At 48.0% G+C, this 138,639-nt stretch overlaps 9 protein-coding genes across 14 annotated transcripts in view; 4 read left to right on the top strand and 5 right to left on the bottom strand.

Moving 5' to 3' along the window:
- Window positions 1-6,442: 6,442 nt before the first annotated feature.
- On the bottom strand, window positions 6,443-10,943 carry LOC310646908 (uncharacterized protein). The gene is made up of 4 exons (XM_083373720.1): window positions 10,446-10,943; window positions 9,583-9,709; window positions 8,772-8,885; window positions 6,443-8,269 (listed from the first exon to the last, which is right to left on the bottom strand). Exons 1-4 carry the CDS (start codon window positions 10,467-10,469, stop codon window positions 6,804-6,806), a joined length of 1,731 nt encoding a protein of 576 aa, XP_083229846.1. The 5' UTR covers window positions 10,470-10,943; the 3' UTR covers window positions 6,443-6,803.
- On the bottom strand, window positions 10,541-30,940 carry LOC310646907 (uncharacterized protein). Of its 3 annotated transcripts, XM_083373718.1 has the most exons (15): window positions 29,327-30,940; window positions 29,050-29,170; window positions 28,274-28,429; window positions 27,865-28,023; window positions 27,252-27,314; window positions 26,977-27,072; window positions 25,955-26,035; window positions 24,931-25,113; window positions 23,803-23,934; window positions 22,866-23,080; window positions 22,407-22,545; window positions 22,174-22,257; window positions 21,830-22,032; window positions 20,746-20,812; window positions 19,059-19,143 (listed from the first exon to the last, which is right to left on the bottom strand). In XM_083373718.1, the coding sequence occupies exons 1-15, from the start codon at window positions 30,214-30,216 to the stop codon at window positions 19,087-19,089; spliced, it is 2,646 nt and encodes an 881-aa protein (XP_083229844.1). In that variant the 5' UTR covers window positions 30,217-30,940; the 3' UTR covers window positions 19,059-19,086. The 3 variants fall into 3 exon arrangements, with proteins under 3 accessions (XP_083229845.1, XP_083229844.1, XP_083229843.1); XM_083373719.1 differs by lacking the exons at window positions 19,059-19,143; window positions 20,746-20,812 and adding an exon at window positions 10,541-10,646 and having other exon boundaries at window positions 29,327-30,939; XM_083373717.1 differs by lacking the exon at window positions 19,059-19,143 and having other exon boundaries at window positions 19,514-20,812; window positions 29,327-30,938.
- A 1,789-nt stretch (window positions 30,941-32,729) lies between these two features.
- On the bottom strand, window positions 32,730-78,729 carry OSBP2 (oxysterol binding protein 2; the record flags this gene model as incomplete). The annotated part of the gene is given in 16 exon segments (XM_083373452.1): window positions 32,730-35,617; window positions 36,015-37,256; window positions 38,678-38,898; window positions 39,097-39,284; window positions 39,925-40,020; window positions 40,227-40,330; window positions 40,736-40,856; window positions 42,127-42,372; window positions 43,224-43,388; window positions 44,178-44,244; window positions 45,050-45,173; window positions 46,068-46,260; window positions 50,010-50,266; window positions 72,991-73,199; window positions 78,498-78,639; window positions 78,642-78,729. Coding segments are annotated over 15 exon segments (2,364 nt in total). The 3' UTR covers window positions 32,730-35,617; window positions 36,015-37,113.
- A 2,857-nt stretch (window positions 78,730-81,586) lies between these two features.
- SLC35E4 (solute carrier family 35 member E4) lies at window positions 81,587-93,652 on the bottom strand. 2 transcript variants are annotated; one of them, XM_083373335.1, is made up of 3 exons: window positions 92,176-93,652; window positions 90,870-91,295; window positions 81,587-81,696 (listed from the first exon to the last, which is right to left on the bottom strand). In XM_083373335.1, exons 1-2 carry the CDS (start codon window positions 92,813-92,815, stop codon window positions 90,874-90,876), a joined length of 1,062 nt encoding a protein of 353 aa, XP_083229461.1. In that variant the 5' UTR covers window positions 92,816-93,652; the 3' UTR covers window positions 81,587-81,696; window positions 90,870-90,873. The 2 variants fall into 2 exon arrangements, with proteins under 2 accessions (XP_083229461.1, XP_083229460.1); XM_083373334.1 differs by lacking the exon at window positions 81,587-81,696 and having other exon boundaries at window positions 89,407-91,295.
- DUSP18 (dual specificity phosphatase 18) lies at window positions 85,846-87,977 on the top strand. The gene is made up of 2 exons (XM_083373935.1): window positions 85,846-85,879; window positions 86,846-87,977. Exon 2 carries the CDS (start codon window positions 86,905-86,907, stop codon window positions 87,469-87,471), a length of 567 nt encoding a protein of 188 aa, XP_083230061.1. The 5' UTR covers window positions 85,846-85,879; window positions 86,846-86,904; the 3' UTR covers window positions 87,472-87,977.
- A 3,825-nt stretch (window positions 93,653-97,477) lies between the features above and the next one.
- On the bottom strand, window positions 97,478-104,465 carry TCN2 (transcobalamin 2). Of its 2 annotated transcripts, none has more exons than XM_083373434.1 (10): window positions 104,248-104,465; window positions 103,125-103,325; window positions 102,526-102,715; window positions 101,749-101,915; window positions 101,250-101,411; window positions 100,578-100,753; window positions 99,700-99,880; window positions 99,169-99,355; window positions 98,389-98,510; window positions 97,478-97,760 (listed from the first exon to the last, which is right to left on the bottom strand). In XM_083373434.1, the coding sequence occupies exons 2-10, from the start codon at window positions 103,195-103,197 to the stop codon at window positions 97,699-97,701; spliced, it is 1,320 nt and encodes a 439-aa protein (XP_083229560.1). In that variant the 5' UTR covers window positions 103,198-103,325; window positions 104,248-104,465; the 3' UTR covers window positions 97,478-97,698. The 2 variants fall into 2 exon arrangements, with proteins under 2 accessions (XP_083229560.1, XP_083229559.1); XM_083373433.1 differs by having other exon boundaries at window positions 97,478-97,851.
- Window positions 104,466-106,773: 2,308 nt separating this feature from the next.
- Window positions 106,774-115,942, top strand: PES1 (pescadillo ribosomal biogenesis factor 1). Of its 2 annotated transcripts, none has more exons than XM_083373358.1 (15): window positions 106,774-106,870; window positions 107,565-107,644; window positions 108,474-108,627; window positions 109,284-109,393; window positions 109,579-109,750; window positions 110,426-110,515; window positions 111,239-111,355; window positions 111,584-111,661; window positions 112,239-112,328; window positions 112,700-112,830; window positions 113,601-113,726; window positions 114,175-114,359; window positions 114,442-114,581; window positions 114,937-115,104; window positions 115,356-115,942. In XM_083373358.1, exons 1-15 carry the CDS (start codon window positions 106,847-106,849, stop codon window positions 115,440-115,442), a joined length of 1,752 nt encoding a protein of 583 aa, XP_083229484.1. In that variant the 5' UTR covers window positions 106,774-106,846; the 3' UTR covers window positions 115,443-115,942. The 2 variants fall into 2 exon arrangements, with proteins under 2 accessions (XP_083229484.1, XP_083229485.1); XM_083373359.1 differs by having other exon boundaries at window positions 114,445-114,581.
- Window positions 115,943-120,092: 4,150 nt separating this feature from the next.
- Window positions 120,093-131,394, top strand: GAL3ST1 (galactose-3-O-sulfotransferase 1). Its single transcript, XM_083373346.1, has 3 exons — window positions 120,093-120,119; window positions 128,369-128,502; window positions 129,033-131,394. The coding sequence occupies exons 2-3, from the start codon at window positions 128,378-128,380 to the stop codon at window positions 130,180-130,182; spliced, it is 1,275 nt and encodes a 424-aa protein (XP_083229472.1). The 5' UTR covers window positions 120,093-120,119; window positions 128,369-128,377; the 3' UTR covers window positions 130,183-131,394.
- Window positions 131,395-133,748: 2,354 nt separating this feature from the next.
- Window positions 133,749-138,639, top strand: part of LOC310646982 (zona pellucida sperm-binding protein 3-like) — a gene marked incomplete at its 5' end in the record, with an annotated part of 7,437 nt that continues 2,546 nt past the window's right edge. Inside the window, 6 exons of the mRNA XM_083373876.1 lie at window positions 133,749-133,815; window positions 135,409-135,605; window positions 135,995-136,095; window positions 136,574-136,662; window positions 137,078-137,258; window positions 137,540-137,648. Of these exons, the coding sequence (XP_083230002.1) occupies window positions 133,749-133,815; window positions 135,409-135,605; window positions 135,995-136,095; window positions 136,574-136,662; window positions 137,078-137,258; window positions 137,540-137,648 (744 nt within the window). The remainder of the gene's footprint in view (window positions 133,816-135,408; window positions 135,606-135,994; window positions 136,096-136,573; window positions 136,663-137,077; window positions 137,259-137,539; window positions 137,649-138,639) is intronic.

A 138,639-nucleotide genomic window follows, 5' to 3' on the forward strand; every position in this document is an offset into this window, starting at 1 on the left:
AAATTGCTGTGGAATTATGGAACCCAATGGGAGCAGAGAAAAGAGAATGGAGAGAGGCAGTCCCGTTAAGCCATGATCTCACGTACTATGATTTATTTAAACCCCTCAGGGCTGGCAGTCGCACTACATGTGAAGCTCCCGATCGTAGTTTAGAAATCCGTGTGGCTGAGCTCAGCACAACAGCACGCTCAGCTGAACGTGCCTGATCCAGGAATACGTTTCTCCTTTCCCTTCGGTAACCACAAAAGCAAGAAAGAGGCTGTGTTTGCAGGACACGCACAAAATTCAAAGCCTTGGTTTATGGATTCATCTTTTAAGAAAGAAGCAGAAAAGATTCAGAGAAGGACCGTGGAGGTTGACAGGGTTGGGGGGAAAATTCAGATTTTAAGGAAGGAGGGTAGAGGAAGCTGGGCTGGGTGAGCCTTAAGAAGACAAGCCTGGAAAAGAGGATGGTGGAGGAGGAGGAAGAGGAAGATAGGATGGCCAAACATCTGAAAACCCCCAAGAGGAATAGAAGAAGTGAAGCTCTCGGCTCTGTTGTTCCCAAGTAGATGAGATGGAATAACACTAGAATAGAATAGAATAGAATAGAATAGAATAGAATAGAATAGAATAGAATAGAATAGAATAGAATAGAATAGAATAGAATAGAATAGAATAGAATAGAATAGAATAGAATAGAATAGAATAGAATAGAATGAGGATGAAGAATAGAATAGAATAGAATAGAATAGAATAGAATAGAATAGAATAGAATAGAATAGAATAGAATGAGGATGAAGAATAGAATAGAATAGAATAGAATAGAATAGAATAGAATAGAATAGAATAGAATAGAATAGAATAGAATCTTTATTGTTACTTTAAACACCATCATGGCTTGCCATCTTTAACCTGTGGGGTTATAGGTTCACCATCGCTGTGCTAAGCGACAAGTAGCCATATCATAGCTTAGTGTGCAGCGTGAACCCAGGCTGTTTGAGGGACGGCCCATGATGGCTGGTCCCTAACAAACTGCGGTACCCTGGTGAGGCAGATCAGCACTGACTGCCTCGCACAGCATCCTTTCCCCCTCCCCAAAATAACTTTCAAATTTGGGTTGGGAATGGTATTACAGGAGCTTCCCAGGGCTGTTTTTCCCCTCTGAATTTGGTCCGTGAGAAGAAGACGTTCCTTTTTTTAGCAGCATCTTGGCAGATGTGCCCTGTGGCGAAGAAGCCAAACATAGAAAGGACTGATCCTGGGAATGTAGAAATCCCTCCAATAATCACGTCTGCAGGGAAATGTTGATTTCTTGGGCCGGTAGTTCCCAGCCTGTTGTTGGAATTAAAGGAAACAAGGTCCACCTACCTGGTCACTAAGGAACAATACCAACTAATACCAACCTGGTAGCACATGATCCATCCGCTGATCGATGCAAAGACTCAATTCTCTTGAAAGGTCTATTATGCTGGATAAGGAAAAAAGAAGATGACGGAAAGTGAGTTGGAGAAACTCAATTACAGCCATGATAGAGGCACCATTGGAAGTCCTGAAGGTCCAAGCTGGGGACAGATCATCCTGGACAAAATCCACCTGTGTGGAATGGAATGGAATGGAATGGAATGGAATGGAATGGAATAGAGTAATGAATAGAGTAAACTAGAATAGGAATAGAACAGGAAAAATGAAGAACAGAGTAGAATAGAAATAGGCTAGACTAGACTAGACTAGACTAGAACAGATGAGGATGGTGATGGGACTAGACTAGACTAGACTAGACTAGACGACTAGACTAGACTAGACTAGACTAGACTAGACTAGACTAGACTAGACTAGACTAGACTAGAATAGAATAGAATAGAATAGAATAGATGAGGATGGTGATGGGACTAGACTAGACTAGACTAGACTAGACTAGACTAGACTAGACTAGACTAGACTAGAATAACAATAGAATAGAATAGAATAGAATAGAATAGAATAGAATAGAATAGAATAGAATAGAATAGAATAGAATAGAATAGAATAGAATAGAATAGAATAGAATAGATGAGGATGGTGATGGTACTAGACTAGACTAGACTAGACTAGAATAACAATAGAATAGAATAGAATAGAATAGAATAGAATAGAATAGAATAGAATAGAATAGAATAGAATAGAATAGAATAGAATAGAATAGAATAGAATAGAATAGAATAGATGAGGATGGTGATGGTACTAGACTAGACTAGACTAGAATAGAATAGACTAGAATAGAATAGAAGAGGATGGTGATGGGATTAGATTAGACTAGACTAGACTAGAATAGAATTATTAGCCAAGTGTGATCCGACACACAAGGAACTAAGAGCTCTGATTGATGGCACAAATCAATCAGTTTCATGCATTAAGTTATGTTGTTGTTTTTCCCCTCCATGCTTTGAATGCAGGAAGGCCAGGCAGCCATTCCACAGGTGTCAGAGAGGAGTATTTTCCCCCTCTTCCACAGGAGAGAATTGCTGGCTAACCTCTATTTACTCAAGCGCCTTACAAACCCTTCATCAATTTTTCCCTCTTCTTGCTGCATTGTTGCCTGTGGATCACAAGTGGATGTTTGTGATGAATAGCACCTTAAAGTCTCTCTTAATTGCGCCAATCAGTTTGGGTAGCCCACAAGGAAGGAAACGTTAATTACTGTTTATTTTTATTTTTAACTTCTCTTTCTTGCATTCTTTGCATTTTTTTTCCTAGCAAGATGGTGAAATGGTACCAGTCGAACTAAAAAGAAAAGTAGCAATTAAAGCTTCCCCATTCATCCCAAGAATAGAAGACCGCACAACTTAATTAAGAAAAATCCATGAAGTGGCCAGGAGGAAGAGATCCACTAACCCCTCCGGTCACAATCAATTGGGAGCAATCAACCTACAGTAAGCTCTTTAGAGAAGAAACTTTTAATTAAAGCAACAACAGCCCTGCATTGTATCTTCCCTACCATCGCTGCAATAATAGGTATAATTGCAAATCAGGTACGGGAAACGCTAACAGATGTCATCTTTGACTGTCAAGTTATAATTATTTGGAACACTGTTAAATGCAAAAAAAAAAACAAAAACCCAACAACAACCCAAGAGAATAAAGGACTTATGCGATTGTATTTTACAGCTGCTTTGAGCATATTTAAGCAACTTATTTTTTTTTATTTTAATTCCATTTATATCCCGCCCTTCTCCGAAGACTCAGGGCGGCTTACAAGCTTAGCAGTAGCCTTCATTCTATGTATATGCCTGCTTATCAGGGCTTTCACACACACCCCCAAGCGGCATTATTACAAAGTCAGCTTAATTGCCCCCAACAATCTGGGTCCTCACTGACTTACTGGTCACCCAACTCTTAACAAGTTTTGGGGTGGGTTTACAATTAAAAAAAACACCACCAGGAGAGGTAAAAGGTTGAGAAACATTAACCTAGTTAGTCTCCACACTTAGGACAGGACGAGGGGGATGCCACATAAGTGTGGAGACTGACTAGGTTGTTTCCCAACCTTGACAACTTGAAGAGCTTGCTGGGGAATTCTGGGAGTTGAATTCTGCACCTCTTCTCGAGAAACACTGAGCAAGGCCTTCATTAGCTTCCCAAATGCCATCAGGATGTCACATAGGAGAGTCCCTGGATGATGTAGGACTAGACTCATCTTCCTTGACTTTGGGCCACATTGTTGGGGGTGATGAAAGTTGCAATCCCAAAGTTGCTCACGGCTTGATAGAGCTTGTCCACATTCTGCAGAAATCCTCTGGAAGAAAGGCTACCAGCTTGACTCTTGGCCAACAGTCCTCAAGACAGACCATCCCATGTTCTTCCATCACCTTGCGAGGCTGGTTTACAGTTCTCTGATCATCCCCCATGGTCCTTCTCTGGATGAGGGCAGGAATGGAATAGAAAGAACCAGTAATTTTAAGATGTTAATGCTTAGACAAGTGTGAAGAGGGGCAGTGGGTGGGCTTGGAGAGAAAATGGGATAGCACAACGATAGCACAAGCTTTTTTTGGGGGTGGGGTAATGGACCCAACTGAGGAAGGAGGGGGGAGAGAGAGATTAGATACTTGGAGCAAACATCCATCCCTGAGCTTCCTGTCATTGTGTAGCCGGGGGGGGGGGGGGCAGGGGGGTGGGGGTGAAGAAAGGATAGGCCTGCATAAACACTTAACCCAGGTTTCCTTCGGATCCTTCTGCCCAGTCAACACCCAGGTCTCATTGTAAAAATAAGCGGGAAGGCTGGAGCAGCAAATAAGATGCACTATAACCTCTAATCTTCAGAGCCAGATGTTAACTTTGGCCAAGTAGGAAAAGAAAAGAAAAAAGAAAAAATAAAAGAGAAGAAAAGAAAAGAGAGAAAAACACGAGAGCCTGCAGTAACGGAGGTTTCTAATTTTAAAAGTGATAAAGAAAATCAAACTCATCATACAGACAGACGTCTATTTTCAGTGAGTTTCTCCCCCACCACCACCACCACTTCATTGTGAATTTATTACCATTTCCTGATTGAATTTTGAGTCTGTGCATCTGGTAAGGAAAGCGAAGGATTTGTTCCGCAAAGGTGGCAGTCCCCGTGTGCTTCTTTAACAAAAAATAATTGAACTGACGCTAAAATGGATGTGCTTTCTGCTGTACCGCAAGGAGTCTTTCATTCACTGTTCAAGGAGAGAAGCAACCTGGAATTAAGGAGAAACTTCCTGACAGTGAGAGGAGCAATTAACCCGTGGAACAGCTCGCCACAAGAAGTTGCAGGCTGCTTCATCACTGGAGATTTTCAAGAAAAGACTGGACAGCCACTTGTCTAAAATGGTACAGAGTTTCCTGCTTGGGCAGGGGGGGGGGCTGGACTAGAAGACCTCCAGGCTCCCTTCCAGCTCTCTTCTGATCGAAGCCTTCTTCCCCTTGCTGATTACTATGGCCCGCTTGTTCGGGAAAGGAAGGGCTGAACCGGCCTTTGGCCAAACTGCTTGCCCAGAAGCTTAACAACAGGAGGAAGAAAGTTTTGGGAAGGAGCCGGGTTAGCATTAAGTGGGCAAGTCAGACAGGAAGCTCCTTAACGCCCCACCCAGAATTGGAAATAGCTCTGACATGTCATAAAAAAAATGAAAAGTTGGCGCACAATGTTGGAAAAGTTGAGTTTTCGTTACAATGAGCACGTTTTGTCACTGAAGAGGTGGCCTGCAGCCCCTTCCTTGGCTCCACCTGGACTATTGCTTTATCCTCGGCCACTGTGGTGCCCTCCCCATGTCTCCCCCCCCCGCAACTGACCGTGGGAACATTTGTGCCCAGAGAACTTTCTTTGCGTGGATGCTTATTAAGGAACTGTGGTAGGTTTTCCTTCCTGCCGTGAGTAAAGGCCGTTGCAAGGGAGGGTTTCCTTCACCTGCTTGAGGTCAGCTTGGAAATTGATTCCTTATCTCCCAGGAATGTTTTCAAACTGATTTAATGGTTGGGAACGATGGGCAATTGTTTCCTGGCCCCCTCCCTTTTTATTTCTCTGCAGCCTCCCTCTGGGCTCTTAGTTCCCAATCTGAGCACCCCTAGAAGAGTATGTATTAGGGGTGTGTGTGTTTGTGTGTGTGGCTGTGTAAAATACCTCTATATATCAGGGGTGAAAAACTGCGGTTGCATCATACGGAGGGCTCACGCACCCCAGCTCCAGCAATGGGAAACATGCATTTGTAACATGCAAATACACCAAAGTAGCTTTGATCTTCTGCATCTCTGATAAGGAACAGAAGATTCTTCTTTTCAAGGGTTCCTTCTGGTCAAGAAGGGCTTAGCGCCACCTTCTGGTGGTTAATCCAATGCTCCCAAAATTCTGGGAATTGGAATCCCCGCATCATAGAATAGAATAGAATAGAATAGAATAGAATAGAATAGAATAGAATAGAATAGAATAGAATAGAATAGAATAGAATAGAATAGAATAGAATAGAATAGAATAGAATAGAATAGAATAGAATAGAACAGAGCAGAATAGAACAGAATAGAATTAGAGCAGAATAGAATAGAATAGAATAGAATAGAATAGAATAGAATAGAAGCTGAAAGGGACCTTGGAGGTCTTCTAGTCCAGCCCCTTGCTCAAGCAGGAATTAAAGTTGCCAAAGCTGAGAAACCCTGGACTTTGTGGATGCTTTAGGATCTCTTCCAAACTCTTGCATTCTACAGTTCTAAAAGCAGCCTAAACATCCTAAGGAAAAGAAAATGTCACTCTGAAATTTGGACAATTATTTCAGCGCTAAGGAAGGCCGAAATTCTGATTGTGCATTTTCCATTGTTGGCCTGGATATTATCCTCTAAACCACGGGCCTGAACTGGCAGCAGGTATATCACAGAAAAAGAAGGACTGCAATCCATCCATCAACCAAGCAATCAATCAATCAATCAATCAATAATGAAATATAAAACTCCAAAGTTGTTTAGCCGGATGCAGAGCAGGTCGTCGGAACATTATTTTTATTTTTACTTTTTTTTTACAAAAGCTTTCTGTAAATAAATACAATAATAGAATGTTCGTTAAGATCTAAATGAGATCTTGCGAAAAAATGATTGTTTTTTTTTTCCCTACCATCATACACTCCAGATTCTCCGATTGCGTGACTGTGGATGGAAAAGGCAGGGGAAAAACGCTAGTAAACGACCCCATCGCTTCAACCGAATGGAGTTGAGGGTCTTCCATTCCTGGGGTCCTGAGTTGGGGCAGGTCTGACGCACGGTGGACTCAATCCAACTCTTTAGCAAAGCCAACATTCCCACGCTTGAAGAGATGCCAGCCCGAAAATGCCACCGCGTGATTCAGGTCACATCTGAGGCTCCCACGCCTCGGGCTTGGCCCCCGGATCCCTCCCACGGTTGGGGTCCGGCAGGTTGAGCAGGAGCAGGGCCCCCCCTGAGACCGTCTTCAGGCTGAGCAGGCTGGGCACGGTGTCCTGCAGGCAGGGCGCCCACTCTGAGGCGGCCTGCAGCGGCTGGCTCTTCAGGCCGTGCGTCCGCTGGTGCTTGAGGAGATTGGCGCTCTGGCCAAAGGCCCGCTGGCAGTGGGGGCATTTGAAGGGCCCTTCGCCCATGTGGACGCGCCGGTGCCGGATGAGGGTGGAGCCCCGGCGGAAAGTCTTTTCACAGTGGGGACACTGGTAGGGCTTCTCCCCGTCGTGCAGCCGCTGGTGGCGCATGTACTCCTGCCGGCAGGTGAAGGTGGAGCTGCAGGAGGCGCAGGGGTACGGCTGCTCCCCGGTGTGAATCCGTTGGTGCCAGACGAACTCCTGCTTGTAGCGGAAGCTCTTCTCGCAGCCGGGACACCGGTAGGTCTTCTCTCCGGCGTGGCTCCTCTGGTGCCAGGTGAACTCCTGCTTGAAGCGGAAGCTCTTCTCGCACTCCGGACACTTGTACGGCCGGTCGCCCACATGGGCCCGCTGGTGCCACATGAACTCCTGCTTGTACCGGAAGCTCTTCTCGCACTCGGGGCACTTGTACGGGCGCTCCACAGAGTGGGTCTTCAGGTGCCACGCCAGCTCTTGCTTGAAGCGGAAGTTCTTCCCACAGGCGCCACATTTGTGGGGCCACTCGGCCGTGTGGGTGCGCTGGTGCCACATCAGCTCCTGCTGGTGCCGGAAGACTTTGGCGCAGTCGCTGCACCGGTAGGTCTTTTCTCCGGCGTGCACCTTCTGGTGCCAGCTGTACTCGTGGGCGTATCGGAAGGTCTTGTCACACTTCCCGCACTTGTAGGGCCTCTCCTCCTTGAGGACCCCCCTTGGGCTCAGCGTGGAGCAGTGTGCACAGGAGCAGGAAGGCAACACCCCGGCTCGGCTTAGGGGTTCAGCAGGGGTCGGGGGGCTCTTAACAGGGCTGCGCTCACATTCAGGGCACACCTGCCCCAATGCTCCACGGGGCACCACCGTCGGGATGTGGAGAGCAGAATGGACGGGAAAACACTTCTGGCACTGGGTGCAGATCAGCAGCATCTCCTCATGGGTGCCTGGCTGGGGGTCAGTGGCGCTCGGGGGCCGGAAACCGCTTTCCCCAGCCCCTCGAGGTGCAGCCCGAAATTCCACCGGCAGAGGCTGCTCACCCACCAGGCTGTGGTTCTCCCGCTTGAGCCCCATGTCCCCGTTTACTTCAGAATCAGGCCCGAGGGAGCCTCCCATCCACCCGGACTGCTCACAGAGAGACCCATGGTGCTGGCTCCCCTTCCGGGCTGGTGGAGAGCACGGCGGCCCGGTGTCGCATCCATCAAGGGCTGGCTCTTCTTTAATGGTCGGCTGGCCACCTGTGGGGACAAGAGACCGAACAAAAGCATTACGCAGACGCACGAGAGAAAAAATACGGTGTAATTTGGAGCGCCTTTCGGCACAAACTCCGAGTAAGGGGAGTTGTCACGGAATGGCCATCGCGGGAAGGGAGAGCGTTACAAAGCACCTGGGGATGGCCAGTTGCAAGGCTGCAGTTGCCACTGGGGTGGGGGATGGGGAGGGGGCATCCTACCAACACAATGTGGCAAGTTCTCCTTTGGCGGTCAAAGATCGCCAGGGGTTGAACTAAGTGACCTCTAAGATCCCCTCCTTTGATTCTACCAGGCCATTGTGAGCTGGCGGTCCCCAACACTTCCCTGCCCCCCCTCCCCAAATTATTCACACTCCCACCGCAGAAATCCCCAACTTCTCTGCAATTGAAAAAACCAGCCCTGCAGACGGTTGGAAGCGCCATTTTGATTTCTCCTCCTGCCTCCAGGCAAGGGAACCGTCCTCAGGGATCTGCGGCTTCAGACGTACCCTCAAAATTGTCCTTTGAATCCTCTCTGGACTTTGGGAACTGCGCTCTCCCCGCACAGAGCTTCTCCCGGCCTCCGATCTGCAGGAGGACGCTGGGGGGCTGCACAGCTAGACCTGGGGGCCAAAAGAGAGAGAGAGGTGGGAGCGAATCCTGCCCTTTCACTGCCCTCCTTGGTGTGTGTCTGTGGGGGGGAGGGGGCGCAAGGCCCAGATCATCTTTTTCTGAATTTCTTTTCCCTTTTCTTTCTGCACTTTTGGCTTTGTTATCTCTTATTATCTTGTTATTTCCTTTCCTTTCCTATTTACAGTTGGTCCTCGACTTACAGCAGTTCATTTAGTGACCGCTCAAAGTTACAACGGCAAACTGAAAAAAGTGACTTATGACCGTTTTCCATAGTTACGATCTTTGCAGCCTCCCCCCCCCATTAGTCACGTGATTCAAATTCAGACGCTTGGCAACCAACTCGCATTTATGACGGTCGCAACGACCCCGGGGTCGGGGGGAAAATCCCCTTTGGCAACCTCCTGAAAAGCAAAGTCCATGGGGGAGGCCAGATTCACTGAACGACCACGTGACTCATTTAACAACCGCAGGGATTCACTTAAGAAATGTGGCGAGAAAAGTCGTGCATGGGGGCAAAGCTCGCTCAACAAGTGTCTCGTTTACTGACGTAAATTTGGGGTTCTCCTATGTCGAGAACTACCTATGCTTTGAAGTGTCAGGAAAAAGTTCATCCTTCAAAGAATGCATGTTGTTTTTAACCAGGAACCCCCACACACTCTCCCACCCCGCCACACTCTCACCACCTACCTAGAGACACCAGGGCCTCAAAGTTGTCCTTCATGACGTCCCAGTAGAGGCTCCTCTGCCAGTCAGTCAGCGTTTCCCACTCTTTCGCGGAAAAGTAGATGGCCACCTCCTCAAAGGTCACTGGATCCTGAAAAAAGGGACCCAGAGAGCTCAAGGGCTGCCCCAGTTTCCCTTCTCTTCGGGGGTGGGTGGGTGGGGTAAAAGGTAAAGGTAAAGGTTCCCCCGCACATGCGTGCTAGTCGTTTCCAGCTCATCTCCGTTTCAAAGCCGAAGAGCCAGCGCTTGTCCGAGGACGTCTCCGTGGTCATGTGGCCGGCATGACTGGACGCCAAAGACGCACGGAATGCTGTTACCTTCCCACCGGAGCGGTCCCTATTTTTCTACTTGCATTTTTACGTGCTTTCGAACTGTTAGGTTGGCAGAAGCTGGGACGAGTAACAGGCGCTCACTCTGTTACACGGGACTCGGGATTCGACCCGCCAAACTGCCGACCTTCTGATCGACAAGCTCAGCGTCCTAACCCACTGAGCCACCAAGCAAATAACAGCATCGGGCCATCCCTGGGTTTGTTTGTTTTTTCCTGATTTCATTCCCCCAACTGGCATAATTTCTACTAAAAAATTTTTTAAAAGAAAGATTTGGAAGGATTTAGAATGGTTTAGTGTGTGGAGGTCAGTGATTTAAAAATCTCCTTTTTACTTCCTCCTCTCAAGCCCAAAGCCTTCCGCGTTGGTAACTTGTCTTTGTTGGGGAGCAATTGTTTAACCCACCTTTCTCCCCCCTCCCTCCCTGTTCCACTGAAGAGTCGGCCCCATAGGAGGCAAAGTGGGACAGAAGCCAGGTGGAGCAGAGGACAGACTTACCTGCCGTGGGGGGCCTCCAGCCATGTCTCAAGGTGAGGCCTTGCTGGTCCAGGTCCTTCGTTCTTCCAAGGGGGTCAGAATCAATACGACAAGCTGATCAATGCAGGACGGTTTCTCCTTCGCTCTTAGGCATAATTTGGGTGGGAAAGGCCAGCTTAAAAACAGGGGGGGTTCCCAGGAGGATTGCAAACCCGTCACCGGCTATAGGAAGCGGGCGGGGGGAAGGGGGCGAAGGAGAGGAGAGGAAAAGAGACAGAAGGAGACATTTATAATGTACGTTTTGACTCGCGGTTTCGACTTGGGTGTAGTGCGCACTGTGGACGGCCCTTCATTTCGTCGTGAGATACACAGTTGACAGTAAAGGTGGTCTTAGCTTTAAATTTCCTGGCCGGGAGAACAATTAACCGGTGGAACGGCTTGCCACCAGAAGTTGCGGCTGCTCCGTCGCTTGGGTTTTTTTTTTTTTTTTTTTTTTTATTGAAAAGTTTTACAATACAATTTTCCATTAAAAACCCCCATCCCCCTCCACCCTCCCCTCCCTACCTCCCCCCTACCTCTTCCCTCCCCCCTTCCCTCCCCCCTTCCCCCCTCCCTCTTCCCTCCCCTCCCTCCCCCCCACCCCCCTCCCCCCCCCCGGACTTCCCAGAGCTAAATACAAGGTATATATATATAAAAGCAATCATAAGCAACCATATACTAACAACCATAAATTCTAAAATCCATCACTCTCTAACTTATATAAGAACAAACAAAACTTAACATTATTAAATATATATAAAAAAAAATAGGAAAAGAAAAGAAAAAACTCGAAAGAAGACTTATTCGAATGCTAAATAAAACTTCTTAACCCTATACTTATTCTGGATATACTCAATCCACTTTCTCCATTCCAAAATATAACGTTCTTGCGAGTAATCTTTCAAATAAGCCGATATCTTCGCCATCTCTGCCAGGTCGGAAACCTTTAAAGTCCATTCTTCTATAGTCGGCAGCTCCTCTTTCTTCCAATATTGTCCTATCAAAAGTCTTGCTGCCGTGACTAAATTCAGCATCAACTTGGAGTCCACCACTGTAGCATCAACAATTATTCCCAACAAAAAAAATTGCGGACAAAACTTTATCCTCCTTTTAAAGATCTTCTGTATATTCCACCAAATTTTAATCCAAAAGGCCTTAACCTTTTTACATGTCCACCATATGTGAAAATATGTTGCATCTTCAGCCCCGCACCTCCAACACTTAGGCTGATAATTCGGGTACATACTTGCAAGCTTTTTAGGATCTAGATGCCATCTATAAAACATCTTATAAAAATTCTCTCTTAAATTTTGAGCTTGAGTAAATTTCACATTCCTCACCCAAATCTTCTCCCACATGTCCATTGTAATAACTTCCTGGATATTTTGGGCCCATTTTATCATACAGTCCTTAACAAGCTCTGTTTCTGAATCAATCTCTATCAATGCAAGATATATCCGTTTAATGTGTGCAGGTCCCTGATTTCTAATTTGCTTTATCAGATTTTCATCAATCGTTGCAAATCCAATTTTCTGGTCTTCTTTCCACCTGGCCCGTAACTGAGTATATTGAAACCATGTTTGAACAACCTTCTCTTCTCGCAAGAAGCTATATGATTTCAAGCACCAAACATTCCTTTCCAAACTTAAAATTTCCTTATAGGTAGTCTCATCGTGTTTGAAACCAGCATGTATATTTTCTATTGCGTGTTTTGGAATTGCCCACAATGGTATCTTACAACTTAGCTTATGTCTATACTTCTTCCAAACTCTCAGCAATGCCTGTCTTAAAATATGCGTCCTAAACACAGTACCTACCTTCTTATCATACAACAAATATGCATGCCAGCCAAACAACAAATCATGGCCCTCAAGATTTAATAACCTCGATTGCGTCAAATTGATCCAATCACTTATTCCTACTAATGCAGCAGCTTCATAATATAATTTAAAATTAGGCAATTTAAGGCCACCTCTCTCACGAATATCCTGCATAATCTTAAGTTTAACTCGTGGCTTTTTCCCTGCCCACACAAATTTATTGATACCACGCTGCCATTCCTCCAAATTAGAGTCTTTCTTAAGAATCGGTATCATTTGGAATAAAAATAAAAATTTGGGCAGGACATTCATTTTCACTGCTGCAATCCGTCCCAACAAAGTCAATTGCAATTTTTGCCAACTCTCCAATTCTTTTTGAATTTTCCCCCACAATTTTTCATAATTATTTTTGTATAGCTTTGTATTCGAGGGCGACAAAATTACCCCCAAATATTTAACCCTTTTAACAATCTCAAATCCAGTTAATCCTTCCAAGAAGGCCTTCTGTGAAACTGTCATGTTTCTAGCCAAAATTTTAGTTTTCTGTATGTTTACTTTAAATCCAGAAACCTTCCCATATTGTGTTATTATCTCTATCAGGTCCACAACAGAGTTCTCTGGCTGGGTCACTGTAACAACCAGATCATCTGCAAATGCTCTCAATCTATAGTCCTGGTCTCCAACTTGTATCCCCTTAATTTTTTCCGAATTCCGAATCTTGTTCAATAATATCTCTAAAGTTAATACAAATAACAAGGGCGATAACGGACATCCTTGCCTTGTGCCCTTCTCAATATTACATACTGCCGTCAGACTATTGTTAACTATGATTCGGGCAGTTTGCTTTTGATATAATGCCCTAATCGGCTGTAAGAAATTTTCCCCAAAATCCATTTTATCTAACATTCTCAACAGAAATTGCCAATTCAATTGATCAAAAGCCTTTTCAGCATCTAAAAAGATTAGCGCTGCAGAGATCTGGTTGTGCCTTTCCAAATACTCTAACACATCAACTATATGTCTAACATTATTTTTCATTTGCCTACCACTAATAAACCCCGTTTGATCCCCATGAATCACCTGTTGCAGAACCCTCATCAGTCTATTAGCCAAAACCTTAGCAAATATCTTATAATCTGTATTTAAAAGCGAAATCGGTCTATAATTTTTAACTTGAGTAGCATCCTGATCTTCCTTCGGAATCAATGAGATAAAAGCTGTTCTCCAAGACGGTGGCACCTTTCCCCCCCTCTGGATTGTCTGGAACAGTTCCTTTAACGGTTTTATCATCTCAAATTGTAAATTTTTATAAAAAGCCGCAGACAAGCCATCTGTACCGGGCGCCTTATCAACCTTCAAATCCTTAATTGCTGTAAGGATTTCTTCCTCTGTGATCAGTTGATTAATCCCCTCTCTTTGTGCTTGCGTAAGGACCGGAATGTTAGCATTCTCCAAATATTTATCAATGTCTTTTACCTCAATTTCCTCTTTGGTATATAATTTCGAGTAAAAATCCACAAAAGCATCCTTAATAAGATTCTGTTGAAACACGACCCTTCCTTTATATTCAATCTTGTCTATATTAGAGGCCCTTTGTTTCTTCCTCAGTCTATAGGCTAACCATCTGCCTGGTTTATTAGCGTTGCAAAAAGTATTATGCCTAGCAAACCGCAGATTGGTTGCCACTTGGTCTGCCATTAATTTATCAAATTGTCCTCTTAACAACCTAATAGCCTCTTTAATCTTCACGTCCCCTGGATCCAAAATCAAAGCCCTTTCTTTTTCCTTTATTTCATTCTCCAGTTCTTTCCTTCTAGTTTCCACTACACGTCTACGTCTATTATTCATATATATCAACACACCTCTCATATAGGCCTTACTAGCATCCCAAACCATATCCATAGAGGTACCCTTATTCATATTAATCTCAAAAAAATCCTTCATCCGCTGTTTACATTCTTCCACATTTCTCTGATCTCTAAACAAATTCTCATTTACGCGCCACGAGCGCCTGTCGCTTTTCTCCTTATCAATCTCCAACCAAACTGGACTGTGGTCTGAAATAGTTCTTGCACATATCTTCACTTTTTTAGTTCTCAAAAAGAAATCATTAGTCAACAAAATAAAATCAATCCTTGAGAAAGATTGGTGTCTGTCAGAATAAAAAGTATAATCCTTCTCCTGCAGGTGCCTCTCCCGCCATATATCTCGCAATTCGAGATCATCCTTCAATTCAAAAAAAGTTTTAGGCAGTCTGGCGTGGCTTGGAATACGCTTAAAAGCTCCAGCTTTATCCAAGTGTACATCCAGAACACCATTCCAATCTCCCATAATAATAAAAGATTTATAATCCAACTGGGTAAGCTTTGTATGAAGTAAGCTAAAAAAATCAACTTGTTGTTGGTTAGGTGCATATAGTCCAACTAGAAGCATCTTTTTACCTTCTAACAGCAGCTCAATCATAACATATCTTCCATGCTTATCTGCTTCAATTAAGTCTGCTGTTAAGGCACTTTTAACATAAACAACTACTCCATTTTTCTTATTCTCTGCAGAGGCAACAAAATGCGTACCCAGTCTCGAGTTCAGTAAATACTTTTGATCCAAAACTCTAATATGCGTTTCTTGCAAGCATATAACATCTATCTTAAATTGCTTTAAATATTGAAAAACTTTCTTCCTCTTCTGCGGTGAATTTAGTCCATTAACATTCCAAGTTAAAAATTTAGTTGCCATGCATATCATCCAGAAGCCCTTGGACCACAGCCTTGATAGGACTAACTTCTTTAGGCCGTGCCCCTCCCACAGCTTGACTGTATGTACGTTGCGAAGAAACTGAAGTCTTTTGCTGATCTTGTTCTATTATTTTCTTTGCTCGTTTTAAAGCAGCACGCGTCACTCTTTGCTCTCTAGGATCATCCAAAGAAGTTGTAACTTGATCTCCTCCCACGCCACTTTCCTCTGTTTCCTCCTCTTGTTGTTCTTCTTCTCCAGATCCTTTTCCAGCTTCCAGGAGCGTTAATGGGGTTGCTTTTAGGACATTATTGTAGAAATCACGCGCTTGCTTCACAGTAATCAACCGGTACCTTTTACCTTCATGCATCACCATCAGCCCCTGAGGAATCTCCCATCTGAACCTTATATCTCTTTGCTTGAGCTCATGCACGAGGAATGTATAATCCTTCCTTCCCCTTAAAATCCTTGGAGGAATTTCTTTTAAAACCAAAACTTCTTGTTCAGCAATCACCACTTTAACATCATAGGCAGCTTGTATAATTTGATCTCTGATCTCTCTTTTTGCAAAATAAACCACCACATCTCTAGGCAACTTCCTCTGTCTGGCAATCCATGAATTCACCCGAAACACTTTATCCATAGCTGCTCTTATTTCAGATGCTGGCAGGTTTAATACTTCTTCAAAAGCCTCAGAGATCAGCTGCTTCAAATCTTCTTTAGTATCCTCTTTTAAACCTCTGATTCTGACAGCAAACTGCATCTGGTAAAATTGGGCTAAACTTAAGTCCTTCTCCAGTTTGTCTCTTACATTTTCATTCTCTCTTACTTTAACTTCTAATATAGCATTCCTTTGAGCCAAATCATCCATCTTTTCATCTAATTCTTCCACACATTCCGCCACTTTATGCACTGAAGACAAAATGTCTACCTTCATCACGCTGAGCTTCTGTTCCATCCTCTCTTCCATTCTCTCCTCCAGTTTCTCCAATTTCTCCTCCATCTGCGCAAATTTGTCAGCCATTGATTGATTAATTGAGTCCAAAAGTTTATCCACAGCATCTCGAAACTCCTTCGCTGTCAGCGCTTCAGAAGGGTGCAACGCCTGTAAAGATGATTGTTGCACTGGCGAGGATCCACCACTCCGAAGAGTTTTAGGGGGAGGTTTCGCCGCCATCTTTTAATCCTCAAATATGACGCACTTTCACTTAGAGTTTAAAAAGTTCAAGTAGTTAGAGAGTATAATAAAATAAGCCTCTTCACCTTTATCTCTTGTATCGCTCTGCCTGCTCCTTTAAATCATAGTCCTTTCTTCAGGCAGGGATGGTTCACAGACGCCTGGCTCTGCTCCAAGAAGTTCAGAGCAGACACGCCGACCAGCTGGGAGCAACCCAGGCTTCGGGGGAGTTCAATCCTTCAGCCGCCCAAGCTCCGAGCTCAGGCGGCCTCGGAGAACTCAACCCCTACCTGGGGCCTCACCCCCTCCTCTTCTCCCGAGGAGGGGGCTTCAATTTCGCCCGAACAGCTGTTCGGCGCTGTTACGGGCGAAAAAACAAACAGCTGAGCCGCGGGCAGCCCGGGAAGGCTGTCTTCGGCGCCGTGACGCCACCGGAAGCCCGTCGCTTGGGTTTTTTAAAGAAGGGATTGGACCAATCATTCGTCTTCAAACAGCATACAGGGAGTCCTGAGTGACCCTTCCAAGTTGCGACAGCATGGAAAAAAGAAACGGGCGGCCGTTTTTCCCACCCTTAACGACCGCTGCAGCATCTCTGTGGTCACATGATCGAAATAATTTGGCATCCGTCTCAGAAATTTCCCTTTTCCGAATATGCCTAAGTCCTACACACACACACACACACACACATCCCAGCTGGAAATACTACAGCATTCAAAACCCTCATAAGCTGGGGGGGGGGGAGGAAGGAACCTCATGCATGCAAATTTTATGCAAATACCATGAGCAAATGCATAGATTAAGCATGCAAATCAGCCACAGCCTCTGGCTCCCGAAGCGTTTTTTTTTCCCTGTCTCTCTCTCCCCCAGAGCTGGTCAGCCACCATTGCTGCAATAATGACATGAAGTGCTGGAGTTGGGGGGGGGTGAGGACTGGACCATCCCCCCTCCCTCTTCCACAAATATCTCACCTGCCGCCTTGCAGCCTGGTGTGACGCCATCCCAAATCCACCCCCTCCGCAGTGCCCTTTGGAGAGCCCCCATGTTTCCCCCCTCCTACTGGTTCTAGAAGAGATGGGGGGGTCCCTGCTCCCCCAATTCCTCTCCCCTAGAGCCCTAGCTCCTCAAAGACACATTCTGCCAGGCTAGTTTTCTATATGGGAAGAATTCTCCTGCAGAGAACTTTCAGCCGAATATGGGCGGATTCAGCCCCGAGGATGCCTTGCCAATTCGAAAAGATCCTGGAAACTTTTTTTTTCTTCCTTCCACCACTCTATAACTGAAGAGAAGAATTTATTTAGCCTCCAATCATGCCATGAATTTCCAAGGTATGTTTGGAAAATCCAGATCCCAAAACAGGCTGTTTCCATCACCTTCCTCTGTGCGGCATATAATAAACACCGTAGCCACCAGGGCTTGCTAAGGCCCTAGTCCCTCAGCAGCCCAGCGTCAACTGCTGCAAGAGCGGAGAAACCATGTCCAGATGCAAACCGCTGGAAGGAGAGCGGTGGGAATTCTGCTCCCCCTTGCTTCAATCGATAGTCCTGGATTCTCTGCTTTACCATCAGCTCCGACTCGATCCACACAATTCTCCAAAAATAAAAATATGTGTGTGCGTGTGCGTGTGTGTGTGTGTGTGTGTTTTAATAAGGGTTTGAATTGTGAGGGTTGCTATCAATGTGCTCAAATTATGCGTGCGACCCCCTCCCCTCCTGCCCCTCCGCGGCTTCCCGGCCCCGCCGAGACCCCGAAGAACTCCCCACGCGCCACGCCCGGAGCGAAAGCGCTGCCCACGCACGACCCTCGCCGGGAAGAATCGCCGCGCCCGATCCAGCTGGGAACGAAAGCCGGCCGGCGCGGCGCTTACCCGCCACCCGAGGTGCGCAGCCCCGCGCCCGGCTCTCCTGCCCGGCTGGGCACCGGCGGTGGGCAGGCCGAAGGCGGCGGGGAGGGCTCGCCGGCCTTAACCCCTGCCTCGCCGCAGGTAGGCAGGCGCGCGATCCGCACACCGCCCCCGCCTGGCCGCCGGCGAAGGGGAGCCGGCAGGAGCCGCGCCCGGCGCCCGGCTGCTCGCTCGGAAGGCGGCGCGGCCCGGGATCGCCGGCGGGGCTCCGAGCTTTGAGGCCGGGGTCCCGGGAGTCCCGCGCGCCCGGCGTCTCGGAAGGAAGCGCGGGGGTCTTTCGCTTCTTTTAGGGAAGGCGGAGGGTTCGGGGAAGGAAGGAAGGAAGGAAGGAAGGAAGGAAGGAAGGAAGGAAGGAAGGAAGGAAGGAAGGAAGGAAGGAAGGAAGGAAGGAAGGAAGGGAGGAAGGAAGGAAGGGAGGAAAGAAGGAAGGAAGGAAGGAAGGAAGGAAGGAAGGAAGGAAGGAAGGAAGGAGGGAGGGAGGGAGGGAGGGAGGGAGGAAGGAAGAAAGGAGGGAGGGAGGGAGGGAGGGAGGGAAGGAAGGAAGAAGGAAGGAAGGGAAGGAGGGAGGGAGGGAGGGAAGGAAGGAAGGAGGGAAGGAGGGAAGGAAGGAAGGAAGGAAGGAATCGGCCGTCGCTGCCGCCAAGTGGCCCTCGGGGTTTCGCCAGGCGGGCTGGGGGAATCCCCCACGCGCGCTTCCCGTGGGAAGGCGAGGGAGGGTCGCGATGGAGCGCACCGCGGTCTGCTCACCTGGCGGAAGGAGCGGAGCCCGCGGTTGGGGGACCAAGAGCTGAGCGGCTGGCGTCCCGGGCCATTGCGGCTTTTATTGGGCTCTGCTTGGAAAGAGGCTGTGGCTGCGAGACCCGGGTGTCAGTGGCGAGCTCCGCGAACCGTAGGAACTCGGGCAAGCGAACTGAGCCATTGAAACCGGCCGGGAAGAACGCCGGTGGTTGCTTTAAGCTCAAACTCGGTCGGCTGGTTTGGGGCTTCAGGATGTCACGCAACCGTAGGCGGAAGCTGACGTGCAGGTCGGCGCCTGCACCCGGCGAGCGGCTAGGGGAAAAAAAATGAGGGCACCCGCTGCACTTCCCCCAAGGAACTCCTCGGGAGCAAATCCAACTTCAGACCATACAATGAGAAGATAGATCAGTTCCGTCGGGGTGGACTAGATGGCCACATGGGGTCCCTGCCGTTTCAGCGGAAGCCTGCCTACCTACCGCGTTGGGATGGTAGACTGGGAATACAACCCCAAATAATAGATCACTGATCTGAATGTGGAAGTACTCCGATTCCCATCCTGCTATGCGGTTGTGCAAGAAGATGAAGAAGGATAGTCCTTCCCATGGGGGAAAAAAACATCAACACTTCCGGGTGTGTCTTGACAACTCGGGCAGAGGAACAATAATAATTACACTTTATTATATATTGCACGATAAACATGCGCATTCTCTATATACATATACATATGCACCACTATTGCAAGTACACATATTTATTTTTGTACCTACGTACATTTCATACATAAACTACCACATATGCATATAGTATACCGTACCTACGTACGCACGTAGTACGTAGACATATACTATGCTGATACGTCATGACATCTTAGTTTCTTGGGAGGAACTCGATGCATAGGAAGACCAACACCACCAGCTAAAGAACTCGTAGCTGTGACTTCCCATTGTTGTGTGCATCGCACATTTCAATAAGCATCCTAGGGACTAGGCTGTGCTTCACTCTGCCCCACCTAAGTGGGGCGAGTGATAACCAGAAGGATATGAACCTATGCGTGCTCCTATCTCTAGCAGAAGCTTTTGTGGCGTCCTCTTTGCGGCAGCCTCTCCGGGATTAAGGCTGCCGCAAAGAGGAGCGTGGGGTGGGTGGGTGTTCCACTTATTCTCCAAAGCCCCAGAAGGCTTTGGAAGATGAGAAACAATGGATGGAAATTAATCAAAGAGAGAAGCAACCTGGAATTAAGAACAATTAACCAGTGGAACGGCTTGCCTTTAGAAGTTGTGGGTGCTCCATCACTGGAGGCTTTTAAGAACCTCAAATGGTATAGGGTCTCCTGCCTGAGCAGGGGGCTGGACTAGAAGACCTCCAAGGTCCCTTCCGGCTCTATTCTGATTGATTGATTGATTGATTGGATTGTCTGGGCAAAGGCAATCCAGGCTCCAGAGTTTTCCTTTTGCTCAGCTGAGAATATCACCTCTTCCCCCCCCACTCCTCTTTCGGTTAACCCCTTCATTCCTGGCAGCCTATTTCCTTCCCCACTTCCAGCTGGATTTCCCTGCTGATTGGTTGGCTTTGAAGGCAGCCTAGCCCATTAGCCAGCACCCCTGATGTTGCTGATCTTCCCGGAAGCGGTGTTTTTTTTACCAATTCCAGATTAGAGACATGCTCCAGGACATCACCAACTTGGCATTTTTCCGTTTGGGTTGGAAATTTAGAGATCTCCAAATCCAGCATGGCTGATGGGCAGTTGGCCACAGAAGGGTTGATGCAAGTGGTCTTTGAGGTCTTCTGGCAACTGGAAATGTGTCTGTCCCATCCTTGGCCAACCATTTTGGCATCTGCAAACCCTCTGGGTATTTGCAAGGCAGGAGACTTTGTAACTCCCCCTCCCCTCTTGGGGAACCTCCCTGCTTTTACCGTAGAGAAATGTCTTCCTTCTGATCCAGGAGTGGCCAGATTCTTGCATAAATTGCTGGATAAAGATCTGGAAGGGAGACGCGCAGTTGTGAACATTCAAAGTTAGAAGCTTAACTAGAGCTAGAAAAGCTCAACCTTTGTGAACAGGACATGAAAAGCAACAGGGCCTAAAGCCACGTACAGAAGGCCAGTATTACATCTAGAGATCTGCTGCCACATTCTGTCCAAAATTGCTTCATTGAGCACACAATTGCGGAAAGCTGCAATATTTAGAGCACACACTTAAAAGATCTGTGAAAAAAAATATTTATCGCTCTTTGGGTTTTGCTGCTGAGAGTAATCCAAGATTCCGGAGGCACCTGTGTTTCATGACTTTACTTATGGAAATAAATGAAGCCCACAGTAGTATATCACAAGGACCGGCATGAAGCTCTGATGATATTTGGTAGGAAAGCTATACAAAAACCCAGAAATTCAAACCAGGGGAACTTCTCCTTCCCAGAGATCTGATGAAACTTTCTTCGATTCAGCTGCAGACTCTGAGAACGTAAAGCCTTGTCAAGGACACCAGAACAGGTGTGGATTTGAAGCAGACGGTTCCCATAACAAAGCGGACTTGTTGGTATGGATTACGTAAGACTTTGGAGGTTTGGCTGGGGAAACGATTGTTTTAAGTCTATGAAGTGGTGTGGAAACCTCAGAGTTAGTTTTGCTTTGACATAACCAAGCCGTGTATTCAATAAACAGTAAGATTTTCAGAAACGGAGTTAACCTGGAGTTTTATTTGGATTCTCGAACTGGATGTTGACACTTGAGGTATTTATGACTGTTTTTTTTCCCCCTGTGGTTTTAATTATCCTGGTTTTATTCATTTTTCTTGAAGGACATATCCGCGCAGGCGCATTTACAAGACCAAGTCAAAGTTCATTCTTTGAGGAAAGCGGCAAATGCTGGACTACAATTCACATAAATGCCAAGCCAAGCCTGATCTGGCGCCCTCCCTTCGAAACATCTGGAGCAAATTTCTAGCAGTTGGAATCCAACCCTTATGGATCGGGTAACTAAGTTATCTTGCAACACTCACCTCTCTGGCTCACGATTCAGTTCCTCCTTCGGTTCGTTGACGGGCCTGCGATCTGCTTTGTCTTTGCCGTAAGCCACGTTCTTTGGTGCGGCAGCCCGCCCGCCAACTCCCTCTTCCAGTGGTGGGCCAAACCTGAGCTTGCCTTTCTCCTGCCTTTCCTTCAGCCAGCTGCGCTGCAGAGCCAGGATGTCGTCCATGTGTTCCTGAAGGGAATTTTGTCCGATCAGAAGCGGCTGGGGGCCACCAACAAGAAGTGACTTTCAAATGCTAAGCCTCAGTTCCAGCAGGAAAGCGTCGTGGCCACGACCAAAGGCATCTCACGGCCCCAACCGCCCTGGACTCACTTCAACCAGCTTCTCTTTTAGGCCTTCGAGAACCGACCGACTCTCCAGGCGAAGCTGCTCCTCCTGCTGCCTCAACTCCAGCTCCTGCAGAACGGAGAAAGTCGAGCCATTACGTGGCTTGAGAAGCACTGTCGTAAGTCGAGGGCGAACAATGTAAAGGAAAGTGCTCAGAGGTCACTCCGCTAACTTCCTCGGTTCTCAGGGCCTGATCGTCCAAAGCGCCTCCCACTCACCTTCTCTCTCTGGATCTGGAAAATGCGCTGTTTTTGCCTCTCGAGCTGCTGGTTGAGGTCCTGGATGTAACTCTTAATTTCCTCCCCCACCTCCTGCAGAGCTTGGAGGGCAGCGCCGGAGGAGAGGGGCAGGGCCCCGCTGGGAAAGAAGGAGACAGCCGATGGTGGGATTTGCCTTTATTGCAACTGTGACATCGGGACAGCCTTTCAAGGTATCTGCAGGTAGACCTTCACCTACAACGGTCTGTTTTACTGACCGTTCCAGGTTACAACGGCACTGGGAAAAAAGGGACTTGGGACCCTTTTTCATGATTGTGACCGTTGCAGCATCCCCATGGTCATGTGATTTACACGCAAGTTTTGATGCCTTGCAAAGGCTGGAGGTTGCCTGTTTGGCAAGAGAACCACCAGCTCACAAAAGCAGAGCAGACGCAGACCAGGCCCCGCCTGCTATTCTACCTGTACAGCAGGATGGCCTTCTCTGGGAGGAGCTCCTGGAGCTGCCGGCATGCGAAGACAACCTGGCTGGCCAAGAATTGATCCATCCGGTCAGCCTGGGCCTGAGCTTCCCGCTCCCGGAGGGACAACCGGCTGCATTCTGCTTGCAGATGTTCTCGATCTTCTTCCATCTGTTGTAGCTTCACTCTCGCTTCTTCTTTTTCTTGCATCCTTTCCTGGGTGAAGAAGAAACACCCAGGCGCCACCCCAAGGATCTGTTTCAGGAACCAGGGAAGCTCAGCAGATGGGTTTCTCACTGCCGCAAACCGAGGTAACACTGGTTGTCATCTTGGAAAGCCCTGTCTGGCCTGGGTTCGGGCCAACTGCCTTTTTTCCAAGGGTCTCCACCCATCTAATTCTAGTCTAGTGAAGAGAAGGACCCGGAGAGACATGATAGCACAGTTCCAATATTTGAGGGGCTGTCACAGAGAGGAGGGGGGGTGTCGACCTATTTTCCAAAGCACCCAAAGGCCAAACAAAGAACAATGGGATGGAAACCGACCAAGGAGAGATTCAGCCTAGAAATAGTGAGGACAATCAACCAATGGAACAGATGTTGCTTTTAGAAGTTGTGGGAGCTTCATCGCTGGAAGCTTTCAAGAAGAGACTGCACTGCCACCAGTCAGAAATGGTGTAGGGTCTCCTGTTCGGGCAGGGGTGGGGGTTGGACTAGATGACCTGCAAGGTCCCTTCCAACTCCGTTATTCTACTCTACTCTAAGGTGCCTGAATGCAGATCGCTGCCTTTTGGGGAGATTCTGAAGCCCATGGTGCTGTTGAAATTGGACGGCAAAACGGTCACGACAACGCAAGTGTGGGAAAACAGATGGACTATTACCAAGCCAACTGTCTCTTCGCAACCCACAAGCTCTGCTCCTGTGGGTGGGCGGTTGCCTCACCTGGTCCAGCTCCTCCCGCAGCCTCTGGAGAGCTTCATCTTTCTCCTTCTGCAGCCCAACCTGGAGTTCTTCCAGGCTGGCTCGTCTCTCCTCCTCCAACAAACGGGTCTGGTTCTCCAAGCCTTCCAACTTCTGAAACACAAAATGCCCAGGTGGGATGTTCTCACTCCTGCCTTGCTGTCCCTTGGGCTCTTTGGCTGGCTACCCCAAGGAGCCGGGGTGGGGTGGGGAGGCGCTTGGTTCTCCACCAAATTCAGGCAACCATGACTTCAGACCTCCTGCCGTTCATCAAGTAGGTGTCAAGCACAAGGAACCGGAACGAAACCATAAATGGATCAGAGTAGTTTCTTCATTGTTGCTTACCTATTGACAAGAATCTTGCCAGACTAACTATACTCTCCTGGGAACAAGCAAAGAAAGGATTCAAGGATCCCTGGCCTCTCTCTCTTCTTCCCTGTAGGGATTCCAAGCTCGCCCGCTCTCTTTACTCCACCCCCTACTCTAGCTGGAGATTCCACCACATAGGTGGAAGAATTAAGGAGGACTACTAGCCCAAACATTTTTATTATTTTTATTAAAGGAGCCGTTGAGGCAGCCTCTTCCGCAGTTGTGTGACCCTCTTCTTCCCAGGATCCAAACAGTCAAGAATGAAACTTTGGTAGCTACATGCCTCTTCATTTCTTCTTGCCGTTAGTATTGAGGGGAGGGGAGGTGTTGTCTTAAAAAAGGATTTAGATAGAGAAATGAAACCTATTTGATTTTGCTGCAGCTCATGAGAGCCTGAGGCCTTTCTAAGGACACTGAAGCAGGTGTGTTAAGAAAAGCAGATGGTTCCCATAAACAAAGAGAAGTTGTTTACAGGGACTATGTGAGCAAGCAGGGGCTCGGGCAAAGAGACTGTTGTTTAATTCTTTGAACTGATGTCTAGGAACCTCCAAGTGAATTTTGCTTCGACACTACTATGCCGTGTATTCAATAATTCCAGAACCGGAATGATCCCTAGTGCTGTATTTGGATTCTTGAGCTGAATGTGGACAGCAACACTGCAGGGCTAACCCTCCTGATCCAAAGAAGGTTGGTACTCAGTGCCATCAAGCTGCTGGCATGGCTCAGTCCAGAGGTCCTCACCTGACGGAGGTCAGCCTCCGCATCCCGCAAAGAACTGCTGAGTTTCCTTTCTTTCTCCAGCGCTCTCTGGAGATCCACCCGCCTCCTCCGGTCCTGTTCCCGCAGGGCCTGCCACTGCATCTGGAGCGCTGCCCGGGCATTGGCCTCCCATTTCTTCTGCTCCTGGGCCAGTGAATTCTGCACCTGGGGAGGACACACAAGTGGGCAGCAAATCAATCGCAATAAGGTGGGGCCTGGGATGGGCTGAAGAGTCTTCCAGCCTTGGTGTCTTTAAGATGTGTGGACGTCAATTCCCGGAATTCCCCAGCCAGCAGCCAAGGTTGAAATACGCTGGGCTAGAAGTGGAATACTGCACCCAGTTTTTGGTCATCATCACGATGTAAAAAAGATGCTGAGACTCAAGAGTGCAGAGAAGAGCAGCAAAGGGCTAAAACGTAGGAAGAACGGTCGCAGGAACTGGGGATAGCCAGTCTAATGAAAAGAAAGACCAGGGGGGATGTGAGAGTAGTCTTCCAGTATTTGAGGGGTTGACACAAAGAAGAGGGAGTCAAGCTATTCTCCAAAGCACCCGAAGGCAGGACAAGAAGCAGCGGATGGAAACTCATCAAGGAGAGAAGCAACCTGGAATTAAGAAGAAACATCCTAACAGTGGGAACAATTAGCCAGGGGGACTCCTTGCCTCCAGAAGTTGTGGGTGCTTCATCACTAGAGGTTTTTAAGAAGAGATTGGACAACCGTTTGTCTGGAATGGTTACAGGGTCTCCTGCTCAAGCAGGAGGTTGGACGAGAAGACCTCCACGGTCCCTCCCAGCCCTGTCGTTCTGTTATTCCACAACGGAGTGGGTTGCTTCAGAAGGCTGGTGGACTCTCGTCTTAGGACTGTGTTTAAAGAACAGCATTTGAGGCTACATGCAGAGGCAGAGACTGGACTAAGTGATCTCTAAGCTCCCTCCCCTTCTACGATTCTGTGACCAAAGGGGCTGACCAGGAAGAAAGCGGAAACACAAGCCAGGACCCAACCTACCATCTCCTGGGCCTCCACCTTCAGGGCCGCTGCCTGTTGCTGCAGAGCTGCCTGCTGGCGGACGGCTTCTGCCTCTCGCTCCTGGATGGAAAGGAAGGGGTGGGTGGGAAAAAAGCTACCCTGGCTGGATTCATACAACACGTTCAATCCAGGTTAAGAAAACATAATGGCTACATTATGCACCTAGTACACTTTGCTGAGGTGGTTCAGATGCACCCGCGAAGATGCTAAGAGAACGGTTGGGTATCCCCAGCTCTATTCTGGTTAACTAATATTAATCTTTCCAAATTACATCGTTGATTGCCACTACTTCCCAAATATCGCCCTTTTCCTTTCTCTCAGCTTAACCATAGTTATTTCCCTTTTTGTCTCTGATACAGGTACTCCTCGACTTACAACATTAGCTTAGTGACCGGTCAAAGTGACAACGGTACTGAAAAAAGTGACTGATGACCCTTTTCCACACCTACAACCGTTGCAGCATCCTTCACGGTCAGGTGATCAAAACTCAGGCGGCACTTGGAAACTGACTCACATATATGACGGTCGCAGTGTCCCGGGGTCACGTGATTTCCCCCTTTAGTGACCTTCCGACAAGCCAAGTCAATGGGGAAGCCAGATTCACTTAACGACCGTGTTACTAACGAAACAGCTGCAGTGATCCATTTAACAACAGTGGTAAGAAAGGTCGGAAAATGAGGCACAACTCACTCAATGAATGCCTCACTTAACAACAGAAACTTTGGGCTCCACTGTGGTTGTAAATTGAGGACCACCTGTAATTACTTCCAGGTTGTGAATGCGCCAACACTGGAAGTTTTTAAGAAGAGACTGGACAACCATTTGTCTGAAATGGTATAGGTTTTCCTGCCTGAGCAGGGGGTTGGACTAGATGACCTCCAAGGTCCCTTCCAACTCTGTTATTCTATTCTATTCTATTCTATTCTATTCTATTCTATTCTATTCTATTCTATTCTATTCTATTCTATTCTATTCTATTCTATTCTATTCTATTCATCTACCCTTATGATCTTTTGTAGATCTTCAACTTCCTTCTGGAAGATCTCAGCTTGCTCCCGAAGAGCGCTGGCTTTAGCCTCTTCTGAGCTTTCAGCACGCTGAAAAACAGAAGGACAAAAAATTAAAATAGGCTTGGTCACTCTTTATGAGGTCAGCTGCCAAGAACTTCCTTCCCTTCTGTCTCTTGAGGGCCGATCTCCTCTCTGGCTTCCATCCTTTTCCCAGACTCTCCGCAACCTCTCACAATTCCCGGAGATGCAAGATCCCACGTGGATACCTCTTCTAAAGCCTGCGTCTTCTCCAGCTGCATCTCTTCCCTAAGCTTGCAGAGCTCTTTCTCCTGGGAAGAAGAAAAAAAAAGTGGGGGGGAATTACTTACACATTCACTCTAGCTAAGGTAAAGGTTCCCCCGCACACACGTGCTAGTCGTTTCCGACTCTAGGGGCCGGTGCTCATCTCCGTTTCAAAGCCGAAGACCCAGCGCTTGTCCGAGGACGTCTCCGTGGTCATGTGGCCGGCATGACTAGACGCCAAAGGCACACGGAACGCTGTTACCTTCCCACCGTAGTGGTCCCTATTTTTCTACTTGCGTTTTTACGTGCTTTCGAACTGCTAGGTTGGCAGAAGCTGGGACAAGTAACAGGCGCTCACTCTGCTATGCGGCGCTCGTGATTCGACCCGCCAAACTGCCGACCTTCTGATCGACAAGCTCAGCGTCCTAACCCACTGAGCCACCGCGTCCCTGTCACTCTACCTACATCCCCTTTAATGTCTCCCAAACCTTTGGATACGAAGCTCTGCCCAATTCTAGGGCATTTAGCAAAGCAGACAGGAACTCCCATCATTGCTAAGGAAGAGTAAATGTATGGCCAAGGAAGCATAATGAAAACCTTTTCCCGGAAGGCCTCTTGCTGAAGCTGCTTCAGCTGTTGCTGGTGTTCCTCTTTCAGGCTCCTGACAATACCGTCCAGGGCCCCCTTTTCCGCCTCCAAGACGGACAGGGTCTTGTGCATCCTCGCTATTTCCAGGTCCTTCTTGGACAGCAGAGCCTGCAAAGCCAAAAATCCTCAGTTTTGCTTCTAGATCCGAGATCCACCTTGTCAACAAGGTCAGGTCCTATTCTTGTTAACTTTGCTCGCAGTTCGGGAAAACCCTGAGTGGACAACCAGTTGTAAGCAACCAATTTTCCTCCCCACATCTGAAAGAGACGGTTCGTCTCTTGGGTGGCCGTCAGTCATGCCAAGTGACCATCCAGACATGGTGCCTGGATGAGGAGGGTCTCCAGTGGGATCGCCTTACCTCCTGGAGCTGCTTGGTTTTCTCACTGGCCATTTCCTCCACGGAGGACAAGAAGGTTCTCGAACTCCTCAGCTGGAGCTTCAGAGAAGAAAGCTGGTGCTCTAAGCAGCCCACTTGGTCCCTCAGCTCTTCTCGCTCACTGACCAGTCGAGAGACCTAAGATTTTTGTTCACAGAGAAGTAGATGACGAAATTTATCCTAAATAAATCAAAGCAGGATGAGTAGCTGCGACTTTAGTTCTATTCTATTCTGTCCTATTCTGTCCTATTCTGTCCTGTTCTGTCCTATTCTGTCCTATCCTATCCTATCCTATCCTATCCTATTCTAATTCTCCTTCTCTTCTCTTCTCTTCTTTGTTATTCCATTCCATTCCATTCCATTCTATTCTTCTACCCAACCCTATTCTATTCTATTCTATTCTATTCTATTCTATTCTATTCTATTCTATTCTATTCTATTCTATTCTATTCTATTCTATTCTATTCTATTCTATTCTATTCTTTCATTCAGGGGAAGAGAAGTGACTTGCCAGCATTGAGGCATTTTCAGAATATTTGACACTCCAAGCCGAAAGGTTTTGCCATCACTTCATATGTCTGGGGAGTGATCTGAGGAAAAGTTTTCTAAGGATTGGTGGGGGGGGAAAGGGACCTGGGGGGCCCCTGCAGCTTGTGGATGCTCCCCTCTGATAGTCCTCTCTTAAAGGTAGTGGCAGGGGGTGTCTCTGGCTGAAAGGAAGAGAGAAATTCCCCCCCCAGGTGTGCATCCTTCCTCACCTCCACCTGCACAGCCCCGTACTGCCTGCCCTGCCGCCTGAGCACGCTCAGTTCTTGCTCCAGTCCCACGACTTCCTTCAGGCAGACCTCCTGCTTATATTCCAGCAGCCCCAGATCAGCCCTGCGGCAGGACGGAAGGACACAACCGAATGATTGAATAACAGGATTGGAAGGGACCTGGGAGGTCTTCTAGTCCAGCCCCAGCTGTGTTTACCACGTTGCCATTTTGGCAATGGATCTCAAATATCTGCCTCGGGGTTTGTCCTACGCTTATTACCTGGCCTTCTCCACTTTCTCCTGATGTTCTTCCATTTGCAACTCCAGCCTCCTCGCCAGCTCCTGGCGCTCCTGTAGGGCTTCCTGAAATGCTTCCAGCTCCAGAGCCACGTGCTGGGAGGAGAAGGAGGAGGAGGAGGAGGAGAAGTTGAAGTAGGATGAGGTCTTCTCAGGATGGCTGACCTCTGCTCTCCTCGGTGGGACTCGAACGTTTGATGTGGTTCTTCTGGCCCTTTGCCAGGACGACCGAGGCTCTCCAACCATCGACCGGTGCTTTGAGCTCCTAGTGATGCCCTGTCTCTGTTCAGAAGATCGCTCTGGTCCTTCTCCTCCTCGCTCTAATCCCAGGAATCCACTTTTCCTGGAATCCATTTTTTCCCCTTCTTCTCTCGAGCTCTGGAGCCTGGCATGAAGATTCTTCTTCCACAGTTGGCCTCCCCTTCCTGCACCCGTTCCACTGGAGCTCTTGGCCGAGCAGCTCTTGACTCCGTGTTGAATAAGAGATGCCACGTTCTTGACTCCGACTTGAGGAAGACTCCGGAGTGGCCGTTCTCTGGAAGGGGGAGCCAATTCTTGGCTCCGTTTCTCCTTGGACGCTCCTGCTGGCCACTGCTTGCTTGTCGACTCCAATCTGTGAGAATCCAAAGCAAGATGGAGAGATGGACAAGGACCAGCCACCTCAGACAGGACGATGGCCTTGGATGTTGGTGGCCTCACATCTCTGGGGCCTAATGCGAGACCAGAAATGGCCTCATCCTCCTCGGAGCTCAGCCCCAGATCCACCAGACCTTTGTGGAACTCAGCAGCCAAGTCTTCGGTGCAAATGGAGTCTGATCTGCTCAGGGCCTCCCTTGAGTCAGGGAGGTGCAGCAGCTGACTTCTGCAGTCCATGTCTCCGTCCCCACCTGCCTTGGTCCTGCCTGGATCTGCTGACCTAGAAGTGGCCTCGGTTTCACCCAGGCCGAGGGGACCATCCCAACTGCTTCCCTTGATCCTTGGTCCAGGCCCCTGTGAGGCAAGAGTAGGAGGTTAGGGGGGATATTTCACAAGGAGGGCAGGCTAGAAATGGCCAAGATCTCAGAAGATGGTGCAGAACCTATAGTTCTTGAGCAGAGGGCTGGACTAGAAGACCTCCAAAGTCCCTTCCAGTCTGAGATCTTTGAATCTTTAAGAGGGCTGAAGGATCTAGGGTAACCCCTGGCGCCTTCCAAATATTTGGGCAGACAGGGTGGCTGTGGCTGATGAGGTCCAAAACATCTGGACAGCACACACCCAACACATTAGCAGGATTCACAACCTATTATAAAAAAATAATAATAATCTATTGGCAAATTTTAAGCAATGGTTTTTATCTCTTTGGGTGCTCTGTGACTATAGAAAACTGTACTTATTTTAAAATCATGTTTAGACACTCTATGGCTTAGCACATTTTTAAATCCAAACCCTGGGATGGCGAAATCGTTAGGGGATGCCCTAGGCAGGGGTTGGCTTAGATGATCTCCAAGGCCCCTTCAGCTCTTTTCATCCTGCGATGCAGACCCAACAAAGAAATGCACCTTCCTCCATCTAGCTTGATTTAATTTCCTGGCATGAGCTGGGCAGAGACTCAGCTCTGCAAGCATGCAGGGCATGGGGTGAGGTGGGCAGGACGGGCCTTCCTGGAGCAGATATGACTCTGAGACTTTTGCATTCCAAGTTCCAGGAAGGACTTTTTGCCCAAACCTTTCAAAAGCCAGTTGGAGTGCAAAGGGCAAAGCTGTCTCCTTCGGCTAGCTAGGGACAGACCTAGGTGTCAGATCCTGACGCACAGACAGCAAGGTGTGGCTGACCTACCTGGTTGGGGTTGAGCTGAGCGTCGATGCGATCCAGCAGGAAATCGCAGTGACCCTTGGGCCACGGGTGCGACCTCTTTACCAGAGGGACAGCGGTCTCTCTCATCGCTTCTGAGGAAGCAGAAAACCTGGCTCAAACAGAGCGACTGCGAGAGGGATCTCGGAGTCCGAGTGGACGATCCCTTAAAGAGGAGCCAGCCGTGTGCTGCAGCAGCCAAAAAAGGCCAAGGCGATCCTAGGCTGCATTTAACAGAGGGGATAGAATCGCGATCACTTGAAGCGTTAATACCACTTTACAATGCGTCGGTAAGGCCACAGGTGGAATACTGCATCCAGTTTTGGTCGCCACGGTTACCTGTTCTGGGCTGCCGGGATCCAGAATATCGCTGGGTGGCCGAAGCGAACTCTTGCTGCTTTCCAGGGGCACCAATAGACGGTGCAGCTAATGGGCAAAGTCTATCCCAGTCAAGGGTCCCTGGGGAAGCCCGGCATCCTGAGTAGGTACATAGGAGCACAGATGCCGCTTTGGGGGGGGGGGTCAGGGTATCGTTCGGCCTTCATGCCAAAACTGCCCTTGGGCTGGACCCAACTTCCTTCGGCAACCCCACTCCGTATCCCAGCCAGTCTGTCTCCCACTTAGAACTGGGCAGGGATATTAGCAGCCCAAGTGCGAGTGGATCCGGTTCTCTGGGCTGCGCGATTGTGTTCAGAGACGCAAGAGGGGAAATGCCACAAGTGGGGAGACCCAGCCCCCAAATTCGAGAGGCTCACCGACTGCCCGCAAGACCCGCCACGCATCGCTCCGCCGCGCGCGGGCGGCTCCTCCCGCTGGAAGCATCGTTTGCAGCCGTGGAAGGTCCCGGGCCGGGGTTGCCTAGCAACCCTGGGACGCGGAGCGGCTCCGGCCCTCCCATTGGGGAAAGAGTCTCATCCGTTGCCTAGCGACGCCACACACGGCGGACTCTCGGAAAGGGGCGGCGGGAAGCCACGTGTGACTGCTGGGGGGAGCGGTCCCTGCTGGAAACCCCCCCCCCCAAGACTGGACGCTGGAAGAAACAGCCTGGAAGTTGGGGAAAGTTGGAAAGAAACGTTCTCTTGGGGTATTCCTGAAGGAAGCAGAACATCGTGGAGGAAGCAACTTTGCATTCAGCAAACGTGAATTCGTACTGTCATCTGTCGTCCGTCCGTCCGCCCATCCATACACACACACACACACACCCCTACCCAGTGCTTTTTTTGTAAAAGAAAAAGGTGCTGGAACTCACACATGTCATACAACCCGCCTTGCCTACCCTACAAGGTTCCATCCCAAGAAATGGTGCCGGAACTCCGTTCTGAGCGTTCTATGAGAAAAAAAGCCCTGCCCCTACCTACCTACAATCTATCATCTATCTACGGTACCTACCTAACCTACCTTATTTTCCATCCATCCATCCATCCACAACGGTACTGAAAAAAGTGACTGATGACCCCTTTTCCACACCTACAACCGTCGCAGCATCCTTGACTTACTTCCTTTCTCACAAACCCTACTTCCACTGAAATAGGCCTTGAAAAAGACAAGACAAGCAAGAAAATCCCTGTATCTTTTATTGTTAACGTAATTAAAGCTGAACTGAGAGAGACAGGAAAACATCACATCAGCTCAGATTTTTACAATGTAAGAGGATCAGGGGGAAAAAATGCTACAGTTTGTGGCTCTGATTTTTGGAGGATTTGTGTGTGTGTGTGGGGGGGGAGGGATGCTGGAGATACACAGGTGATCCTGTTGAAGAGGAGATCCTTGCAATGGGGACCGAATTGCTTTGAATGTCCAGCGCATGTGTCCGCTCCAGGAAATGCTGCCTTGTCTAATGAGGGAGAGCAGAGCCGTTGCAAAAAACAAACAAAAAAAACCACACACAAAAAACCCACAAAACACTCCTAGCTGGACACAGAACAGGCACCGGAAGACAGAATGGCCAAATCCATGTTTCTTCAATGTAGGTTTCCTATCCCATAATAATCTCTGGACAAATTGGTTAAGCCCCCTTGTTTCTCACCCTTGGCCACTTTACGATCTGGAGGCCTTCAACGCCCAAAACTCCCTAGCCAGTGGGAAGTTCACACATCTTAAAAGTTAATCAAGGTTGAAAAACGTTGGGCTAAAGGATTGGGTGTTGTCCCTTTACGGAAGACAAGATTAAAAGCCAGAGGAAAGCAGAATAACAAGAGTGAACAGAATTGGCAGAGCTGGAAGGGAAAAGATCCTGTATTATTCTGGACAAAAAAAGCTCTCCTTAAAAGCCTCCAGCGAATTTATTTTATTTTCTAAATTTTCAAAACCGCCTTGAATTTAAAATGTCCTTAGGCACTGTACCAAGAGCTTTGTTCTGAAGGGCTGCAAAAATCTCACACAACAGGGACGGTGTTGGCTGCCCCACATCGTTGGATCTTGGGGGGGGGGCTCAGCTCCTGGAAGGTCTCTAGAAGCCAATATAACAGAATAACAGACTTGGAAGGGACCTTGGAGGTCTTCTAGTCCAACCCTTTGCTCCAGTAGGAGACTGACCCCATGCCATTTTGGACAAATGGCGGTCCAGTCTCTTCTTTAAAAGCCTCCAGCGATGGGAGCACCCACAGCAAGGCTGCATTTTTAAAACCAGGAAATATGAGCTCTAAAGTAATTATTTAAAGAAATAATTTCTTCCCTAAATTAAGGGAACTGTATGGCACGCATACAGTTCAAGCATATCAGGAAAATTCCTTTTTGTGCCATCATTCTTCATTTTTAACTTCCAGGATCTCCCCCCCCCTTTTTTTTAAAAAAAAGAAGAAAAACTTCCCAGAAGCACATCCTTGTTGACTCAATGATAAATTTAAGTAAAGTTTACAATCTGCTTCCCCTGCTTATTGGCTTTTGCTACTGCAAAAGTTGGTGAGCCATTGTTGTTGGTGAGCCATTCATACAACCTTTTTTTCACCGTTGCATGCCAACGCACAAAGGTTTTGAAGCAAACCCTGGCTTGGGAAAACTCCAGCCTGGGCTCTATCTGACACCATCCTCAAGTTGATGCTTTCCAGATGTGTCGGCCTACCCTAGCAGCTTTTTCCATCATGCCCAGCTGGAGTTCAAATGATGCCGGGGGAAACGCAAGTCGCTCGGAACACATTCAGAGAATGCCAAGTTGTTTCTTTTGGGGACCCTAACCTTAGAATCAAGATTCTCTCTACAGCAACATTCCTCAACCTCGATAACTTCAAGAGGGATGGACTTCAACTCCCAGCTGGGGAATTCTGGGACTTGAGGTCTGTATCTTTTGAACTGGCTGAGGTTGAGAAACGCTGCTGTAGAAGTTTGGCCCACCAAATTTGTTCTGGAACAAATTGACACCCTACAAAACTACAGTCAGTCACACTTTGGCCACTCTCCATCAGGCAATTTTTGTGCACGGATCCTGAATTCTATAGGATGCAGCACAGCTTGTACATCTTCTCCCACTATTTAAATTTTACTTAAGGAAAAAAAAGGGGGGTGGAGTAGGAGGAAGCCATCGTACCCTGAAAGGATCAAAACGTGCTGGAACGTATTTGTACTATAAAAAGATTCGGACAGAGAGACTCCGTCTTCATTTCTTTGTTTCTTCTAGTTACATACCCATATAAATTTAAACAAAATAATTTTATATATATATATATATATATATATTTGTGTACATATATTATATATATCATACATATAAATTAGAAACAAATAAATAAAGATTAAAGGTACACTGCCATCAGCGGTGAGAGTACACCGATGTTCAGTTGCTATTGTTATTCCATATACAAGGTGTGTGTGTGTGTGTGTGTGTGTGTGTGTGTAGGCCTATGATGTGTGAGCATGTAATGGGTCCTCCAGGATAGGGGGTGTGGGGACTCGGCCAGTGATATCCCACGTGGATCTTGCTGTGCCTTCAGCACTCTGGAAGCCGGGGGAGGCAAGACCCCTTAGGAAACCCCCTCCCATTATTGCTTGTTTTTGTCCCCCAGGAGAGAAATGGGCCATCTTCGGTGGGGAGGGGCACAGCAGAGGGGCCCTTTAGTTGCCTGTGCTGTTGGGCTCAAGGGGGGGGCTTCTCCAAGCCCCAGCTGTTCAGGCCCCCGAAGCAGTCAGGCCCTGGCGGATGATCAGCTGGACAACCGTGAAGAGGAGCCAGTACGGTAGGAATCCTCAACTATTAAGAGGGGAGGACTTCAACTCCCAGAATTCCCGGGCTAGCCATGCCAAGGTTGAGAGACACTGGATCCGGCACCCTGGACTCGGGCAGCACAGGGCCAGCGCAAGAGAGCTAAGGATCCCAAGGCACCACCACTAACATCACCGGCAGCAGCCAGTGCCCTCCAGATTGACTGGGGCTGCAGTTCCCAGAATCCCCCTGCCAGCAGGGATGCCAGCAAAGGCCTGACCACGGGAGCAGGAGGTGGAGCTACGTCTCCTGTGGAGAAAGAGAAGCGGAAGCATATCTCAATTTAACTGGATGCGCCTGGGATGTTGGCTATGGAGGTAGCTAGGCTGGTGACCCCAGGATGCTGGAGCTGACCAGAGCCAAGAGGGCATTTTGCTGCCCCCCCCTTCGATCTTCTACCCTTGCCAGCTTCCTTCATCTGAGGAAGAGAATCTTAAACGGCAAGAGGGGGTCTCTGTTTGTGTGTGCATGCTCGCACAAATGTGCTTTCTACACACGTGGAGCCACTGAACAGCTGCGTTGCAAAGGTGATTTTGACCCAGGGCGTCCCAGAGCGGGCTGGGCATTCGTCCAGCTTGCAATGCTCTAAACCCAAATATCCCGTCTTAGTGATGGGGACCTGGCTAGCAGGGCAGCACAAACTAACCGGCTTCGCTGGAAAGGCGAAAACGGGTCGTGATTCAACCGACGGGGAATGCCGAGCGCTTGATCCTGAACTACGCTCCCGTGCAGAGCTGTCCGAAGCCAACGGAAGGGGAAAAAGCAGACGGAATGTCTGAGGGGGAAGTCAGGTTTTGCTGTGGCTGCCTCCTCTGTTCTCCAAATGTTGAAAAACAAAGAGAAAAAAATCTTAAAAACATCCTTCCAGGAAACACAGCTGCCCTAGGAGTGTTTTGACACATCTTCAAAATCAAAAGTCAGGTCACTCTCCACACGTTTCCAGAGTGGGGGCTGGAAAGGCAGCTCAGCCACGGTGGGAATCAGGGTCGGAATCCCTCCCGACCTTGGAGAAAGCGGACAGACCTCTTCCAAGGAGCTAAAGAAAGAAGATGGGTCCCCCACTCCGCCTCTGGGATTTCGTCACCGCTAGAGAATTTCGAGGGTCCCCCAAGAGGGTCTATGGAGCTGCCTGAAACTTGGGGGACGGGGGATGATCTGCAGATTAAAAGTAGGGTTAATTCCCACGTGGCAATGAGAAATCAGAGCGGGGGGGGGGGGAGAAAGTCTTGAAACACTCACCATTTCCAATAAAAGAGGTGCATCTTTGGAACTCAGGGCCCTGGTTAGCGAAACCGAGGCCTTGAAAGAGAAGTTAACGGCCAGCCCAGAGGCAGGTTGTTTAAAAAAAAAAACAGAGGGGGGGGCGGGGAAAAACCTAGCAAACAAACAAACCAAAACAAAAAAACACCCCCCCCCACTATGTCTCAAATCCTAATTGGCAAGCTTAAAAAAGTCACTTAAAAAATCATACGCCGTTTTATTAGTGCATAAAAATAGCTTTGGGAATCCCTGTTTGCTTTGTCTTGTCTTAACTCTTTCTTTGTTTTTCTTCGCTTGCATTTTTTTGTGTGTTTTTTTTTGTTTGTTTTCAATTCGGGATTTATTTGAATTCTCTGCCTGTTTTTCTCCGGAAGGCGGCTGGGAGGGGGGGGGAGGGCAGGAGACCACCCAGAGGGGCTCAGGCTAGCGGCCCTTCCATTCCCGCCACAGAGGCAGAGGCTTCGCCTGGCACCCACGAGCTCAGCTCAGAAGATGCTGGGACACTGGCTCCAGTCCTGCTTCTCTTTGCTCTCCCAGTAACCGCCTTTGTAGATGCACATCAGCTCTCCCGTCACCGGGTCCACCTTCCTCTCAAACCACATCGGGATGTAGCCCTTGTAGTCCTTGCCTGCAAAAGAAGCGGGGGGAGGGGGACGCACAGGAAAAACACACCCCACAGGTTTTGGTGCTGACACGGCAAAGCCCAGAGGTTCTCACCAACTGTCTGTCTTTTATGACTTGCGGACTTCAACTCCCAGAATCCCTGAGGCAACATAGGGGAAGCTTGGCTCTTTTATGACTTGCGGACTTCAACTCCCAGAATCCCTGAGCCAGTATGGGGGAAGCTTGGCTCTTTTATGACTTGCGGACTTCAACTCCCAGAATCCCTGAGCCAGTATGGGGGAAGCTTGGCTCTTTTATGACTTGCGGACTTCAACTCCCAGAATCCCTGAGGCAACATAGGGGAAGCTTGGCTCTTTTATGACTTGCGGACTTCAACTCCCAGAATCCCTGAGCCAGTATGGGGGAAGCTTGGCTCTTTTATGACTTGCGGACTTCAACTCCCAGAATCCCTGAGCCAGTATGGGGGAAGCTTGGCTCTTTTATGACTTGCGGACTTCAACTCCCAGAATCCCTGAGGCAACATAGGGGAAGCTTGGCTCTTTTATGACTTGCGGACTTCAACTCCCAGAATCCCTGAGCCAGTATGGGGGAAGCTTGGCTCTTTTATGACTTGCGGACTTCAACTCCCAGAATCCCTGAGCCAGTATGGGGGAAGCTTGGCTCTTTTATGACTTGCGGACTTCAACTCCCAGAATCCCTGAGGCAACATAGGGGAAGCTTGGCTCTTTTATGACTTGCGGACTTCAACTCCCAGAATCCCTGAGCCAGCATGGGGGAAGCTTGGCTCTTTTATGACTTGTGGACTTCAACTCCCAGAATCCCTGAGCCAGTATGGGGGAAGCTTGGCTCTTTTATCACTTGCGGACTTCAACTCCCAGAATCCCTGAGCCAGCCATGATCTGGGATAATTAATGCCCCAGGTCTTGGACCACCACCTCATCTGTTGCCAAGTGCCCGGATGTTGATCACGTGACCATGGTGGTGCTCTTTCGTAAGTGCGAGGACCACAGAGGAGTGGGTTCGTCAGGTCACAAAAGGAGACCATAGGACACTGCAGTGGTCATAAATACGGGTCGGGTGCCACACGTCTGAATTTTGACCACATGACCATAGGGATGCCGCAATGGTCGTAAGTGTGAAAAAACGGTCCTAAGTCACTTTTTTCAGTGCCGTTATAACTTCAAACTGTCACTAAGTGAACACTGTAAGTCAAGGACTACCTGTACAAACCCTGAGCCTGCAACCCCTCCCCCTCAGCCTCATACTCCTTTGCGTGAAGAGAAACTTAAGGACCCCTGGGTAGATTTTGGATTTCATCTCCCACCTGCCCAGCCACCATGGCTTTAATAAGGGACCGATGGGATGTGTAGTCCCAAAACACCCTTCCTTGTAACCCAGCCGAGAGATCTGCTTTCTTTCTGGTACCTTCTGCCAGCGCTTCGGCTGCCTCAACTTCCCGCTGCCGGCGCACGGCCCGTTGCTTCTCTTCCAAGCGTTGTTTCTCCACGTTGGCCTCGTCCCATTTGCCGTCCTCCATCAGCCGCTGGTCAGGCCTCAGGCGGCTGTCCGTGGGAGCGACGCCCTCTTCTGGCTCATTGAGGGTCAGCGCCAGTTTGGAGAAGAAGTACATGCTTTCCGCGTTGTCCCTGCAAAGGGACAAGCCGGGACTGAACTCAAGAGAAGGGGCGGCTGGCGCCGGCAGGCGCTTTCCCTGCATGGCGCCAGCGCTTGGCCAACGACGTTCGTGGAGCCCTCATAATAATCCGGGCCTTCTCCGCCGCCCCAGAAAGGCCAATCCCACAGGGGGCCAACCCTTAAGCCCCAAGCCTGTTGGGAAGACTCACGGGAGAGGATATTTCTTCCACAGGACCTTGGGGGACAAGGTCTGGTAGACCGTTTTCGGAAGCTTGCCTTCCGCAATGGAGTTTGCCTGGCTGGTTTCTATGATCTTGGAACACTCCATCTTCTCGTCCCACGTGCCGGACATGACGTAGCGCTCGTTGCCATCGGCATCCATCACCACCCCTGTCACCTGGGAAGGAAAACCAGGAAGAGGAGGATTCGTGGTGGGCCGTCAGCCCCACCAGGTAGAAATCAACCCTACGGGTAGCCTACAATGACTTCGACTGAGATGGGATAAGACAGTGTGTCCCTTAATCTCGGCAACTTGAAGGTGGGTAGACTTTTAACTCCCAGAATTCCCCAGCCAGCTGTGGGAGTTGAAGTCCATCTATCTTCAAGTTGCCACGGTCGAGAAACACTGATATAGAATATACATCTTAAGACAGGCCGATAACATTCCTGCTTCTCCATCCTTGCCCAAGCAGGGAGACAGGCTGCACCGCTCCCACCCTGCCCCGTCCCAGTTGATTTGTTATCGCAACAGCCACATCTGGGCCCAAAATGTTTGCAGCCAAATCCAGCTCTTGCCCTTTCACATCATCCCTATAAACATTTTCCCTTTGTTATTGGAACCGGCTGCTTTTCTTCCACACCTGCTTCAGTGTCCTTGGCAATGCCTCAGGCTCTCACAGTATTCAGCAGATTCGACAAATTTTCATTTCTCCATCTAAACACTTTTAAAGCAACACTCCCCACCCCACCCCCCAACTCTAATACCAAGAAGAAACAAATAGGCAGGTAGCTGCCAAAGTTTCATTCCTGATAGTTACCTTCCGGGGGATGTCTCTGGAGAAGTAACTGTAGGGTGTGAATTTTAGCTGGCATTTGTCTTTTGATTTGTGGTTGAGGATTTCGATGTCACCAGACTGCAGAAAAGAAAGAGAATTTGCCCAAGGGGTTAATTATCCATACTGACAGAAACCAGAATCAAGAAATCAGGAAAAACAATTTCCTTTCTCTCTTATTTAATTCAAATTTTTTTTAAAAACCCCCACTATCAACACTGACTATCAACTCTTTTATTCACCGAGGGATTTTAGCAACGCTGCAGGATGAGGCCCGTCCTCCTTACCTGGTCAATCCAGAGTTTTCCCACAATAATATTGTGAACTGTGGATGTCACTTTTTGCCAGATATAGTGATTGCCGCTGGAGTGGAATTCGAGATGGATGGTGCCTGCGGGAGAAAAGTAACCTTACTGTTAGCATATAAATCTCTATTTACAGAAAGTATTATCTCTGTAACTCTTAGTGGATTTTTTGCCGATTGGGACGGCGGGATGAGGCTTCGTTATTTGTCAACTGATAAAGACATGGGCTGAAGAATTTTTCTTCTTCTTCTTCTTTGTTTAGGTTAGCTTTATTTTTAATCTTAGCCTTTTTAAACTTTAAGAAAATTTATTATAAAAAAGAAAGAAAGGAGAAAGCAACGAATAAAGCTGTGGCATAAACTACCAGAGAAGTGGGCGACACCTACTCCATCCTGCTCTGGAAAGCATCTGTCAACCACCAAGACAGCCGAGAGATCTGGGGGCGTTGTGAAAAACGGTCCTCAGTCATTTTTCTCTCACTTTTTACTTACCCAGCGGCATGATGGAAAGGTATTTGCCACGGAACTTGCTGGCAATGGTGATCTCCTGCCACAGTGTCCAGCCACGCCTGGAGTAGACGTGGTGAGCTGCTGCTGGCGGGTGATGGCTCACCTGGAGGAGAAGAGACACACCTTGTAGGTAATTCTTGAAGCAAGGCTCTCGAAGTGCTCTTTAGCAAGATGTCATGGTTCCGATGAATGAGACAAATCAAACAAATTGCCGGCATATTATTTATCTAAAAAGTCTTAGTAATGAAACGAAACATCGGCACTCATGGAGGGATGCCAGAATCTGAAATCTCCTCCCACCAAACCCATCGTAACACACCCACAATCCCCACCCTTATCTACACGTCATAAATCACATTATCCAATTAGTTTCACATACGAGGTTTCACTTCCCATTCTGTACACCAGCTTTTGCAATCTTATCACAACTTCCGGGTGATTCCTCCCTCCCAAACGAAGCAATTAAAATAACAGGCTGTCTCTTATATTGTCAGTGCAAAAACATGTCAATGTTTGCAGCACTGACACAAGGTCTTGGAGGGGAAGGTTAACAAGGATTCCAGGTTGCAATAGTGGTGAATATTGTGGGCTGCTTTCCAAATATCTCGTTACCAGGCTGGGTAACCTCTTCAGCAGAGATTAGGGGGTGTCAAGTCTTGGTGTTCTTCTCTTTATAAGGGCTTCAGGTGTGGGTGTGTCAAGGGAGGGTCTTGTGATGGATATTGTCATGGCCCAGGTGTGAGTCATCAGTGAGAGTCTTCTGATGGGGAGGTTACATCAGGTGAGGTTAGGGTCACCGGGAAGTGAACTGCTGGTGGGAGGATCGTAAAATGGGGCAAAACTCAAATGTCTCACTTAATAACAGAAACTCTGGACTCCGTTGCGGCCATAAGTTGAGGACTAGCTAAAATACGCCAGTTGGAGCCCACCCATCCCAATTCCTGCTCTTGAAACGGGACAAGCAGCTACAGGTGCCAACAGCAGCAAGAAGACACGGCATATGTACCGTCTCTCGAGAGATTCAATGCCTGCACAAAACCCCGGTGAGTCTCTTCTTATCCTCCCACAGAAAACAGGATTAAATCCTGCCGCAATTGGCAAGATGGGATCCAGGTTGAAGAACTGGATTTTAATAATAATAATAATAATAATAAAGTTGGAAGGGACCTGGGAGGTCATCTAGTCCATCTAGTCGTAAGGTCAGCAGGTGGAGGGAATAATGGAGAACGGGAATACGTGGAGGAGGGAGGCTCGGTTTGCAGGCATCCGCTGAGTCCAGCCCATCTGAGCTGGCAGCCTGGACCCAAACCTTACAGCACCTAGCCCTTCCCCCCCCAGCCCTCTCCCCCTCCCATGCCGGTTCTTTGGCTCACCTGCTCAGAGAGCGAGCGGAAGCCAAGCTCGTCCAGGCGGTCCAGTTCAAAGGTCTCGCCCAGGAGCGGGTTGAAGGGCTTGGCGGTCCGCTGGACGGTGGTCGAGTAGGAAGACACGGAAAAGGCCGCCACGAAGCACATCTGCTCAATGGCGCTCTCGCACCTGACCGCTCGGTCCAGCAGCTCGTGATACTCCAGGTCCTCTGTCAGCCTCTGAAGCATTGAGAGGGGTTCGTTGAAGTTGATCTGCAGGGAGAGGGGAGCAGGGAAGGGGGGGTTTAAAGGGGGAGTGGCAGCCCTGGGGGGCTTCACAGAGCCGCCCGGGGATCCCACTCCTCTTCAACTCGCCACGGGACAATTTAACAAATCAACTGAATTATTTAAAACAGATAAGAGACTATTATAACCGTCGTCGTTCGCAGTTCATCCTGTCCCTCCTTTGGCATCCTTTCTTGAAGGATTCTATCCCACCGTTTCTTCGTTGTGGTCGTAAGTTGAGGACCTCCTGTACTACAAAACCCCTCGGTGCAAGGGATAAAAGAGCCCAGGTGGTGGATGAAAAGTGAGCAACCGGTTCGCAGCTGAAATTATACTGACCAACAAGGTCACTTGGGAGACGGGAGGAAGGACGAGGCCTGAAAATAAAATATCCTTGCACAAAAGAGACAACGTGCGCGCGTGTGCCGAACCACTGAAGCTTTTGTCATCTGCACAAAAAGTTCCCGGTGGGCCAGAAAGATTTAATGCCACGTCAAAGGGCTATTACAATTTCCGAGACTTCCCAGAGTGGCTCCCTTAATCAGGAGGCTGCCACCAGCCTTGCGCTGGCAGATTTAACCGTTTGGTTTGGCAGCTGCCCTGCTGTTGTTTTACTGGGCTGCCAAGCAGAGATATTGGATAGGGTGGATTATTTATGGTACGCGATATCGGAACTCTTGGGGGGGGGGAAACAGCTCTGGAGTCATATTGCCGAGTGATTGAAAAGACTGGAAAGGGATGTGCATGCATTTCTGTTACACGGTGGCAGAGTTTCACACACAGGGCTACACTCCCAACCTCGTTTAGAGGGAAAATTAAGAGTGGAGGAAACCACTTACGGGCATAGGGATCTTGGACAGTTCTTTACCAATGCAATTCTTCATTATGCTCCAGAGGTTAAGGCTGTAGTTGGGCTTGTCTGGGATTTGAGTGCGCCTCTTCTTGTGGGCGACGCCATGCTTGCTTGAAGCACCAAGGCCAGTATGAGTGGAGGCCTCAAACACCTGAAAGGGATCAAATCCAAATTGATGACAATTCAGTGTGGGATTTCCAGCTCCTCACCCACCCTTGTAAGCAGAGCCTGGGACATGTTAAGCCGGTTTTGCCAAAGGTGGGGTTTTTCCCCACCCCCCAAAAAAGGCAAGTGGAATTTCTTTGTTTTTCCTTGAAGACGTTCTGCAGTTCAGAATGGAAGAAGCTCCTTGGATGAGAAGCCAAATGTCTTTCGAGGAAAAACAAAGAAAGCCCAGTTGCCTTTTGAAAATACAAAACACCTTTGGGACAACAATAACCCGGAGGACCGAGAATCTCCAAATAGGCTAAGTCGGTTTATTGAACGGTGGACTTTGAGTTAATTCATAACCGAAGGAGTTCCCAATTTATGCCAAAGTATAAACCAAGATTGAGAAAGGGTGAAGACTGGACGTCACTCAAAACAAGCCCAAACCCAACAAATCGCATCACGGCTTCACATACACAAACCCAGCCACGCACGGAAGCTTAAACGACAGAATCAAAGAGTGAATTGAGGAACGGCAGCACGGCAACCATTCTCAGAACCAAGCAGAGCAAGGCAAATTTCACAAGAGGATGCGACGGGGTTCCCATCGGCTTGAGACACATTAACTGCACGTTAACTTCCCCAGCCCCAAACACACACGATCACACAATCCAGAACGAGAACAAAGAGGCCGATTCTCCCAGCCGCCCAGCCTGGAGGTGGGTCAAGCTGCAACCAAAAGGGTCGCGTAGAGACAGAAAGCAAACACCTCCGAGGGTTGGGTGATACTCACACCGTCGCCAAAGGTCCAATCGTCCGAACGGCCCTCGCTGCCCTCACTAATGTTGCTGCTGGTGCGCCTGTGGGGGACACAAAAGTGACAATGGCAATGCCAAAAGCGATGGGGCATGGTCTCCCGATGCGCTGGCCAGCCAGGCCAGGCTGCCCCAGCAGGGCCCGTCAAGCGGGGGCCACGGAGATCATCACAAACAGAGGCGGGGTTCCAATATGCAAATGCACCAGCTGACATTCTGGCCCCGCCCACTTTCTCCAAGCTCTGGGTCTAGGCAACCGATGGGCACCTGCGCAGCCTTCCCTGCAGTGTGTGTGTGTGTGTGTGTGTGTGTGAACCAGGTGAGGTTGTGGAGAGGAAGGAACCAGGCAACCGTAAGCAGGAAGGGTTAGAAAAAACATGACTTTGGAAGGACCAGGGGTTCAGGATATAATAATAATAATAATAATAATAATAATAATAATAATAATAATAATAATAATAATAATAATAATAAGTTGGAAGGGACCTTGGAGGTCATCTAGTCCAACCCCCTGCTCAGGCAGGAAACCCTATACCATTTCAGGCAAATGGCTGTCCAGTCTCTTCTTAAAAACCTCCAGTGTTGGAGCATTCACACTTTCTGGAGGCAGGTTGTTCCACTGGTTAATTGTTCTAACTGTATAAAGTGGGCAGTGGTTGCTTTTTAAAAAAAAACAAAAACAAAAACATAGTTCCCATTATTTTATTTAGATGTTTTAGGCTGAACTCTCATGTCCCTCTCTTATCTCCTAGCATGCAGGGTGAGATGCTGGGCTGGGGAATTCTGGGAGTTGAAGTCCTACCACCTTCGAAGCTGCCCAGGTTGGGCCCGGACGACAGCACCGACCTACCGGTGATGTTTGGATGGCTCTGCGGCTACTGTGATGAAAGCATGAGCGTCTTCCATAGCGTCAAAGTACTCCGTCTCCTCATCTTCGTCACTGGCGTCTCCTTTTCCACTCTGCACGCTTCCTCCTGGAAGAGACGGAGAGCCCGGATCTCAGCCCTGCCCACCTTTGGGCACCTGAGGCGCCAAATGGAAGGAAGGAAGCTGGCGGCTATTGGTTTCCCACTTGCCAAAGGGTGAATCTCAACCGCCGTACATGTAGGTTTACCATTTGGGCTTTCTGGGCCCCAAAACAAGAGCTGGACAGCATCATCGCCAAATGCTGGTTATTAAGCAAATCGCTGCAGGGGGCTGGACTAGAAGACCTCCAAGGTCCCTTCCAACTATTCTATTCTATTCTATTCTATTCTATTCTATTCTATTCTATTCTATTCTATTCTATTCTATTCTATTCTATTCTATTCTATTCTATTCCATTCTATTCCATTCCATTCTATTCTATTTTCTGTTCTATTCTATTCTGTTCTATTCTACATTCTATTCTATTCTCCTTCTGTTTATTCTATTCTATTCTATTCTGCTTTAATTCTATTCTATTCTATTCTATTCTATTAATTTTTATTATTCTCTTCTATTCCATTCCATTATTATTCTATTCTATTCTATTCTATTCTATTCTATTCTATTCTATTCTATTCTATTCTATTTTTATTATTCTGTTCTATTCCATTCCATTATTATTCTGTTCTATTCTATTCTATTCTATTCTATTCTATTCTATTCTATTCTATTCTATTCTATTCCATTCCATTCCATTCCATTCCATTCCATTCCATTCCATTCCATTCCATTCCATTCCATTCCATTCCATTCCATTCCATTGTATTTTATTATTCTGTTCTTTTCTCTTCTCTTCATTCCATCCCATATTTTCTGTTCTGTTCTTTTTCCTAAGCAACGGCGGCTGCAGGGGACCCTGGCGGGAGCCCTCTTCCCAACCCCGAGAGGGAAGGGCCACTCACCTCGGGACGCGTGAGCAGTGGGTTTCGCGGAGAGGCTGGGCGCCCCCCGACAAGCCCGTTCTAGGTGGTTGTGCTGCTTGGCCAACTGCTCAATGGTCTCCTCCAGCCGGATGCGCTGCTCACATTCGTGCTGAAGGGCCCGCTGCCATTTTCTGCTGTGGGCCTCTGCAAGATCCAGGAAGTCCCGGCAGGCCTGAGGAAGGGAGGCAGGAAGGGGTCAGAGAAGGGCGGACGTCGGACCGAAGAGAAGCCGGCACTGAAAAGGGACCCAGGACGAGTTTGTATGTGGAACCTTCCGGATACTTAGCAATAGCCAGAGGGCACTTCAGACTTATATGCTCCGTCTGGATATTTTTTTCAAACGGCAACTGGGCTTCCTTTCTTTCTCCTGGAAGACGTTTCGCTTCTGGTCCAAGGAGCTTCTTCAATTCTAGCCGAACGGTGGGGAATTCGGGATTCTTCAGTCAGAACTTACTTACTTACTTACTTACTTACTTACTTACTTACTTACTTATTTATTTATTTTATTTTATTTATTTAATTTATTTAATTTGTATACCGCCCTTCTCCCGAAGGACTCAGGGCGGTGAATAGGTGTAGAAGAAGCCTCTCGGATGAAAAAAAACAACAACGAAAACATCTTCGAGCAAAAGCAAAGAAAGTCCAGTTGTTTTTTTGAAAAAATAATTTAAAAAAAATCCAGAAGCCCTGCTTTCAATGGAGGCATCTCATCCGCAGAAGTTGGAAGAGAGTTCCAAGATGATGGCGGGGATGGAACAGCCAAAGAAGCCCATCTCAGGACACCAGAGCCCATCAGCCACCGCAGGATCTTTTGCTGCTGCTCAGTTTAGCCAGTTAAGTCCCATCACCGGGCAAGGCTCTTGCGGACTGGACTGGACGCCGTTCTCTCCGATAAATCACCCAAAGGCATTATTTAGACTCCTCTGTGCCCCCCATGTGCCCCCCCCTATTTACCCTTTTCACTGGTTCGTCTCCATTAGGAAACACCTGCCACACCGCCCATGCGCCAGATTGCCACTTCCATATTGCCACCTGCTCTCTTATTTCCTCCTCACTTACTCAGCCCAGCAGCGCATATGCTTTCCCCTCATTTAGATTTTATTTTATTTATTTTTATTAGATTTATATACCGCCCTTTCCCGAAGGACTCAGGGCGGTTTACAGGGTATTTAAAACCAAACCAGTACAAAAGTTAAAAACAATTTTAAAAAAAGATTAAATCATCCCTAAAAATAAAAACCCCAGTTAAAAATTCTCAGCCTGGGCCGGAGAGCTCAAAGAGCCAGGTCTTCAGGTCACGGCAAAATGAACGAAGGTCGGGGGCAGTCCTAAGCTCCACGGGCAGCTGGTGCCAGAGGGCAGGCGCCCCCACAGAGAAGGCCCTTCCCCTGGGTGTTATCCGCCGGCAGTCTTTTACCGGCGGCACCCTGAGAAGACCCTCCCTGTGTGAGTGCACTGGACGAAGGGAACTTGATGCTGGCATTTTAAATCCAACAGGGGCGCATTAGGACCAGCATAATCAATATATTGTTTCTGTGTTTATAAACTGTTCTGGGGAGTGGGGGGTGGGGTGGAAAATCCCCCTCGAATCAGTGTCATGCAGATGGTGTATTTTTCTTTGGGGGCACGCTAGGATTTTGTTTATTTTTCAAGGCTTTGTAAAAAGCAGGTGTTACATAAAGAAGGAACTCAAAGCAGACAACTCAAAATCAAGCCAGACGGAGCCCCCCCCCCCGCCCCGTCCATTTTTTTTACAGACCCCCACCCCCACCCCCAGCACACACCAACCAGGGTGGCTGGAATCAATGGCATGATTTCCTGCTATTTTGAGCCCTCCCTTCCCACCCACCACGAGTCCTATTAAACAATAAAACTGATCGCAGCGTTTGGAGGTCTCTGGGGCCGCGGCCCAGGCCTCTGGGAGCAAAAGCTCTCTCAGGTTGCACGTTGAGGTTAGATGAAATGGTTGCAGATTTGCCTTTTTTTCAACTTGGGGACGTTTCCCGTCATTTTTTGCTAGCATTAGAAATTCTAAGTGTAACAGAGTTGGCAGGCACCTTGGGGGTCATCTAGTCCAACCCCCTGCTCAGGCAGGAAACCCAATAGCATTTCAGACAAATGACTGCCCAGTCTCTTCTTAAAAGCCTCCAGTGTTGGAGCACCCACAACTTCTGGAGGGCGGTTGTTCCACTGGTTAATTGTTCTCCTTGTTAGGAAGTTTCTCCCAAGTTCCAAGTTGCTTCTCTCCTTGATTAGTTTCCATTCGTTGCTTCTTCTCCTGCCTTCGGGTGCTTTGGAAAATAAGCTGACCCCCACCCTTCTACTCTGTGGCAGCCCCTTAAATATTGGAAGATTGCTATCACCTCACCCCTGGTCCTTCTCTTCGTCAGACTAGACATACCCAATTCCCACAACGGGGCAACTGGGTGGCTTTGGCCCAATCACCAGGAGACGGTGAGTTCTAGTCCTGCCTCAGGCATGATGACTTTGTGCCAATCCCTCTCTCTCAGCCCAGCTTGCTTCACAGGATTGTGGTTGGGAGGAGGAAGGAGTATTAAGTATGTTCACCGCCTGAGTTTCTTATAAAGTAATAAAGGTGGGATAAAAATCTAATAAGTAAGTAAGTATGTTCTTATGGGGAAAAGATGCCTGCAGAAATGATACACTTTCCCCACCCTGGGCATTCTCCTGGTATGTGGATTTCATCATTCCAGAATTCCCAGCCTGCAAAGTCCTTGCTGAGAATTTGGGGAGACCACCCTGACGGGAAATACTGGGAAGAGTTGACTGACAGGCAGGCAAGAAAATCAAAGGGTTTCCCACCGAACTGTGTTGCCCCAATTCACAAGAACAGATAGGGACACAAAATCAGAATACAACCGAGACACATGTTAGGGAAATATTATGAATAAAAAATGGGCCTTGGGCATCTCCAAATCAGCACGCTATGCATCAAACAACATTTCACGTCAAGATTTGCACAACTTCAAGCGACAAGAAAAGAACTGAGATTCTAGCGTTCTGCCGGCCAGACTTCAAGAGTTTTAAGATCAGGGCACTATTCCTTCTCATTCCTTCTAAAGCACAACACACAACACCACCTTCAGTTCATTCAGCCTCTAAGGCAAGGTTTCTCCACCTCGGCAACTCGAAGATGGGTGGACTTCAACTCCCAGAATTCCCCCAGCTAGACATGCAGGCTGGGGAATTCTGGGAACCGCCTCTTAACAAGCAACGTCAGCGAGTGAAGTTAACTTCACAATCGTTTAACAACCGGGGCAGGGGAAAAAGGTCATAAAAATCAGGCATGGCTCCCTGAACGACTACCTTGCTTAGCAGCAGAAAACCCTGGTCGTTACGTCGAGGACTGCGTGGGCTTTTAAAAAAATAAAAAAATAAAAGGGGCGCCTTGTCCAGGTGCTCTAAATGGAAAGGTGAAATGAGGTCTGTAAGGAGGAGAGGAGGGGCTGAGCAAAGGCAGACTCCGCGCACCAAGGTTTGGCATCATGCGCCCTATATATCCGAGCAGCTCGGTTTGCATCCCGGCTCAGCTGCCCATCAAGAGGCACACACCTGGGTGGGAGAATCGGGGCACGGAGCAGTTCTGGGATCCGTGGAATTGCTAGGGGAGTGGGGAGTGGACGTGTTCTCGGTCTCCCGAATGGCTCTCCACCTGCAGGCAGGCAGACAAGCCAAGGACAAGATGGTTAAATGGGAAAGGGAAGGCACCAGCCCTGCCTGGCTGCTCCTGTCCTGCCGGGATCTATTTCCAGCCCTCCCCGCCTTGGAAGAGTCCACCACCTGCAATGGGGAGGGAATGCTTCCCGTGGCACACACACACACACACACACACACACACACACACACACACACACACACCCCTCCTGGAAATATAACCGGCAGCCGCCGGGCCCCACTCACATTTATCATAGCATTGGAGGTGATCCTGAAGAGGGTGGCTCTCTCGCTGACTGCCTTGATCTTTTCCCCGCTCTCGGCCGGCAACTTGAGGTTCTCCAGCTCACTCAGGGATCTCTGGAGAGCCGCCCCGTGCTTGGCGATCAGGTCGTTGAAAGCGCTGAGGTCGTCCAGTTTACCGGAGAGGTGCTTCAGGGTGCCGTGCGCTTCGCTCTTGTCAGACTGCGAGGTGGATTCCTCGTCGTCGTCGCCGGAGTCATCTGTGAGAGGGAGCAGCGGCGGAGGAGAAAGGAGGAGAAAGAGGAGGAGAGAGAGAGAGAGAGAGAAAGACCATGGTTTCCATGGTTACTGGCCGGACAGCACTAAAAACACCGTGGTGATTTGTGCGCCGATAAGTGGAAACACCTTGAATTGCACCTGAATCCCCCCAACTTGGAGCCCAGCAGAGGTCTCAGTCCCCAGGTAGAGGACAAGCTGGCTGGACAAGCACGTCTGACTGGGTGGTGGGCCGGCATCCGTGTTCAATCCCAAGCCATTTTCAAGAGCGGAAGCAGAAACGGGAGAGCTTTCCAAGTTCCTCGCTGAGAGGTTGCCACTGACTGCTTGGTCGCCCACTTCCCTCCAGCATCCACGCAGCCTTTTCCTTAAGCGGCTATCCTCAGACAGGTGGACTTCAATCCCAGCACCCTCAGCGGGACGGGGAATCCTGGGAGCTGATGTCCAACTGCCGGGGAGGACAGTTTGGAGAAAGCTGCCCTTTCCACGCTCCATAACGGGCTGGTTTTTTTTCCCCCCCAGTTGTTATATACAACCGGCTATCGATTCCTCCTCCTCAAGGGTGAAGCTAAAATTGAACACGCTCCTGGGTTTATGAGCTAAGTAGGGCTGATACCCAAGATAAGGATAAGTGGACAGGATTTTAAAAACAACAACAACAAACCCTCTTAAAATATTAATGGGAGCTCAAGTAGCAGCACAAAACGCCAGAGGCTGAAGCAGCTTTAACCTTCATTAACAGAGGCAGGTTGAGCAAAAGAGTATATTAACGCAGGCAGACTCTGCACCCATGACCTATCTGGAAACCTCATAAGCTATCAGACAGATTTTTTTAAAAAAAATTGGCGAAGTACACAGAATCTGCATATTACTCTAATAAATGGAGGGCGGCGGGGGGGGGACGTTCTAACATGATGGTCTGCTTGCAAAAAATGGAAAGGGGAAAAAAGAGAGAGGAAAGAATCCATGCAAGCCACCCACATTGTTTGTTTATGCAACAACAGCAGCTCAAAACATGTCTTTTTAATCATTAGGGGAAGGACGTGTGTACCAGGGTCTGTTAATGAAAGTTCCAGCAAGGTTGACAACCGGACAGCAAATGAAAGAAAATCCGTATCCAGTCGCAGGATGCCAAACGCCGTTTCTGATTACTACGGATGGATCCAGTCTTCGAACATTTTGAGGGAAGGAAGGGATTGCCAGAAATTCCAGCAGATAAGAAAGAAAGGCAGAGCGCCTCACCTGGGACTCCTTCCCATTTTGCATCTGCTGTCCCTTCAAAGGCAGCAATCAAATAAAGCCATTTGTAAGCAGCTATTTCAGAGGCAAATCAATCACGACTGTGGGTAAGATAAGGCACGGCCTTCCACAGCTGCCAGCCGATCAACACAACGGACACACGCACACGTACACGCTTCTCAATCCTTGCAAACCGAATCAAGCTACGACAATTCAACTTAGGCTGGGAACGGTTTGCCTGGCAAGCCCCTTTAATCTCAGAGAGTGAAAGTTTAAAAGTTGGCCAAACGTGTAGGGATCAAATATAAAGGGGCAGAAAACTCACCGAGGTAGCAGCTGTCCAATATCAAATACAAGTTTATAACTGTCAAGATTGAAAACCCCCCCCCCCATTCTTATTGAGGGTGGGCTAGCTTGGATCAGCCAACCGAAGAGATTCGACCGCCATTTCTCTGACGTGGACGTCCTGCTCGAGCGAGGGGTTGGACTAGAAGACCTCCAAGGTCCCTTCCCGCCTTCGTTATTCTGTTACGCTGTTTCTCAACCTCGGCCTTTTTTTAAAGATGCGTGGACTTCCAACTCGCAGAGCTGAAATCGCTTCATCGCTGGAGGTTTTTAAGAAGAGGCTGGACAGCCCCTTGTCTGAAATGGCATAGGGTCATTTAAACATTGGTTTAAATGAAAGTCTGTTTGGTGGGTTCATCCTCTGGAGGATGCGTCCTGCACCTCAACCAGACCCCCCTATACGCTGATTAATCAATGCAAACTGCAATATCATTTCCTGCCTTCTTGTATTATGGAACATTTCAAAGTCAATTTCATAAACAACTGTGTTTTTCACTTTTGATTTACAGCACACTGCAAACCAGCCTCTCTCCTAGGAACTGATGGGTCTTTGGATGTCAAGGCAGCTATTTTTAGACCCGCGCTGTTATTTATTCTGTTCTATAGAAAAGATCAGAAGCTACCAGCCATATGTTCCTCTAGTCTAAGATCTACCTGCAGCTGGTTGGCTTAGCTCCTAGGAGAACGCACAGGGTCACAACGAGCGGCTGAGGACAGTAGACTTAATGCAACTGCGAGTTGCGTTTTTAAAAATACCTCTCTTTCATTTCCGCTCGTGGATCCTGGATGCGATTATCTTCCTGCTGAAATGCAAATTCATGCAGCAGCCCAGGGGTTTTTCGACTCGCTCCCAAACGGGGACCAGCTCTGAATTTTGAATTATAAATATACATCTGCCTTTTGGCGTAAAATGATGGAGCAGAATCTTAAGCGCACTGCCATTTGTTTTCTGGAAATTTAAAAAAAACACCTCACTGTTTGTAAAATAACCTGCTAAAACTTGGATTTTTAACAAGATGGTATGGAGAGGGAATTTTTCGACGCTTTTGCCCATTCGGGCCTATAATTATATGCCCACAGGTACAGAAAAACCTTTAGGGAACCCTACGTGCCCATCAGATATTCTTGGCGAGCTTTTTCCATGCAGAACAAAGCGTCATCCAGTTTTAATTGCTGACGGTGCCTGCAGGACTGTCAAGGGAAGAGAAGGCTGCTGACTTTTCAGGCTAACGAGATGGCAGCGTGGAGAGTTTTATTTCACAAATGCAAAGCGTGGATTATTATTATTATTTTAAAAAGAGCCTCTTTCCCCCACTCAAACTTTTCTCAGTTTTGGCAACCTTCAGCTCTCCTAAGCCTACAATTTCTGTTGCCCCCAACCTGCACAGCCAGTAGGACAGCAAGGGCCAGCAGATCGATGAAGCTAATAAGAGGATCAGCCCGGGTTAACGCAAGGATGATGGATCCCTTGGAACTACACACCACTTCATAATATTGCAAAAAAAATAAATAAATAAAAATGGAATCAGATTGATTCAAATATGTCGACCGCACAGCCAATCTGCCCTTTGTGAAGAGATTGAGAACATCCAAAATGAAGAAATAAATTGCAACACAGATCCCGTCCCACGAGGGTTTTTTTTTCCCCAAAAGGCAACTGGACTTTGTCTGCCTTGAAGATGTTTTGATTCTCATCCAAGAAGCTTCCTCAGTTCTGAGTCAGTTCTGAAAGAGGGGCAAAGGAGGCCATTGACGTTCACATTGAGCAGCCCTCTCTCAACAGAGGGGTGGGATACAACACCACCCATCTCCAGTCCTTTCAGCGGTTCCAAGAAGGCTCCACACCCATTTGCCCCACTCAGGTGACCCTGAGGACAAAGATAAACCCCCCAGGTGGCCGCAACGACTCTCTAAAAGAAGGCAAATTGACCGGCGGTCTGCAAGGAGTATAAATCCTTTCATTCCCCACCATCCCAGTCAAAGCTGAAGAAGCTTCTGGGATGAGAAGCGAAACGTCTTCAAAGAAAAACAAGAAAGTCCAGGTGCCTCTTGAAAAAAGCACATTTGGGACAAGCATCTGTCAGATTCAGAGCCGAGATCTAATTAAGGAGTCTTTTTTCAGACTATTTGCGGTGAAGGAATCCACAGGCAAGAGCAAGGCAAGCCGAGGTCTCTTGACTCAAACCACAGTCTGGGAAAGCTGAAGAGGATCGTGGTGGCAAAAAGAGAGACCGTCGCACAAGAACAAGAATAATATTGGAAGGGACCTTGGAGGTCATCTAGTCCAACCCCCCTGCTCAGAGTCTTTAGCTTCTCCTCTCTCTCTTCTGTTCAGCTGGGGGAGTGAAGGAATATCACTCATTTCTCCAAAGAGAACCTAGAGGGGGGCCTTTATGGTACCAATTTAATAGCAATGAATATTAAAGGAAAACTTCCATCCATATTTAATAGCTCTTCCTGCTCATATATTCACCACTGAAGTCTTCCTTTAATGGAAGCTGCAAATAAAAGCTGAGGTAGCAATTTTTCCACTTTCAGAGAGAGAGAGAGAGAGATCATTAATGAGATCGGCTAACAAGATGAAATACAATCTATTTCATTGTGTAGTCTTTTTTTCTCCCTTTCTCTCCTTCACAGCCAGAGCATCAAAGACATTCTTTTTTTTTTTATAAATACATAACACAAAAATAGAAAGCTATCTCCCATCTTTGGCATGAAGCACTGCTTAAAATTCTTTTTTTTTTGCTTGTTTTTGCAGCATAAAAAGCTTCAGAAAAATGATGGATACCTCTGCACCAAGAGGCAAAGGGCCTTGCTGGAAATCCTTCATTGAAATGGCACCAGAATCCATCCTTCCTTCCCTTCCCTTCCTTCCTTCCTTCCTTCCTTCCTTCCTTCCTTCCTTCCTTCCTTCCTTCCTTAAAATGGAGGAAAACTCACTTAACAACTGTCTTGCTTAGCAGTGGAAATTTTAGGCTTAGGAGAGGCCTAAATAGACCTTCCATTCAGTTCTTCTTTGAGACAATGACTCTCTGTCTGTCGGTCCTGTTTAGTTGAGGCTGGAACCTCCTCCTGCATTTGAAGATATTTCAAAATATTCCCCCTTGTTTTCCTCATATTTCTACCTATGCTGCTTCTTGTCCCTTCCCCCAAAAAAGCTGGCAGCTTTTTGAAATCATTTATCACGTTTCTTCCTGAAATCTTTTCTCTTGCTTGGCTTCAGCTTCTATTCTTGGCAATTTCCACTGTTTGCCCTGATAATTCTGTTTGCTGTCTTCCATTTTTGGAGTTCTCACATTCTTCCTGAACAACTTCTTTGATTCTATCCTCAGTTCCCTGTCAAACACACTGATTCTTGGGGCGCGTCGGCTGAGGATCATATTGCGTAACCTGGCTGCTTTTGTGCTTCCACTTTAACTTTTTCTCCTTGCTATTCCCGGTTTTGACATTCCAACAAGAAACCAAGCTCATCTTGCTGGCGTGTTGTATAAATCTCGGACTGAAGGTGAACCACAGATCACATCAATCTCCTCTCCTGCTGCATCAGTGGATGGAACTTCATTAAAAGGTAAAGGTAAAGGTTCCCCCGCACATGCCTGCTAGTCGTTTCTGACTAGGGGCCGGTGCTCATCTCCGTTTCAAAGCCGAAGAACCAGCGCTTGTCCGAGGACGTCTCCGTGGTCATGTGGCCGGCATGACTAGACGCCAAAGGCGCACGGAACGCTGTTACCTTCCCACCGGAGTGGTCCCTATTTTTCTACTTGCATTTTTACGTGCTTTCGAACTGCTAGGTTGGCAGAAGCTGGGACGAGTAACAGGCGCTCACTCTGCTACGCGGCACTCGGGATTCGACCCGCCAAACTGCCGACCTTCCGATCGACAAGCTCAGCGTCCTAACCCACTGAGCCACTGTGTCCCTTATGGAACTTCATTAATTCAGCCCAATAACAAAACGTATATTTTGTATATTCTAGAGACCAATTCCATATCATTTGTTGAGCTCAATTCAAATCCAAGCGTACAGAAATCTAATCCACAATTCTCTGATTTCAAAAGTAGATTAAAAATGCACAACAGAACTGTCCTGGAAAAACAACCACGACAACAGCAGCAATTTGAGCACCGTAGCATTTTAAAATCTCTTTGGCTCCACCTTCCTGACACAGTCTGCCATTCTTCTCTGCAGACTAAGCTCACCAAATGAATCTTGGAAAATAGGAAAGCGAGTGTTGCCCCTTATAATAGATACTCTGCTTAAATTTGCACCCTCGCCAAATGCAAATCCATTTCAGCCCACAGAACTCTGCCGCTGTTGCTGTGCTCTTTAATTATCATACAGTAAGATAGAACGTGTGTCTCTGAATTGGGAATGCGATTAGCCCAAACAGAGTGAAGTTCATTCAGGAAAGCAGCAGTCCTGGCCTCAGGAAATCCTGCAGCTTAATTGAAAAAAAAAGCACCAGTAAGAGAAGCATACTTGCTAAATTTAAATTTGGCACAAAGCTGCCACAAAGAAGAGGGAGTCAAGCTATCCTCCGAAGCACCAGAAGGCAAGACAAGAAGCAGCAGATGGAAACCAATCAAGGAGAGAAGCAACCTAGAAATAAAGAGAAATTCCCTGACAGTGAGAACAATCAATCAGAGGAACTGCTTGCCTCTAGAAGTTGTGAATGCTCTGAAGGTTTTTAAGAAGAGACTGGACAGCCATTTGTCTGAAATGGTATAGGGTTTTCTGCCTGAGCAGGGGGTTGGACTAGATGACCTCCAAGGTCCCTTCCAGTTCTATTCTATTCTATTCTATTCTATTCTATTCTATTCTATTCTATTCTATTCTATTCTATTCTATTCTATTCTATTCTATTATCTCTACATTGTATTGTATTGTATTGTATTGTATTCCATTCCATTCCATATTTTCTATTCTATTCTATTCTATTCTATTCTATTCTATTCTATTCTATTCTATTCTATTCTATTCTATTCTATTCTATTCTATTCTATTCTATTCTCCATTCCATTCCTTATTCTATTCTATTCTATTCTATTCTATTCTATTCTATTCTATTCTATTCTATTCTATTCTATTCTATTCTATTCTATTATCTCTACATTGTATTGTATTGTATTCTATTCTATTCCATTCCATATTTTCTATTCTATTCTATTCTATTCTATTCCTATTCTATTCTATTCTATTCTATTCTATTCTATTCTATTCTATTCTATTATCTCTACATTGTATTGTATTGTATTGTATTCTATTCCATTCCATTCCATATTTTCTATTCTATTCTATTCTATTCTATTCTATTCTATTCTATTCTATTCTATTCTATTCTATTCTATTCTATTCTATTCTCCATTCCATTCCTTATTCTATTCTATTCTATTCTATTCTATTCTATTCTATTCTATTCTATTCTATTCTATTCTATTCTATTCTATTCTATTCTATTCTATTCTATTCTCCATTCCATTCCTTATTCTATTCTATTCTATTCTATTCTATTCTATTCTATTCTATTCTATTCTATTCTATTCTATTCTATTCTCCATTCCATTCCTTATTCTATTCTATTCTATTCTATTCTATTCTATTCTATTCTATTCTATTCTATTCCATTCCATATTTTCTATTCTATTCTATTCCATTCTATTCTATTCCTACTCTAACTGTAACCCTAACTCTAACTCTACTATATTCTAAATTGCCTATTGAGCATGGAGCCCAATGGGTCTGAGACTGCAGGGAGGAAACAAAATTCAAGTGAAAACAGATTTCTTTCTGAAGGGAACATGGATACTTGTCTGGCAGCCTAGTTAACTGAAGACGGGGGCTCCACTCTTCAGATCTGGCCTCAGTTTTAACCAGCAGCCATTTTTACTCCTCATAAAGAACAGCATCTACCTCACAAGGTGGTTTGTTCTGCTCCCTCTAAGCAACCGCAGAGAGAGAAGCTGGGCGCGGCCTTCCCAAAATGCCCATTTCTCTTCCACAGAACGAGCCCTCATTGGCCTTTGAAGAGAAGGTGAGAAGGAACCACCAGAAGTCCGTGATTCTGGCTGGCCGGAGGTTGCTTCCTCCAGCCAGGATGACTTGGCCCCCTTGCCCTTCCTCGGCGGATCGGCTTTCCAAGCGGAAGGACATCCATGTCTCACGTTCTCCCTTGGTTTTTCTAAGTATGTCGCTAAAGATAAATTTTTAATCGTCATTTAAATACATTTTCCATTCTCCGGTCTTTGCAAGGTTTCACTGTCTCGCAGGAAGGGCATGGAACAAAGCCAGACTGTACCCTTCTTCCTGGGGGCCAACCAAGGCTAGCTTTAATATTAATCAGGCTCAACTCCCAACCCATTTCTCTGTTGTCCCAGGACTTTATGCCGGGAAGCTTCAATAGCTATCCCAGTTCATGACTGGGGGTGGGTGGGTGGGTGAGCGGGAGGTTAGAAATGTTTAATTTAATTTTAATTTAATTTAATAACATTTATATACCGCCCTTCTCCCTGAGGACTCAGGGCGGTTCACAGGGCAGAATAAAATAACCAATACAAACATTAAAAACAGATTAAACAATTGCCCTAGTTAAAAACAATATAATACAACGCTAAAAACCCCCAGAACAATTAAAAAACAAAAAATAAAACAACCCCAACACTCCCCCTCAGGCTAGGCCGGCTTGTACAAACAAAAATGTCTTGAGATCGCGGCGAAAGGAGCGAAGATCGGGCGCCATCCGGAGCTCTACCGGTAGCTGATTCCACAGCTCCGGAGCGCCCACAGAGAAGGATCTCCCCCTGGGGGCCACCAATCGACACTCTCTGATCGGTGGCACCCTGAGGAGGCCCTCTCTGTGGGAACGCACAGGGCGCAGGGAGCTTGATGCCGGCAGCAGATGTTCCCTAAGGTACTCCGGGCCCATGCCATGGAGTGCTTTGAATACCGTTACCAGTACCTTGAATCTCACCCGGAAGACAACTGGCAACCAATGCAGCTCACGGAGCAGAGGTGTAACGTGGGAGTATCGGGAGACTCCCAACACCACTCTCGCGGCTGCATTCTGTACCAGTTGGAGCTTCCGAGTGGTCCTCAAGGGCAGCCCCATGTAGAGAGCGTTGCAGTAGTCCAGACGAGAGGACACGAGCGCATGAGTGACCGTGCACAGATCATCCCGGCTAAGATAGGGCCGCAACTGACGCACCAGGCGAACCTGTGCAAAGGCCCCCCTAGTCACGGCTCCTATATGATCTTCCAAGGTGAGCCGTGAATCTAGGAGGACCCCCAAGTTGCGAGCCCTATCTACGGGGGGTAATAGTTCACCCCCCATAGTTAGAGATGGAATATCCGAATAAACCCGGGATGAAGATATGCAAAGCCACTCAGTCTTGTCGGGGTTGAGCTGGAGTCTGTTCCTCCCCATCCAGACCCGAACCGCCTCCAGGCAACGGGACATCACGTCGAGGGCATCACTGGGGTGGTTTGGGGTCGAAAAGAAAAGTTGGGTATCATCAGCGTACTGATGATACCCAACTCCAAAGCCACGAATGATCTCACCCAGCGGCTTCATATAGATGTTGAACAGGAGAGGCGAGAGGACCGACCCCTGAGGAACTCCACAAATGAGAGACCTCGCGGTCGACCTCTGTCCCCCTGCCAACACCGACTGCGAACGTCCCAAGAGATAGGAGGAGAACCACCGTAAAACCGTGCCTCCCACTCCCAATCCCCTGAGACGCCGCAGCAAGATACCATGGTCGATGGTATCGAAAGCCGCCGAGAGGTCTAATAGGACTAGGACAGAGGAATGCCCCCTGTCCCGAGCCCTCCAGAGATCATTCACCAGCGCGACCAATGCCGTCTCCGTGCTGTGCCCGGGCCTGAAACCCGATTGGTACGGGTCTAGATAATCCGCTTCATCCAGGACCAAAGGGAGCTGATGCGCCACCACACTCTCAACAACCTTCGCAAGAAAGCGAAGGTTGGAGACAGGACGAAAGTTATTCAATACAGCAGGGTCCAGGGCAGGCTTCTTGAGGAGAGGCCTCACCACCGCCTCCTTCAAGACGGCGGGGAAGATACCCTCACTCAAAGAAGCCGATATAACTGCCTGGAACCAGCTGCGTGTCCTCTCCCGGGCTGCATAAACCAGCCAGGAAGGGCACGGGTCCAATAAACATGTGGTGGTGCTCAGCCTCCCCATGATCCTGTCCACTTCCTCCGGAGTCACAGAATCAAACTCCTCCCAGATGATATCGACAAGACCACCCGTGTCCTGATCGTCAGACTCTGCCCAGTCAGAGTCCAAACCGGTCCGAATCCGAGCGATTTTGTCCGACAGATGTTGGTTAAACTCCTCGGCACGGCCCTGCAAGGGATCCTCCCTCACCTCCTGATTTAGGAGGGAGCGAGTCACCCTAAACAGGGCGGCCGGGCGATTATCTGCGGACGCGATAAGGGTGGCGAAGTGGTTAGACCTCGCCTCCCTTATCGCAGCGAGATAAGACCTAATGTAGGCTCTTAGTCGCAATCGGTCGGATTCGGATCGGCTGGACCTCCAACCGCTCTCTAGGCCCCGTCTCCGACGCTTCATCTCCCGAAGCTCCGCAGAGAACCATGGAGCTCGACGGGATCTGCACCGGGTCAGGGGCCGCAGGGGTACAACTCGATCAAGAGCCTCAGTGGCCGTCCTTTCCCAGGCTTCCACTAAGGCATCTGCCGAGCTGTGAGCAAGGGAGGCAGGTGGGGACCCCAGAGCTGTCTGGAACCTCTGGGGATCCATTAAGCGTCTGGGGCGGTACCATTTAATTGGTTCCAAACACCCACGGCGGGGGGTGGCAAAACGGAAGACCAGCCGCAGGAGATGATGATCGGTCCATGACAGGGGCATAATAATTGGAGAGCCCCCACCAAGATCATCTAACCACTGTCCAGATAAAAAAACTAGGTCAAGGGTGTGGCCTCCCTCATGAGTCGGTCCCGAAATTACCTGCGTCAGGTCCATGGCCGTCATGGAAGCCATGAACTCCCGGGCCAACTCAGATGATCCTCCCAGCGATGGTAGGTTGAAATCCCCCAAAACTATAAGTTTCGGGAACTCAACCACCAGCGCAGAGAGGACATCGAGCAGCTCAGGCAGGGCTGCTGCTGCATGACTAGGCGAAAGGTACACCAGCAGCAAGCCCAACTGCGCACCAGGGCCGCATCTCAAAAAGAGAGACTCACACCCGACTATCTGAGGAACAGTGGCCTCCCGCGGACACAAGGTCTCCCTCATAACAACAGCCACACCCCCACCCCTACCCTGAGCCCGAGGCCGGTGCAGGAGGCCAGAAAGAGAAGAGACCAGCTCTGCTGTTTCAGGAGGCAACTGGACTTCCTTGTTTTTCTTTGAAGAGGTTTCGCTTCTCATCCGAGAAGCTTCTTCCGCTCTGACTGGATGGCGGGGAATGGAAGGATTTATACTCCTTGCAGACTGCTGGTCCTTTGCCTTTTTTGAAGAGTGTCGTTGAGGCCGCTCGGAGGTTTATCTGCGTCCTCTAGGCCGGCTCCAAGTGGCCTCAACGACTCTCTGAAAGAATGCAAATTCTTTTAGCGGGTTATGGGACAGTCAGAGAAGGGGTGCTATTTTGAAGAGAGGCAAGTACCCCCATCTCAGAAGGTGGACAAAGCGCCCCCCTCCCTTTATCTTCTAAGAGTCCCTGGGGGGATCCGCTGTACCTGCAGATACCAGAGACTTTGCCGAACCTACAGATTTTGCTTGATGCTAATGCTTCCCTTCAATTCCAAAAAAAAAAAAAAAGAGGGAGAAGGAATTTAAGGGGGCATCCAAGATTCTGTTGGGAGTTGCACGCTCACCCTGCAAATGTTCTAGCCCCCAGATTCGCTTTATGACCTATCCTTCATCAAATCCCAAGATGCCACAACTCAACCGCCCTGTATAAAAGTAAACCACCCTCCTTCTCTTATCTCTCTTCTGGATTTATTGGTAAGACCGGCACTCCTGGCAATTTCCGCAGCAATTATCTGGTGAACAGCGACATGAAAGAGGTGAAGAAAGAAATCCCTTACAAAGCATTTCACCCTCAGCCTGTATTGTTGCAACCCAAATGGAAACCCCATTTCCCCGTTTACTTCAGCTTCCACGTTGGTTCCATTTTCCTCATGCAGAAGCGTTAATCACGAGCTTGCAACTATAAAGTTCAGCCCCTATTAATGGAACTACACAAGCGTCAACAACAACAAAAAATGAAGCGGTTTCGCCCCTTGCATGCTTCACTGGGGAAGGAAGAGGGGGGAGCAAGTGTTAAAAACTGGGTCAAACATGTAACACAACAGGGCCAGGGTTTCACAGCTTGATTTTTAACACATACAGTGTGGTAAACATGATTATGAGTCATTTCTTCCATTAACCCCTCAAATCGCTGTAACGTCCCGAATATATGGACTGACATGCAAGATGGCATTGTAATTATAGAATACAAGTTAAGCACAATGTATAACAAAAAGAATGTCAAGTTACAAAGATTGCTTGCGCTAGCACTGCCATGCTGCTTCTAGCTGTCAACTTGCCACGGCCAACATTGCCACAGCCAACTTGCCACAAACAACTTGCCACAGCCAACGTTGTCATGGCCAACTCACCATGGCCAACTTGACACAGCCAACCTGCCCTGGAAGAACTTGCTGCGGGACAATTTAACTATTATATTTAATTATTCTGTTTTGCTATTTAATTATTCATTCTGTCCCTCCTTTTGCATCCTTTCCTTAATGATTCTAGTCCACCATTCCTTTGATAAAGTGAGTTGTCCCATGGTGAGTTGACCACGGAGCATTGCCCTAGACTCAACTAGCGATGGGCCCGGGGAACAGAGTAGGAGAGCCCAAAGTATGGATTTCAGCTCCAGTGGCCTGGCTTTTGATTGCAATTGTTCTTTGTGTTCGACTTTCTCTGGTTTGTTATAAAACACCCTGCATCACAGTGTTCGAGGCAGGTGGTCATATAAGTTAATAAAATAAAAATAGGTGTGTGTACCTTTGGTTTTTAACCTGTTTAAAAGCAGCCTCCATGTTACCTTCCAAAGCAAGGTATCCTGCATTTTGGATTACTAACTCTATACTGCCCAATCCGGAATCACGTACACCTTGCAAATCTGGAGCCAGTGAAGGCAGCCTGAAAACACTTCACTTTCAGCATTCATAATATCCCTGGCAGTAAGCAAAGCAATTCTGCTCGTTCTAATGAGAAACCTGGAAATATTCAGAGAGCACCCTTCAAAAGGTTCCCATTTTGTCACGGATCCCCAAAACACTTTTTGACGTTTTAAGAATTGATTCTCTTTTGTGGCTGACCTACTTAAGATTCTCTTCCGCTTTTCAAAATTCAGGCCATGCTGAATTTTACAAGAGACAATAAATATTCAAGATCTGCGATTGTGGGCCAGGCCTTTTGAAGTCTACAAACAGGGACAACAATGCAAGGTTAGGTGAAGGGGCTGTGGGCCTTATTTGCGTATCACAAAATCCACATCCCTGTGTTAAGGAACGATGGGGGGGGGTCTCTCCCCCCTCATTCTTCTCCTCCCTAGAAAAAATTAGAACCATGTAACTTACAGGGTTTTTTTTTGGGGAGGGGGGGGTTGTTGTTGTTTAAAAAAAGAAAAATGTACACAGTTCCACAGACCTCATTTAAGCCAAATGCACCCTAAAAGTCTCCTTGGAAAGCCTTGAGCACCGAGTTCACTCTGGATGGCTGCAGAGATGCACCCGCAGAATTGTGCACCCCTTATATATGATGCTAACATTTTGCTTTGACTTTTATTCCCCATTGGGCTCAGCACCTTTTACTGCTCTCTGCACCTGACGAAGCCAGCAGCCATGCCCCCTTTCCCAACCAGGCACGCTCCTCCGTCATCACGTGTGCATGTTTTTAAAAAACGAAAACCAACCCAGGGCCTTTCCAGCATCACCTACGTTGGGCTGAACTGATCATGCAGCAAGAACTACACCACACACACATACACATACACACACACACCCAAGCACCAGCCGGAAGGGGAAGGGACCCCGGAGAAACGAAGGCGGCGGCGTCTGTGGGGAGGATCCACAAAGGCCCAACTAACCCTTCTTAATTTTATTCAGGCAGCCGGAGTTGCAGAAGGAGCGGACCGATCCCGTCTCCCAACAGCTCCTATTCTTCATGCCCGCTGCTGGAGGGCCCTGGCAGAAGCCGAGGCTAGGGACATGGCTGGGAGTCTCTTGGACAATCAAAGCAAGCCAGAGAGCAGGAATGTGGAGGAAAGATCCTCATTTAGCAGCAAAAAGGGCTGCTGATGCTGCGGGCACGTTCTTCTTCTTCCCCATTACAGACGCTGGACCTAGGTTGAGCTCTCCAAAGGCTGAGCCCCATGGATCTTTCCCGGCAACCCCCACTTCGGGGTGAACAAGGCAACACTTAACTCCCTCCGCGCTGGCGAGGCCGGCAGGGTCTCCGCCGACAAGGGAGGAAAACCGGCACGGAAACCGCCTACTCGGTGTGGCGGCTTTAATGCTGCTGCTTCGGTCGGGAAAGCCACCGGCAGCCCAGGATGAGAGCATTAGCCGGAAAGGTGATGTGAACAGGCTCCTGTCCCTTTAAATCCTTATGTGCAGGAAATTCTGCATCAGAGCTTTAACCCTTCCTTGCCTCTGGGCCCTGCAACAGCATTGCCCAGATTTTAGCAGCTTTCAAAGGACTTGAAAATGGAAGGCCGGGTCATCTCAAAGAAAAAAAAGAAGGAATTAACTGGGCAGAATGTGCACCCTGGGACTTTACGGAGGCCTTTTTCAACCTGCTCTTTAGAAATGCTAGAGTCTGCACCTCCACAACGGCCAATGCCTCCGTGGGGCAAGCTTTCGCCCTGATTTTACCTTGAGAGAAAGTAGAAAGGCAAGGTATTATGGACAGTCCTCGGCTTACGGCCACAAGTGAGCCCAGGTTTTCTGTTGCCAAGGGAGACATTTGTTAAGTGAGTTTTGCCTCATTGGACGACCTTGCTTGACACAGTTGTTACGGGAATCACTGCCGCTGTTCAGTTAGTGACACGGCTGTTAAGTCAGTCTGGCTTCCCCCGTTGACGTGGCTTGTCGGAAGGTGGCAAAGGGGAATCACGTGACACACACACACCCCCGGGAGACTGCACAAACCGTCCTAAAGGCGGGTCAGTCGCCAAGCGTCCGAATTTTGATCATGTGACCCTGAGGAGGTTACCCTGGTCGTAAGTGTGGAAAAAAAAGGTTGTAAGTCCCTGTTCCGCCCAGTGCCGTTGAAACTTCAAACGGTCGCTTACGTGGACTGCTGTAAATGCAGGACTACCTGTACAGAGGGGTCCCACTTGGGCCCTGCTTGCTTTTCAAGATGCACACAACGTGGTTGTGATGGGAGAAAACGGAAACAAGGCAGAGGAAGACTACCAAAGGTTCACTGATTTTAAGGGCGCGCGAGAAAATACTGTATTTTGGAGAAGGCTGATTTTTTTAAAAAAACACACAAATCTGGTACTTTTCTTCAGCCTGATGCTCTCTTTGGTCACAAGCAGTCCTATATAAACAGCCAGCGGCCTTTACTCGCCCACGCACCGGTGATGTTACCTAGCCTGGTAATGAAACATCTGCAAGAACTTCACAAGACGCCCAACTGGTTCGCCTCTGAGTTTTTAACTTTCCAGCTCTTTGGTTTCAGAGAACAGTGGGACAAAAGCGAAAAGAGGAGCAGGCACACACAAACAACACTCTGCAAACTTCAAAGTGAGTTTCTCAGCCTCTTTAACAGAAAGCATTGTGTTCTCTCAGGAACACAACTTAGTCTGTTCCCAAGTCTGCAGGGAAGGAATGAAGGAAGCAGAGGGGGGAAACCTAATCTCGCATTCCTCTCCCTACAGTCATCTGGGGCTCATTCAGGAACTAATTATAAAATCATCAATATGTATGTTCGTTATTAATAAATACTAATAAAAGCACAGCCACATGGAGCCTAGGGTAACTTCACAGCTTTGCTTAATATTAACAGAAACCAAATAGCCGTAGCACCCCATCGTTCTGCCGCAGCAAGTGATATAAGCAAAAAGAACATCACCACCCAATATTATGTTCAATTATTGCCTTTATCTTTCTACATTTTTACTTACATTCCTTAGGCCTCATCTCCCACCAGCTTCACGCAGACATTACATTTGCTAAGGAAAAAAAGCAGTCAGGCGCCAGAAGCAGAAGGAAGAAGGAAAGCCATGTATTTTGACTGGTCCAGATAAATCTCAATCAGCAAATCTATTATAACATATCTTCCTTGTTTATCTGCTTCTATTAACTCCGCTGTCATAGTATTCTTGACATAAATAACCACTCCATTCTTCTTATTCATTGCAGAGGCAATAAATTGTGTACCCAATCTAGAGTTCAATAAGTACTTTTGATCCATAGCTCTAATATGTGTTTCTTGCAAGCAAATAACATCAGTCTTAAATTGTTTTAAATATTGAAAGATTTTCTTTCTCTAAATCTCAACACTCCTAAATATATGACAGACGCATGCAAAGCCATCAGTATTTCATAGTGATGTAAACTGGGGGGGGGGGGGGACTTTCAAAAACTATGGAACACCTTGCTTCAAATCCCCAAAACAATGTTTCAAAGAACCTCACTGTAGTTTAAAAAAAAAGAAAGAAATTTAGAAGATCACAAATGTCTTTAGTTTTCAGAAATAATATCAAGTTCCATTTGTATGCGGGGATGTACAGTCATTTTGCTAGTTTCTTGTATCCATTAATCTCTTGAAAACAGCAACAGAAGAGAACCGATATTTCTCAAGGGGCAACCAGCAAATGGCCTCCGGTATGCCCGGAAATGGAAAATGGGAAACAAAATCCGTGAATTACATTTACAGAAAAGGGTTTCTTCCCGGCAAAACTCACTTCCCAAGCCTTGTTTATTTTAACTTTTAGAAACTGCTGGAGTTAATAGTGGTGGTGGTGGTGGTGGGGAAAACATCACACACCCTGGACAGCCATTTGTCTGAAATGGTATCGGGTTTCCTGCCTTAGCAGGGGGTTGGACTAGATGACCTCCAAGGTCCCTTCCAACTTATTATTATTATTATACCCCCGTAACAAGAGCAAAAATCACATTATTTGGGAAAGACCGACAGCCATAAAAATCTACGGTGCCACTGCCACTTCTCCAAATACCCAACGCCCAACTCCGATCACAAACATCCTGAAATAAATTAAAAATAGTGTAAGCACCCTATCTCGCATTACCCTGACGTAACACTGTATTTCACCCTTTTTGCCCCAGTCACTGGGCGGAAGAAGAGTTTGTCTCTCTGTTTTTCCGATTCTGCCCATCACATCGGTCGTACTTGTGGGCTTCCCAAAGGCATGCGTTTGTCCCACGTACAAGCGCACACACACGCGCACACACACATATACCGTCCAGGCTCCAGCAAAATGAAAGGCCAGCCAGATGAAAATTGCCTCTTTTCTTTTCAGGAGGTCCAAGAAACAGTTTGACAATTACAGCCGTGGGAAGAGAGAGCAATATCGTTTCCGGCTCTTGGAGCTAACTAATTCCAGATTGCCCCTGCTTTGCACGCCTTCCTTCTCCAGGAAAGTCTGACCTCTGGGCATTGATCCTGAGCTGTAGGATTTCAAGGGCGGCTTTTAAAGCCATCTCATCTTAAAGGAAAGGGCATCCAGGGACAAGAACTACACAAGCTGTGAAGGATTCTTTCTTGACAGCCCAGCGGGGTGGGGGGGGCTTCTCCCTCCCCACCTGCTTTTTTGTTCCTTTTGGAAAGCTTTTGTAGCCAGTTCCTCTGACCCACCAGCCCAGCCCCCCCCCTCCCAGCCCTCCTCCCAAGCTTCTGACCTTGCCAGGTGATGGAGACCTCGCTGTGATGGGGCCGTAAGCAGAGGTGGCCCATAAGGTTAAGGCACATCTCCCCCATGGAGAGCTGGCAGGATGGGGGGGGGTGGCGGAGGGGTGGGGGCTAGGGGGCAGCTATAGCGCAGCCCTGCTTCCCTGATAGGTGGGGAGTAAATGCTTACTCAGAGGCACAGCCCAGGCTGAGCAGGGAGGCAGCGGGGGGGGGGGGAGTCGACATCCCCTGGGTGGGAAGGGGGAGAGAGATGAGGGTCTCTCAAGCGATGTGCATCTTATGCATCCCCTTCGCCTCGGATCTCGGGAAGCCAAACTTTGCACAGCCCCACCCTGATCTGAGCAGTCAGAGCTGCTTCCATGTTTAAAATAATGTCTTTGAATGAAAGAATCTCAAAGCAGCCAGGACTCATAAAAAATCATTAACCCTCTCCCCCCACCCCCACCCACGCTTCTCCACTTTATTCCAGCTGTGTTGTTTGCAAGGTGTGGCAAAAAAGCACCCAGGAGGGGGTGACCGCGATGAGAGAGAGGCGGTGAGCTTAAGCCTGGAATGCAAAAATCCAAGAGGGGGGGGCGAGGGAGGGAGAAAGAACGAAAGAACGAGGGAGCTGCATTTCTGCTGACTCTCATCCCTTTCCCAGGCGGGTCAAAGCTGAGCTGACCCACCCCCACCCACCCCTCTGTGCCCAACAGAAGGGTGCCCTTGTCCGTCCCCTGCTCCGCTTCGGAAGCAGAATGAGGAGGGGCAAAGAAGGGGCGGGGAGGGAACCGGCAGTGGGAAAAACCCCACTCTCTTTTGTTCTGGGAGAAGCTTTGCCAAGCACCACCAGCCCCCCTACTCACCACAGCATTCCTGCCTCGGTGGCCAGTGACAAAAAGGGCAACGCTTCGCACACTCCCAAACACAACCTGGAGTTACAGGTCTCCTCCTCCTCCTCCTCCTCCTCCTCCTCCTCCTCCTCCTCCTCCTCTTACTGGAATGCCTTCAGCGGGCTGACAAATCCAGGTGAAAAGGCGGCTCCGGTTCGAATCCGTTGGCTCGGGAGAGCAGCAGCAGCGCAGGCGAAGCGGCCCGGGCCGGCCAGCCGATCAGCACCCTGGACAGCGGCCAGGCGCAGTGCCCGGGCGACTTCCCAGCGGGGCTCCGCTGCCCCTCCCCCCCCCACACACACACCTGCTCTCCGTGGAAGAGCCACGCGCGATCCCCGGAGCGCCCCACGGGGCTGACGACTCGGCGGCCACGTCCTTAAAACCGCCCAGCTCCTCCGACCCACCCAGCGAAGGAACTGACCGGACCGTCTCTTCAGTGGGATGATGATGATGATGATGATGATGATGATGATGATGATGATGATGATGATGTTGATGATGATGATGATGATGATGATGATGATGATGATGATTAATTTTATTTTATTGAATTTATATACCGCCCATTATTATTATTATTATTATTATTATTATTATTATTATTATTATTATTATTATTATTATTATTTATGGCTTAATTGTCCCCACAATCGCCAATCTCCGGATAGATGTTACAAAGTGTAGTTAACCCTTAAGCTGGCGTGTCTATCTGCATTCTCTCGTTTACAAATATCTCAGTAAGATCTCCTCTAAGGGCAACCTTCATTAGGCCACAAAAGGTTGGGTATTTCTCCCCCCCCGAGGAGGGGTGGGTGACATACGATTATTATTATTTTTTTTAAATGATTTTGCAACCACGTTAAATCCTTAAAAGGCAGCTTCAACCGTTGGGCTCCAGCAGCAAATTTTATTAAATGGGATCCAATACTCTGTCCCACCCACCCACCCACCCCAAAAAACAGGGGGAAAAAACCCCCTCACCTAAGCCACCTAGTTAGCATAATGGTTCCATCTGTATTATTACTAATTAATCAAATCAACCGCTTCAATGAAAACCTGCAAAGAAAGCAGAGAAGCATAGAATCCAATCTTTCATACAGTCGATAGACCAGCATAGGAAACTGGGTGTGGTTGCATTTGCATCGCAGTTTCTTGAACTCATCGTCATAGCTAGGTTACCGATACGTTATATATGTGGTTTTCTAAAAAATCTCATTACTTTGTCCATTATCAGCATCCGTATAAAACTAAAATAAACGCAAGCAGACACGGAATCGAAAAACCTTCATTTTCTCACCTGTCTCCTGCCTTTTCAAAGAACCGTTCGGAGAGATTGTGCTCAGGAGAATCCCTGGGGTTGAGATCTAACGGCAGTCTGCCATTCAGCTCTTTGATCAGCAAGCAACATGCTTGAGTTAGCAAATGGGAGCAGAATCTGACCTCTATCGGACAGCAATTTATTAATTATTACCAAAATATCTATTGTTCTTAATAGCCACATCATATGAGGGGGGGGGGGTTACCTAAGAAACATAGCTATTCAGTTTAAGCAAGTACAGGATAAAATGCTCGCCTTTTTCAGCTTCACCTGTGCCCAATATCACCCAGAATAAGTAAAAAGCCACAGAATGAACAGTATTACATTTTACCGTTTGCTACTTTAGAATTAGGTTAATGCTTTTTATTAAAAATCGCCAAATTTTGTGTGTGTGTACACACACACACACACATAAATCAACAAGCCTGAGTGACTGTAAGAGAAGATTTGTGCCGGTCTATAATAGAAAAAAAAAAACTAAAGAGGTCAGTAGCAGCTTTTTTTGACTAACAAATTTTATTAAAAGGAAGAAGCCTTTATGGCTGCATCAGGCATCATCAGACTGTTTTGATCAAATCTGGGTGAGAATCGAAAAGGAAGAAAATCCGGGCGTGCTTCTTTAAAAAGATTTAAAGAGCTAGACTTTTTTTTTTAAGAAACATGTCTGAAAAATATATATATATCCTACTGCTGTTTCATCTCATTAGCACATCAAAGCCATATAGGCCATCAGAGTAATAATGCCACAGAATGGAAATAACAGCCCACCTCCCCTCTTAAAATACATTTAAAACCACATCCTATGTTTTTGCCATTGTTAAGGTAACTGCCAGAAACTCAGTTCAGACATTACAGTTAAACCAAGGAATGAGGCCTGTTTGGTCTGGTACCAATAAAGGAGAATAATTTGCAGCTCAGGATTGAATTGAGGGCTCCTGACCTTGCTCGTTTTCTTGCAGATGTGTCGTTAGCCAAACTAGGCAACATCATCAGGGCTAGTAAGGAGTTTATATTCTGGTGGCTTGCCCGTCAGTGTTGGGCGTGCTCTTAAGAGATTCTTTTGGTCTGGGTTCCGCACACTGTGGGAAGCTATTTATCTCCCGTGTCTTGTCAACTAGTCTCCTTTTGTACAGGTCTGCTAAGACAAGAACCAGCAAGCCACATCAAGGACGGTGAACTCGGCAAAGCCAGCCTGGCTGGGGAAGGAGACAAACACCCAGGAGGGACCACCCAAGGTTTTGCCTGCGTGTGACAGTTTTTATTAGCGTCTGCTCAGCGGGGCATCCCGCTTTCAGCACTCCTCTTAGGGATGGCTTCTTGATCAAGGAACAACGATGCGCATTAAACCAATTTCAACCGCCTCTCGGCTCAGCAGGGCTCCCAGAACCAACAACTGCAAGGTCTTTTAACGGGCTTCCCAGAGGGAGAAAGAAATGAAAACGCTGCAAAACCCGCTTGAGATGCCCAGAGCTGGCATTTGCAAATGAGGCTTTCCCCAAAAAATAATTTTACTGAAGGCGAGAGGGAAAAGCGAGTGCTAATCCCACCTTAGGCGCGAAAGCCGATTGGGTGACCGTGGGCATTCTTACTCCAGCCCACCTCGCAGGGCCATTGTTATAGGGGGAAATTGGAGGGAAGAATCTTAGGCGTACAGTAAAGTAATGTGAGAATGGTCTTTGGGGATGAGGGGAAGAGACGGTGCCCAGAAAACAATCAGGCAAGAGAGAGAGAGAGAGAAACCCCCAATGATTAATGGTAAGAGGAAGACCTTACGAAGGACCCACCCTAATTGATCAGGTGTTAAAAAGAGTTGGTGGAAATTTATACTTCCAGACTTGCAAGATTCTGTTAATGTAGCCTTAGAATACAAGTTCTGTTTGCTGTTGGGTTTACTGGGGAGGGATGACACTAGATGTGTTTGTTTGTTTTGTGTGTGTGTGTGTGTGTGTGTGTGTAGCTTGTACTGGAAGATGTTGAGACTTTGGAAAAAGTGCAAAGACGAGCAACTAAGATGATTTAAAGGCCTGGAGACAAAAACATATGAAGGACAGTTGCAGGAAATGTGTCGAGAAAAGGAGGAGCAGGGGTGACATGATAGCAGTCTTCCAGTATTTGAGGGGCTGCCCCAAAGAAGAGGGGGGGTCAAGCTATTCTCCAAAGCGCCTGAAGGCAGGACAAGAAACAATGGGTGGAAACTAATCAAGGAGAGAAGCAACTTGGAATTAAGGAGGAAGTCCCTAAACAATGAAAACAATTAACTAGTGGAACAGCTTGTAGTCAGAAGTTGTGAGCGCTCCATCAACGGAGGTTTTTAAGAAGAGACTGGACAGCCATTTGTCTCAAATTGTATAGGGTCTCCTGATTGAGCAGGGGGTTGGACTAGAAGGCCTCTGAGGTCCTTCAGCTCTATTCTGACTGACTGACTTATTGATTGATTGACTTTTTCATAGCTAACAAGAAGCTAAAGAGACAACTAACGGGGATTCTCGTACAGAATCTGTCTTGGAGAGGTGAAACTAAAGCCCTCAGCCTTTTCTTTATCAACTTTCATGCATTCTAATGACTTAATGTGCTTTTGACCCTTCTGATGAAACAATTCCCCCCCCCCACCCCTCCAACTCCCAGAAATTAAAATGGCTCAGAACAGGAGCCGCCAGAAATTATGGCATGGGCAGACAAAAGTATTAAAACACGCATGCCTTTCTATTTCCACAAACAGAAACACAACAGCGCCACCCTGTGCCTACCCAGATTTTGATTTACGCTACACAAAGACAAACAATCGCCATGGGATCTACTCAGGACATTTTTATATATATTAGATTCTTTAAAATCCTGGCCCCAAGAAACTGCAAATCCAACCGCGCGCTTATAGAACCCGTCCTGCTTATAAGACGGCGTTATGACTTTGAAAGGTCACTAACTACGGTTCCGAGTTGAGGACTAGCCACACTAGCAGGACATGAGCTTGCCAGAAGGCTTACAGCCCCGCCCCCTCCGCGCATGCATGCATGCACATCTACCTGACTGGTTGCTCCTGATTCGGATAGCCCTGGCCTTAGCCAGCTCCAGGGCTGTGACCCAGCGCTGCCGTTCCACTTCCGAGCTGGCTTTCAAGTGGTAGGTCCTTCCCCCGTTGGAAAGAAGAATATTGCAAGAATCCTCGGTGTCAATGTGAGCCATGGACAGGTTGATGGTTCCCCGGCAGGTGTGGGCCATTTCTGCTTGAGTCCTGCAAAAGTATCAAAGAAAGAGTAAGAAAAACTTTCCAGCAGTTAATATGGCAAGATACAACTCTCCCAATTATACTTTTTGCAGCCTTTGTGGGGGGGGGGCAATATTGCACAGGGAAAATCTTTTTCCCCAAGATTTGGGATCCAGAAATGGGACTCCTCAAATGCTGGTTTGGTTTCGTGGCGAACTCCTACGTTGTCTCTTTGGGAACTGTGGAGCGTTGTTGTTTTTTTTCCTTTAAATCTTTCCAGACTCACAGATGCTCAGAGAGGAGATTTAAATATTTCTTGCCGAAATGCTTTTATGCCTCAGAGTAATGCAGGTAGGCCTTGACTTACGACAACAACTGAACCCCAAATTTCTGTTGTTAAGGGAGACATTTGTTAAGTGACTTTTGCCCCCATTCTACGACCTTTCCTGCCACAGTTAAGGGAATCCCAGCAATTGATGAGTTAGTAACTCGGTCGTTAAGTGGAATCGGTCTTCTCCATGGACTCTGCTTGTCAGGTGGTTGCAAAAGGGGATCACGTGACCCTGGGGATGCCGCAAAGGTCATAAGTCTGAAAAATGGCCAGAAGCCGTTGTAACTTTCAACAGTCACAAAATGAGCTGTTGCGTGCTGAGGATTACCTGTATTGGTTATGCCTTTTGTTTCCAGCCAGAACAGTAAACAATATGCTTTGATGGACAAAGGCAGGCTCGCTTGTCACTCACTACAGATGCTAGATCTACCCATCAGAGGCTGTTAGCCCAGTGTTTCAACATTGGCAACTAGAAGATATGTGGACTTCAATTCCCAGAATCCCTCAGACGACCGTAAGGCCATTCTGGGGCTTGCAGTCCAATTCTTAAAAGTTGCCAAAGTTGAGAAAAGATGGTTCTTATTTGTTGGCTCTGCGTGAGTCCCTTCCCATCTCTCCTCTCCTTGCTGCAAAGGGTTTAATGATCAAGTAGGATGTCTGGGCAAATTTAATGGGATTTCAGCATCTCCCCAAGTAGCAGGATTTCAATTTGGCTTCCTCCAATTAGCAGCTGCCTGTGCTAGAAAAAAAATATCTTTCCGTTTAAATTTTTCCAATAAGAAAGAGCTTTAAGTCAATCCTGGCTGTTCTTGAAGGCCAGTTTTGCAATATTCCCTATAACTGAGGTCTTTGGGTGGAAGGTCTCCTGCTGCTTGCTTCATTATCCTATTTCTGCAAGGCATGGGAAGCCGGGGCAAAAAAAAAATCACTCCTCAAACTGCTATAAAATCAATTCCCTTCTGTCGTCTACAAGGGGGTGGGGGACGATCCCAGGGCAACTGAGGGACTTTATGGCTGATTCTAGGAAGAAACCTACGTTAAGCTAAAAACCATACAAACCACAATCCAGTTTAAAATGTTTTATGGACAAGGCCCGTGAATCAACAGACAGCCTGAAGAGAGCTTTTTGCAGTTAATTTTTTTTTAAAAAAAAGCTCACATGATTTAATCAGGGGTATTTCCAAAATGCATCAAGTTAAATTTGCTATCAAGAGGAGGAGGAGGAAGAGGCATCAGCGTCTTAAACATGCATTTGAGATGGAGAAAAGAACCAAGCTTTGCTGACAACGGCATTCACAACTCACTCACAATGGAGCATTAAAGTGACCGGAAGCAGTCAAAGCCTCTTTTGTTCATCTCTCAGGCCTTCTCTTTCTAAAAAAATCAGCGGAGAAGCAGCCTTGTTGCAAAGCTGAGCACCTCCATCATCTTTATTTCCCACAATGCCTCTGTGCCCCAGACAGAAATTAAAAATGCCCTGCAAATTAAAAATGCCCACACTCATGTCAACCTTGAGCTACAAATATTCTCCTTTATTACTCCTTCAAATACCTGTTTCTATAAGTGCCAGATGTTCTACAGGCAGTCCTGAATGATTAGCTATAGGCTTATATACCACTTCACAGTCCTTTACAGCCCTCTCTAAGGGGTTTACAGAGTCAGTACATTGCCCCCAACAATCCGGGTCTTCATTTTATCAACCCTGGAAGGAGAGAAGGCTGAGTAAACCTTGAGCCGGTCAAGATCAAACTGCTGGCAGTCGGCAGAATTAGCCTGCAATTCTGCATTCTAGCCACTGCGCCAGCATGGCTCCCATACTTGCCTATAAACTCGCCAAAGAGTGGGTTAAATGGTTAAAAACAAAATGGGAACTTGAATAAGATTAATTAGCTTTTTCGACAACTCTGGCAGGATGCAAACCTCTGACGGCTGGAAAGTAAGGACTTTAATTATTTAGTAGCATAGGTTTGCAATATCTTTCTGTGCCCCTGACACTGGGAACTGAACGCTGACAGTTATTCGCACTCACAAAGGCAAGGAGACCTTATTTTGCTAATGCACTTGATTACATAAAAGCGATCGTGTGCGCATTTTAGAACGAAGCTACAAAATAAGGCCGGAGCAGTCGAGTCCCATTAGTATTAACGATCAAGCTTTCTGACGGGGCAAAAAAAACCAAAAACGAATAGGAATTCAAATTAGCCAAATCACGTGCAGATATGGAGCAAACCACAACAGAAAGAGCTCAGAAACATATTTCTCCTATGAAGCACGTGATTAAGAACATTTCCATTTTGTGGGTATGTAAGCTTTTTGCTTTGCATTACGCAAGCAAAAGAAACGGACACTTTTGCAACATTTGAAAATACCGCTTTCCAGCAAATTTGTCCTTTGTCAGGAATCTGCACTCCTGCTGTTTCAATCTTTTAACAGTTTTCCTGCTTTTTATGTTTTTTTATTGTGATTTTTTTTTCATTATTTGCTGTACTCTTTCTTTTTTTTTTTTTAACTTTGCCGCTCCACAGATTCAGCTTTGTGAAGATGGGCAAAACCAATTTAACAGCCAGCCAACTGTAGCCAACCTCTCAAGGATTTATTCCCGAGAGAGAAATAACAGACTGGACTCAAAAAACACAATGCCTTTTAAAAAGTCCCAAACCAGAAAGAGTTGGTTCAACTCATTAACACAGACCCATGGAAAGATGTTTTTGGAAGTCCCAGGGAACAAGATCAGACAATTGCAGAATGCAAATTTTTCTGTTCTGTTTTCTAAGCTGCTTTGATGTCCCCAAGACTACTATAAAAGACCCCGAGAAAATATTAAATTAGAAAAGATTTTTTTACAGGAGCGCAATTTAATTTTCATTTCCTTCCTAGGAATTCCAACCAGATTATACGCGTGTCAAACACTAGTTATATCATCCTGGAGCGCGGAAAGCTTGCGAGATGTTCTGTATTTTTATTTTATTTTTTTCATTAATGGATCCAAAGCCCTGTTTTATCCTGAAGTGTGGGGGGGGGGGGGGAAATGTTCCTTCGGCCCTATGATTTATAAGTTTACACAACTGTAAGAAATGTTTTATTTATTTTCAAAAAAAATCTATTAACTCCACTCACAGGTAGGAAAGTTGCCTGGTAAAGTCTTAAATGTTTGTGGTTTTTTTTTGTAATGCCTTCAAGTCAAACTTAACCCCCAACCAGTTCTTCTTTCTGCCTCTTTCCTTGATTCCTTCAAACCTTAAGCCAGAGACACCAAGAGTGGGAGCATATGCAAAGGTGCTTTTAAGCCCGACTGGATTTGGGACAGAAGACAAAATGCTTGCTCCCTTTGCGTTCCTGTCTTCCAGCAACTGGTATTTCAGACTGTTAAAGAGTACAACACGTAGGGCATACATATTTCATGTGCCGCCGTTCTTAAGTGCCCTTGGCACTCACAGCAGCTGGGACACAGCTAATAAACTGGATCCACCAAGGAACTTCGCCCATCGCATCCATCTGCACACACAGGCCTTGCTAGAGGAACTGAGTAGCAGACAATATGTAGGGGTACAAAACTGCCTACAAGATATGTAGACAAAAGCCTCCTTGGGGAAAAAAACCCCTTGCTAGGGGTTAGAGACAAGGGGGAGGCTTGGGGAGGGGGGAGAGAGGAGGAATTTATGTCACCGGAACAGAAAGAGTGCAGCTCCAAGTAAATAAATATTTGGAAGCTTTCAATGCATTACAATGGAGGGCAGCTACCGTAATACGCTTTGCAGCAGAGCAAGACCAACTTTACCGCAATCTCCATAGTATTCCAGCACCCCAAACATCCTTCAGCTACTCAATAGGGTGCGCTTTGGACTACAGTTCCCATCATTTCCCAACTGTACCGCCAATTGTTCCCCAGCATCCAGATGCTCTACCTATCTGTGGGGTTAAGGATGATGGGAGCTGCAGTTTTATGGTTGGCGGAATTGCAGACCAGAAAGGTAGGCTGGGGAACGGTAGGATTTGTAGTCCAAGACTTGTGGCACTGGGGGCGATCTGGCACGCAGGCTCTGGATGCCCCAGTGTTGCAGCAGGAAAACGGGCAGGAAGGGGACGGAGCCCTGGAATCCAGCCCATCTGAAGCGGAGAACAGCCTCCCTAGGCTAGCTGTGGATGATGGGAGATGTCCCCCATACCTTCCAAGTGCAGCGAGGATGGGACCTGTAGTCCAAGCCCTCTCGGGTGCCCCGTCCACACTGAGGGGACGATGGGAGCAGAAGTCTGCCAAGCTGGGACCACGGGAGCTGAGGCCAGCACCCTGGGAGGGGATGATGGGAGCAGAAGTCTTCCAAGCTGGGACCACGGCAGCTGAGGCCAGCACCCTGGGAGGGGACGATGGGAGCAGAAGTCTTCCAAGCTGGGACCACGGCAGCTGAGGCCAGCACCCTGGGAGGGGACGATGGGAGCAGAAGTCTGCCAAGCTGGGACCACGGGAGCTGAGGCCAGCACCCTGGGAGGGGACGATGGGAGCAGAAGTCTGCCAAGCTGGGACCACGGCAGCTGAGGCCAGCACCCTGGGAGGGGACGATGGGAGCAGAAGTCTGCCAAGCTGGGACCACGGGAGCTGAGGCCAGCACCCTGGGAGGGGACGATGGGAGCAGAAGTCTGCCAAGCTGGGACCACGGCAGCTGAGGCCAGCACCCTGGGAGGGGACGATGGGAGCAGAAGTCTGCCAAGCTGGGACCACGGGAGCTGAGGCCAGCACCCTGGCTTCAGGGGACGATGGGAGCAGAAGTCTGCCAAGCTGGGACCACGGGAGCTGAGGCCAGCACCCTGGGAGGGGACGATGGGAGCAGAAGTCTGCCAAGCTGGGACCACGGGAGCTGAGGCCAGCACCCTGGCTTCAGGGGACGATGGGAGCTGAAGTCCAAACACCCCCAAGTCAGCCAGCGAGCTGCGCACGGGCCCCCCAAGCCGGGAGGGCAACCCCTGGCAGCGGCGGGGGAGCATGGGCGCGGGCGTACCTGTAGTAGCTGAGCAGCCCGTTGCTGAGCACGAACCAGCGGCGCTGGTAGCCCTTCAGGTAGTTGGTCCACTTGAAGAGCCAGCCCTTGTAGGTGTCCGCCGCGGCGGCGGCGGCGGGGCAGCTCTCCCCGGCCAGGCTCATGCTGGCGGCGGCGGCGGCGGCTCGCAGGCCAGGCAGGGCAGCCAGACCAGCCCGCGGGCGCTGCACAGCCGAGCGAGCGCCCTGCCCATCGGCGCCGTCGCCAGGGCTGGGGAGGGGGGGGCTGGGGGGGCGGGAGGCACGTGACCCAGGACACGCCCCCTACGCCCCCTCCTCCTCCCCCCTCCGCCGCTGGAGTCCGCTTTCAGCCCGGCCGGACTCCAACTCCCGGCGTCCCCTCAGCCAGCCGGGCCGTTGCGGGAATCTTGGGAGTTGAAGTCCGGCGGCTGGAGGAAGGCGGGCGCGCCTGGGAGCTGAAGAAGCTTCTTGGATGAGGAGCGAAACGTCTTCAAAGGGGGGGGGCGAGAGAAAAGAAAAGAAAAAAAGCACCTTTGGGCTGCAAATCTCTCCTTGCCTCGCCGGAAAGGGAGAGCGTGGCGGACGCCCAGCCCACGGCTTCCTCACTCGCCTTCCAGTGGGGGTGGGGAAAAGGTCAGGCATCTCCTCGTGGTCTCCCTTCCCAGGACTAAGCAGACCTGACCCCGCTTGAGTTTTTCAGCCAAAGCAGGGCTCTCCAAACAGGGCGACTTTTTTAAAAAAAATTCCATTTATATCCCACCCTTCTCCGAAGACTCAAGGGCGGCTTACAAGCTTAGCAGTAGCCTTCATTCTATTTTTATTTATTTATTTTATTTTAATTCCATTTATATCCCGCCCTTCTCCGAAGACTCAGGGCGGCTTACAAGCTTAGCAGTAGCCTTCATTCTATGTATATGCCTGCTTATTAGGGCTTTCACACACCCCCAAGCGGCATTATTACAAAGTCAGCTTAATTGCCCCCAACAATCTGGGTCCTCATTATGATTTCCAGGCTGAAAAGAGCGGTCGGTGTCACTCAGTGACCGCTTTACTTTAAGCACCACGTTGCCGGTCCTGGTTGTCGTCGTCGCTCAACGAGGACCGCCTGTCTATTTGAGCGGCTTCTTCGTGGGGCTGACCTTGAAGACCATGCAGAAGCTGCAGCAGGCTCTGAATGTGGTGGGGTGGACGCTGCGTGGGGCACCCCACTTTCGATCCCGCCGATTGACCGGCTGCGTTGCTGGCCGGCCGGTTTTGAGTGCCTTGCAAGATGCTGGTTCTCCTCTTCTAAGCACAGGGCCTGGCAGGCAGAGATACCGCTTATCTCCCATTTTTCTGCCCATCTCCTGCCCTCAGGAAGGTATGTGCCCTCTGGGTCCGGCTGATTAAACTTCCCAACATTACTGCAAGTGGAATACTGCGTCCAGTTTTTGGTCATCATCACAATGTGAAAAAGATGCTGAGGCTAAAGAGTGCAGAGAAGAGCAGCAAAGGGCTAAAACGTAGGAAGAACGGTCGCAGGAATTGGGGATAGCCAGTCTAATGAAAAGAAAGACCAGGGGGGACGTGAGAGTAGTCTTCCAGTATTTGAGGGGTTGCCACAAAGAAGAGGGAGTCAAGCTATTCTCCAAAGCACCCGAAGGCAGGACAAGAAGCAGCGGATGGAAACTCATCAAGGAGAGAAATAGAGAGAAATTCCCTGACAGTGAGAACAATCAATCAGTAGAACAACCTGCCTCCAGATGTTGTGAATGCTCCAATATTGGAAGTTTTTAGGAAGAGATTGGACAGCCATTTCTCTGAAATGGTATGGGGTTTCTTCCCTGAGCAGGGGGTTGGACTAGAAGACCTCCGAGGTCCCTTCCAGTTCTATTCTGATGGATATACCCCCAAGGTTCCTTCCAATTATTATTCTGTTACCCTGGGATGTCAGAGCTATTTAGCCTGGCTGGCCTGGCTTTAAGGCTTTTTTTTTTTTTTGGTTAAGAAAACCAAGCCACTGGATCTAGTTTTCAACGTGGTTTTATTCTGATGAAATGACCCCGTGAACGCCATTTCCCCAGCGTGATTCCAGTTATCTGACTCGGCTTGAGGTGGCCACGGGTTTCTCCCCGGGTGTAGAAGCGGACTGACGACTTTCCGTCGTCGTAAACGTTGATCCTAATTTTCGCAACAAGTTCCGCTGATCAAGCTCTTCCAACATCTTCTGGTAATAGCTATATTCTTTCTTCCAACGGAAGGTTTTTTTCTCTTGGTTCTGGAGAAATCTCCTTTTCATTTGATCAAACAGATTCTCTGCCTTCTTTTTCCTACCTTCAATTTGCTGGGCCTGGAAAATAATAATAATAATAATAATCAATCAGCAAAGGAAGCCAGGGAAGGAAAGCAGAAGCCGGCAAATCAGTCCAGATACACAATCGTTTGGATTCACACATTCAGGGGGGTTTGTTTAGTTTTCAAAACTCCAGGCCACTGTTAACAAAGCAGTTACAAATCTTTTCTAACCTCCCAGGCAGTGTTTTACACGCTTGGACACCTTAAAAAGGGGTAAACTTCAACTCCCAGAATTCCCCAGTCAGCATGGAATTCTGGGAGTTGAAGTCCACCCATCTTAAGCTTGCGAACCATTGCTTCCAGATGTTGCTCGGATTTTTGCAGATCGAATAAGGTAGCCCAAAACTTAGCCGTGGTGTTTGGGAGCCCAAAGTTTTGTGACGTGCTCCATAACTTAAAACGGGCAAAAACAAACCACAGCTTATGTCTGTGTGTCAGTTGGTATGGCAGGGCATGCATATGTTCCGCGTGTGCAGATTAGCATACGTACTCAGCTGCTCTCGTGAGCCCAGCTTCCGGGAGCAATGCTCAAAGTTAAAAGCATGAGAGCAGAGTCCAGTCCCCTCAAAATTTCCCTACCTAATTTCCAGCAGAATTCATTCAGCGCTGGGGGTCATGAAGAGATGTACCCCACTTATCCCTGGAGTTTTGACATCCCGTGGAGGCTCCATTTTGCTAATCAGCGCTTACCTGTATTTCTGGTATGCTCCCGTTCCTGAACCTGCCAGAATTCATGCAAGAGGTTTCAGAAGCGTACCTTAATCTCCTGGATCCGCTGAACGCTCACGTTGTCCTGGATGATCACCTTAGCCAGGTGACTTTTGGGAAGAAACCTCTTCAAAGCAGCTTCGCTACACGTTTGCTGACTGGAAAAGAGCCAGCTGGTTAGAAGGGCAGCGCCAGGCTGTCTTGCCCACAATCCCAAGAGTGACCGTAAAAAAAAAACCAACTGTGAACTTTGGCACAATCAGTTCCCAATTGTTCACCTTCACGGACAGTTGCCAGCTTCTGGAAAAGAATGGAGTGCCCCTCACCACAAAGCCAGCTTGGTGGTCTAACCTTCCCATCGGCCTTCTTGAACGGTGAATTTTACCCACCTTGGAAGGTTAAAAATGTATAAATAGTTTGGCAAGTTTCAGCGATGAAATAGGAGAGATTTAAGTTTTCCTCATGTGGTATAGAAATGTGTGTGTGTGTGTGTGTGTGTGTGTGTGTGTGATATAAATGCAAAAAAGGGGATCACCTGAGCCTGGTGATCCTAAATGTGAGTCGGTTGCCAAGCATCCGAATGTAAATCATGTGGCCACGGGGATGCCGCGACGGTCGTGTGAAAATTGGTTCTAAATCACTTTTTTCACTGCCGTTGTAACTTCGAACAGTCATTAAACGAACGGTTGTAAGTCCAGTTGTTGCAGACACATTCCATTGTTCGACCTTTAACTACTGCTGAAGAACTACGACAGCCGATTCACACACCGTCCTCTAACGGCGTCCAAGCCATGGCGGCAGGAAACAGTATGGCACACATTCCAACAGGCCGGAATGCCACCACAGAGGCAGTTGCCAGCCCAGGCCTGATGCGGGGGAGGGGAGGGGAGGGGAGGGGAGGAGGTCTGCAGTTCTTCAGGTGCAGAGTGCCTTTAGATGCCCGACAAGGCTTGGCTGACTGTTTAAGTCACTATTTCTTGTTTTGGCAATTTTTAAGATATGTGGACTTCAACTCCCAAAATACTCATGGTAGCCATACTGGCTAGGGAATTCTGGGAGTTATAGTCCAGAGGCTACTGTAGCCAAGGTCAAAAAAAAGTCTCATCTAAGTAGCTTTGGTGGCACAATTCATCAATATTCAAAGCTTGGAAACTAAATCTGTGGCGCTGTGGTGTACCTGCTCACCGGAGGAAAGGAGAAAAGGGAGGAGGAGGAGGAGGAGGAAGAAAAGGTGAAGGAGAAAGAGGAGGCGGAGGAGAGGAAGAAGGGGAGAGGAAGAGGAGGAGGAAAAGGTGAAGGAGAAAGAGGAGGTGGAGGAGAGGAAGAAGGGGAGAGGAAGAAGAGGAAAAGGTGAAGGAGAAAGAGGAGGCGGAGGAGAGGAAGAAGGGGAGAGGAAGAGGAGGAAAAGGTGAAGGAGAAAGGAGGCGGAGGAGAGGAAGAAGGGGAGAGGAAGAGGAGGAGGAAAAGGTGAAGGAGAAAGAGGAGGCGGAGGAGAGGAAGAAGGGGAGAGGAAGAGGAGGAGGAAAAGGTGAAGGAGAAAGAGGAGGCGGAGGAGAGGAAGAGGAGGAGGAAAAGGTGAAGGAGAAAGAGGAGGCGGAGGAGAGGAAGAGGAGGAGGAAAAGGTGAAGGAGAAAGAGGAGGCGGAGGAGAGGAAGAGGAGGAGGAAAAGGTGAAGGAGAAAGAGGAGGCGGAGGAGAGGAAGAAGAGGAGGAAAAGGTGAAGGAGAAAGAGGAGGCGGAGGAAAGGAAGAAGGGGAGAGGAAGAGGAGGAGGAAAAGGTGAAGGAGAAAGGGGAGGCGGAGGAGAGGAAGAAGGGGAGAGGAAGAGGAGGAGGAGGAGAAGGAGAGGGAGAAAAAGGAGAGGGGGGAGAAGAGGAAGAAGGGGGAGGAGCGTCCTCCCCCCATGCCCCCCTCGCCCTCCCCCTCCCCACCTGTACAGCACCAGCACTTGATGCTCGCGGGGCTGGAAGAAAGTCACGACGGGCTGGGCTCCTTCCGGCGCCTTCTCCATCGCCCGGGCTCCCGGCGGCTGACTCGGCCGGGCCAAGCGGGCCAAAGCGGTCACAATGGGCTGGCGCGCCCCGGTTGCCGCGGAGACGGCCGGCCGGGCTGCTTCTGCTCCCGAGGCTGCTGCGAGCGCCAGAGAGACGGCGCGGGGCGGGAGGGGGTAAGGCGCGGGGCCGGAGGGGCCGGGAGGGAGCCTCCGGGGGTCAGAGCAGGCTACCTTAATCCGCCGGACGCGCCCAACAGCCTCCTTCACCCGCTGGGTCGAGTGGCCTGCCTCCTCTCTCCCACCCACCCACCCACCCCCACCGCACAGCTGCCCATCCTGGTGGGAGAGGGATGCCTGCCTACCTGCCACTGGGAAAAGGACACACACACACACACACACACACACCATCACGCCCGCCCAGGGGTGTCGGAACACAGTTCCCAATATCCCCAGCCAGCATGGCCAAGGACGATGGGTTGAGGAGTCCGCCACCAAGAAAGCTCCCCTTTCTCCCTATTCGGGAGGGGAGAAACCGTGGGACCGGACCAGAGGCACCCAGGGCAAAGAGGATGACGGGCAAAGGAGCTACATCCTGGTTAGACCAGCGTTTCCCAACCTTAGGAACTTGAAGATGCGTGGACTTCAACTCCCAGAATTCCCCAGCCAGCATAGCTGGCTGGGGAATTCTGGGAGTTGAATTCCACGCATCTTCAAGTTCCTAAGGTTGGGAAACGCTGGGTTAGACGATGCTGATCCTGGCTGGTGCCTCCCAGATCTTGCAGCTGGAGGCAGAGCTGGACCAAGGATCTCAATTTCAGGATTCGGCCCAGAATTACACACACACACACACACACACACACACACACACACGCACACATGCACCATGCCTTCTTGTTTTCATCCATACCTTGCACAACAAGCCATAACAGGAGCTGATCCCACAGGGCCATGGTGCATAAAAACTAAGAATGCAACACGGAGGCAACAACAGCGAGCAAGTGCCCTCAGGGCCAGCAACACTTTCCCCCACTTAGAACGACGTTTTCCAACCTTGGCTAACTCCTCCAAGATGTCTAGGCTTCAACACCCAGAATGCCCCACATCATTGACCCCACCCGTCTTTCTTCCTAGGTACCCTTCGCCAATTTTCACGCCACTGGGCAGACAAAGACAAGTGAAGGTTCTCTGGGAAGGCACCTTTGCAAAGGTAAGGGTTTTCAAAAAGGGGGCGGGCTCTGTCTGGGATGCCCAGGCTAAAAAACGTCCCATTGGCTGAGACCCAGACTGAAAAAAAAGGCATCTGTCTAAAGCATGGGTCTTCAAACTCGGCCCTTTTATGACTCATGGACTTCAACTCCCAGAATTTCTCAGCCAGGCATGCTGGCTGAGGAATTCTGGGAGTTGAAGTCCATGAGTCATAAAAGGGCCGAGTTTGAAGACCCCTGGTCTAAAGGAAATAAATAAAAATATGTTGAGGGAAAAAATAAAGATTTCTGCCCTGGTGCCTGGTCCATGGGCATCTCAAAGCTGTAACAGTATGTAACTCTATATAGATGAGGTTGAGAACCACTGGCAGAATGTATTTCCCTCAGACAGACACATATCATAGGATCCTAGGGCTGGAAGGGACCCTAGAGGTCTTCTAGTCCAACCCTCTGCTCAGGCAGGAAACCCTACACTATTTCAGATGAATGGTTGTCCAGTCTCTTCTTAAAAATCTCCAGAGATCTGCCATTACACTGGTTAATTGCTCTCACTGTTAAGGAGCCTTATACTACACATACACATATACATACACACTCATACTTCCAAGTCATAACGGCCCTGAAAAAAAAAAGATTCACGCTTATGACCATTGTAGCCTCCCCGTGGTCATGTAGTGATTCACATTCAGATGCTTTAACAGCTGTCACATATTTTATGACAGTTGCAATGTCCTGGAGTCACGTGATCCCCTTTTGCGACCAACTGACATTTTTATTATACATTTTTATCCTTCCAAGGTGGGCAAAATTAACTGTTCAGGGGAAAACAAAGAAATATCCTTGGGTATGTCCAGGTTTTTTTTTGTCATAGAACGCTCAGAACGGAGTTCCGGCACCTTTTCTGGATGGAACCTTGTAGGGTAGGCAAGGCAGGTTGTATGACATGTGTGAGTTCCGGCACCTTTTTCTTTTACAAAAAAAGCACTGGGTATGTCAAATGTGTTTTTTTCCATTCCTTCCTTGCTTCGACTTTATTGGAAGACGACCCTTATGATGTCCCAGGAGCAAAAGCATCCCAGCTCCATTTGATTGGGGACTTCAGTAGATGCTGCTGGACTTTATCCCAGAACGGATGTGACGTGCAGGTACCGGCCAGGTGGTCTCGTAAGACAAGGCTCTCTTCCCCCCAGTAATAGGAGTTGTGTTCCCACCATGCACATATCCTTTGAGTAGTCAGGATAAGGAAGTAACTTACATGGCAAAATGAATTCTCTAAGCTGTTTGGTTTGCCAATTTTCCTTCCCACCGTGAAAGCAAATCCTGGCAACAAATGAATCCACCGCACCATATAAATCCTGCAGAAAGCAGAAAATTAGATAAATTGATCTCCAGCATGTCCCTTCTGGTCTTAACAATTCCTGGATGGATTAATCACCTGTCTTTCGGATGGGCAATCAACCAACCCTTCAGCTTCTAAAGTTTTAAATTGGAAATCACACAATTTGCAGCACGGATTGAAAAGACAGACACATACATAGCATGTTTAGCATATACATGCTAAACTCGACAGGGTGAGGAAAATTATATAAATGTGCAGCAAACCAATTACAGTATGGCTTACTGTGATGTGGCAACCAACAGATAGTCCTCAACATACAAAGGGCTACAAAGAGGAGGAGGAGGAGGAGGAGGAGGAGGAGGAGGAGGAGGAGGAGGAGGAGGAGGAGGAGGAGGAGGAGGAAGAGGAGGAGGAGGAGGAGGAGGGTGGGGTTCTTGGTGCTGAGTTGGCTCGTTTTCTTGCAGATGTTCCATGACCCAAACTAGATAACATCATCACTAGCTCTAATGATGTTACCTAGTTTGGGTCATGAAATATCTGCAAGAAAATAACCCAGCTCAGAGAGTACCAAAGACCCCACCCTCCTCCTCCTCCTCCTCTCTGTAAACCCCATTCCCTTCTAGCACTGATGAGGTTATCTAGTTTGGGTAAGGAAGCGTCTCCAAGGAAACAAGCAAAGCTCAGAGAGGACCAAAGGCCCAGCGGCAGTCATGCTTCTTTCCACCGATGGTTGAGAATTCCCCTTCCCTTCTTCCTCTCTTTTTTTCCTCAGCTCATCACTGAAGCGAAAATGATGTCTTCCACTGAAACGGACATCTAAAGCTCGCCTTAATGAATGCAGCTTTTGGCGCCCTGCCCATCCTTTTTAGGAACCCGTCGATCTACGGCTTATCCCGGATCACCAACAGCCTTTTCATCAGCAATGGAGAGGCTGCCAACAACAAACTTTTCCTCTATGCGAACCGCATCACCACCATAATTAACGCCACGGTGGAGGTGGTCAGCACCTATTTCCCAGACATTTACTATGTCCACGTCCCTGTCCTGGACTGCCCCACCGCTCGAATTTATGACTTCTTTGACCCTGTAGCTGATAAGATCAACGCCGTGGAACAGAACCAGGGCCGGACCCTGGTGCACTGCGCAGCGGGCATCAGCCGCTCGGCTGCCCTCTGCATCGCCTATTTGATGAAATATCACTCCATGTCTCTGTCGAACGCCCATGCCTGGGTGAAGTCCTGCCGGCCCGTTATCCGCCCAAATCTTGGTTTCTGGGAACAGCTGATCGAATACGAGTATAACCTCTTTGGGAAAAACAGCGTCAAGATGGTCCAGTCTCCTTTGGGTCTGATTCCTGACCTCTACGAAAACGAGGTCAGATTCATGATAGCCCTGTGAGAGAGCCAGCATGGGTGCGCGCCAGCCAAGGCGTGTTTGCCTTCATGGAGCCAAGCCCCGATCGAAATAAATCCATGCACAACACAAAGCGGGGCTTGGCAACCACCTTGGCCCTGAAGGATCTTCTGCTTTTTTTTTCTTTTCCGTAAATAAAAACAACGGATATTGGAAGGAAAAAAAAATATTTGACACCATTAGATTTGCTCTTTCTTTACTTTGGGCTCCGGAATAAATCCTGCAGCAAAAGTCTTGGCTGTTTGGATCGATGTGGCTTCTTGGTGGGTTAGGGGTTCAACAGAGCAGCCTGTGGTAGCCATAGACCTTTGGCCGAGAAAAATCCCTTTTATGAACTTTTGCTGCGTTTTCTCCAGCCGTGTTAGGATAACTGCAGGCAGACTTTCTAACGCCTAAATTCCTTCCCTGCTTAGAAGGAAATATGTCCGACTTTCCCATTCAGCCTTCTGGCTGCTTTAATATAAAGGATCCTCCAATAATAATTCATTGACTTGGGCATGTAGCAGTTTGGTGTTATTAAATATTTCAACTTAAATGTATTAGACTGCTTGTGTTTAATGGTTCACTTTGACCAACAGCTCTCCCATCCCTCTTTATGGTACTTTTGAGCAGACCACCATTTTTCCCTGCTGGGCTGGGAGTGATGGTGGAGGGGCTATTCAAGAGATTGTCCAACAATCAAAGAGACTGTTCTTAGCTTTCTCGCTTTGACAAGACACACCAGCACTGCTGATTGCAGAAAAGTCCCAGGTTTATTTTTAAGACTAAGGAAAACTTCAAAACCTCAAAATTTAGAGCAGTGTTTTTCACTGGCTTCTTTAAGATGCAGAGATTTCAAATCCCAGAATTCCCTAGTCAGGGAATTCCGGTCACTTTAAATAACGTGTAAGATGTGTACTTCTTCGTTTAGCCACAAGCTTGTATTTATTTGAGAGTCACGATGAAGATATTAAGCAGCAGTTATCTCTCAACTAGGAAGTAATTCATCTACTTCTTATTTTATCTTGGCGCTGACCTGTTTAAAAGGCCGGCAGAGTCAGATTTTTTTTAAAAAAAGGGAGAACTAGGAAAAATAAACAAAAAAATCCCAAACTTTCAGTGTTACAAAACCAACGGATGGTTTCCAATAACTTTTTGACCTGCATTAGCCTGTGGTGCAAAATCCATCCAATGCTGGCTTATTCCTAGCTTGGTGGAATGTGGCAACGTCGCCTTGGGATCTAAGGTTGCCCAGTATGATTAACACAATGCCTTCCCCTCTTTTACCCTCCAATACAATATAAAAACTTCAAGCCAGCCAATGATTTCTTCCAGCAGAGAAAAAGTCACAATGCCGGCTGATGTTTGCAGCTCCAGCGGCTGATCGGCGGAAAGCCAGGCCCCGTTTTGCCTTGGATGCCAGCATTTTTTTTTAAAAGTGACAACCATAAAAGCTCCAATCACACACAAAAGAAACAACATTTTCTTTCAGAGGGCCTGGATTGCTCAACACTGAAATGCTGCCAAAGGATGCTTCCCCCCACCCATCCCTGTTTTTTCTTGTTTTGCAACCTTCCTGTCTGTTTTTCATTTCCATAGGCTGGATCACATGCGTATTATCCAGCCTGCTTGCAAAAGCTTCTGCTTCTGGCTATTCCAGGCTGCTTAAAATGCTAGTCGGTCGTTGCTACAGCAACCAGCAGCTCTGGAAAAGGACCGTTGTTTGTCCGCACCGTGCAAAAAGCAAATTCCCCCCCCCAAGCCTTATTTTCTCCTTTTCCCGGAAAGTCATTCCTTTCCCAAAACAGTTTCTCTCGGCTGTCACTCTTTTTCAGGGGCTAGCGGCGCGTCATATTCCCAGTCCTCCCTTTTCCTCCCGGTCATCCAAGGACATCAGGCACAAATAAAGACAAAAATAGAGCTTTATTTTGAGACAAACACGAGCCGAGCCGAGCTGCTAACAAGCTGCCTGGTGCTTTATTGTCTGGGAAGGGCTTGAACCTCCTTCAAACTCTTCTGGCTCTGACGTGCAGCCTTACTTGAAACCCCCTTCCCACTGGATAGATAAGCCATCGTGGAGTTGTTTTGTGACCGTCACAAAACCAATCTCTGCCTTTGCAAGGCCTGGCCATCAAAGAAGGGACAAAGGATCACTCTACGGGAAGATGCGATTCTGGAAAAATCCCAGCCCAGGGATGACAAATGTCCCAGTTTTATCAGGAGATCCACCAAGTATTGGTTAATTCAGAAAAGAGGGAGCGAGTAGCCCAGATCTGAACTTTGATAACTTCGAATCCATGGCGGCGTTTCTCAACCTCGGCCGCTGGAAGATGGGCGACTTCAACTCCATTTATTGAAGGTTTGTCTTGGGTGCCGGCAACTTCTGGTGTCTCTGCAACCTGCAGGATTCTCACTTGGTGCCACCCAGCACGACTCCGGATCGTACTGGGATGATTCAGCGGCAAAACGCCTAAGTTTTAAGCCGCAATTCTCCACTTAATTTGGCAGGAAAAACAAGCGCAAGAGAGCGGAGTTAAAAGCCTGCGGCTCGACCTTCCTATCTGGCCCTTTGCACCCCACTTAACTCCCCCCTTAGCAAAAAGGGGCCCAAATCGCCTTCTTAACGCAACAGCCCTTCAAAGGCAAAGCGGCGATCCACTTCAAAATTACAGGTTCCCCCCCCCACCTCCCTTCTCCAGAATAATAGCTTAGAATAGTCCTGGCGCCTTGTGCGGATCCCAAGTTGTGTCCTTCTGATGTGTTGGAATTTCAGTTGAATCCCCCAGGAATCCTTAGGAAATGGGGCAGTATCAAAATAAATAAATAAACCGTAAACAAACTCTGCAAATGATTCACTAAATCTGTAGGACCTCTTATTAAGCAGCGCTTCTCAACGGTGATTTGGGAAGACAGTAAAGCAGGAATCTCCTCACTTTAAAAAGAAAACCCCAGAAACAAAGCTAAAACTTTCTGGCATCTTGTATATTTGTGAAAAATCAGAATTCCCACCTGTGCTGGGCAGGCAAAAGTATTCCTAAAAACTGTTTACTGTAGTTCTTGCCCAGAATTACAAAAACAACAGGGACCTCTTTAGAGAAAAAAAGCTTCCTTCTCAATGGCTTACATAGACAATCTTAGATGGCTTAGGGTAAGCCCTCCAGTGGTTTGGACTCAAAAGATGTGGTACAACCCCACTTTTGAGGTTTCCAAGCCATAATCTATGGCTCTGCTTGTTGTGCCTATTCAGCCTACAGTGGTTGACTCAACGCAAAATAGGCTTGCGCAAATGCAGGCTGTTGTTTCCCGATCCTGACCACCAACAGGATTTACAGGAGACTCCAAGCCCAGGAGAAAGAGTTTATGAGCTCAAAGTCCGAAAGGCAGCTATTCCAGCCGATTCTCACCCCCTTACTCGTTTCTGGCTGGGCCCGCCCGCGAGCGCCAGCAAGCGGCGATACGCTCAGAGTGATGGTACATGAGGACGCCCAGAAGAGTCAGGGCGATGCCCGCGTAGCTAAGCAAAGTCAGATGGCTTCCGAAAAGCCAATGGGAGAGAAGCAGGTTTCCCACCACGTTGAAGTTCCCCAGAACGTGGATGGTGAGGGCGGAGGTCAGTGAGAGGATGCAGAAGCTGGCCAGGTTGTAAAGGACGGAGCCCAGGCAGCTGAGCAGCACGCAGGTCCAAAGGCTGGCCTTGTAGGCTAGCAGGCCCTCCCAGGCTGAACCCACCTCCATGCCCAGCGCGGCCACAAAGAGGAGGCAGAAGCTGGGCAGCGAAGTCAGGCACAGGAGCGTCAAGGAATCCAGGTGCTCTTCCTGCAAGAGGGTACCTGTGGGGCAGACAAGGGGTTCAGCAAAGCTTCAGGGAAAGGAAGTGCCAACCGTTCCGTTGGTAAATAAATGCAGCAAAAGAAACTCCTGGGACATTTTTTTTTAACCAAGAATATCACTTTACTGATAATTCCACAGTAGGCACAGAAGTAGCAAAGCCAGTTCTAAAGTTTTTGCGTGAAAACCAGCATTGGTAAAATCCCCCTTTTTACCTCTCTGTGTGTGTGCGTGTATGGATGGATGGATGGATGGATAGGCAGAGAGCAAGATGCTTAGCAAATCAACCGTAGAACAATGTTTCTCAGCCTTGGCCATTTGAAGCCGTGAATGCTGCAACCCTGGACGTTTTTAAGAAGAGACTGGACAGCCCTTTGTCAAAAATGGTATAGGGTTTCCTGCCTGAGCAGGGGGTTGGACTAGATGACCTCCAAGGTCCCTGCCAACTTTATTATTATTATAAAACTTTTATTCATAAAACGTGAAACTCAGTCAACTGAACACTCATATTGACTGGCACTAATGGTTGACATGGGTTGCTGCCAGCATCCTAGGTAATCAACCAGGTAATAATAATAATAATAATAATAATAATAATAATAATAATAATAATAATAATAATAACAACAACAACTATTATTATTGTTTTGTTGTTGTTGTTATTATTATTATTATTATTATTATTATTATTATTATTGTTGTTGTTATTATTATTATTATTATTATTATTATTATTATTATTATTATTATTAAGCAGTGGACTTCAGCTCCCAGAATTCCCCAGCTGGGGGAATTCTGGGGGGCAGGGGGTTTGACGCCCACCCATCTTCGCAGGGCCACTTTTGAGGAAGCCTGCCCGAATAAGCTCCGTGCCTCACTTACTTTGCTGAATGGACTTCAGGCCTCGCAGGAAAGTGGCAGCGAAGAGGAAGCAGCATCCAGCTTGATTGAAGTGGGCCTCTCTCACGATGCTCAGGGAGGCCCCCAAGCAAATGGGGCCCATGGCCGCGTACTGCAGCGGGTGGTGGCGCTTGCCCAGCAGAAGCTCCGAGAGCGCCAGGGTGAAGAGCGGGGTGGTGGTGTAGACCATCTGGGCAAAATCCAGCTGGACGTGGTTGAGCCCCAGATTCCCAAACGCCACGCTGGCACAGAAGGTCAGGCTCAGCAGGAAAACCCGGAGCCGGGCTTTGGGTTGGAGGGCCGGAGGGCTGGACCCCCTGGCCTGCAGCCTGGCGAGGGGCCTGCCCACCACCACAGCTGTCAGCATGTGCAAGGAGGAGAGCAAGACCGGGTAGCGGAAATTGTGGATGGCGAAGATCCACTTATTCAGGCTGGACATGGTGGAGCCCGTGGCCAGCCACGTCAGGACGGTGGCCACCAAGGGCAGGGTGTGGTGCCACCGGGAAAGCAGCCTCCGCCCCCAGGGCTGCCCGGGGTCTTGCTTCCAGGGCGAGATCAACCAAGCTTCGGGGCTGGCCGAGCCCATCACGGCATCGTGCTTCTTCCCCGCCGGCAGGCACATTGGGGATGGCAACGCTGGCACGGGCAGAGGTGAGTTCCTTTGCAACAGGACGAAGTCTGGAGAGCCCACTGAGGGTCTTTCCCCCCCACACACACCCCGGTCTGCAGCGTCCTTTCCTAGCCAAGGAGGGCTTCTCGGCTGCACCTTCTTCAGAGCTGCTCTGCCAGATCCTTCGGTGGAGGTGCTGCTGCTTCCGAGGGATCCTTCCTCTCGCCTCCTTCCTCTCCGTCCCTCCCTGTGAGTCACCGGGATCAGATTTCCTTGCCTTGCCTTGCGGTCTTCTCCCAGGCCGTCTAGAACATGCTGGGAACTCCCAGGGTGTTTGGGGTCTTGGAGACAAACAGGCTCCTCAAACGGCCAGGGCAGCCGCAGATCTCCTCATTCAGCTCTGGAGACCCTTCGGAAACAGCCCGGAATAAGCCCTCTTCTCCCCTGGTGCTGCAGCTGGGTTGCCTTCCAGCTTTCGTTGGCAAGCCCAGGCCTCACTCCCCTCCTGCAGCCGGCCGGCTTGGCCTCAGCCACGTGCGGGAAGCGAGACAAAGTTTGGGCTGGCAGAAAGCTCCACCTTGGGGAGTGAATCAAGAGGGGACACCCTCAACCGGGAGGCCAGTCCTGTGCCGAAGCCAAGTGGAGGTTGGGGTCTGGCCAGGCCAGCTCATCAAAGGCTTGTAGCTGTGGAAATAATAATAATAATAATGCAGACAGTAATGAGAAGGGAAAACCTGAGTCAAGATGTACCTAAACATCCAGTTGTCGTAGAAACCCAGCCAGCACCGAGAGACCATGTGTCACTATCCAAGTTTAGTTTGTTACAAGGAGAAGCCACGCAGCAGGGCAACACCCGTCCTTCCTCACTGTTTCTTCCCCTCCCTCCCTCCCTCCCTCCCCTCGATTGCTTAGGATGATAACTTCAAATTGTCTTTGTGCTCTGTTCCCCATCAATGTCCACGTTCTTGTGATATTTTCTGTCTTTAGACCTGCACAAACCCTCATGATTCGGTGGAAGAGGGCTGCCATTCAGCCAAGACTCATCATCGACGTTACTTATAATCTGTTCGTTAAACCTGTTGACCTATTCGGGAAACGGCAAAAATGAAATTGCAATTCGCAGCTAGCTATTCATTCATCCTGAAGACCTTCTCGGCTCTATTCCGCTCTTCAGAGGGATAGGGGTAGGATTTTGTGGCTGCCTAAGCGTCTCCTAGCTTTTTAATGAAGGAATGAAATGGAAAATACAGGAGGAGAATGGATGGACGGGAGGAAGGAAGGAAGGAAAATAAAGCATGAAGGCAAGAAACAAGAAGGGGAGGGAGGAAGGAAGGAAGGAAGGAAGGAAGGAAGGAAGGAAGGAAGGAAGGAAGGGAGGAAGGAGGGACGGAGGGAGGGAGGGAGGAAGGAAGGAGGGAGGGAGGGAGGGAGGGAGGAAGGAAGGAAGGAAGGAAGGAAGGAGGGAGGGAGGAAGAAAGGAGGAAGGAAGAAAGGAAGGAGGGAGGGAGGGAGGGAGGGAGGAAGGAGGGAACGAAGAAAGGAGGGAGGGAGGAAAATAAAGCAAGAAAGCAAGAAACAAGAAGGGAAGGAATGAGGGAGGGAGGGAGGGAGGGAGGGAGGAAGGAAGGAAGGAAGGAAGGAAGGAGGAACCCACAGAGCAGCAGATTTCCCACCAGTGCGAAAACGGGGGGGGGTCGCGTTTACCTGCTTTGCTCCGCTTCTCTGGACGGTTTCCTCTTTCCCAGCTCCAGCAATTCAAGAGAAGCCCACCTGGCTGTTCCAGGTGGTGAGACCAAATTCAGCCGGGTGCTTCAGGAGGGCCCCTTGCTGGAGAGGCTGACTCAGCCGCTGGAAAAGGCCCAACCTGGTCCCACTGGGTAGGGCTCCCCCCCCCAGCCCCCAACTGCCTCCTGCCTGAGGATTCTTCAGGACCGGCCTCCGTCTGCAGCTTCCCCCAAAGCCCTCAGCCCTCCATGGAGATGGGAAAGCGAGGAGGGGAGGCGTGTCTGCACCCAGCAAGGAAACTCCAACTCAGAGGAAGAAGGTGGGGTGTTTTTTCCCCCTTCCCTCTGCACGAGAGATTTCTACTTGCCAAGAATTACTAGTCCGCCTAATCCCATCTTGTGTGTGTGTGTGTGTGTGTGTGGAAACGAAACAAACAGCCAAACAAAAGCGATCGAGCTGGTTTTCCTTTCCATTAGCACAAGGGCTGGTGAGTCACTGACAAGCTGATGCCCATAACTCTGCCTCACAAAAGGCAGGGCCCAGGAAAAAGCCACAACTCTGGCATCCGTTATCTTCCGCACAGACCTCCCGGCCCCTCTGCCATTGTCTTGCCAGAAAACCAGCCGCGCAAAGAGGAATTGCTGAAGGCTCCCAGTTTGCTCTGCTCCGAAAAATGGCTTCCAGGAGGAAGTGGCCAGAAAGGCAGCTCTGAGAACCGTTATCCTGAATAATGTTGGGATGGGAGAAGCCCACAGTCTTTCTTCCCAAACCCTACGGCTGAATCATAGCCTCCTTTAATGCTTAAATTACTGTTTTCCTTACCCTGGGGGAGCGTTCTCGTCTGGAAAGCTAGATTGGTGCAATTTTCTTCGGTAAAATGCTTGATTTAAGAAAACCAAACCAAACCCGGAAATGTGCATTTTATTATGTGCTTATCTGACTCACTCATTTACCTCTGTTTACTCTCCTGCTCAAGCAGCGGGTTGGACTGGATGACCTCCATGGTCCCTTCCAACTCTGTTATTCTATGTCGATGTCTGCTCTATTCCCTTTGTCTGACTTTTGGAAGAGTTACTGTGTTTTCTTATCTCAATGCCTGTGCTATTAACTTCCCCAGGCAAGGGCTGAGTCCCCAAAGGGAAGGATGCATTTTGCAATGTAAATAAATAACACCCCCCCATCATCTCTCCTTTAAAAACAAAAAAACTTTACTTTTGAAGGTGCCTCCATCACTGGTAACCCAGATGCAAATTCTCAGTCAATTTCTGAGCATCCTCGGGTGCACTTTAACTGTTAACTCCTTGTTCACTTCTGACCCAGATTGTGTGCATATTCTCTGCCCTGCAAACTTCTGACGCCACTTCCCTTTCGCAACATTTGTTCCGAGCCCAATTCGTCCTTTTTCCCCCATTCTCAATCGGGATTTTTTTTTCCCAATTTTTCACCTGAGTTACTCAGTCCTTATTCAGCCCAGTGGTTCCACACTCAGCAACTTTTGAAATGGGGGGGGGGGGCTTTCATTCTCGGAATCCCCCTCGATCTTAAAGTCCCTGAGGTTCAGATTTGGTGCCTTGGCACTTATCCCTTCGGCTTGGCCCTTCTCTGATTTTAGGGGGGCTGATTATGTTAGAGGTGGCAGAGCAGATTGCTTTTACCTCTGGAAGGTGGGTGGTTTTCGAGCTACTCCAGTGGGGAGAAACAGGATGGGGTGGAAGGAGAGACAGCAGGAGGAGGAGGAGGAGGAGGAGGAGGAGGAGGAGGAAGAGGAGAACTGTTGGGTCCTTGCTGCTCTCTTAAGCTTGATTGTTTTCTTGCAGACCTTTCATTACCAAAGTAGGCAACATCATCAGTGCTAGAAGGCAGAGGAGGGGGGGAGAGGAGCAGCAGGAGGAGAAAAGGAGCAGGAAGAGGAGGAGGAAGAGAAAAGGAGGAGGGGAGGTGGGGAAGAGAAGGAGGAGGAGGAGGAGGAGGGGAGAAGGAGCCAGCATCCCACCTTACCTTTGCTCCGGCCCCGCCTGCCGCTTGACAGCGCAGCCCCAGCCAGCCCTCCGCCGCATCCCGCCCGCCTTTCCCCGCAGGACTCCGCACCGCCGCTCGCGCGGGCTGCTCCCCGCCGGCCTGGCCCGGCCCAAGCTGCCACCGGCGGGCTCCCTCAAGGTGACCCTCCTTACCTGCGCGGGGCTCCGGCGACGCCCGGGAGGCTGCTAGGCGCGAAGCCCGGCTGGGCTCGGCAGCCGCGGCCCCGGCAAGCCCCCGCTGCCCGCCCCCGGAAGGCGCCCTGGCCCGCCTCGGCCACCCTCGGCTCGCCATGCGCCCTGCCCGGCCGGCCAGCCCGGCCCGGGAAGCGGCTGAGACTGGCGGAGGCGCCTCGGCCGCGGATGCTGCGGGAGCTGGACCAGGATGGCCGCCTCGCCCGCGCCCCCTGCTGGCCGCCGAGAGGGTAGCGCAGCGGCGCTCGGGCGCAGAGCGGCCCCTAGCGGAATCCAGGTGCCACCGCCTTTTCTCCCGTCCCCATGCGGCCCCTTGGCGAGGCATCCTTCCTTCCTTCCTTCCTTCCTTCCTTCCTTCCTTCCTTCCTTCCTTCCTTCCTTCCTTCCTTCCTTCCTTCCTTCCTTCCTTCCTTCCTTCCTCCTTCTTTCTTTCTTTCTTTCTTTCTTTCTTTCTTTCTTTCTTTCTCTTTTTCTCTCTCTTTCTTTCTCTCTCTCTTTCTCTTTCTTTCTTTCTTCCTTTCTCTTTCTCTTTTTCTCTTTTTCTTCCTTCCTTCCTTCCTTCTTTCCTTCCTTCCTTCCTTCCTTCCTTCCTTCCTTCCTTCCCTTGTTTTATTTTCCTTCCTTCCTTCCCTGGTTCCTTCCTTCCTTCCTTCCTTCCTTTATTTTCCTTCCTCCCGTCCATCCGTCCATCCATTCTTCCTTCTGAATTTTCAATTTTACGAAATTTTACAATTCTGTGTATTTGGTGATTTCTTGTTGTATTTGTATTTTGTTTTTGTTTTTTACATCACTGGACTTCAACTGAAATAAAAAGAGGTGTTTAAAAAAAACAAGATCCTAGTCCTCAAGTTCAAAGAGGTGAGGGAAAGAACAATTCTGCCCCTCTCCGAGGACAAGTCCGTACATATGCCTGCGGTTTGCGAAGAGACAGCCCGGCCTCCCCGAGGTGGGATCCATCTCTTACCAAGAGCTCAGCTTCAAGATAATGTGGTCCTGATCTTGTGGAGTGTATTCTGCAATACCTGAGGAGCAGAAATGCAAGTATGTGGCTGTCATGAGGAGGAAGGAAGCAGGACAATGCTGCAGAGTTGCCACGAGGAATATTTCGGCTATCTGGGGATACCAATAAAGGGGAAAGTCTGTGGCTCAGAGTTGAAACATGGGGTCCCTGGTGCTCTCTGAGCTGGCTTGATTTCTTGCAGACCTTTCAGGAGCCAAACTAGGCAACATCATCAGAGCTGGAAGCAAATTCCGCTCCCTTCTAGCACTGATTATGTGACCAATTTGGGTCATGAAACATTTGCCAGAAAACAAACCAGCTCAGAGAGCACCCAGCACTCCTCATATCAGATTCGCTCCAATTCGGCTAGTCTGGAGCGTCTCGTGATGCGAGCTGGGATGACTTGGAGATGGTGAGTCTGGGTCATGGGTAGGCAACCTCGGCTCTTTTATGACTCAAGGACTTCAACTCCCAGAATTCCTGAGCCAGCCATGTCCATGAGTTATAAAAGAGCCGAGGTTGCTTACCCCTGGTCTGGGTGAAGTGGACGGGTCCATCGGGCTGCTTGGGCCAATGAGGAGTTTCCCAAGGTGCCATCTTGGAGCGCCCCTCCAACCTTCCCCCCCCCCCATGAAACATCCGGTCCTCACCTTGGTCCAAGCTGCTGTTAGGATGCCGCAGAATGCTCCAGTACTTGCGTTCGCCTTTTTGAGGCTTCTCCCCCATCACGCCGGCCAGCATGGGGCCAGAGAGGGTTTTCTGGGTCTCATACCTGTTTCACCCCAAGAAAAGAGAACCAGTATCTAAGGAGAGTAGGCGAGGCATGGCTGTATTACGCCCAGAACAAATTTTTGCAGGAACGAGACGATTCAGTTGACGAAGAGGCCCAATTTTGTAGGCTTTGATTCGTTTTATTCAAATTCAGCTTTTTTTTTCCTGATTAGAGAAGAAGGGAACTGTGGGGCTGTTGCTAATCCAAGAAAGCCACCTGGGTGACTTTGGGCCAATCGCCAGGAGGCTGGGAGTTCTAGTTCTGCCTTAGCCCTGAAAGCCAGTTGGGTGACTTTGGGCCAGTAGGGCCAACCCACCTCAGAGGGTTGTTGTGGGGAAAAGAGGAGGAGGAAGATGTACAGCAGGGGTCTTCATACTTGGCAACTTTAAGACTTGTGGATTTCAATTCCCAGAATTCCTTAGCCACCCTGGCTGAGGAATTCTGGGAGTTGAAGTCCACAAGTCTTAAAGTTGCCAAGTTTGAAGACCCCCTGATGTACAGGGTAAGTTCACTAGCGGTGAAAGCAGCAGGCCAGAAATTTCAGGCAGGATTGCTGGCTGGGTGACTTTGGGTTGAGGTCCCAAGGCAGCGATCCCACCCCGTTCCCTTGCCAAGGTGCCCTTGGCCACCACCCGAAGCACGAGAACGAGGGGCTGACCTGAAAGGTTGGTGAAGGTCTTTGGCTGCAGCTTCCAGCACGTCTAGAAGAGTGGAGCCCAAAGGAACTTCCAACACGTGCTGGTACAACAATTGAGCGGCTTTCCTTGCTTCTAGCCGGACAGAAATATTCCGTGTCAGATCGATCCCCTGAGGTTTTGGCAGGGAAAGATCAGGGACTGAACTTTCTGTGAAGAAAGAAAGAAAGAAAGAAAGAAAGAAAGAAAGAAAGAAAGAAAGAAAGAAAGAAAGAAAGAAAGAAAGAAAGAAAGAAAGAGAGAGAAAGGAAAGGAGAATCAGGAACCATTTCCTGGGAAAACAGAACGCTTAGAGCAGTGTTTTCCCAACCTTGGCCATTTTAAGCGGCATGGACTTCAACTCCCAGAATTCCTCAGCCAATGCCTATTCAATATTCTGGGCGTTGAGGTCCACAAGTCTTAAACTTGCCAACGTTGGATGCCCCTGCTCTAGCCAGTCGCGTTTCCCCTTCAGCCAAAGTCGGCTTTGGTGCCCTCCTTCTCCCCTCCCTTACCTGTCTGAGCTTGGCACACCATGCTGGCAAAGTCCACGTAACTCCTGCAGTACAAGGCAGGCAGCAGCTGTGACCGGATAAGGTTATTTTGGAAGTCTCCCCGCTCCAGGCTCTGCATCAGGGCCCCCATGCCTCTGGAGAACTCCTGCTGGCTCTGCCCCATTCCGACAGCACTCAAAAACTAGATTGCCAAGCAGATGGAAAAGTTCACCAAAGGTTAGCAAAGAAAGCAGCCTCTGTGTGTCGTTAAAGGTAAAGTTTTCCCCTGTCCAGCCGTGTCCGACTCTAGGGAACGCTGCTCATCGCCATTTCTTAGCCATGGGAGCCAGCATTATCTGTGGTCATGACTATATGCCGAGGCTCATTGAACGCTGATACCTTCCCAACCAAGTGGTACCTATTTATCTACTCACAGTTGCATGCTGGGCAGGGGCTGGAGCAAGTAACGGGCGCTCACTCCATCGCGTGGCCCTCAGCTCTCAACTTTCCAAGCTGATAAGCTCAGCGTCTTTAACAGCTGAGCCATTGTGCCCCCTCATATGTCATTTTATTTAATGACCCTATAAACCCTTGCTTCAGGGTGGAGTCGGGGGGGGGCGACTCAGTGGAGCTGAGTATTGACTGACCGGATACCCTTCCTGATGCCTATGGGGAGTTTGCAGCAGATATTTTCTATTTGGCCCTGATAGACAAACGTCTATTTCCTGCCTAGGATTGAACTCTCATCTTCTGAGCCGGGAGGCCAGTGTCTTCACCTCTAGGCCACCATGCCACTCGTGCCCTTACATGTCATTAATCATGAATAAACGTGCTCCATCACAAGAGAAATGCCCTACCCTCAAGGAAGACAATGCCAGGGACACCCCCCCTCTCCTCACCTGCACTGCCAGGGGGGTGCTGTAGATGTTCCCATAAACCCCCTCTGGAGTCCCTGCTTCCAGGATGTTTGTTTTCGCTCGTTTCACAGCCCTTCTCACGCTGGCCTGGAGTTTCTCGGGGTACCTGGGGTTTTGTTCCAAGCAGACAAAAGCCAGCCCGGCCATGGCTTCCGTGTCTTGAGCGAAGGACAGGAAAAGAAGGATGGGGTGAGGTGGGGTGGGGTGAGGTCCCAAGACTGCCAATAGTCCCACCCAACTGGGAGGAGGTGACTACAGTGAAAACTCATTTTTCCAGATTGTGAACCAGGGGCCTCTCCCAATGTTAAATTGTGAGACAATTTAACAATTCAATTTAATTATTTGAAATACATAAAAATTTATTTCAGTTTTTATCATTCACATTTCATTCTGTCCCTCCTTTTGCATCTTTCCTTTAATGATTCTATTCCACCATTTCTTTGATATTAGTGTCACTCTGGTCCTGCAGCGAGTTGTCCCATGGTATGTTGTCTCACGGCAAGTTGTCTGGTCATTTGCCTTCTTTTAGAGAGTCATTAGGGACGCAGTGGCTGGAAACCTGGAAACCCACCTAGTGCTGGCCAGAGAGTTAAATTTGGCCCAAAGGCTGAAGAAGCAGCCTCTTCTGGAAGCTTTGGGCAGAGCTGATCTTACCTATGGAGAGAGTCTGGTGGTGATCAAACCTGCCACGGTGTTCAGCCAACAGCAGCTTCCTGATCACCTCGGGATCGGTCCACTTGCTGTGAACGCACAAGGCCAGGACCCCCAAGCTGTACTGGTAGTAGTTAGTGATGGGATGGCCTTTCCCCTTGTGACCTAGGTATAGAGAGAGATGCTTCCTAAACAAGATCCCCCATCTTCCAAGAGGGTCATTTCCCTTCCCATCCCACCCCGCTCCACCCTGGGGCTTCCAGACCCCCGTGTAGGCCGGTGTGTGTGTGTGTCTCTCAACTTGGCAATTCGAAGACCTCCGAATGCGGGCTCATCCTGGTCTGACTCCTCCTTCTCTTCATCCCCCGAGGCTAAGCTTCCAGATCAACCCAGACAAGACGTTGACCTACACACCCTTGGTGGCTTCTAATTTTACTGTCTCGGATGAGCACCGCGATCCTCGTGGGGAGAGCTCTTCCCAATCTGGCTGACCCATTCTTACCGATCTGCTTCATTTCTCTGTTCAAGAGAAGCTTCAGCTGGGTCACCACTCGGTTCCCCTCTGGCGTGTCCATGTTATGACAAGCGGCCCGCAGCGCAAGGAGGTACAGCGCCAGCTCTCCCGTCCCAGGCTGTTTCCGTTGGCCGAGCTCAGAAGATACCCTGGAGCTGGTAAGACAAGAAACCGGCCCATCAGTTCCTTCTCTGCAGGCTGGGAGAGATTCTGCAGCTCTGGCAGGATTAAAGGTATTACAGATAGTCCTCGACTTAGGACTAAAATAGAGCCCAAAATTTCTGTTGCTAAGTGAAGCATTTGTTAAATGAGTTTTGCCTCATTTCGTGACTCTTCTTGCCACAGTTGTTAAGTGAATCAGTCCACTTGGTAAATTAGTAACGTTACAAATTAGTAAATTAGCTAAGAGAATCTTAGTGTCTTCTCCGGGAATGGGATAAGGATGGAAGCTAGAGAGGCTGAACGTTACTGGAGAGAAGACTGTACCACATTTTTTTCTCCCCCCTCAGCCTTAGCAAGTTGAAGACACATGGACTTCAACTCCCAGAATTACCTGGCTGGAGGATTCTGGGAGTTGAAGTCCACATGCCTTAAACTTGCCAAGGTTGAGAAACTCTGGGGTACCACAAAGACAAAACGTACTATTGGCCTTCTAAGCACAGGCAGGAATTCTGCATTTCACCAAGGAAAATTTCTAGGCCTCTGTCTTTTTTTTTAAAGAATTTTCAAGGCAAAATTTCTGGATTGGGACCAGGTTGCACACACCTGCTGCTTTGAGGCTGAAAGACATCCATCAGTCGGGTGAGATACTCCGTTTCCTTCTCCAGGTTATGCTCGTTGGAAAGTCGAAGGCCCAAATAGAGGCTGGGGTTCGGCTCCTGGGATGCATCGTCCACAAGTTTTAGGAGCTCTGAATTCAGTGCCTGGATTAGCTGAAGGTTTCCTGGAGGGAATTCTTCTCAAGAAAGAGAGGAGAAGCATGCTTGAGACTGGGAACAAGCTCCTACTAGTTATGAGCACCTCATCCATCTAAAATACTCTTGTGTTTCTCAGCCTTGGCAGTTTAAAGATGTGTGGACTCCCAAATTGCTGTTATTATTGCTATTTTAATCTCTACAGCCCAGGCAGGGCTTCTCCAAATTTGCAGGACTACAGCTGTGCACGAGAACTTGCCCTCTCTACCTCTACAAGGTTGCTCAAATTGAAATAAGCCCATGGCGGGTGACCTTCGTGTGTCCCACCCTCCATCTCAGATCTCCTGACTCGGTCTGATGATCCATTTCACAGGCATTTCCTGGCGGCCTCAATCACACACACACACACACACACACACACACACACACACACACAAAAGAGAGACCTACTGCACAGCTGGACTGATGCAAACAGGACGTGGAAGAGGAAGAGGAAGGGCGTCCAGAGCCACCGAAAAACCATCCCGACAGAGACCAAGGCAGGAATACGCTGTAGCCTGTCCCAAACAGATTCCTCAGGAATCCCGGATCACTGATCAACCGCAAGGAGCGATCTGGGTCACGGCATCCTCCCGGGAGCAATGGCTGAGTCTACAAAAGTGGAAGGACTTTGACTTGAGTCAGAGGAAAAACAGCACCGAGAGAGAGACTCCACGGGACTTTGGCATGCCCGTATCACGTTTCGATCTCTGATTTATGGATGGGGGCAACTGCTCCGCCTCACCTATGGAACCGGATGGAGTCAGCGAGAGATTTCAGAGGGGACTGAGAGATCCCCACGTTTTTCTCGCTGCTTCCTTAGAACTTCTCATGGCCTGGAAAAGCTGCTCAAGGCAGCCGGACCTGCTTGGTGGCAGCCATCGTCTAGACTTTTTTGACCTTCCCCTGGAGCCTTGCTACACCTTCTTAGAAGTGTGGAATGACTGCCATGCTCAAGGCCTCGTGTTGTGCTCCAGAGAAGCGCAGGTCGCATAAACTTTCCCAGAAGTCTTGCTGAAACAAGGCCAGCCTAGACCCACCCCGTTAAGGCACAAGTATATTCATTATCACTCTTGTAAGTCTCTTGCACCTCGATTCTTCTTCTACAGACCCAGGCTGAAAGAAAGTTAGTTTGTGAGAAACTCTTCTCTATATGGTTAAGCAGAACATAGTTTGTTTATTCAATCGGCCACGAGGAGTTCTCCTTAACACCCTCTCCCTAACGGAGTGACAGCTATAAAGCCTGGATCTGTTTAAAGCCTGGATCTCTGAACTGAGAGAAAACTAAAACCCAAAACAGAAAAATAAGGGCTGTCTCTCCCTTCCTCTTGGATCTGCCTTCTCACCCAATAAAGGCGATATTTTCCAGAAATAGGTCCGGCTCAACCCAACGGGGCTAGAAGTTTTGAATTTTTTATTTTTAAACAGGCAGATTGATAAAACAGCCGTCCCAGATCTGGTTCTTCGTGGGAAAATCCCCCAGTAGCCCACATGCCTGGAGGGCAGCAGAAGCAGCTGCCTTGATGCCTCTTACCTTAATTGTTCTGGTCCTGATTCCGTCCCAGAGAGCTCTTCTTTCCAATTCTGAGGAGGAGCCAGAAGCCGTTCTTGTTTACCCTTTGTCATACGATCTCTGTTTCCCCTCCCAGCTGCTGAAGTCAGCTGTTTTTGCAGGATGTGGCTTCCAAGAAAAAAGAAAGAAAGAGATCTGGAAGGCAGGGCAGATGACAACTGTGTTGGAATGCATAAATGCTAGGCAGAGAGAGAGAGAGAGAGAGAAAAAGAATCCGCTAATATCTGAAACAAATAACACCATTTAAATAAATCGATAACGGTTAAATTTCTTATCAGGCAAAGAACAAAAGGTACAGGAATATTTGCTTTCCTTTTTAAGGCAGAATCTGAGTTACCACTGAACGTAACTCACTTTTAAAACAGGGGTTGTTGTTTTGTTTGTTTTTACAAAGATTTTTGTGATACCCCTTAGAACTCCTGAATGCCATTAATTATTAAGCCGGAGTCTAACTTTAATGTCAGAAAGCTCATTTGGGATACATTTGTGAGACCAGTTTTGATTGAAACATCAAAAAGATTGCCCTGGAGCAATGTTTTCAGCGTGCTTCTGTGGGAATGGGTCTCTTCAGATATTGCTGCTTTATTTGCATATTAAGAGCAATACCCTACTGAACAAGGAAGCAGAAATCAAGATTTTGCAAATTGAAGCAAATAGTGTAACCTTTAGTGGAAAAGGTTGCTTGCTAAAGAAATGATTAACCAATTCAATCTTGTGTATTATGCTTGTTTAGTGATAGGTTTTAGGTTTTCTCCAGGCAGGGAACATATTAGCCTCCTTCCTAGCCGTATTTTCTTGTGGAAATGTGTCCTTTTCAACCTGCCTCCAGAAGTGGTGAATGCTCCAACACTGGAAGGTTTTGTGAAGAGACTGGACAGCCATTTTTCTGAAATGGCAAAGAAGCCCTGGAGCGGCTTATTTTTATTCCTTCATTTCCTTCCTTCAATGAAAGCTCAAAGCAGCGGCAGGAGAGGCTGTCAGGAATATAAAAGATAATTCCAGGAGCTAAAATTCCATTTCTAATAGGACACTGAGGATGGCAAAACAGGGAATGCTGCCCTCCTGTGGCCAGAGAGAGAAACCAAAAATAATTTTGTGAAAAGTGCAAAACTAATTTCATGGGAAGTTTATTTTGGTAGAACAGGACATTTCTGAGTACACCTAAACCCCAAATCCTTACAAAAGATGATCGCCGGTGACTTTAGCGAAGAGCAGAAGCACAAGTTGCCCAACAGGTCCAAGCTCCTCACTGCAGGATCTCAAATATAGTCAAGGAAGACTTGAATACTTTATTGTTTAGCACAAGCATCACATCTTCCAAGCATAACCCAGCTGCAACAGTTTGTACAATTCAAAACATAATACAGTCCTAAAAATAAAATACATAAAAACATCATCCAATATTTTCAGGTTAAAAAGTCACATTTTTAATCATGTTAAACGTTACAAAAGCAATGACACAATACCATGATGAAAGTTACAAAAACAATGATATAATTTTATTTGTTTTTAAATTTTGTATTTCATGGTTTTAACTGCCCTGTAAACCGCCCTGAGTCCTACGGGAATAGGACGGTATACAAATCCAATAAAATAAATAAATAATACCATGATGGGTTAAATAGTTCACTAATTTAAAATGACATTTTTGATAAAAAGATGTGGGGTAAAAAAAACAGTTGTCAGTTTCTTCCAGAAGAAAAAAAAACGCAACTTCAGTGTTCAGATACATCAGGGGTCTTCAAACTTGGCCCTTTTATGACTTGTGGACTTCAACTCCCAGAATTCCTCAGCCAGCATGCCTGGCTGAGGAATTCTGGGAGTTGAAGTCCACAAGTCATAAAAGGGCCAAGTTTGAAGACCCCTGAGATACATGAATATCACAACAGGTATCTCTTGGTGAAGAGATGGTGCTGGCTCAGGAATTCTGGGAGTTGAAGTCCACGAGTCATAAAAGAGCCACGTTTGCCTATCCCTGGGTTAGGTGAAAGTGTGATGGCTTTCTGGGTTAAGTACTGAACTAGTTGAGGCAAAACCTGGATTTCTTTCTCTCCTCTCCTCCTTTTCCCTCCCTCTTCCTCCATTTCTCTCCCCTTCCTTCCTTCCTCTTCCTTCCCTCCGCTTTGAGGATCACTCTTCACTTTTCCTATCTCTAACCACAGAAACCCAATCATCGCTTTTGCACTCGGAGGACTTTCTATCTCTACCTCTTTAATCAGGCAGCCCCCATCATGCTCTGCGCGCTCCAGAGGGCCTTTCTTCAAAGGACCCTCTCCGGCCTTCTAATTCGGTGCCTGCTTGGAACGGCGGCCCGCGGGCACTTTCCCGCGGTGCTAAACCTCGAGAAACCTCACATTTTCCTGCCCGGAGGAGTCCGCACCGTTCCCTCCTGAGGCCACAGCAGCCCCTCTGGGCTCCCGTTCAGGCAATACCGGAAACACCCTCTGAGTTGGAAGGGCGGACTTCCGGTTGGCTGGGGAGGGGAGGGGCGGGGCTTAGCCAGGCAAGGGGGATCTTCACGTGGAGGAAGGCGGCGGGCAGAAGCGGCTGATCGGCCACGATGGGCGGTCTGGAGAAAAAGAAGGTACCGCCTGGCTTTGAGCTCCCGGAGTCTCGGCGGCTGACACGCCCTGAAAAGCCTTCGGGCTCTCTTGTCACGTGTACAAAATAACATCTGAATGTAGACGCGCCACTTCCGGGTTTAGCCGCCTCCCAACTCGCATCTACCCAGCGGGTCTGCGCTTTGGTCTCTCTCTCTCTCTTTCTCTCTCTGGGTCAATCAGAGCGGCTTGCTTCGGGGAAGATGGGGCGAAGGGTCGAGCCTCCTTGCTCAGGAGCAGTCTACCCCTTGTATTGTATTGACGTTTTTAAATACTTTGTAAACCGCCCTGAGTCCTACGGCGGTATATAAATTCAATAAAACAAACATAAATGCCAGGGAGCGAGAGCCTTCCTGGCTTTTATTTTGAGCTGGCTTCAAGGGAGGGCCGGGCGAGGGGATTCCTCTGGTTTATTCAAGCCCTTTGGGAAGCTGCAGGGACCACCCACCCGCGAAGTGACCCCCTCCCCACCCCCAAGCCAGCTGCAAGAGGGGCTCTTGGCCTCTGAAGAATTGGGGGCCGGAGGGGGTGGGATTTCCTAACCCGGTTTGGACTGCCTCACCTGGTCTGTCCTGGGCTGGGACTGCATGCCAACCAGCATATTTAGAGCTGATCATTCTTTGTAGACAAAAGATAGTAACTATTTTCTCTCTCTTTTTCCCTACCCCTCTACGAAAGTATGAGAGGGGTTCGGCCACCAACTATATCACCAGAAATAAAGCTCGGAAGAAACTGCAGCTCAGCCTTCCAGATTTCAGGTATGGCAAAGATATTTAGTGGTCTCCTGAGGGGGGGTCATTTGCTCTGTTTGGGTAGGGAAGTTGCCGTGATGCCAGGTAGGAGTGGAGTAGAAACTCATGGGAAGTGGGTCATACTGCTTGGTCTTGGCCAATTGAACTGTGCTTAACTGAATTATCTCAGGGTTTGGGCTTGCGAAACGCAGGAAGTCCTCAACTTACAACAGTTCAACTTTGTGACCGTTCAAAGTCACAAAAAGGCATGTAACTGTTCTTCCCACTTATGACCATTGCAGCATCCTTGTGGCCATGTGATCAAAATCCGGGTGCTTGGCAACTGAGTCATATTTATGACGGTCGCAGTGTCCTAGGGTCAAGTGATCCCCTTTTGCGACCTTCTGAGTCAATGGGGGAAGCCAGATTCACTTAACCACCTTGTTACTAACTTAAAATCTGCGGTGGTTTACTTAACAACTGTGGCAAGAAAAGTCGTATAAAACCTGTACAGATCCTCAATGGAAGGCAGGCTGGTTGCGATTGTTTTTTTCTGCAGTCCTAACTATCCGTTGAAGTCTGTGCCTGTCCTGGTCAGTTGCCGTGCCAAACAGTTATTGAGGAACAAATAACACACTTAATAATTCCTCTGAATAACTGGATGAGCAGCTTCTTGGGAAGTCTGAGTCAATGCAGGAAGAACATTCTTTGTTGTGCCTTTTTAACGATGGCTCTGATGCTAGGTGTCCATTTCAAATCCTTGGGAGACAATGGAACCTAGAATGTGAAGCCAGCCAAGATCTTAAGCTGGCAGATGGGCAAGCTGAGTCTGTTCTCACCCGTTTTCCTTTTTCAGGCGACTCTGCATCCTAAAGGGGATTTATCCCCATGAGCCCAAACACAAGAAGAAGGTGAACAAGGGATCAACAGCTGCTCGGACTTTCTACCTCTTGAAAGACATAAAGTTTCTTCTCCACGAGCCCATTGTCAACAAATTCCGGGAATATAAGGTATATAAAGACCCCGGAACGGATGAAAGCTGCAGATGAACCTCGGGGCATAACAGCTACTTTGGAGGTAGCAGCTGGGAATTATTGGCACTTTTCAAAAATTGCCGTTCTGCAACTTGCCCAGAAGTTGTAAAGCTTTTTCTTCCTGTATTCACGATTTGATCAGCACAGTTTTCACTTACAACCCAGGGGCAAAACCATTCTGATCTCAGAGCAGATGTCAAAGTTACAAACAACCGGGATGCCCTGGGAAGTTAATTCTGAGAGAGAGAACAATATTTTAAAAATATTGTTCTTATTTTTAAAATAACTCGGGGCAGTGAACCTACCTAATACTCCTTCCCCTCCTGTTTTCCCCACCACAACCCTGTAAGGTGGGTTGGGCCGAGAGACAGGAATGAGCCTAAAGTCACCAGGCTGGCTTTCTTCCTAAGTCAGTCTCCTGGTTTCTTGCCTGCCTCCTTCACCGCTACACCAAACTCTCAACACCCTATTATTATAGGTTGCTTAGTATAAAAGAAAGTAAGCCAACTTTTCAGCGTCTCCTTGTTGCAGAAGAGGAAGGAAACCTACTGGTGGATAGCATGCCAGACTCTTAGAATTGTGGGCTGGACATGGGGAAGTCTGTGGTTGTGAAATGCTTCTCTACCCCCCAGGTGTTTGTCCGCAAATTGCGTAAAGCCTATGGGAAGAGCGAATGGAACACAGTGCAGCGCCTGAAAGACAACAAGCCAACTTACAAGTTGGATCACATTGTCAAAGAGAGGTAACAGTTGGAAGCTGTTCAAGATCAGCAATCTGCCGTGGCTTTGCGGGTGGGGGGGGGGGAAGTGAGCAGTGTCAGAGAGGCAGCGCCCCTGGGAGTAAAATATTCCTTTAGTTTGGATAAAGGACTCCAGGCAAGAAGGCCACGGAGATGGTGTTGGACGTGTCTTCTCTCGATGGCTGCAGGTACCCAACCTTTGTGGACGCCCTGCGTGATTTGGACGATGCGCTCTCCATGTGCGTCCTCTTTTCCACCTTCCCGCGCACCGGCAAGTGTCACGTCCAGACCATCCAGCTCTGTCGCCGGCTGACGGTGGAGTTTCTCAACTTCATTATCGCCTCGCGCAGTCTTCGCAAGGTGAGCTGAGACGGGCCTGTTGGGAGATGCAAACGCTGATCGATTTCCCCGGGATCAATACATGCCAAGAGAGTAATAAGTCAACGAAGGAGCTGTTGGTCCACTGACGGCGTACCTATGACCCATGTTTTCAAAGCTGACCCACCCTGATGTTGTCATCAACACCCGACAACAGCTGTTCTCCAGAGCTGGTGGTTTGGGGCTATTTTTGGAAACTGGGGTCCACGTGAGGATGGGGTGTGATCTCATGCCACTTCCAAAAGTCAGATGAGCACTGGAAAGTCATATGTTCGTGAGGGGTTCAGAGGCCACGGGTTCTCGGAAGCCACTTCAAGAACAAAGGCCTCGTGGGCCTGGGAGAAGAAATGGGCAGGCCGCAGAGCGGGTCAACCGAAGTGAGAACACTGCCTGAAGGAAAGTGGCATGTGGCAGATCCATGCCTGATTGGATTCTATTTCTTACTTTTTTTAAAAAAAAAATGACTACGTAAAGAATTGTTTTTGTTTTGTTCAGGGGGAATGGGTGACAGGGCAGCAGAGTTGAGTTAGGCGTTTTCTGAATCGTTGACACGCTCAGGCCAAAAAGGTTTACCATCCTTGTGCTAGTCGTTTCTTACCTGTCTGCAGACTCTATAGACTTTTCCGGCTGAGTTTGTTTTTCTGTGCTTTTGTGCAGGTCTTTCTCTCCATTAAGGGCATCTATTACCAGGCTGAGGTGCTGGGCCAGCTTGTCACCTGGATAACACCTTACGCCTTTTCCCACAACGTGAGTTATCGGTTGTTTTAACTCGTTTTAACAAGAAAGGAACAACCTAGAATTAAGGAGAAACTTCTCAACAATAAGAACAATCAGCCAGAGGAAAGGCTCGCCTTCAGACGTTGTGGGTGCTCCATCACTGGAGGTGTTTAAGGAAAAACTGGACAGCCATTTGTCTGAATAGTATAGGGTTTCCTGCCTGAGCAAGGGGTTGGACTAGAAGACCTCCAAGGTCCCTTCCAACTCTTACGTACGTAGGCTGCCTTCACCAGAAGCCAGATTCCTCCTCGTTATTTGAGTGCTGAACTCTCGTGCTTGATGTTTAGTGTTTGGTGTTCTCATGGGAGGGAAATCATTAACTTATTTAAAAAAAACAAGGTGAAAATGGCAATTAACAATTAACTCCAAGCATTGTTAGAAGCCGTTGGTGTCCAGTTGCTGGGACCAAGAACATTGTCTTCATTTATTTAGAAGCATTCCTCTCATTTTTTTTTTTTTAAAAATATATATTTTGTTAAATCTCAATTATTACCAACCCGGGTATCCCCTCCTGTGCCTGTATTTATTCCAACTTCCTTTTAATGTTAAGCCATACCCTACATTTCCTTTTTTAAAAAAATTATTCCTATTTGCAAAAAAAAAGTATATAGCTGGAAGTTAGTGTTTTTTGTGGTGTTTTTTTTTAAGTTTGTGCACATTGATTGATTGGCTGGCTGGCTTTCTGTCTTGCAGCACCCGACAGATGTGGATTATAGGGTAATGGCTACTTTCACTGAATTCTACACAACCCTCCTTGGCTTTGTCAATTTTCGTCTTTATCAGTCTCTTAACTTACACTACCCTCCGAAGGTGAGTGAAACAGGCAAACCTCTGAGAAGCCCAGTTTATCTTCTTACAGGCAGTGTTCCCAACTCTCTCTTTAATATCGAGCCACACCTAACGCTTCCTTTTTTTGAAAAGAATTATTTCCCAAAAATGTCCCAAGATTTCTGTGACTGTAACCTTAAAACGACTATAGTGTATAGCACTCGTGGCTTGGGGGTTGACACCCCCATGTCTGTGGTCTGTGCTTTTCAGATTGAAAGCTGCTGCTCAGTAGAAAGCAAGTCGGAGGATGGGGAAGCTTATGCCTTGGACTCGGAGAGCACGTTGGAGGTGAGAAGGCTGGTGCCCAACCTCCATATCCCTCCTTAAGAAGCATTCATTGCAGTCTCTTCGGAGACGGAGATTCTAAGGCATCCTGGTCATGGTTGTCCCCAAGGTGCTTTTTCAAGAGACAACTGAACTTTTCTTTGAAGGCGTTTCACTTCTCACCCAAGAAGCTTCTTCTTATCTCTGACTGGGTGGTGGAGAATGGGAGGATCTCTATTCCATACAGGCCGCTGGTCATTTGCCTTCTTTTTAGAGAGGCATTGAGACCACTTGGGGTGTGTGTTTACCTGTGTCCTCAGGGTCACCTGAGTGGTGCAAATGGGTGTGGAGCCTTCCTGGAACTGCTGAAAGGGCTTTTGTTGTAGACTGGAGATAGATGGTGTCTCTCTCCCCCTCTGTTGAGTGTCAGTGTTTCTCAACCTTGGGAGTGTGAAGATGCGTGGACTTCAACTCCCAGAATTCCCCAGCCAGCTTGTTTCAATTCTGGGAATCTGCATTAACTGCATGCTTCACGTACGTTCATTAGGCTTAAGTCATCAATTAATGGTTCTCTTTTCTCCTCCCCTCCCCCCACCCTTAGAAACTGTCGGCTCTCAGCACCAGCCTGGCTCGAGTTGTTGCCCCCAACATAGAGGATGAAGCCGAAGTGGATGAGTTTCCCGTGGAAGGAGTGAGTGACGCGGGGGTGGGTGGGGATGTCTTATATATCGACTCCCTGGTTTTTTTCGGAGTCAAAGTATAACGCCTTCCAAGAGGCAGGATGTTGGGGGCAGACGAGGCCAGATGCTGGAGCATCTCTCGTTCCTACTTTGAGATAATTATTATGAAGCAAATGCCGGCCTTCGAAAAACCCAACGAAGCAATCTCCGTCATTATTCCAAGAATAATATTCTTTGTGGTTCCATACATTCCGTCAGATCGAATTACATTCACAAAGGCCTGAGGTTTTATTTCTTAATTCATTTAATGCCGTTGTTTTTTTTAATAACCTCTCCAACGTGGAGGGGGGGGGCCTTGATAGAGCTTTTCTTTCTCTACCAGGAGACTGCAGAACAAGAGGAAGCCAGGCGGAAGGAGGAGAAGGACTTGGAGAAACAGAAGAAGCTCTTCGAAGGACTGCAGTTCTTTCTCAACAGGGAGGTGCCTCGAGAAGCCTTAGCCTTTGTCATCAGGTGTGTAAGCCCTTGCCGTTGTTTCACCAGCTCTCTTCTGGAATTCGGGCAGGGCTGGAGCACAGCGCTGGGTTGCTCTGCAGCCCTTTGAGGTGGTGGCTTGTGTTTAGGTCTTAATGGAGCGAGCCTCCTGCATGGATGTCTCTGGAGGTCCTCAGTCATCCAGGCCACGGTTGTCCCAAAAGCTGCGCTTTCAGGAGTCAACTGTACTTTCTTGTTTTTCTTTGAAGACGTTTCGCTTCTCATCCAAGAAGCGTCTTCGGCTCTGACCGTCCACCATCCAGTCAGAGTTGAAGAAGCTTCTTGGATGAGAAGCGAAACGTCTTCAAAGAAAAACAAGAAAGTACAGTTGCCTCCTGAAAAAAAGCATCTTTGGGACTCCTGCAAGGATCTCCATTAGGGCACCAGGATGTATCCTGGAGAAGTCCAAGTACTTGATAAAAGGATGCCATTTTTTCTCCTGGGCGGGCGGTGTGTGTAAGTTGTCTTCTCCCCTCTGGCTACCTGAATGTAAAATGGTCCACAAACTCTGCTCGGGTTTTTTTTCTTTTTCTGCTGACTTCATGGACTCAACCGTACAGCTTGAAAAGGGCATCTGGTCGCTTTCTGTTGGGATGCCTATGGAGATTCTCAAATCATCCAGGTCATGCCCGCCCCGAAGGTGGCTTTTCCCAACAACAAACACATTTTCTTTGGAATTGTAACACAATGCGAATTTGAATCTAAAACCTGTCGCTAGATCTGGCTTAAGCCCGCCTCTCCTTCCCCAGGTGCTTTGGGGGCAAAGTGTCATGGGACAAATCCGTCTGCATCGGCGCTACCTACGAGGTTACGGATCCATGCATCACCCATCAGATTGTGGACCGGCCAAATGTAGAGCAGCAGGTGGTTGGAAGGTGAGAGCTGCTCTTTGGGAGTAAAAAAAGACTGCCGTTGAAGTTAAAGGAGCCACATTGTTCGTGCTGCCGAGTCACAAAGTCCTAGGGCAACTTATGACTGTTTTTCATACTTACGACCATTGCAGCACACCCCTCCCGATCAAAATTCAGACCCTTGGCAACTGACTTCCATTTATGACGGTTCCAGTGTCCTGGGGTCATGTGAACACACCCAAAGTCAGCGGGGGGAAGCCAGATTCATTTACCAGCCATTTAACTCACTTAACGGCTGCAGTGTTTCGCTTAACAACTCTGGCAAGAGAGGTGGTAAAATGGGGCAAAACTCACTTAACAAGCGTGTCACTTAGCCAGCAGAAATTTTGGGCTGAGTTGAGGGCTGTAAGGCCACAACGTACAACCGGGATTCTAAAATACCCACTTCTCATTGGCTTTCCTTTCTCCCCAGATATTATCTCCAGCCTCAGTGGGTCTTTGACTCGGTCAACGCCAAGATGTGCCTTCCGGTGGCTGATTACTTCCCCGGCGTAATGCTGCCTCCTCACCTCTCCCCCTTCGTCTCGGAGAAGGAAGGGGATTACATCCCTCCGGAGAAGCTGAAGCTTTTGGCCTTGCAAAGGGGTGAAGCACCAGGTATCCAGCGGTTCCTGGGTTTCTGGCGAGCACGTTGTATTCTGTGGGGGCTGAGAGGGTAACACGGTTTGGGTCTTTCCAGCAGCAGAAGATAGTGAGTCCGAAGAGGAAGAGGGGAGCAGCGGAGAGGACGAAGGCTCAGAGGAAGAGGACGAGAAGGATTCTGACCAAGAAGATGAAGGGAAGCTACGTAAGATGGAAGCACAGAGATCTCAGAACAAGGTATCACAAAAGATGCTTAGGAGGGACCTGATACGATGGGTGTGAATCACCGCAGTGGATAAGTTGGTAACCTGGTGGTTAAGCGAATCTGGCTTCCCCATTGACTTGGCTTGTCGGAAGGTCACAAAAGGGGATCACAAGACCTTGGGGACGGTCATAAATATAAACCAGTCTCGAGCGTCTGAATTCTGATCACAGGATCATGGGGATGTTGCAAAGGTCGTAACTCTGAAAAACGGCCCTAAGCCTCTCTCTTTTAACAGTGCCGTTGGCTTGGGAAGGCTTCCTGATTGTTGCGTTCTCTGGTTGAACTGGAGTGCCCAATTTTTGAGTGCCCAATTTCCTTTGGTCTCAGAATCTCCCAGTGAAGGTGACCCCCGGCCAGGTGGTGAAGGAGGATAAGCAGTGTCTGATGCAGGAGCAGCAAAGCGAGGAAAAACGGTTGGCCATCATGATGATGAAGAAACGGGAGAAATACCTCTACCAAAAAATAATGTTTGGGAAGAAGCGCAAAATTCGAGAGGTATCCTTCTTGCCTTTGCTCGGTTTGTGGGTGCGTTTTACCTCCTGAGGTTCTTCGGAACTGCAGGAATTACGTGTGACGGTGACTATACGTGTCCCCGGATAATGTTGCAGGAGCCAATCTGGGTCGGTTATCAGAACCACAGGTTTAGTCTTCTGAGCTTTCAGACTTGTGCAAGAGCCCATTTTTTGGGGGGGGGGAATTAGCTGTGAGAATTGGACCTAGCTTTTTTTTTTTTCTTTTTTTCCCAGGCAAACAAACTGGCAGAGAAACGGAAAGCTCACGATGCGGCAGTAAAATCAGAAAAGAAGAAAAGCAAGAAGGCACGCCGGGAATAAAAGAGCCCATCTCATTTTGGGCTATCGTTTCATGACGCAGCCCTGGAAAGGGGACGTGGGACCTAAAGCCAGTTCTTTCCCATGGAGGTGGACAACATTGGAATTCCTGATTCTTTAGGTGTTTTGCCTGAATCCCCTCCCCAAAGCAGAATTCAATAGAACCGGGTCAAGAATAACCCTGATTTCTTCAGGAAAACCCATTCTGCTGAAAAGACCTGTAAATTCTTGGTTCCGTTTCTGTTTTTATGACGGCCACTCTATCAGCCCTCAGTGAGACGGTCAGGCAGATCTTCAGGCTTGGATGGAGAAATGTTATTTTTGAGCAATAGTCACTAACAGCCCCGCTTTGCCCAGGACACATGAAATAGCAGGCATGTGAACAAGGTTCCTATCTGGAATCGGAAAATTGGTTTGCTGAGTATTCCGAGAAGATTCCTCTTCTGCCCCTGTTAGTTTTGGCACAGAATAAAAACATTTTGAGGCTCTTGCCTGACGCACCATTTTAAGTGTCATTTTCTTGCAAAGTAATCTTGCTATAGCATGTCAATAAAATCTCGAATTAAGATAGTTTGGCTGTACCTCAGTTGGAGGTTGACCTCCCGCCAGCAGACATGGCTCCTTTGCAGCCATTGTGCTGTCTGCCTTTGCATTTCAGTTGCAAATTACGGCACGGTGAATTGAGATTTCATTAAACTGAACTTTAAAACACATTCAGCTATCAGTCTGCATCCATCTTTTTATTTTTTTAATACGTATATGGATTCGACTTGGGAGAACACACTGGGGTGATGTGTGATATCCGAGGGTTCAAAACATTACAGAGATTTTAAAAGGTATAACCTCGTTTCTTTCCTAATAACTTTTACCCTTTGCATCCATTTTGGCTCTTCTGTGCCCTCATGTCTTGGTTTGCGATGCTGCCAGGCTAAAAAGCACATTAGAAGCCTATCCCTAATTTTTATTTTTTTTAAAAAAAAATATTTAAACCAAAGGTTTAAACCGCAACAGCCAAAGTGGTCAAAACCCCTGGAAAACCACACCCATAACATCCAAAATAAAGGCATCCACTCAAGCTTAGGCAACCGCAACAGGACAGTCATTTAAATAGCCAATTAAAACGCCACTAAGGCATTAAACCATGGTGTGCTCAGCCATCATTGGGGGAGCAAACCTCAGTTGGTTCAGCCCAACGCTGGAAGACGGGAGCCCCAGCCAAAACACGAGTGACACCATTTTGGATTCTGCCCCAGGCAACCAAGAGCCAGTGGGGCACCCCATTGGGATCCTGACCCAGTGCTGCTCACCCATCACCCCCAGATGGGCAGGGTGCCATGGGGCGAGGATGGGGAGATGGCTCCCCCAGGCAAAAAAAAAGGAGGGGGTCCTGCTATGATGTCCAGCCCAGCCATGGCAAGCAGCTGCTGCTTCTCCCAGCCCCAGACCTGCCAGGCAGGCAGGCAAGCCAGGCCTGGACCCATCCGAGGGGCTGGTTTGGGGGCTGCCCCCTCGAGAGCTGCCCCGGGACGCAAGCCACCTTCCCAGCTTCTCCCCCTTTGGCCCTGGCTGGCTGCAGCTGCTCGGCCTCCATCTTGGTGGTGAGGATTAAGGGCAAAAGGTCAAACTGCCCTCAACTGCCCAGCCTCTCTGCTGGACACAGCGCAGCAGGCCAATGGAGGACAGTCCGAGGTGGCCTTGATTTTCGTTCTTGGTGTTTGTTTTGTTTTCTTGACCTCAGCTCCTTTCAATAGACCATGGTTCACCATCCTGGTTAAGCCGCCCTGGGGCTGGGCCCAGCCGTGCGCCGATCTCCCATGGCTTGAAGCTGCGGCCTGCTTCAATGGTGGTTTACTGGTCATCTCCCCCCCCCTTCTCAACTGTGGTTTGCAATGGTGGCCGAGGGAGTGAATGTCCTCAAGAAGGACTCTATCCGGCTGAGGGCATGTCTCAGTTGATGGTGTGGTGTGGCTTGTTTGATCAATCCAGGCTAAACAATGGCTTAGGGAAGCCCAGGAAGAGAGCAAGTTGATCCTTGGCTGGGCTCTGCCGGGCCTTTGGCTTAAAGAAATCCGTTTGGTTTTTTTTAGCAAAATGGCAGCCATGGTGAATTCCTCAGAACAAGGGTGGGCCCTAATATCTTGGATGAAAGGCAGTTACTATATATGTATCAAGATGAGGAGGTAGGTGCTCTCCCGTGAAGCCAAGAGGGCATAGGGGGGAGGTCAAATTAAATTTATATGCCATCCATCTCACTATCAAGCAACTCTGGGCAGCTTATAATGTTAGGCCTACACCTACATGAAATTACTTTTTCTAGCCTCAGAAACAGGCTGTTTCCAACTGCATGTTTACTAACTTTTACCTTTTCCAGCTTCAGAAAGACTGGTTTTTCCAATTGCAATGTGGTTTTTTTCGCCCTAACAACTCTTTTGGTTTTGAAGAACTAGTGATAATATAGAACTGACGCACGCTTCAAGTTTCTCTATAGAAACTTAGGATGAATCATGGCTTCTATAGAGTTCATACAATGTAAGGGGCTGGATTGAGGTCGATGGCTGGAATCAAGAAATAAATAATATATCGAGTCTGTCAACGGACAAGGGAAAGAAAGAAGCAAACAATTTATAAGATCACAATACACAGAAGTTTGAATTAACTAGTGGAAACAGTCCAAAATCCCATCACCCCTTCAAGACACTCACAAAGCTGGACAATATTTGATTTTTAAAAGTTATGCCAGCTGGACAGAGGGCATAAAAAGGATGACGTTTCCTTCTTTTTCCAGTTGTCTGGTAGCCCTAACCATAACAGGATGCAAAATAACCATTTTGAGGAAAAACAGACCTCAAAAGCAAGAAACTAGCTTTTTCTGGTAAACTGAGATGTTCACAACAAACACATTACTAATAGGGTAATTTGTATTATGTGTAACCTGAATCTGCATATAGATTGTCTTCCCTTTCCCTTTCCCCCCCCTTTCCCCAATTTAAACCCTACGTCACTCCAGCGTGCATCTGATAAATAAAATGTGCCTGCATTTTAATAACAGAATAACAGAGTTGAAAGGGGAACATGGAGGTCGTCTAGTCCAACCTGCTCAAGCAGGAGACCCTATGCCATTTCAGTCAAATGGCTGTCTAGTCCCTTTTCCAAAGCTTAACGACATCTGTTAGTTGGGAAAAGTGCTGCCAGACTGCTGGTTTTAGGATATTTAGGATAATTATTCCACAACCTTATTGTGCTGAGATTTTTAAAATCCAAATTTGAACAAGGGACTGAACTTTATCCTCTATTTGCCAGGAAGAAACATTATACTGAATTTAAGAAAGGTCTTCCCACAAAGTAAGATTAAACTGGGGGTAAAAAAAAAAATCTGCTGCCAAGTCTTAAGGCCTCTTCTTTAAAAAAATAATTTATATAGAGAAAGTAGCACAGGTAAAGATGAGCATGCTTTCGAATCCTACATTTATATTTAGACTTCCCCATAGGAAGTGTGTTTGGAACGTGGCTCAAGATCCCAAAACAAAGTCACTTGGAATTCCAGCAACAAAGTTTTATTTAGGAAGAAGCATTTGCAAAGGCTTGGTGAACTGAAATTTTTATTTTATTTATTTATTTTAATTCCATTTATATCCCGCCCTTCTCCGAAGACTCAGGGCGGCTTACAAGCTTAGCAGTAGCCTTCATTCTATGTATATGCTTGCTTGTTAGGGCTTTCACACACACCCCAAGCGGCATTATTACAAAGTCAGCTTAATTGCCCCCAACAATCTGGGTCCACAGGAATTCAGTCACACCTTAAAACACCTGTTTTACACATTTTTATAGCCTGCTTCCGAGGCAGATTTGTCCTCCCTTATGACTCTCAACCCCACTTCCCTAATCATCTAATAAACTATCCCGACTGCCTAAAACCATTGTCCCTCGCATGTTTCAAGAATCCCTTTTGAGCACATCCTACCTATCACCATCTAATTTTCTGTTAACAAAGGTCAGCTCCTATAATTATTTCTGTATTTCCTTTGCTTGCGGTTTAGGTTAGCTACAACTTTCAGGTGGCTTCCTCTATCGATTTTTTTAGGCTCATTAGAAATTTCTGAATAATAATCTGTTCCTTTCAAGTAGGATTGTCTTCCTTCAAAACAGCAGTTTACGCTCAGTTGGGACAGAGTTGATGGACTGCAGCATTCATAGCCTCAGTGCCTTACTGGAGCATTAGTGGAGCTGTGTTTGCAGACAGTTGTGCAGTAGTCTGCAAGCACAATCATGAAGGCTTGCTGCTAGAAGATTAGCCACAGATAAACCTGAGTTTAATGGTGAGCAGCCTGGTTCCGAACATCACACTTCTTCAATAACCTGAATGGTTTCAAAATGTTTTCTTTTAGAAATCAACTAACAAAGGAAAAAACAACAACAAAAGTGATGCAATTCATTTCAGCTGTCTTCCAGGCCAGAAAAGAAACAGGAATATTCCCTTAGCAATCTCTCAATAGTGTAATTTGATTTGGAACAAATTATGGGGGGTGGGGGGTGGGGGCTGCACACAGCTTCAGATGTAGCATGAAATCTGTCCGGACTGTGAAAGTATTTCAGCTCTAACTGAAACTTTTTGCGTTTTTGTTTTGCAGCTTTCAAGAGAAGGAGAGACTCCAATCCCGTAATTCAAAAAGCATTTTCCAGGTAATTTGCTCTGCTGTCTCCTTTTAGGCAGTGGTGGGATTCAAATAGGTGAACAACCGGTTCTCTGTGTGGATGCCGCTTCCGGAAGTCCATTCTGGGCCTGGGCAACAACAAAAATTAGCTACCGGTTCTGCCAAAGTGGTGCAAATTTGCTGAACTGCAGCCCAAGCCAGCATGGGCTAATGGTTGAAGAATGCTGGGCATTACGATTCACTAAACAACTGAAGGATCTCTAGTACTCCCATCCTAAAGTAACCCTTTGTAGCTCAGAGTTTGCCCTTTGAATTGGTCACCAGTGGGCTGGCAAGGCTGCAGCCGAATGGGACGAAAACGCCAGTGGCCACATGGAGCTGTTGAGCCCCTTTGCATCCCAGGTCCTCGCCAGATGCTGACCTTCCCCGGTTGTCCATCCCAAGTGCAGCCCTTTCTGTTTGCTGCTGTCAGCTCCTACTGGGGTAAGACTGAGCTGAGAGGGGGGCGGGTCTGCTGACTTTTGCTGCTCCTCGCTGGAGAAAGAGGGAAAGGGAAAACCAATTGTGCCAGGGACAATGTCTTTCTTGATCCCAGTCCTGCCGAGAGATACAAGCAGTGGCTTTGTTCCAGAACGGGCTCTGGGAAGGCTGGTGAATGTCTCCTCTGTGCCAGGAAAGGTGGGAGGAGAATCCTTTGTGTGGCAGTACAGTAGCTGAACTGCTTGAGCATTTTCTGCGGAGGAGATGGGGAGGGTCCCGTGAGCTTCCCAAGGGAAAGAGTTAGCCCTAAGTGGGAGAAAAAATTGTCCGAAGCTTGGAAAAAGCTTTCTGGAGCGCTGGGACGGATGCCCTTGAGGAGACGCTGCTCCATGTCGGAGAAGCATCCCCAGGTTTTCTTGGCAAGCTTCGCTTTAACACACGCCAAGGAGAAGGACTCCAAGAAAGTGCTTCAGAGAAGAAAGAGGTAAGCTGCAACCCCAGGATTATTTCTGCAGAACTAGGGCAGGGGCCGAGGCGTTGGAAAACTGGGCAAGAAAGAAATCTGGACAGCAAGTGATATTTAATAACAATTAGGTAGTATTCCAGCAGGAAGGAAAGGCATGTTTATACCCCCCTGGCATGTGCGCCAGTTGATAAGAAAATATCTTGGCAAAAAAAAAAGATGCTAAGATCCTAGAAAGAGTACAGAGAAGAGCAACCAAGATGATAAGGGGACATGCAGGATGAACGGCACGATTGAACGGTTGAGGGAGCTAGCAAGTCTAATCTAATGGGGGGAAAAAAGGACTAGGGGTGATATGATAGCAGTCTTTGGGTACTTGACGGGCCATCATTGAGAAGAGGTGGGAAGGGAATCCTATTCTACAAAGTTCCTGAGGGCAGGAGAAGAGGTAATGGGTGGAAACTTGGATCCAGCCTGGAACTAAGGAGAAATTTCCCGACAGTGAGAACAATTAATGGGTGGAATTTCGGCTTGCCTTCCGAAGTTGTGGGTGCTCCATTGCTGGAGGTGTTCAAGAACAGACTGTATAGAACTATTGACGGGGGTGGTATAAATTCTCCTGCCTTGGGGAGGGGCTTGACTAGAGGATCTCCAAAGTCTCTTCCAACCCTCTTATTCTATATTCTGTGTTCTAACTGGTATTGTTTTAGGGCATGGTGAATTCTTGCTCCAACCAATCTCTGCATATTCATTTGCACCCTCTCTCTAATGTCCCCCTGTACTAAATTATCCGCTACGTTCTATGGAAAAGCAGCGGGGCAAAACAGCTAACAGCTCGTAAAACCAATCCAAACTCAGTAAACCATGTCAGGGATAGTTTAAACTTAAACTCCCGAACATTTAAAAAAAAAAAAAAGCAAGCAGCAGAGTTATTCTGCGTTTACTTCCATAGTAGTTTTTTTTTTTCAACTGAACATTGTTTAAATAAGCCGACACCAAAATTCAAGTTATTTCTTGCGGATACCCTTCGGAGTTCTTGCCTGTTGCCGTGCGTTTTTGCGTGGAAAGTGCTGAGAGAAATAGTTATGTAGTAAGTGCTGAGAGAAATAGTTATGTAGTGCGTTCCCACAGAGAGGGCCTCCTCAGGGTGCCTCCAGTCAGAGAATGTCGGCTGGTGGCCCCCAGGGGGAGGGCCTTCTCTGTGGGCGCTCCGGCTTTATGGAACCAGCTGCCGGTCGAGCTCCGGATGGCACCGGACCTTCGCTCCTTCCGAGGCGGTCTGAAGACCCATTTATTTGAACAAGCTGGCCTGGCCTGATGGGGGATGTTAGGTTTTTAATGGGGTTTTTTATATTGTTATTGTCTTTATCTGGGCTATTATTTAGTCCTTTTTAATTTTTGTATTCTCTATTTATATGTGCCCTGTTCACCGCCCTGAGTCCTTCGGGAGAAGGGCGGTATATAAATATAATAAAATAAAATAAATAAATAAAATAAACACTTCCATGTTAAAGAGGACCCAGATTGTTGGGGGCAATTAAGCTGACTTTGTAATAATGCCGCTTGGGGGTGTGTGTGTGAAAGCCCTAATAAGCAGGCCTATACATAGAATGAAGGCTACTGCTAAGCTTGTAAGCCGCCCTGAGTCTTCAGAGAAGGGCGGGATATAAATGGAATTAAAATAAATAAAAATAAAAATAAATCTGAAAACCCACCCTGAGACAACATGGCTCTCCAGGACTTATTGCTTCCCTCTCTACCACTGGGGCGTATTAATGATTAACCTGTAGGCTGAATGGAGAGGCAGAGGATGGGCAGCACAAAAGAGAGAAAACCGGTGGAGCTCACATCTGTGGCCCCTGATAAGGCAGTCAGAAGTCCAATCTTTTAAAATTATGCTCAAGCCTTCTTGATGGTTTTTTTTTTTGGGGGGGGGGAATACAAAAACATAGGATATTAAGGGAGCACTAATGCCACACAATAATCTCAGCAACAACAGCAGCATTGTTTGTTTTGTTTTGCTTTTTTGGGGGGAAGCTCTGTTATGGCTCTGATGGACGTTTTTTTAAAAGAGGAGGAGGAGGAAGAGGAGGAACAGGAGGGCTTCTAGGGATAATAGCCCTGCAGAGGATGATCTTACGACCTTTCTTATCGCAGTTGTTAAGTGAATCAGTGCAGTTGTTAAGTTGCTAACACAGCGGTGGAGTGAATTTGGCTTCCCTGTTGACTTTGCCTGTCAGAAAGTCCCACAAAGGGGATTACGTGACACCCCCCCCCCCCGGGACACTGCAATTGTCAATACATATTTGTCTGAAATGGTCTACCGGTTTCCTGCCTGAGCAGGGGGGTTGGACTAGAAGACCTCCAAGGTCCCTTCCAACTCTGTGATTCGGTTCTCTTCTAAATATGAGCCAGTTGCCGAGCATCTGAATTTTGATCGGGTGACCCTGGGGGATGCTGCAACGGTTGTAAGTCGTGAAAAACGATCATAAGTCACTTTTTTCAGTGCCGCCGTAAATGAACTGTCGTAAGTCGGGGACTACCTTTAGAGGCTTAAAATGGTATCCGCTTGCCCAACTCACAAGCTGTCTGCCCGTTGAATTATATTTGAACATGGGCCTGGTGCTAAATTCATGGATCAAAATAGACGGAGTGAGAGAGCTACGGTGGGCATGGAGGATGTGGAGAAACAATGGCACAGCACACCAACATCAAGACCTCATCCCCACTGTAAAACATGGCGGAGGGAGCATCATGGTTTGGGGCTGCTTTGCTGCCTCTGGGCCTGGACGGATTGTTGTCATTGATGGGAAAATGAATTCCAGAGTTAATCAGGACATCTTGCAGGAAAACGTACGACCATCTGTCCGCTAACTGAAGCTCCGCAGAGGATGGGTGATACAACAGGACAATGACCCAAAGCATACAAGTAATTCATCAAAACAATGGCTTCAACAGAACAGAATACGCCTTCTGGAGTGGCCCAGTCAAAGTCCTGACCTCAACCCGATTGAAATGCTGTGGCATGACCTTAAGAGAGCGATTCACACCAGACACCCCAAGAATATTGCTACACTGAAAGAGTTTTGTGCAGAGGAGTGGTCCAAAATTACTCCAGATCGTTGTGCAGGTCTGATCTGCCAGTTTGTATCGGGTTCCTTGCGAGTCCTCTGGGGTCCCAGCGGAAGAAGGTCAGTCCGAGACAGAAACAGCGGTGTTGAATGTCAAGAAGGAATAAAGGAGTCTTGTTCCCCGTCCAGGATCTATTTACAGTTTCCATTCATTATTCATTGGTGCGCAGAAGCTCAGCTGTATCAAACAGGCACTAGCAACACAAAGCACATTCACCCCTTCCTCCAGGAGTCTTGACCAGTGTGGACAAAGGCCAGCTAGCAGGATGATCTGCACTACAGAAGCATTCAGATTTCTCTCTCTCTCTCTCTCTCTCTCTCTCTCTCTGTGTGTGTGTGTGTGTGTGTGTGTGTGTGTGTCTTTCTCTCTCTCTCTCTCTCTCTCTCTCTCTGTCTTTCTCTCTCTCTCTCTCTCTCTCTCTCTCTCTCTGTGTCTTTCTCTCTGTCTCTCTCTGTCTCTCTCTCTCTCTCTCTGTCTTTCTCTCTCTCTCTCTCTCTCTCTCTGTCTTTCTCTCTCTCTCTCTCTCTCTGTCTCTCTCTCTGTCTCTGTCTCTGTCTCTGTCTCTGTCTCCCTCTGTCTCTCTCTGTCTCTCTCTGTCTCTCTCTCTCTCTCTCTCTCTCTGTGTCTCTCTCTGTCTCTCTCTCTCTTTCAGAATGCTCCGTAACAAATCTACAAAGCCTATTTGCTGAACCTCACATTTTTCAATAATGTAGAATTTGAAGTTATTTCAGCAGGCGGATTAGGCCAATCAACAAATGAAACAGGTAGCATTAGAAGAGTTGTTCAAAAGAACAGACAAGAAATGATGTGGCAGATTTTTCGCTAAACCGAGATACAGGTGAAAGGAATAAAAGTATTATTCAGAAATTTCTAATGAGTCTGAAGGTTGAAGCAGAAGCCAACTGAAGATCAGAAATAATACTTTTATCTAAGTATTGACAAGTAGAAATACGAAAAGCAGAAGTTACAAATTGTGACAGAACAGTTGAAATGAACCTTTATTGTCGAATTACAACTATGTGTACATTGAGATTAGCTGAGCCTTCCTTTGTGCTCCCACCCCACAACACACAGTGACAACAAACCATCTTACCACACCATGTGAACCAATTACACCACACACCGGCCTCCTCAGTCAATTATGCATAAAATTCACAAAAGTTCACAAAAGTTATTTCTCATTCAAAAGCCTAACAGCCCACAGATAGAAGCTGTTTTTCAGCCTGTTGGTGTGGCTGGCTATACTCTTATACCGTCCAGGGTGTGAGTCATCCCTGAGAATTTTCCTCCCTCTTCCAAGGCAGCGAGCCCTGGCGAGGTCATCCAGTGGTGTCAGGGGACAGCCCATGATTTTTTGTGCTGTGCTCACCACCCTCTGTAATGGCTTCCTATCCGCGGCTGTCAGACCAGCATACCAAACCACAATACCGTACGAGAGGATGCTCTCTATAGTAGACCGGTAAAAGAGGGTCATTAGCCGTTGTTCTACCCTGTTCTTCCGCAAGTCCCTGAGAAAGTGAAGCCTCTGTTGGGCCTTTCTAGTCACCTGGGTTGTATTAACTTTCCAGGTCAGATCTTCACAGAGGGGCCTGTGGTAACAGAAAATCAGATGGTGAAAGATAGGATATGGAGTAAGGGGGCTTCCTGGAACATGGGAAGGAGAGTGGTTTTAGGCGGTCCGGATAGTTTATCGGATGATTAGGGAAGGGGCGTTGAGTGCGATAGGGGAGGTGGAATCTGCGTCGGGGATAGGATATAAAAATGTGTCAAACAGCGCTGTAAGGTGTGGCTGAACTCCTGTGTGTGTTTCAGTCCAGCAAGCCTTTGCAAACGCTTCTTTTGAAATAAAAACTTCGTTGCTGGAATTCCAAGTGAGTTTGTTTTGTTTTGGATCTTGAGCCACGTTCCAAACACAGGTTTTCAGCTTCTACACACACCACGCTCAGATCTGGAAAACCACTTTCCAGAAGCAACTTAGGAACTCTGACCAAATCAGCCGTTTATTTATTTAATGAACCCCAAATTCTGCTCTCCGTCGCGGTCATTAAGTCAAGGAGCACCTTAGTTTAGTTTAGTTTTAGTTTTATTGTATTTGTATACCGCCCTTCTCCCGAAGGACTCAGGGCGGTGAACAGGGCATACATAAAAAATACAAGATACAAAAATTAAAAAAGAATTAAATAGTAAGCCAGCTAAAACAGTCGATAACAATATACAATATAAAAATCCCCATTAAAACCCCAGCACATCCCCCATCAGGCCAGGCCGGCTTGTTCAAATAGATGGGTCGTCGGAAGGAGCGAAGGTCAGGTGCCGTCCGGAGCTCGACCGGCAGCTGATTCCATAAAGCCGGAGCGCCCACAGAGAAGGCCCTCCCCCTGGGGGCCACCAGCCGACATTCTCTGACCGGTGGCACCCTGTGGGAACGCACAGGGCAGAGGGAAGTCGACGCCGGCAGCTGGTAGTATTGTGCTGTAGTATTGTGCTCCTTATCCAAGGACCCGAGTTAAGGGATATTAGAAACGATTAGGGTTTGTCCTTTATTAGAAGGAAATCTGGCAGTGACTGGGGATTTTTTAGTTTTTATTTCTGGCTTGTTTTTATATGTTTTATTTTTGAAGGGAGATTGTTTTAGGATTTATGTGGCACTTTTTTATATGTTTTCAGGCTCAAAATAAACATGAGGCTGAAGCCTCTGGTTGCTGAGTCCTGCCCTCTGTTGTAAACTGTGAAGACTTATGGAACCACCTCCCCCCCCCCCGGGAATCTCTGCCTATGTCACTCTTTTGAGATTATATTATTCTTTGTACATGGACCAGGATCTCTGAACAGGAAGCACTGCATTGCAGGAACCTCTTCCTTTCGCCTTCACAAAGCATGTTCTCCACCGGTGCCCTCCGTTTGTGGAATGGGTCCCTTCTGGACCTCTGCGGGCCGGCCCTTACCCTCCCCAGGCCTTGTCCTCCCGCAGGCCCCGGGAACACAACCACAGAGGGCAATCCTGCTGCATTGCAGTTGTTCTCCTTTTACTCCCGGCACTCCTGATCTTTTTGCAAAGTGCTGGCATTCCCTCCAGCCCAGCCACTGAGCTTCGGTGGACTCCTCCTGGCTAGACGCGGCTCCTGTCACCTTTCACTCTCTCTTCTTTGGTGACTGCAAAACAGACGGCGGGGGTGCAGGCTGGCCAAGCGTGCAGTGTGCAGGTATGAGCCTTGGTGGAGCAGTGGGCTAATGCCTCCTTAAGTAACACCAGCTGCCTGCAATGAGTGCAGGTTCGCATCCCACCAGGCTCAAGGTTGGCTCAGCCTTCCATCCTTCCGAGGTAGGCAAAATGAGGACCCAGATTGTTGGGGGCAATAAGCTGACTTTGTAAAAATGCTGCTTGGGGTGTGTGTGTGAAAGCCCTAATAAGCAGGCATATACATAGAATGAAGGCTACTGCTAAGCTTGTAAGCTGCCCTGAGTCTTCGGAGAAGGGCGGGATATAAATGGAATTAAAATAAAAAATAAAATAAATCTCTGCTTAGCGAGACCTCCCCCACACACACACTTTCCCTCCCGCAGAGACTCTGATGTGGTTGGTGGGCTGCATGACCAGTAAGGAGAAAATGTCAAAACTACCTCTCAGCTAGAAAATGCATCCAAATGGCCTGGGGGGTGAGGGGTGGGGGGTGGGTCTCTACGTGCACTGCTGCCTTCTCTCTCTAGATGAAATTAGGAATCAGAAAATCCACCTCATTCCTCAGCCTTGCTGCCTTTCACCTGCAGCGGGTGGATAACGGAACCCTGGCATCTTGGTGCCCCATAGCAAATGCTTCTGGGTTTTACAGTTGCTTAGGTGATAGTCCCAGCAATGATCCAATGCAAGAGAATCCACGTGGCTAGACTTTCTCCAAGCCCTTCATAGTTTTATGGAGTTCTGATGAGCCAACATGTCCCGTGCTTGCTCGCTTGCTTACCGAAAGCCTGTGTCATCCTTTCCATACCTCTCGTTTCTCGGATGATCTTACGAGGTGTAAGGAAAGCCTCGGCACGATCGGTATGGGCTCTGGAATTCCTGAAGGGCAGCTGTCAGCCAGTTGCTAAGCCAGTATTAACCCAAGATGCAGCAAGGCTTGTATTTTGCATTAGGCAGCCTTCCCTGTTAGGTAGGAGTTTGTCGAGTGAATTAACCCAACCGTTCTCTCACTTTCTTCTTCCAGACGATCATAATGTTCCCCCAAAGGACGAACTGGAAGTCCATGTGCAAAGGCCTCGTTCTGGGGACCCTACTGACTAGCTTCTTGCTGGTTCTTTATTCGTATGCTGTTCCACCCTTACAAGTCAGCATGACAGAGTGAGTGAATCTGGCCTAGACGGTACGAGGCGATGGAGGTGCGGGAAGCGACAGGGGAAGCCATGCGTTTTCCATCCGGAACCAGCCCAGGAGGGATCTTCCATGGAAAGCCTTTGGAACCATTTAAATTTGTGAGACAATAGGGAGGAGTACATACCTGGGATGCTGAAAGTGTACATTCTGTCTCCCTCTCTCTCTGTCCTCGGTTTGAGAAGCCCTTGTAGGCCAACAAAAGTGGAATGCTGCGCCTTTGCAGAGAAAACATAGGGTGGACACCTTCTGCTTTGATCTTACTGTGCTCAGCTTTGCTTACAAAGGGCTGCACTGTATTGTTGTAAGGCAAACCAAAATTGCAAGGCCATTGTGACCAATAGCTGCTTTCAACATTAGCGATGAGGGCTGGAGGCCAATGGCAGGTCTAGAACCTTTGCCAAGTAGACCTAAGAAAAGGTAGAGATGATTTCTCCTAAAATAAATAAATCCTTATTAATTGTTCCTCTTTTTCTTCTTCTTCTTCTTCTTCCCACCAGGATTCCCATCCCGTATTCCTGCTCTTCCTACCGCACTCGGGCCCGGCTATCGGCTTCAGGGAACAGTAGCCAGGGCTCAGCCGGAGAAAAATGTCTCCCCAAACTAAATATCATGTTCATGAAGACCCACAAGACGGCCAGTAGCACCATTCTGAATATCCTCTTCCGCTTTGGAGAGAAGCACCAGCTCAAGTTCGCCTTCCCCAACGGACGTAGCGATTTCTACTACCCGTCCTTTTTTGACCGCAGCCAGGTGAAGGACTATCAGCCTGGCGTCTGCTTCAACATCATTTGTAACCACATGCGCTTTCAGTATGAGGAAGTGCGCAAGCTGCTGCCGGCCGACACCGTCTTTGTGACGGTGCTGCGGGACCCCGCCTACCTCTTTGAGTCTTCTTTCCATTACTTTGGGGGCATCATCCCTTTGACCTGGAAGGTATTGGGAGATGATAAGCTGGCTGAATTCCTGAGGGATCCCTGGCGTTACTACGACCCTAACGGGTTCAACGCACACTACCTCCAGAATCTCCTTTTCTTTGACTTAGGCTATGACAACAACATGGACCCCAACAGCCCGCTAGTCGAACAGTACATTCGCGAGATTGACAAGCGTTTCAGTCTGGTGATGCTTTTGGAGTTCTTTGACGAATCTTTAGTGCTTCTGAAGGACTTGCTGTGCTGGGAGCTGGAAGACGTTCTCTACTTCAAGCTCAACGCTCGCAAAGGCTCCCCTGTCTCAAGACTGACCAACGAACTCTACCAAAAGGCCACCGTCTGGAACCTCCTGGACGCCAAGCTCTACCAGTACTTCAACACCACGTTCTGGCATAAAGTGGAGGCCTACGGGACGGCCAGGATGGCTAAGGATGTGGCCAGACTCAACGAGGAGAACGAGAAGATGAAGAGCATCTGCATAGACGGAGGCCGCCCCGTGGATGCCAACTCTATTGAGGAATCCGCCATGCAGCCCTGGCAGCCAGTGGGTGAGAAATCCATCCTGGGCTATAATTTGAAAAAGAGGATCAACAAGAAGCATCGGAAGCTTTGCCGCAAGATGCTGACCCCCGAGATCCAATACTTGTCAGACCTCGGGGTCAACCTGTGGATCACCAAGCTATGGGGCTGGGTGCGGATGTTTTTGAAGTGGTAAGAGGGTGAGCACACCGTCCCTCCACAAGAGTCATGCCGATGCTTTTCTTTCCCTTTGTTCCCTTTCCACTCATTTCTCCCATTGGTTGGCCAGGCACACACTGAACTGGGTCTATGGCAATTCGCCGTGGCCGATTCACCACGGCCAACTCACCACAGCCATCTTGCCCCAGGGCAACTCGCTGCGGGAGAAGACTTCCACGAACATCAAAGAAACAGTGGAACAGCATCGTTAAAGAAAGGGTGCAAAAAGGAGAGATAGAACAAAACGTGACTGGCAAAAAAAAATGTAAATACTTTTTGTGTATTTTAAATAATTAAACAGAACTGTTAAAAGTGTTAAACTGCAGCGAGTTGGCTGTGGGAAGTTGTCCCATTGCCCCACTGAACTCGCCTTGTGGCCACCAACTAATGTGAGAACTATCTTGAGAATAAACTGTTCCTGAAGGTGCAATTAAACACAAAAATAGGTGGGAGGGAATGGGCCATCCAGGCTTGTAACCAAGGTGTAGGGGGAAAAGGGTCTGTGCCTGTGGCTCGTTTTTCGGCTGGACTTTGGCAAGAAGAAAGTGAAATGGAAGCCGTCAGCTCTGCTGCTTTAACGACTGAAAACAGGCCGTGAAAAACCAGGTCAAGAAGCTTCCAACAGCTGCAGTATTTTGCCACTCCTTCTTCTCTCGTATTCAAACTCTCGTGGGCCGCAATCGTAAGACAAACTGCCATCCTGCCGCTTATGACAGTATAAGGTAGTTTGGCAGGTCAGGGAAGCAAGTACGTGACGATATTTGCTCGTACCATACCTGGTCTTCTTTGTGAGTAGGACCGGATGCCCGTTCCCTAGAGGCCAAACGAACAGGTACTTTGCCCTGAACCATAGTAAAAAAGAGAGAACATTGGTGCATTGGTGGAGCAGTACAATTTTTCACGTACTTTGAGCAGATCTGCCCCAAAAGCTTTAAAGCAAGCATACTGTCATTCCTTCTTCCCTTGGACCCTCTAAGTACTGTAATTTTCTGCCAAAGTTTTGGAACTTTGGGACTTTCCATCAAATCCCAATTCTCGGAACGCTTTGCGGAGAGGGAGCAGCCAAGCACTTAATCAGTATCGCTGTTACAATTTTATAGTGCAGGTGCGCCCGTGTGAAACTTTTACTACGCCGAGTTACGTGAGCCGGGAATGTGCACTTCTGTAACACGTGTGCGCATAAATTCCTCCGTTGAACCACAGTAGTGTTTTGTTCACTTGCCTTACTAATGTTACATCCTGAGCATGAATCAGCGCTGAGCATTTTGTTGCTTGCATGAATGGGAGATGAGCGTAATTCTTCCCCGGGTGTCCCGAATCCCTCTCTGTTTAAAATTGCACAAAAACAGGGTGTAAAAGGCAAAGAAAAGATGGGATTTGCACAAATTCACAGCATTCTACACAGTCCATTCCGGTCAACGGATGCCAAAGTCAATGTAGGTTACTTTCTTATGATTCCAGGCAAACTGAGGCAGGAGAGCATGGCCAGGAGATCTGCTACTCAATAGGAAGGAGATGATTGGCCAGGCAATCTGTTTTTCGCAAAACCTATTTTTGATGCTTACAGATAGTTGATCTGGAGTTGTCTTATGGGTTTCTGAATTACAGATTCCACTGTGGCTGGATGCATCTGCACCAACCACTCTCAGAAACCATTGGCGTGCATGGTTTCATCAGCTAATGTGGCTCTTCCTTTGCTCCTAAAAGCACATTTTTTAAATTTATTTATTTTATTTTATTTTATTTTATTTGTATACCGCCCTTCTCCCGAAGGACTCAGGGCGGTGAACAGGGACATAAATACCATAAATACCCAAAATAAAGAAATTAAAAACAAACCCTATTTATTTATTTATTTCCACTATGGAGTTAATTATCGTTTCTGGTGACCCACTTCCCAGAGGGCCTCACGGCTCTCTCAGACTCCGTCCCCAGAGTCTACTGGGAAGGAAGCATCATGTTCTGGGCCCAACTTCCCTGCCATTCTTGCCATCTAACTTTGCATCCCATTTAGTTATTTGATTTACAAATAATTCAAGGCAGCAAACATACACAAACACCCTCTCCTTCTCCTGTTTTCTCCACAACAACAACAACCCTGTGAGGTGGGCTGGCCTAAGAGTGATTGGCTTGAAGTCACCTGAATCACAGCTGGCAGATTCCAGACAAAGCCACTGCACCACCCTCACTCAGCCAGGTTTCAGTAATAAATGCCACCACCGTGCTAATTACAGATCCGGCATTGACGATAAGTCCCTTGTGGCCAAGATCTCCCACTTGTCCAACCCTGTGGGCCTCAGGTTGATAGTTAGATGGCCACAAAACGAGGTGTCTGCGGAGATTGGACAGTCACATATCTGAAATGGTATATAAGCTCTCCTTGAGCAGGGGGCTGGACTAGAAGACCTCCAAGGTCCCTTCCAGCTCTATTCTGAATGGCTTCCTCAACCTAGTCTACCTTGCAGAGCTAGCTAGCTGGCTGGCTCAGTATGATGTGCTATCCGAACCAATTTGGCTTGCTTGGCAAACCACGATTGAAACTAACCCAGCTGTTACAGACCTTCTGCTAATAGTTATGAGACCTACGCAGCCAACTGCCTTGGCTGAAGACACCTCAGGCTGTGGATTCTTCAAGAAGGATTCCAAAGAAGTCTTTTGTGAAAGTGGACTCAACCCTTAGAGCAGGGGTCTTCAAACTCGGCCCTTTTATGACTCATGGACTTCAACTCCCAGAATTCCTCAGCCAGCATGCCTGGCTGAGAAATTCTGGGAGTTGAAGTCCATGAGTCATAAAAGGGCCGAGTTTGAAGACCTCTGCCTTAGAGCATCATTTGACTCAACCCATAAACCTTTTTGTGAAGTCTGAATAACCCCCCTGGCTGCTTTCACAAAGAGCAGGAAAGCGCTAAGGTCACGTGAGGTCAGAAGACTTCCATCTGAATTCTTCCTGAAGCCCTAGTACAGGGGTAGGCAACCTGGGCTCTTTTCTGACTCATGGACTTCAACTCCCAGAATTCCTGGCTCAGGATTTCTGGGAGTTGAAGTCCATGAGTCATGCCTACCCCTGCCCTAGTAGAAATAATAACCAAGTGTCCAAGCAAGGGTTAATTGAACTCTGGCTTGTCTGATCAAAATCGACTGAGGGTTCACGTAATCACACTAAGCCAGAGGTCTCCAAACTTGGCAACTTTTAAGACTTGGGGACTTCAGCTCCCAGAATCCCTCACCCTGCTTTACCTTTCTAAATGGGTCAAAAAAATTTATCTTACAGCAAAATCATTCTAGTTGTCCAAACCCAAACCGATGTTTCATTATTTTTTTTCTCTTTCCCTTTTTGAGTCTTGAGTACCCGTGGTCCTTCTTCTGATCAGCTTCTTTGCTGGCCCCACCATCCTCTGTCTTTGGGTCCTTGCTAGAGAAAATGAGAAGAGCAGCACCTGTGTCTCTGGGTGGGGCTTCTCTGGGATGGCGATAAAGAGGTCCTCAAGGGACAAAGCCTGGATTGATTTATTTCTCCTCTGTTGCAAGTGGAGGGCCACCAAGATGCAGAGGGCCATTCCCACACTCTTGGTCTGCTTGGTGCTGCTGGAAGCCACTGCGGCTCAAAGGGGTAACCATCTTTTTCTCTAGGTCAAAGCTGAGTTAGAAGGAAAGTGCTTGGAGGTGACTCTCATTCTCCCCCCTGTGAGGAGAAGGCTTCTTTCTGAATTGGAGAAAGGTGTGGTCAAATGGAAGTAAATTTCTGCTCCCTAGATCTTCTGATGGAGTTTAAGGGGGAATCAGATCTGGAATTTGTCCATGATGAAGCATGAAATTTGCTTTGGTGCATTACATGATTCCCTGACTGGCATGGTTAGTCTGTGGTTTAGTATGCCTTGAAAAGCTAAAAAAAAACAAACCCTAGATTAATTGAATGAACTGGTTTAGTTAATGATAAGCATGAGTGGCAAGTGAGCAGAGATACTAGCTGACTTTGCAAGTTACACTGACTAAGCCATAGTTTTGAAATGCTACTGATTTGTAGCTCAACCATGGTTTATTGAATTAACTCCAGTGTTAATTCATGTGAGATAAGTTTCCCTTGAGTCAAGTTTGAAATCTGATGACTACATGAACAACAAAAATTCCCCCCACCCCCCCAAAAAAGTCTGACCTATAGCTCTGGACTTAGTCTCCCATCCAAGTTGTAACCAGACCTCTTCCTGCTTATCTTCCAAGTTTAGTACTATATAACCTACCAATTGACTTTGTGGACTATATACACCCAATCCAGATGCATCACCATCCGATGAATTAAGCAGAAACAATGTTGGTTAAGTTTGTTAATTGCAGCTTCCAGGACAATGGAAAGGACAGCCCCACCCCCAATGCTTCTCTGAACCAAGACACCTTATGAAATGGAAGGCCAGCACCTGCAAGTATTCCTCCCCTGGCCCTTACTCATTCCCCTTACTAATGATAAAATAGGAGAGAGAGAGATGACCTCTAAGCCCTCTCCCATGCTGGTTTGTTCCAGGAAGTAGTAGGTCTGATCATCGCTTGGCTTTGTGTTTGATTTCTGCCCTGCTTAACTCCCACGTATGGCCAATATCTCTTGACTGCTCTCATCCAGCTTGCTTGATAGAAACCATAAAGGGGTTTCAACTGGTTAAGTCAATTCAAACCTGTCTCCCTCTTCTTCTTCTTTGCTAAATCTCTAAAAATATCATTCTGTTGCATTGCACTATATCAGCATTTCCCAACCTTAGGAACTTGAAGATGCGTGGACTTCAACTCCCAGAATTCCCCAGCCAGCATAGCTGGCTGGGGAATTCTGGGAGTTGAAGTCCACGCATCTTCAAGTTCCTAAGGTTGGGAAATGCTGCACTATATAATGCTCCTTCAGCTGGTTTCTGCTACCTCCTATCTTTTTTTATTTTGGGGGGGGGGGAGAGATGGATATGTTGCAAAAGACCAGCAAGTGTAAAATCAGGCTGATGGTTCTACAGGTTTCAGACCAAAATGTAAAATCTCTTTCAAGCCAGACCTCGTAACTTCATGGACCTGCCTGGCTAGTTTTCTCAGTAACAACCACCATGACACAACATTCGTTCCCTTCGGCTAGAATCTTCCCGGTTTGGATTATATTCCAGGATCTCCTGATGTTCTCCATCCAAGCTTGTGGTCCGTAAGCTCTTTTCTCTGATCCTTCTCTTTCCCACAGTCCCTGCAAACGCCATTATTTATGAGTGCAACAGGTCCAGTATCCAACTGGCTGTCAAAATGGACCTGTGGGGGACCGGCCTCAGGCTGGACCCAAAGTTTTTATACCTGGGCAGCTGCCATTCTTCACATGTGAACGACGCCTTGGGCTTCTTCCATTTCCAGTATTCATTCCAGGAGTGTCGCTTCGCACGACTGGTAAGGCGGGGGTGGGGGAATGGGGTGGGGTTAAGATTTCCCCTTCAATTTGGGGAAAATTGGTCCTGGAAAAGGACTGTAGGTGACCTGGGGCATCTTGATCTAAGGGCCTTTCCCCACTGGTGCCCAAATATCCTTGACACCTTGTTATGTTTCCTCCTCTGTCATCCTGAGGTGGATTTATGTTAAAGTGGAGAAATATGCAGGGATCTAGAAAGGAATCTTAGAAGAGAATAACACAGTTGGAAGGGACCTTGGAGGTCTTCTAGGCCAACCCTCTGCTCAAGTAGGAGACCCTATACCGTTTCAGATTCTTAAAAGTTGCCGAGGCTGAGAAACATTGGTTCACTAAATATCCTGACATTCACCTAAAGTTCTGATTTTTCCAGACATCCGGCATCATGGTTGAGTACACAACCCAGCTGGTGTACAGGCCAATATCCAGCCACCACAGCCCTTTCACAGAGAGGATTAACTGTACAACCTACGAGTAAGTGCTGAGTTTGCAGAATTGTAACCCAAGGAATTATTGACGGATGCCGGGCGGCAGGAGAGCTGATCGGGAAGAAATTATTTCCAATGTTCTTTTTCAAATACGGCTTAACCAAATGGCTGCCGCTCTTACAATTGCCTCTTTTTTTTCTCCTTTGTGAATCTTTAATATTCAGTATTAAGAATATTTGCCAGGCTTTTCAAGATCTGTTAGAACAGGGCTCTCCAGCCTTGGAAATGTTAAGACTTGTGGCTGAGGAATTCCGGGAGTTGAAGTCTCCCAAGTTTTACAGTTGCCAAAGTTGGAGAGCCCTGTATTAGAATACCCATAAATCAGAGTTCCAGCAATTCGTGGGCTGCCTATTTGCAGAGCTGGTCATCCTTGAAGGGCTGACGCTGTCCAGACACCCTGTGACCAGTTCATGCTCTGCTGGAAAATCATTTTTTTATTTTTATTTTTGTTCCCTGCCTTCTAGGACACAACGCCGAACTGCTGTCGGAGTCACGGGATCTGGCCCGCTTTCTGCTTCCAGTGGATTAATGTTCCGAGGGACATTTATGAATGGTAAGCAGAAATGCATTGAATAATTTAATAACTGAACGGATGTGGCTTCCCACCACACCAGAAGTGATTCAATAAAACTACAACAATGATTGTTAAAAACCATCATTAAAATACAATCATGGCTAACAGAAGGCCAGCAGAGTTGGAAGGGACCTTGGGTCCTCTAGCCCAACCCTTTGCTCAAACAGGAGACCCCCCTAGACCAACGGTCATCAGTGTGAAAAACAGTCCTAAGTCCCTTGCTCCCCCCCCACTTTGAACGGTCACTAAACAGTCTATTTAGGGCTATCTGCGTATGGTGGGTTTGTCTAAATTTTGTTAAGCCCCCGCCCAAGGTCACCAAATCTGCAAGCTGGGCAGCTCTATAAACGGGTTAAAAATAAAACGATAAAAGCCCATTTTAATTCTCTCGCAGAGGACTTCAGCGCCCCTTTGGATCTGTTGGTCTTCCTCTTGGGGGCACAAATCCACATCGAGTTTGCGGTCCAAGAATTCTTCCACCAGCCTCTGCGGGTTTTTGCCGACGAGTGCATGGCTGCCGATGCGGCAGAGCCGGGCAGCTCCTCCAGAAATCACACCATTATTGCAAACCACGGGTGAGCGCTTTCTGACAAGCCCACACGTCTTCAGGTGGCGAAGGGGGAGGAATCTGGGTCAGCTCTAGGGGGCAAAGTGGGGCTTGGTACAGAGTAGCGAAGGGATGGGGGATGTGAGTGACACCCCCCCCCTCACCATCCGGCACAGGGACAAAAAGATTGATTTCCTAAACCAAGGTCACCCTGGTTCTTCCTACCTGACACACTTCCTGGGAAGGTGCTTGAGTGCTGATGGGTTGGTTAGTTGGTTTGTTTTTTTTTCCCCTTGCCGTTTGGGACAGGTGCCTGCTGGACAGCAAGGTTGCGAATTCGAGGTTCCTCCCTCGACCCGCTCCGGATGTGCTCCGCCTTTCTCTGCAAGCTTTTGAATTTGTGGGGATGAACACAGAGGTAAGGAACTGAAGAAACAGGGTTGGCTGGCCTCAGGCTTTCCCTTCTGGAAATGGCTTGAGGTTTTTCCTTGCCCCGACATGTTTTTCTGAGCAGCGGTGAGGACTAGGAACTTGAGCTAGGGAAAACTGAGGGTTTGTTGTTGTTTTTTGCTCCTCGTGGGGTGTTCAGGGCTCCTCCCAAAGGAGACCACATCCATTATGTAACAGGAGGGGGTGCCCTTCGCGGGGACCTCTTTTCTGAGCCTAGTTCCACCCAAAGGCCATGGAAATGGGATTTTTTAAATTTTGCTTTTATTTATCTAATTTTCATTTTTTTATTTTTGTGTTTTATCTTTATTTTATTTTTTATCCTTTCTTATTTTGTCTTTATTTTTTTATTTTTATCTAATTTTTATTTTATCTTTATTTCCTATATTTTTTTAGCTTTATTTTTGTCTTTATTTTTTTAATCTTTTCTTTTTTTCTTTTTTTTATTTTATTTCTATTTTTTGTGGGATGACCCCTTCTTGCCACCCTGACAAGTTCTAAACACAGCCCCCACCCCACCCCACCCCCAAAATGTCCACACAGACCAGGGCTTTTCAACCTCGGACGCTTTTAGACGGGTGGACTTCAGCTCCCAGAATCCCCCATGCTGGCTTCCAACAAGCCAAGTCCATGGGGAAAGCTGGATCCACTTAACAACCCCGTGGTTCACTGAATGACTGTGGCAAAAGAGACAGCAAAACCTAGCGTGGACTCAATAACCACCACACTTACAATTGGACGTTCCGGTCCCTATTTGTCATAAGTCAAGGACTACCAATCGTGGGATTGATCTGGATAGGTAGGGCCCCAAGCCAACTTTATTCTATCAGCTGCTATAGGAAATCATTGCTGACATGCTGTGGATAAGACACAGGTCGGTATAGAAGGCTGAACAGGGCTAGCTAAACAACCAGAGAAGAGACGAGGGCAGCTCTGGATGAAAGTCCCAAAATGAACATTGG

This window comes from Vipera ursinii, assembly GCF_947247035.1.
Source record: "Vipera ursinii genome assembly, chromosome: 14".
In the NCBI taxonomy this organism is placed as follows: Eukaryota; Metazoa; Chordata; class Lepidosauria; order Squamata; family Viperidae; genus Vipera; species Vipera ursinii.

Bases quoted from the DNA above. Each gene is read 5' to 3' on its own strand.
- LOC310646908 (XM_083373720.1), bottom strand. From the start codon at position 10,469: ATGGCTGGAGGCCCCCCACGGCAG. The intron at 8,886-9,582 runs GTAGGTGGTGAG...TTTGGCCCCCAG, and splicing joins TGAGGCCCTGGTGTCTCTAG to GTCTAGCTGTGCAGCCCCCC. The intron at 8,270-8,771 runs GTACGTCTGAAG...TTGTCCCCACAG, and splicing joins TTCAAAGGACAATTTTGAGG to GTGGCCAGCCGACCATTAAA.
- LOC310646907 (XM_083373717.1), bottom strand. From the start codon at position 30,216: ATGGACTGCAGAAGTCAGCTGCTGCACCTCCCTGACTCAAGGGAGGCC. The intron at 22,258-22,406 runs GTGAGTGGGAGG...TCCGTTCTGCAG, and splicing joins TCCAGATCCAGAGAGAGAAG to GAGCTGGAGTTGAGGCAGCA. The intron at 20,813-21,829 runs GTGAGTGTTGCA...TCTCCCTTCCAG, and splicing joins CTGAATCGTGAGCCAGAGAG to ATCTTTATCCAGCAATTTAT.
- DUSP18 (XM_083373935.1), top strand. From the start codon at position 86,905: ATGAATGCAGCTTTTGGCGCCCTGCCCATCCTTTTTAGGAACCCGTCG.
- SLC35E4 (XM_083373335.1), bottom strand. From the start codon at position 92,815: ATGTGCCTGCCGGCGGGGAAGAAGCACGATGCCGTGATGGGCTCGGCC. The intron at 91,296-92,175 runs GTAAGTGAGGCA...TCTGCCCCACAG, and splicing joins CCTGAAGTCCATTCAGCAAA to GTACCCTCTTGCAGGAAGAG.
- TCN2 (XM_083373433.1), bottom strand. From the start codon at position 103,197: ATGGTTTTTCGGTGGCTCTGGACGCCCTTCCTCTTCCTCTTCCACGTC. The intron at 98,511-99,168 runs GTCAGCCCCTCG...GGGGTGAAACAG, and splicing joins GACCTTCACCAACCTTTCAG to GTATGAGACCCAGAAAACCC. The intron at 97,852-98,388 runs GTGAGGACCGGA...TGGTATCCCCAG, and splicing joins TAACAGCAGCTTGGACCAAG to ATAGCCGAAATATTCCTCGT.
- PES1 (XM_083373358.1), top strand. From the start codon at position 106,847: ATGGGCGGTCTGGAGAAAAAGAAG. The intron at 111,662-112,238 runs GTGAGAAGGCTG...CCCCACCCTTAG, and splicing joins ACTCGGAGAGCACGTTGGAG to AAACTGTCGGCTCTCAGCAC. The intron at 114,360-114,441 runs GTATCCAGCGGT...GGGTCTTTCCAG, and splicing joins GCAAAGGGGTGAAGCACCAG to CAGCAGAAGATAGTGAGTCC.
- GAL3ST1 (XM_083373346.1), top strand. From the start codon at position 128,378: ATGTTCCCCCAAAGGACGAACTGGAAGTCCATGTGCAAAGGCCTCGTT. The intron at 128,503-129,032 runs GTGAGTGAATCT...TCTTCCCACCAG, and splicing joins TTACAAGTCAGCATGACAGA to GATTCCCATCCCGTATTCCT.